General features: G+C 38.9%; 1 protein-coding gene across 5 annotated transcripts; it reads left to right on the top strand.

The window, feature by feature from the left end:
* Positions 1-24,083: 24,083 nt before the first annotated feature.
* Positions 24,084-110,062, top strand: WDR11 (WD repeat domain 11). 5 transcript variants are annotated; one of them, XM_038409956.2, is made up of 29 exons: positions 24,084-24,333; positions 28,647-28,758; positions 43,846-43,999; positions 53,800-53,973; positions 55,493-55,679; positions 59,401-59,566; positions 62,474-62,588; positions 63,800-63,995; positions 66,564-66,667; positions 67,813-67,992; positions 70,817-70,901; positions 76,372-76,478; positions 82,778-82,853; positions 85,384-85,492; positions 85,810-85,934; positions 86,456-86,603; positions 91,850-91,956; positions 93,175-93,289; positions 94,021-94,192; positions 96,026-96,134; positions 98,799-98,861; positions 100,147-100,212; positions 101,191-101,362; positions 101,778-101,873; positions 102,896-103,061; positions 104,033-104,130; positions 105,768-105,913; positions 106,355-106,434; positions 107,632-110,062. In XM_038409956.2, exons 1-29 carry the CDS (start codon positions 24,248-24,250, stop codon positions 107,787-107,789), a joined length of 3,672 nt encoding a protein of 1,223 aa, XP_038265884.1. In that variant the 5' UTR covers positions 24,084-24,247; the 3' UTR covers positions 107,790-110,062. The 5 variants fall into 5 exon arrangements, 4 of the variants coding, with proteins under 4 accessions (XP_038265884.1, XP_043374241.1, XP_043374242.1 ...); XM_043518306.1 differs by lacking the exon at positions 107,632-110,062 and adding an exon at positions 106,490-107,616 and having other exon boundaries at positions 106,355-106,458; XM_038409957.2 differs by having other exon boundaries at positions 24,113-24,333; positions 67,816-67,992.
* Positions 110,063-144,179: the final 34,117 nt, after the last annotated feature.

The raw sequence follows: 144,179 nt of genomic DNA, 5'->3' as shown, positions 1-144,179 counted from the left end.
TCTAGAGATTTGGGGAGTTTCACACCAAGTAAACTTTCAGTCCTACACTCCAGTATATACACAATCTACAAGCATACACATCAAAGGTCTGTGCTCGTTGGTTGCTTGTCTGGTGGGGAAGAACCCAGGCATTTGGTAACCTGCTCAGTTGTCCAAGCAGCCCTATTAAGGGGTTGCCTGTTTGCCCCAATTTGGGGAAGGCCCTCGAAAAGCTGGGCTAAAACAGCTCCCTTCCAACTTCTTTTTACCTGTTCGATTGTTCACACTGTATTAACTGGACATGAACTGAAAGACCATGAACTTCAAAAAACGGCCATAACTGACAGAGAACTCCATCAAATGGGTGTCGATGTTGTGGCCCTCAGTGAGATGACTTTCAGAAACTGGATCACTAGATGAAATAAACCACCACTTCTGCTGGTGTGGGAAACCTGAAAATGAACAAAGGGTATATGGTGTCAGATGTGCTGTCAGCAAGTTTATCCTCAATGCATGTACCCCTCTGGTATTTATCAATGAGAGGATCATGTGGCTGGATGTGAATACGAATTCAGGAACCCTGATTCTTCTGTCCATTTACTGACCAACACTTGACTACTCCAAACTGCAAAAAAGATGGGTTCTATTCTCAAATGGAACAAATCAAGAATGCCCCCGTAAGGAACATTCTTGTGGTTCTTGGTGATTTCAGCATTTGTGTGGGGAAGGACTGAGAGCATTTTGGACACATCATTGGCCAACACAGCATAGATAGCCTCTATGAAAATGGCCAGCATGTCCTTGAGCTTTGCACCTCTTGTGACCTGATAGTCTTGAATACCTATTTTGCTGGTAGCAGCAGTAGCAAGGTCACATGGAGGCTCCCCTACCCAGAACACCGGCATCAGCTTGACCTCATCCTGATCTGTCGCAGAAACATTTGTGATGTACTGCATGCTCGATCAATGCATAGTTTAGATTGCAACATTGACCATGCCCTTGTCAGGGCCAAGCTCTGATTACATCTTAAAGATCCATCATGTGAAGCCAAAAGACAAACCTCACCTCAACATCACTAACATGAAGGACTCTGACACTTGTGAAAAGTTTTAATGTGCGCTTGAGCATGTCTCTGAAAATGATCAATTTGATTCCCCTGATTCTGACACCTTATAGGAAAATTTCAATAATAATAATAATACACTCACTACTGCCAAGGATGTCTTTGGAACAACAAAGGAAAACAACCTGACTGATTTACAGCATCTGAACATCTGCCATTCCCATTCACAAAAAAGAAAAAGCAACTTTACTACTCGCCTAACTTCACTTCAACAACCAACTAAGTCCAGAACTCTTAATTTCAAAGAGGCTAAGGAAGGTCCAGAAAGCCATCACAAAATGTACCCAGAAGTATTGGCAAGACTTGTGCAAAATGATTCAGACCTGCTTTGAAAGAGGGGACCTTTGTGGTACCTATGATGGAATCAGAGGCACTTGATCCAATTTGTAGGAAGACTGAAAGCGAAAGATGCTACCATCCTGACTGACAGACAAGCTGGTGGACTGAGTATTGCAAAAACCTCTATTCAAAGGATGCCATTATGTTTGATATTGTCTTAGCTGCCATTTCCCAGCTTCCAACGATACAAGCGCTGGACCAAACTCAAACTCTTGAAGATGTAGAGAAAGCTATCAAAGAGATTGTGCCTGGGAAAGCAGCCAGCAAATCAGATATCCTAAAGGCACAGGGGAGAGAGCTGGCAAATGACATCCACCTGCTTCTCTGCACGCAGTGGGAAGAAAGCCAAGATCTGATAGATTTAAACATAATTACTTTATACAAAAATAAAGGGGATGGAGCAGACTGCGACAACTACTGAGGGATATCTCTGGTCAGCAAGGTGCTTGCAAGGTTCTGCTGAAAGGACTCAAAGTCCTTGCTGAGAGAATTTTATCCTGAGAGCCAGTGCGGGTTCAGAGCTGCACGCTCCATGATTGACATCCTTCACAATGTGCTTGTTGCAAGAAAAAAGCCATGAACAACAGGCACCTCTCTATGTAGCATTCATACCCAGCTAAAACCGGGATAATGGTTGAGAACTTGTTTTATTTTCAAAGACTGTTTTTTGACTACTGTGCAAGTGGCAGTGAACTAGGGTTGGGGCCTCGAGGGTTTGGGTGTACCTAGTGGATTAAATAAATGGAACCCTTGTGGGGATTGTTTCAATTGAGTTCTTAAAGGGCCCTGAAGATTTTGGGGGTGGGTGCAAAGCTCAGCATTGCAACTTGATGAACCAGCAGATTCTCTCCTAAGCATACTCTGAAACAACTTTTTAAAGCCAAGGTCATTTGGCCCTGCTGATTGGAAACCAATATTGGTGACAAAACTTTGAACTTCTATAATGCCTAGAAGCCAAGAATCTCTCATGCTTCACAAATGTTTAATGGATTAAACCTAATACCTCTTTGAAGTGGAGAACTCTTATCGTCTTAAAGATGAAGAAACCTTATCTGCACTAGAACTATGGCCATGCAGCTTACATCACCAGGGTAAGGAGACACGGTGGAGGATATGGGTAAGAAAAAGGAAATGTAATTTATTTACGGCAGTGGCCCAATCAGGCAGCATCCATAGTTGCTGAGGTCTGCAACAAATGTCCTCAGTCGTTCCTGGATCCAAGTAGCAGGGGCAAAGGTTGTAAATAGAAACTGAGATAAAGGATCTAATAAAATGGTGGTTCATCACTCACCCAGATGTAAGTGCAGCACACAGGTCAGGCAGCAACAAGCAGAGTGAAGAAAGAAAAGGAAGGAACCACTGGCCAGAAGAGATGGGGAGCTTATACATGCACATGTCACAGTCACCACAAAAGCAGGAAAAAGTAAAGAGCAAAACTTTCTCCTAGGGCGTAGCTAACTCTTTTGCTCTGTACTCTGCTCTGGGGAAGGGCTTTGCTGTAGAAGCACCAGAAATGGACCCAACCAGTGAAGTTCAGCTCCAGGCTTTCCAAAAGTTCAGTGGGATTTGGATTCTTATTTCCTGTATAGGCCCCTCTCTAACAGTGCTGCATCCAATTACCACTTCTGTTTCTTTATCTACCTCGTGTCTTTCTCTGACAGGCAATATGAGAGAACTTGGCCTGCTCTAGTGATACCACAATGGTATGACAGATTATTATCCATTATGAGGTGGAGAATAGTTACTAGGGCAACAAGATTTGCTTTAATTCTACTATAAATGGCAGCTATCTATTACTAGATAAATTACCTCAAATTTCTAAGGCCCTCTTGACAATTGGTTGGAGTATTTTGTCAAAAAATCCTGTAACAGGGTGTTGCTAGGTGCTCAATTAAGAATACTGAAGGTCAACCACCATTCTCCAACATTTAAAGACTACTTTTTATGAGTTTTATATTGAACTGGCACCATTGTACCACTCATCTATTGGCTATAACTATGCAATGGTACATAAATAAAAATCCCTGAAATGTAAGTTAAGCAATAATGTATGGTGGTGGGTCACATGGACTTGAAATTCGGGCATTGACTCTCATTCAGAAAAATGAAGAAAATCAAAATAAGTATATTTGCATTTCATTTCTACTTGAAATTTGCCTGTTTATGTATCCAGTGATCATGTCAGCTCTTTTGGCCACAGCATTTCATTGGGAGCTCATCTTCAGCTGATTATTGAGCATGACCCCGTAAGGTTTTGTGTGGGTGGTTTTTGTCATTGCTTCCCACGATAGAGTATCCCATCCTGTAAGTATCCTGCATCCTTTGTTCCTAGATGTATGACTTAGCATTTGGCCATATGGAAACATCTATTGCTTGTACATAGTTTCCTGAGCAATCCAGATCACTCTGTATTTACCATCAGCCTCAATTTTTGTGTCATCTGTAAACTTGATCAGTGACTTTATATTTTCTTCCAAATTATTGATAAAAATGTTAAATAGCATTGGACCAAGAACTGATCTGTGGGCAATGCCACAAAAAACACAGCTGCTTGGTGAAGATTCCCTACTTAGTATTACATTTTGAGACAAATCTGTTAACCAACTTTTAATCCATTTGTGTGTGTAATGTTGATTTTGTATCATTCTAGTTCCTTAATCAAAATGTGATGCCATATTAAGGAAAAAACCTTACACAAGTCTAAGTATATTACATCAACACTATTACCTTTTATCAACCAAACTTGTAATCTCATCAAAAAATGTGTAACTTGATAGGATCTATTTTCCATAAATATATGTTGAGTGGCACTAATTACACTACCCTCTAATTCTTTATTCATGAAAGTCCCATATCAGCCATTCAATTATTTTGCCTGGCATCAATTTTAGGCTGACAGGCCTAGAATTATCTGGGTCAAGCTATTTATCCTCTTAAAATATTTTCACATTAGCTTTCTTCCAGTCCTCTGGAACCTCTTCAGTGTTCCAATACTTATTCAAAATCAACAATAATGGTCCTGAGAGCTCCTTAGCCATCTCATTTAAACTCTTGGGTGCAAGTTATCCAAACCTCCTGACGTAAGAATATCTAACTTCAGAAGTTACTGTTTAACGTCTTCCTAAATTACTGTTGGAATGGGGGAAAAAAACAAGGAGTGCTTGTGGCACCTTAGACTAACAAATTTATTTGCGCATAAGCTTAAGTAGGATTTAGCCCACGAAAGCTTATGCCCAGATAAATGTGTTAGTCTCTAAGGTGCCACAAATACTCCTCATGGTTTTTTTGTTTGTTTTTTTGCTGATTCAGACTAACAGCTACCACTCTGAAACCTGTTGGAATGGAAAGTATTTTATCTCATGATATCCTCTCTCTTTTTCCCCAAATAAAGAACAGATGTATTTATTGAACACTTCTGACTCTTCTGCATTATTGACAGTTCTACCATTTCTTTCTAGTAATGGACCAATATTAGGACTCATTTTGTTCCATATATACTATTTTTAAATCTCCTTATTGGCCTTAATTCTGCTGTCGATAGATTTCTCCTTGTGTGCTTTTTCTATCTTTATCAATTTTTGTATAGTGGCTAGTTTCGAATTTATATTGTAAGTATCAACTTCCCCTTTTCCCTCTTTCCTTTTGCCATGCTTGACTTATTATTTTTATAGCTGCTTTCACTTCCCCTCTCTGCAAGGCTCTTTTTTCAACCAGTGTAGCTGTCTTTCTCAATTGTGGGATTGTTACTTTTGAGCATATAGTAAAAGTGTTCACTTTTTCATGTTAAAATTCTCTTCCCTCCAGATCCTTTGGCTCAAAGCTCAGCTTTGTGAAACTGACCCTTTTTTAAAGCACTATATATATTACTAGTTTGGACTTGATTAAATTTGTTGTATGCATACAAAATAATAATCATGGCCACTTGTACGAAAGCAACCACAAAATTTTAGTTCTGGATACAATTTCTTTTCAGATCCAGCATTAAATTCTCCCACATTAACGCTTTTTGAGTTAGAAAATTGTCATCTTTAGAAATTCCATGGACATTTTAGTACTGCAGCATAATGGCCCCATGTATTACTCAGATTGATAACGTAGCCTTTTTTTCCCTACATGTTATAGATAGGATGACCAGCTCCTTAGGCAACTGTCTCCTTGTGTCATTTAGTGATCTGTAGCAGACACCAACTTTTACCCCATCTTTTGTTTTATCTGTTAGAATATTAACCTAGAGGAATTCAAGATCATATTATTTTTCAGCAGCTCAGAAACAGGTTGTCATATTTGACATACAGTGCTACTCCCCCTTCCTTTTTGCCCACCCAATCCTTAAATAGGTTGTAACCATTTATTAGACTTTTTTAAACATTCCAGTCATACAAACCTTTTCTCCAGGTTTCAGTAAAACCAATTAGTTTGAATTTTTGCTCATATGTAGAACAGGAAAAATATTTGACATCTTGAAAGTTTTGTGAGATGTGAAAATTGTTTCTGTCCAGCTCTACTCCTGAGTAGTTTAGCCAGTCTGACCCAGAGAAGCTTCGTTGTCCTTCTACTGAGATGGAGCATTCCAAACTGTACCACTCCCTCTCCAGAGAGAGTGGATCACTTTTTCCACAAAACCACCTACCTTATGCTAGCAGTTCACATCCAGATTCTGTCCTTGCTTGTAGGACAAGAACAATATCTGAAAAGATCACTTGGACATATTTTTCCATCATCCTGCTGAGTTTCCTGAAGTTGTCTGTAAGCTGTGAGGCGTCCCATGATGTAGTGTCATTAGTATGTACCTCACCAGCATATTTTTGGCCAGAATTCTTGTCCAATCCTACAGTTATATCTTCTACCTTAGTTTCAGAAAGACAGAACACAGATCTGTTGTCCAGCTGTCCCTTGCAGAAAGTTCTTTCTGTTCTTAGTATAGAATCTGTAGCAGTGATTGTCCCCCTTAGATTCTGGAGATCCCTCTGTGGACACACTTGATTGTCTTGTAGGCTGGGCTGAGCAGCCATCCACAGGTATGTCCCATACAGTTCTCCATTCCATTTGATGAGCTGGCTTTTTAGAGATTTATCTGCAGTCCATGCTGAGGACCTGGTATCTATTGGAAACTTCTAGCTTTGTGAATTATTCCTGATCCTCTACTCTCTGAGTCATAACCAGCCCATGCTCATCTTCTTCTCTTCATGTAGAATGCTACCTCAACCTCTTGCTTCAGTTTCTGAACTGACAATCCTTGTCTAGTTTCCACTCACTCTGTTTCCTTTGTTACCAGTTCCTTTCTTTCTTGAATTGGGGTCGGAGATGCTTCCTAAATCTGGTTGTCCAAAAACTCTTCAGCCTCTCTGATGTTCTACAGTGTAAGTACTTGTCTTTCCAAATCACAAATCTTTTCTTTCAGCACAATTACTGACTTGAACTTCAGACAGAAAACATGGCACATCGGCTGCAGGTCATAATTGCTGTTCTATTGCTGGCCATCAGGGTATTGACTGTAGAACTGAGAACCTCAGACCCTCTCTTCTTTTACCTCCCTCTGAAACTCTCCTGGTGGTTGCTCTTGTTTGTGGTCCAAGGCCTTGGTCCTTCAGATAACAGATTCATGAGTGGCAGCTTCAGTCTCTGACTGTTCAGGTTGATTTCTAGTACGGGGTCAAAAAGAGCAGCAGGATTCTACTGAGGGCACCTGAAAATCATTGAACACAGCAGCTGTAGCAGATCACTTAGTGGCATTCCCCAGTGACGTTGTCATAAGATGTATATGAGGAACCTCCCAACAGCTGAGAAGGGTTATAGTGTAGCAATAGTGCCACTTAAAACTGTGGTTTCGAGCCATCAACACCAGTCAGAGGAATTTGCCTTGGTACTTAATGTTCTAAATTTAAATCAACAGGGTTATGTCTAACTCGCAGTGAAATTTGTCTCATTAATGTTAATTTTTTGTATTGCCACAGCACCCAGAAGCCCAAGCAAGGAGTGGGAGTCCCATTGTCCAAACACAGTGTACACATATCTCTTCACCAAAGCTATTTGTGCTTGAACAAGGGCTTTCTCCCTCACAGCCCACCTTAACCTACTATTTGAAGTGGCAGAGTACTCAGAGCATTGTCCTGGGAGCTGTTTATAAACCTCATTTCCCCTTGGCTTAAGGAAAGTTTAATAATGCAGATCCCCCCTCATTTCAGGTCAGGAAGGAACAATCATGTATTGTTATAAGATATGCAAGGATATTTCTTGCCTTATTATTCACAAGAAAGACTGTTACTTTCTGAATTATCATCATTACTATTTTCTGCCCCACCCTGGAGTATTTCCTGGAAGTCTCCTCTCGAGCTACTGGTTAAGTAGGACCCTACTTAGCTTGTGAGATCTCACAAATGGTATGCATAACATTGAAATAAACACAAAGGGACCTGATTCACCACTATCTTAATTTAGTTTTACACTTGTGTAATTCCATTGAGTCAGTTTGCCAAATCCAATAAACCATGGTAATCAATCAAAATCTTCATTGTTTTTTTCTCTTAAAAATGAAGACACTAAGTGGAAACACCACACTAACAAAACACTTATGGTTAAAGTTTTGAAGGCACAAATACTTCAGGTAGTTCAAGATTAATACTCTTTTTGGCTACATTCCACCTATATATTAAGGCATAAAAGTTATCACATATAGCAACAGAAAGTACTTTACTAGATATGTGCAGAGGAGTAGAAATATTGTTACCATGGCTTCCATAATTCTGAATTTCCTGATTTTAGGGTATATAAAATCTCTACAATGTAGATTATATGAAGAAAAAACTTTTAATATACAGTATATATGAGAGCATTTTATTTTATTTTTTAATCTGCACTTTATCAAGCTCAGTAAGTTAATATGTGCTTGCATTTTCCTTGGCTATAACCATGAAATTGAATATGGTTCTTTAAATCAGTCTTGGCTCAGATTTGTTTTACATTATTATTTCACAAAACAGCTTTTTTTAGTGATTGCTTTTCCCTTAAACATCTATGCCAAGGAAAAACTGGATTGTCAAAAACACTAATTTAACAATTTCTTAGTATCCTACATTACTTCACATAGATCTCAAATCCCCAATGTTAAAAAATAGATGTTTTGAAGCAACCTCTTTGAATCATTCAACTTTACATTAGTGTGCTCAAGTAACTACTTCTCGAGGATAAATGAGTCTAAAGGAAAATGCTCCAATGCTAATAAAATATCTGCTGGTAGCTTATTAGCCACAGCAATTTTTGCTTTCTGTACATGTCTAATAAAGTAGAAAATAAATGCTTTCTTGAATTACAGCTAAAGGTCCATTTCACAGCTCTAATACACTGATAGAAGTTCACTTAGGAAAAGTATCTCTTTTCCTCTTGACCCTATGGGTCATTTAACACCATGAATGTGCATTTTATATTATTTAAGAGACCCAGGCACAAAACTACCATGGACATCAATAGGAGTTCTGTATGCGTTACTGGTGACATTAACCGGTGGTGTGGCGGGGCAGTGCATGAGCCTCTGCCCTGCTCACTCTCCTTGATCGAGCTGTGGGGTAGGGAAGCTACAGGCCAAATGACTTTGACAATTACTTGTGTGCTGCTGAGGGAGTGATCAACCCCAAACAGATAGTGTTTGTCTGTATAACTAGAGTGTGTTAGAATTTCCTGAAGAGTCACGTGAATGAGACCACTCACAAGAGTTAGGACTACTTTGCAGGAACAGGGATGAGTCAAAATTGGGCTCAAGTGAGTTAAAGTTCCTAAAATTGCCATCAAATGACATTTCTACAGCTCTGATCCTTCAGTGAACGCTGCACAAATGCAGGGGTCCACCAATCCAGAGCTCATTTTAGGATCAGGGCTTAAGTGAAGTAGCTCGCTGTCTCAGTTGATGGGCCAACTGTAACTCTGACCCATCCTTATCTCTCTGAAAGTACCCCCTCTAGGTCTCAGGCTTCTAGCTGTCACCTGGCTCCAGGCAGTATCATGTAACTCATCCACTCTGGATTGCAGTCCCCTGATACTAACTGAATACCTCAGCAGGTCTGATTTAAGCTCAGACCTTGCAGTTCTGCTCCTCCAGGAGCAATGACAGTGGTTAATGCTGTAACCAATTATACTTTGTTTTTAGGAGGCTCATTTATTATTTAGAACAAAAGCATTTCAGAGAAAGCAGATCTTAAAAAAATCAACATATCACACTACACATGGCTAGCTTATGAGGTGTCTAACCAATGTTCCCTCTAATTTTTTATGTCCATGTGCGGAATCAATTTTGTTATGTGCACGAATATGGAGGTGGTGTGACACATCACCTTCATATTGGTATACATAAAATTCATGTGGTAGGGTGGGGCCAAGGGGTTTGGAGTGTGGGAGGGGGCTTAGGGCTGAGGCACAGGGTTAGGGTGTGGGTGGATGAGGGGTCTGGCTGGGTACAGGCTCTGGGGTGGGGTTGGGGATGAGGAGTTTGGGGTGTGGGATGGGGCTCAGGGCTGGGGCAGGAGTGCGGGGGGAGTTCAGGCTCTGGGGTGGGGGTGAGGCTGGGGATGAGGGGCTTGGGGTGCAGGCTGCCCTGGGACTGTGGTGGGGAGGACTCCCCCCAGCCCTCTCTCACTGAAGCAGCTCAGGGCCAGAGGAGAGGCGCCTTTCCCCAGCTGTGGCAGCTACTGCAGGGCCTGGTGGGGCTAGGCTGGGCCAGGCTGGGCCAAGGGAGGGGCAAGTCTCTCCTGGCCGCGGCAAGTCCAGGGCAGGTCTGTGTTGGGGCCGGCAGGGAAGGGTGCCTCTTCCTGCCCCTTCAGGTCTGTGCTGGGGCAGAGGCATCTCTCCCTACTGCACTCCTGAGCCCCTGTTTGAGGCTTAATAGGCAGCTGTGCTGCTGTATGGCCATGCACTTTAGGTGTCTAACCAGCTTCCACCTGGTGGCCCTAGTAGGACCAGCTCCTGCAAGACTCTTCTGCAGATCCCCTCTCTCAGTCAGCTTGTCTCCCTGTCAGAGTTCACTGACAGCACAACATCCCCTTACTCACACCCTCCCTCCCCCTTTGTAGGGAACAAGACACTTTTTTAACTGTTTATATTCCTTTTGATCTCTAGCCTCTCAGCTTGGAAAAACAATTGTCACTTTAGCCTAGAAGGATACCATTGTCTTTCAACTGTGTCCTTGGGTTTTTTTTATCTGGGAAGCCATTGTGTCACCTTCTCAGTGCAGACCCTATTGAATTTGAGCATTAAAGGCTTATAATAAACATTTTACTACCCTCAACATAAGTTAGATCAATATAGAAAATGCTAATAATCCATTCTAGTTATGCAGTAACTTTACCTCACTTCCCATGGCACATACAATGTTCACAAAATGGTTATATTATATCTCAGTATTCACATTGTTACATGATCAGAGGGTGTCTGAGGTGTTGAAGGAGCGGTAACATCCTTTTTTTTATATGGGTGTGAAACATGGATAGTTTACTGCAGACATATTAAACAACTTGAAAAAATTCACGTGACCAACAGCCATACATAACGATTCATGTCTGTCATACCCACACTGCCCGAAATCCATCTCACCACTGACTTATGTTTCCTTGGCCAAGTCACTTAAATTATCTGTATTCTCATCTGTAAAATGGGACTGATTATTCTGATGTCATAGGAGTAGTATTAGGACTGTCAAATTAAAAATTCCTGAATTAAAAAACAACAACCTCAAAGTAATTTCAAGTCCTTCCCTTGCTCTTGATTCCCCTGGCTGATTTATATTTAAAATCACATTTCCACATATTAAAAATTGTTTTAAAGACCCACTCAAGCACCAGGGGAAACTAAGAAACCAATAATACAGGGTAAATTATGCAGTAAAAAGTTGTTTTTTTCTCTAATATTTCACTTACAGTAATCTTAACAGTTACCTATAGCAATAGTAGATAAAAAAAACTTCTGACAGAAGTCCATTGTGGGTTTTTTGTTTGGTTGGTTTTTTACAGTGATGGTGTCCCTCAAAGCAGTTCACTAGCTGTAGTATGCCTAGACATAAAACACTACATACATGTCAAGTATTACAGATGAGATGTGGAGGGGCAGATTCTCTTCTAAGTTATACCAGGGTGACTACACTGTACTAAATAAGGAGAAATTGTCCCCAATATATAAGAGTAGAAATCTATCTATCTAGATAGGTATTTATATTGCCCTTATCACCATAGTATCAGAGCACTGCACAATCACAAAAGGATTAAGAAAAGTATTATCCCCATTTTACAGATTGGGAACTGAGGTACAATGTCAGTTAAAGGATTTGTCCAAAGTCACATGGGAAGCTTGTGGTTATGGTAGGAATTGAATGCAGGTTCCCCATATCCCAGTCCAGTGACTTAGCCACCAGATTACTTTTCCTTCTAGAAGCAGTCTTTATACTGGAACATTTTGAGATAATCATTTATTGGAATTAATGAAATATCATTAAAAACAATTTAAAATGAAAACCTCAGTGAGACTGGGAGAAATTTCTTTCCCATTTGATTGTTAGTCTAGTTTAGTATCTAGTGAAAAATTATAACCAGCATTTTTTTCCTGGGTAGGAATTGTTTTGACTGATGGCAAAGTTACAGTAGGCACGAGTAGAATACCACAGATTTTGTTTTTATACACCTCCTTTCATACTTAAAATAGTCCCAAACTGATGAGTCTGAGCAATTGCTGGGAATGGTGACTGTAAAGGCCAATCTGGCAGTCATTATCTATGACATTAATCTATGATTCAAGAAAGCACTGGCTTCCTACTTTATGGGACACACAAATAAAATCTTCTCGGGTAAGAGTTCATGTCAGATATTTTATTAGCAATATAAAATCTGCACTAAGATTAATCTATCCACAACAGAAGTCATTGTGTACATTAAAAAGATCAGTGACTCTAAGCTGCAGTAAGAGAACATCATTTGTTTTTTTTTAACTGTGGATATTACTTAACGTTACCTTATGAACAGAAGAATTAGAGATGAACCTATACTTCCATAGTGCACTTTTGATATTATATATGTCAGGGCCATTGGACATGATTAGATAAATGGAGCCAATAAGTAAACAACCTGCAAATCATACAACAGAACATCACTGAATAAAAGGGAAAAGTTCAGGACAAGTGCAAACCATTTTAAATCAGAGCATGAAACTTTAATGTCATACAAAGAGAGAAACAGTCTCAGTTTATTTCCAGCTTAGTCAGGGGTGACAAAAACATGATTTTCCTCTTTTAGACAATTATAAACACACTTAAAAAAAACCCAAACAAACTTGCACTGCATCTAGTGCTAGGAGTCTGGGTAACAAACAAGAGGAATTGGAATTGTTCATTTGCAATTGTTCATGCATAAATTCAATCTAGTTAGTATTAGTGAAACCTCATGGGATGATTTGCATGATTGGAATGTTAAATAAGTTATAACCATTGATTTTTAGGGAGGATTGAGTGGGCAAAAAGGGAGGGAGTGGCCCTTTATGTCAAAAATTGCATTTCTTGTTCCTGAGTCACTGATAATTCAGCAGAAAATTATCTTGAATGCTTATGGATCAATGTTCTAACAGATAAAGCACATTATGGACTATTAATTGATGTCTGCTACAGACCACCCAATCACACCAGGGAACAGGATAACCACCTCCTTTTGCACATATCTATAATGTTTAGGGAGAAAAAAGCTGCATGATCATGGGGGACTTCAAGTTGAATGACACATGCTGGAGGTCCCATGTTGCCAGTACAAAAACATTCTTGGAACTCCTAAGCATTACAGTTGACAACTTCCTAACTCAAGAAGTATTGCAGTCAACATGGGGAAATTTTTTTCTTATAACTGGTCTTAACAGATAAAGAGGGACTGATAACAGAACTAAAAATTAATGGTAGCTTAGGTACACATGATCATGACTTGAATAAAGTCCATATCAGTAATGTATATACTTGGTGCTTTTAATAGGGCCAGTTTCACAAAGCTGAAAACAATTATGGGCCAAATCAGATGGGAGGAAGAACTTAATAGAAAACTGTGAAAGATAATTAGGAATAATTTAAGAACACCTTTCTAGATTCAAAGCCTACAATCCCACAACTGAGGAAGAAGGCTGTGCTGATTAAAAAAACAACTTTGTTTAGAACGGAAGTAAAGGTAGCTGTCAACATATAAAACAACAGAAGAAAGGGGAATTTAATTGAAATTAATATAAATCAGATGGTAGGAATTGTAGAAAATTGATAAGGGAAGGAAAGGGACACTAGGCAAAATCTATGGACAGCAGACTTAAGGACAAAGAAAAAGGAGGTTTTTAGAATACATTAGAAACAAAAAAAATCCTGACAATGATATTGGTCCATTACTAGATGGAAATGGTAGAATTATTAATAATAATGCAGAAAAGACAGAAGTATTACATAATTGTTATGCTGTATTTGGGGAAAAACAGATGATATACCTATACATCATATCATATGGGGATTACACTCTTTTCATTCTACTAGCATCTCTGAAGGATGTTAAACAGAAGCTACAAAAGTTAGACATTTCTAAATCAACAGGTCCAGATGAGGGTTCAGAGAAGAGCCATGAGAAATGATTGAGATTAGAAAATGTGCCTTCTAGTAATAGACTCAAAGAGCTGAATCTATATAATTTAAGAAAGAGAAGGTTAGGGGTGACTTGATTACTATCTACATGGGGAACAAATATTTAATAATGGGCTGTCATAAATATAAAGGGAAGGGTACCTGCCCTCTGTATACAGTGCTATAAAATCCCTCCTGGTCAGAGGCAAACCCCTTTCACCTGTAAAGGGTTAAGAAGCTAAGATAACCTCGCTGGCACCTGACCAAAATGACCAATGAAGAGACAAGATACTTTCAAGCTGAAGGGGGGAGGAAGGAACAAAGGGTCTGTCTGTCTGTGAGTGATGCTTTTGCTGGGAACAGATCAGGAATGCAGCTCAGAACTCCTGTAAAAAGTTAGTAAGTAATCTAGCTAAAAATGCATTAGATTTCTTTTGTTTAATGGCTGGTAAAATAGCTGTGCTGAATGGAATGTATATTCCTGTTTTTGTGTCTTTTTGTAACTTAAGGTTTTGCCTAGAGGGATTCTCTATGTTTTGAATCTGATTACCCTGTAAGGTATTTACCATCCTGATTTTTACAGAGGTGATTCTTTTACCTTTTCTTTAATTAAAATTCTTCTTTTAAGAACCTGATTGATTTTTCATTGTTCTTAAGATCTAAAGGTTTGGGTCTGTGTTCACCTGTGCAAATTGATGAGGATTTTTATCAAGCCTTCCCTAAGAAAGGGGGTAGGGTTTGGGGGGATATTTTTTGGGGAAAGACATCTCCAAGTAGGCTCTTTCCCTGTTCTTTGTTTAACACGCTTGGTGATGGCAGCATAGGGTTCATGGACAAGGCAAAGTTTGTACCTTGAGGAAGTTTTTAACCTAAGCTGGTAAGAATAATCTTAGGGGGTCTACAAACAGCTCAGGTGAGGTCCTCAATCCCCACTCTGGCCTCCTTATGCTAGGTAGAAGGATGGGAGTGTTATAAAAGGTCCTGAAACGCCCAGTTTCAAGCTGGGGGATGATCTCCCTGGTGCAGGCTCTGGGAAAGACAGATGTCAGGCTACCTTCTGAGAACCTATCACAAGCCCTGGCATAGAGAGGAGGGCTGGGTGTATGTGTGTGTGTGTGCGCGCAAAATGGGTTGTTTAGGGCTGGGAGCCACTATTCAGTATGAGTAAGGATTGTAGAATTTGACCTAAAGGGATTAAGTAATTTGCCCAAAGTCACACAGGAAGTTTGTAGCAGAGCCAGTAATTGAACCCAATTCTCCAGAGTCCCAGCCCCATAACTTTATCCACAAGATCTCCCTTCATCTCATTTTTGACTTTTTTGACACTGTATTTGAATGTTTAACAGACTAATACATCCTATTTAGTACCCACAGGGTAGATGCGGCAGTAATTTATCTCTGCAAATATATCTATATTGTTGTTAATTATTTCATCACAGTATTCGCTGAAAGAGAATATGTTGCCTGGGAAACAGGATTATTCTCTTTTCAAAAGTTTTTAATCTTTTTTATGGTTAGTTTTATCCCTCATCCACAAGATTAAACTGACCCATTATTGCAGTCTGTCCAACATCATTATAGCGTATGACTCCAAATCCTCAGTAGTTGTTGACTTTTCCTCCACAGAAGTCTGTCCAAGCCAGACAGAACAGAAAATATGTCCATCTTTTTTTAAAGGGGTTATAGGTACAATGCACTGTTCATAACTGCAAACCTCCAGTTATTATAGACAGCACAGGTCACACACAGCCAAGAGCAATAAAGCAGGAGGAAACTCATTCTCTGCTCTGTCATACCATGCTGCTCTCATATTGACCAGGCCCCAGCCTTGTTCCAGTTTTCTTCAGACACACATTAATCTGATCTCTCTGCCCAGTGGAATAATTAGGCACATGTACAGTGAGGAACTGCAAGATTACAGTTTCTCTCTGAGCTTTCTCTGACAGGGAAACAAGCCTTGTGGAAAGGAGTAAGTGGTAGATGTGGTATTTCTTGACTTTAGTAAGGCTTTTGTTACTGTCTTGCATGACCTTCTCATAAACAAACTAGGGAAATATAGCCTGGATGGATCTACAAGTAGATGGGTGCATAACTGGTTAGAAAACTGTTTGCAGCGAGTGATCATCAGTGGTTCTCAATCAAGCTGGATGGGCATATTGAATGGGATCCTGCAGAGATTGGTCCTGAGCCTGATTCTGTTCAATACCTTCATAAATGATTTAGATAATGACATAAATTTTATGGATGATACCAAGCTGGGAGGTGGGGGGTTGCAAGTGCTTTGGAGGATAGGATTATAATTTAAAATGATCTGGAAAAACTGGAGAAAGGTCTGAAGGAAATAGGATGAAATTCAGTAAGGACAAAAGCAAAGTACACCACTTAGGAAGGAACTACTACTGCACACATACAAAAAGGAAAATGGCTACCTAAGGAGGAGCACTGTGGAAAGAGATATGGGGGTTATTGTGTATCACAAGCCAAATATGAGTCAACAGAGTAATAGTGTTGCAAAAAAGGTAAACATCATTCTGGGATGTATCAGCAGGAATGTTGTAAGCAAAACATGAGAAGTCATTCTTCCAGTCTACTCCACACTGATAAGACCTCATCTGGAGTATTGTGTCCAGTTCTGGGTGCTAAATTTCAGGAAAGACGTGGACAAACTGGAGAAAGTCCAGAAGAGAGCAACAAAAATGATTAAAGATCTAGAAAACATGAAATAGGAGGAAAGATTGGAAAAAATGGGTTTGTTTAGTCTGGACAAGAGACGACTGAGAAAAAACATGATAATAGTTTTCAGGTACTTGATACAAGGAGGAGGGTGAAAGTTTGTTCTCTTTAATCTCTGAGGTTAGGACAAGAAGCAAGAGGCTTAAATTGCAGCCAGAGAGGTTTAGGTTGGACATTAGGAAAAAATTCCTAGCTGTCAGGATAGTCAACCACTGGAACAAACTTCATAGGGAGGTTGTGGAATCTCTGTCATTGGAGGTTTTTAAGAACAGGTTAGAAAACACCTGTCAGGAATGGTCTAGTTATTACTTAGTCCTGCCTTGAGTGTAGGGCACTGGACTAGATGACCTATTGAGCTCCCTTCCAGTCCTACACTTCTAGGATACCCTTCTGTGGGGAAAAAAAGCTGCCTGAAGGCTGAGGGTAAGCAAAAAACTCTGTAACCTTGAGGGTATGCACTTTCAACCAAAGGTTACTTTTAGGAAGTAGAAGTGGCTTTACCACCCTGCCTACTTGACAGGGTGCATGACCCTTCCATTCCTGCAGCTATTCCAAGGTCAATGGGGAAATCCTATGGAAACTGGGCTATCCGGGGAAAGCTAGGACATTTGCACTGAGGCTCATTGTTTCTGTTACTCTTCATGGCAGACATGGGACTGGGCCAATCTCCAGCATTGTGTAGACTGAATGGCAAGCAACACCATATCACAATGCCCTGAATATTGTATTTCTGTATCTATTTGTAAAAGAGGGTAGCGAGTTTGTTGCAAAGAAATAGGCTCAGAAAAAGTCACAGAATAAAGGTAATGGTAGAGGTAAAGATCATATAGACTGTGAACATTGTAATAATTTTCCTAAATAGAAGCCTCCACATGCAAGAAGTATAGAATAGAAATTTGATAATCTGTGTTTTATAAAACAAATGTGATCCTGTCCTTGCTGTTACTCAAAAATCCTATATAACTACTCCAAGCAGTTTATTAATGGAGGTTAAGTCCATTAATGGCTATTAGCCAGGATGGGTAAGGAATGGTGTCCCTAGCCTCTGTTTGTCAGAGGGTGGAGATGGATGGCAGGAGTGAGATCACTTGATCATTACCTGTTAGGGTCACTCCCTCTGGGGCACCTGACATTGTCCACTGTCGATAGACAGGACACTGGGTTGGATGGGCCTTTGGTTTGACCCAGTATGGCCATTCTTATGTTCTGTTTGCAAAAGGATGGGAACTATCTTGTGGTTCATCCATGAAAGAGGTTATAGAGAAAATGACATTGTATTAGTCATTTTGAACTGCTTTTCATGAACTTTAAAAGGAGAGCAAGGTCTCCTCATTTCCTGTTTTAATTGAATCTAACTAAGTTACTTTTATGTTTTCAGTGTTGTTGTAGATGTCTTGGTCCCAGGATATCGGAAAGACAAGTTGGGTGAAGTAATAACTTTTATTGGACACCTTCTGTTGGCAAAAGAGACCAGCTTTCAAAATACCCAGAGCTCTTCTTCATATCTGGGAAAGGTATTGATGCTTTTCGCTTCCAACTTTCTATTTGGAATTTGCTTGTAGGCCTTTGCCCTTAGCTTGAATATGACAAGGCATTAACATTTATAAATCTGGCTTTGCCTAGGCTGCAGCAGGATGAACATCTGTTCAACAAAGAAAGCTCTCAATAGCAGACACTGCTATCAGTTAACAAAGCTGGATAGGTTCTTTTAAATCTGATGCAGGTGGGTCAATGCTATCCTAACCCAAGGCTAGTGAGCTATTCAGAATGTTATTTTACTAGCAGTGACTCACCATCCACAAAAACCTTCGGGTGAGCCACGATTCACACTCAGCTAGAGCGATGTTAAGGGAGAAGGTGATTATTTCTTCCACCTCCTTTTTTTTTTTTTTTCATTTTCCTTCCCTTTGCCTTTCTCAGCAAGATTCTTTTAGGTGTGCGAGCCAAAGTGACAGCAGGTCTCAAGAGTTTCAATTTTAGGAAGAGAAAGAACTGATATTTAACAGACTCAATCTTCCTTCCTTTGGTTCAATTTTAAAATAAGGCTTGTGAGAGGCTGCAAACCTTCAGAATGTGCTAAGAGACCTCAACTTCCCTGGAGTTCAGGGTGAGTTCAGGGAGCTCAGCATCTCACAAAATCTGGACACGAACTAACAAGATAAACTGTTACTATGGTGGTATGATAGTCTATTGTATTACGTGAGAAACAGTATGAGATTATGTATATAACTATTGTAATGCATATGTACAAGTGGGTGGAATTGTATCTGCATTTCCAACCTGATCATTGGCATTTCCTGACTTTTGGATCCCCAGTTCAGCAACATGAATAATCACATTCTTATTCAGCAAAGCCATACGCCCCAGGTTAGCAAAGCACATCTATTCAGTAAAGATTGAAGTCAATGGAATTTAAGCACATAGGACAGGGTGGGCAAACTTTTTGGCCTGAGGGCCACATCTGGGAATAGAAATTGTATGGTGGGCCGTGAATGCTCACAAAATTGGGGTTGGGATGAGGGAGAGAGTGAGGGCTCTGGCTGGGGTTGCGGGCTCCATACTGGGAGCCAGAAATGAGGAATTCAGGTTGTGGGAGGGAGCTCTGGTCTGGGACGGGGGAGTGAGGTGCAGGGGAGGTGGGAGGGTGGGTGAGGGCTCTGGCTAGGGGTGCAGGCTCTGGGGAGGGGCTAAGGATGAGAGGTTTGGAGAGCGGGAGGGGGATCAGAGATGGGGGAAGGGAGTTGGGGCATGGGGAGAGGCTCAGGGGTGCAGGCTCCAGGCAGTGCTTACCTCAAGCGGCTCCCGGAAGCAGCAGCATGTCCCTTCTCCAGCTCCTAGGCAGAGGTGCAGCCAGGCGCCTCTGCATGCTGCCTCGTCCACAGGCACCGCCTCTGCAGCTCCCATTGGCTGCAGTTCCTGGCCAATGGGAGCTGCGGGGGCAGCATGCAGAGTAGAGCCCCCTGGCTGCCCCTATATGTAGGAGCCGGAGGGGGGCCATGCCGCTGCTTCTGGGAGCCATGTGGAGCAGTCCCCGATCCTGCTCCCTTGCTGGAGCGCCAGAGCAGGGCAAGCCCCAGACCCCGCTCCCCAGTGGGAGCTCGAGGGCCGGATTAAAACAGCTGGTGGGCCGTAGTTTGCCCACCCCTGACATAGGACATAGGGCTGGATGGGACTGACAAGGTCATTGAGTCCAGTCTCCTTCTATCACAGGCAACCTTATCATGTTTGTTCACAAATGTATCAAGCTCCATCTTAAAACTAGTAAGGCTATTTAGCCCCCACTGTTCCAGAACATCACTCCTCTGATGGTTACAAACCTAATTCTCATTTCTAGCCTAAATGTATTCATGGCCACTTTATACCCCTTTTTTCTTGTGTCAATATTTTCCTTTTATTTTAAATAGCTCTTCTACCTCCCTAGTGTTTATCCCCTGCCCCCCCACCATGTATTTACAGAGAGCAGTCATATCTCTTCTCTGAACCTGTTCCAGTATGTATTCATCTTTCTTGAACATGGGTGACCAGAACTGTACACAGTATTCCAGATCAGGTCTCACCAGTACCATATGCAATGGCATTGATACTTCACTATCTCTACCAGAAATACCTCACCTGATATGAGGACTGCATTTGCCTTTTTCATGGCCACATCAGATTGGTGGCTCATAGTTAATCACTGATTGACTAATACACCCAGCTCTTTCTTCTCCTCTCTCATTTCCAAGAGATGAGCCCCCAGTTTAGAGAAGGTTTCAGAGTAGCAACCGTAAAGTGAGCTGTAGCTCAGAAAGCTTATGCTCAAATAAATTTGTTAGTCTCTAAGGTGCCACAAGTACTTCTTTCAGTTTAGAGCAGAAATTCTTTTAGTCCTACACGCAACACCTTTCACTTTGTACTATTAAATTTCATTCCATTTCTATTACTCCAGTCATCAAGGTCATCCAATTCTTCCTGTAAAATATTCTGGTCCTTCTCTGTATTCACAGTGCCTCCCACCTTTGTGTCATCAGCAAATTTCATTAGCATACTCCCACTTTTTGTAGGACTTTGTGCCTAGGTCATTAATTACAATATTAAATAAGATCAGTCCCAAGTCCGAACCTTGAAGAACTCCACTAGCAACCCCCCTTCAATCCGATAGTTGTTTTTTCAACACCAACTGTTGTAGTTTCACTTTTAGACAGTTCCTTACCCACCTTACAATTCTTGTACTGATCCCCATTTTCTCCAGTTTAATGAATATTTTCCCATATGGCACTATGTCAAATAGATTAGAACAATCACATTTTCCTTGTCTAAAAAAAATCTATTATCTCACCAAAGAAAGATACCAGGTTGGCCTGGCGTATTCTAACTTTGCTAAATCCATGTTGCATCTTATCCCATTACATCAATTACCTTCATGTCTTTTACTATTCTTTTCTTCAGAATTTATTCTAAAGCTTTGTATACTATTGAGGCCAGATTAACAGATCTGTATGTGCCTGGGTCATCTCCCCCTCACCCCCCACTTTTCTTGAATCATAGGGTTAGAAGGGACTGCAAGGGTCATCTAGTCTAACCTCCTGCCAAGATGCAGGATTTGTGGAGTCTAAACCATCCTATACAGATGGCTATCCAGCCTCTTTTTGAAAACCTTCAATGAAGGAGCTTCCACAGCTTCCCTAGGCAGTTTTTTACATTATCCAACTGTTCCTACAGTTAGGAAGGTTTTCCTGTAGGTACAATATTAGCTGTTCTCTAGTCATACAATATTACCCCTGTAGATTTATTAAGAATCCTAGTTACCAGACTTGCAATTTCATTTGCCCGTTCTTTAAGTATCCTGTGATGGTCCCCCTGGTTAGAGCACATTCATCTCTTTGAATGTGGCTTCTACCTTGGTTGTGGTAATTTTCATTTCTATATACACTTTCCCATTAGCTATCCTGCCTTTTCCATCCATGTTATAAATTATCATCCTTATTGAAACCCTGAGGCAAAGTTTGCATTTAGTTTGTGGGCCATACCTACATAATTTTTTAATTTCTCCCCCACCCTGACTGCATAGCAGCTCCACTTCTTTTCTTGTTCTCTCTTCAGTTACATAAATAAAAAACCTTTCACTATTGGTTTTAATTGGCTTTGCAGTTCTAACTCAGCTTGACTTTTGGCAGTTCACACTTTATCCCAACATTTTCTGACCTACATAATGTAGCTTAATTTGCTGACCAATCTCTAAGTGTTTTACTGAATATGGATGGAATTCATCATGTGCTTACACATTTTGCTGAACTGGGGTGTAAAGTCCAATTGACTGCAATGCTTAAAGTGAAGTAGGTGCTCCGCTGAACATGAATGTGATTACTCATGTGTTTAAAGTCAAGCATGTGCTTAACTGCTTTTCTGAATCAGGGCCTAGCTGTGCAACCTTAATGTAGATTTTTGCATTTTATTTTCTGTGGTTTTAGAAGGAAAAAGTTTAAATGAAGAAGCTTCCATCTCTTGGACTTCAAAGTTCCTTCTGAAAAGCTTATGAACAGAGCACGTAAATATCATATGCTGCAAAATTTTGCAAAATATTACCTGAAAGCTGCCAGCCTGGACCTAAGCCACCTAGAACCTATCGCTCCTGAATACGGCCACTAGAGGCCAGCTGCCAAATTCACTACATTTACAGATAAACAAATGGGGAATGAGCTGCAACATGCTAGAGACTGGATATTCACTGACCTTATCCCATATTCTCCAGAGGGTCATTTTTGACTCATTTTCTCAAGACAGGCTGCTGTTTTTCTCTCTGAGGTTTCACAGCTATATTATTAGTGCAGGAACTAAGGCCCAGATCTGCAAAGGTATTTAGGGGCCTAATACCACTGACTTCAATGGGAACTAGCTGCCTAAATATTCTTTAGGGTCTGGGCCTGACTGCATTGCTATATATTTGATAATACAATTATAGTCTAATTACTGGTATTGCATCCATAGAACAGAGTCGCACAAGAATATGACAAGTTCTGTTCCAACATCAGAAGTACTTCTCATTGGAAGAAGATAAACAACTGCAGAAACAGAAAAGGAGTACTTGTGGCACTTTAGAGACTAACACATTTATTAGAGCATAAGCTTTCGTGAGCTACAGCTCACTTCAATGAAATGAGCTGTAGCTCACGAAAGCTTATGCTCTAATAAATTTGTTAGTCTCTAAGGTGCCACAAGTACTCCTTTTCTTTTTGCGAATACAGACTAACATGGCTGCTACTCTGAAACCTATTTTTAGTAGCAATCACTCAAATAGAAATCTAAATAAAACAACCAAACAAGTGTAGCTTCTTCTATGTCAGTAGGAAAACCTGGACCCTCCCTGATGCTTCCCTGTATTATTTTTGCAAACTGGTGCAGTACCACTTCAAAAACACAATGTGTGCTTTTGAGTTGCTCTTGCACTAGGATGTCTCAGTACTCAGAACCTGGGTTGCAATGCCTAAGTAGGAAGGGCAAGAGGTTTTTACCTAAGTACAAACAGGGTGGCCAAGGGAGCAGAGGTTGGGGCTAATAATAGGCAAGTGCAGGATACCTGCTTTTACGCTCCTTGTGAGGAGGGATGTGTGGGGATCTGGATTATTGTAGTGTAACTAGAATAGCTGCCATGTAGCTGGTAAAATTTTGGGGATGAGGATAAAAAACCCAAAAATGGTTCGATTCAGCTGCCGGATAACTATTTTTTACAGTGCTGCTGTATCGGTTTACAACAGAGACTGGGTGTTGTGGTGTAGTAGGTGCTGAGTTGGGGTATTGGGCTTTAAAAAAATGGCAAGATCCAAATCACAGACAAGTCTTTTTCCAGAGCTACTGGGCCAGGATGGATCAAGATCCAGAGATTCCCACTGAAACAGGAGTGGCCACAGTTGTTTCCTATTTAGATTATACACTCTGAGGTTGGGGAGGCCCCCCCCCAATTTGTCAATAATCGGACGGCTCCTGGTGCTGGATCCATGTTTTTTGGTGCTGCCGAGCCAGGAGAACGGGCTCATTGCGCGGCCTCTGGGTGACTGCTGCCAAAAACGTAGCAAAACCTGACCAGATGCAGCGGCTGGACGCGGCTGCTTTGCAGCGCGGCGCGCAGAGGGGAGGTTGGGTTTCTGGGGCGGCGCAAGCGGCTCCCCGGGGCGGGTGCTCCTTTGAGGCGCTGACTGCGGGGTAGCGCCGTGGGTGGGCTGGGGAGGCAGAAGCGGCACGAGGTGGGGGCCCGGGCTCCGCCGCTCAGCGACTGCCCGCCGCGGCGGAACCAAAGTGCCCCAGGCGCTTGGGCGGCCCGGACAGGTGGGGAACGGGATCGGCGGCGGACTGCCCCGCGACGCTTCCTGCTGAGGCGTCCCTGCTACCGCGCCGAGCCCGGCTACCCCCACCCCGCGCAGAGCCAGGGGCCGCCGCCGCCGCCGCCCGGGGTCCGGCGCGCCGCTGCCGGGCTCCCCCTGCACAGTATGTTGCCCTACACGGTGAACATCCGGCTGTCGGCCCGGACCCTCACCGGAGCCCTGAGCGCGCAGAACAAGGGGGCGGTGGACTGGTGAGTGCGCGGCCGGGCAGGGGAGCCCTCGCTTGGGGGCGTGAAGGGCCGGGGCTCGGTGGGGGTGGGGCGGGGGGTGTGAGAGAGTGAAGGGCCCTGGTTGGGGATGGAGGGCGGCGGCTTCTGGTTTAGAGTTGGTTGATGAACCAATAGGAAAGGAGGCCTTGGAGCCCCGGAGGAGGAAGGGGAGGCTGGTGGGGGAGAGAGAGGCTCTCCTGCCCCTACGTGGAGGAGGAAGCCCTGCCCTAGTGCTGCAGGGGGAGAGGCTGGGCGCTAGAGAGTTAGAGAACCAAAGTCTTTGGGTTGGGGGAACGAACTATGCCCTCCCTCCTCCTCCAGCCTTTCGGAGACAGCTGTCAACGAGGGACTGTGCCTGACCCACTTTCTCTGTGAGTGGGAAGGTGCTTACTCACTTTTCTAACAGTACAGCATGGGCAGCCTCAAACACTGAAAACATGAGTTTTAAACATTTTTTAAAAAAACAAACGGGTGTTCTTTTATTTGTCGCCTTAGGTTTCTGGGCCTTTGCTTGGTATAGGGTACACTAAAGTCATGTTTTCAGTTTCTTTCCACAACCGGAAGGACTAGGACAAAATAAAGTTGAGATTCCCACATAATCACTGGTCTGCAGGAGCTGAAACATTAAATCAGACACCAAATATCGTGGGACTTGCTCATAGGTGCTGACTTTTGGTTTTGCTGGTGGGTGCCCCATCCCGGCTCTGCCCCCTTCTCCAAGGCCCTGCCCACACTCTTCCCCACTCTACCTCTTCCTGCCCCCCGCTCTGCCCCCTCCCCTAGGTCCTGTCCCCGGAGCATCTCCTGCCTACTGCTCACTCCTTTCTGCCCTTTCCTGCCTTGAAGGTGATGGGTGTGTGTTTGGGGGGGGAGCTTAGCCTCCTCCCAAAACGGGCAATTTGCAGCATATTAATACACCTTTGATATTCTGATATTGAATATGTGTCTATCATTGGCATCTGAACAATGTAATCATTATTAAAATAGTAATGAAATATATCATTACATTATCATGAATTACAGTACAGATGCTCCCTGGGTTATGCAAGACCTGACTTACGCAAATTTGCACTTAAGGAAAAAGTTCCATAAGCTAGAAATAGGATTTTCGAGTTGTGGAAATTTTTGCGTAATGTACAGGTATACGTTTCCGACTTATGCAAAATTCTAGTTAGCCAAGGCTTTCCGGGACGGAACGATTGTGTAAGTCAGGGGGCATCTGTATATTAAATTCATTACATTCAGCTATAAGCTGTCTTCACTAACATCCCAGTGTAAAGACATTACGTTCGCTCTGAGCTTCACATTGGCTTAAGGCCTGTTTGGGAGCTGAGGCCACTGATGGCTGTGGGAAGAAGGTGGATGGGAGGGACAACCATTGGGGAGTTTTTTCCCCTCTCCCTGCCCCTTTCTCCTCTCCCTTCCTTTCGCTCTCCCTGCCCCTTTCCTTTTCTCTTGTTTCTTCTCTAAATCCTTGCTCCCCTTCCTGATGTTTCCCCCTTCTTGCTTCCCACCCATGTCCCTTTTCCCATCTCTCTCTGCTCCCCACCTCCTGGTGGCTCTGCCTAGTGCCTATTCCCACCCACACACTTAAAGTGGCAGAGGAGGTTCCCTCTCCTTGGGTGGGAAGGTTGCCTAGTGGCTAAGGCACAGGCCTCGGGCTTAGATGTTCTGGGTTTGATTCTCTGCTCTGCCACAGACTCCCTGCTTAGCGTTGGGAAGGTCACTTAATCTTTGTGTGCCCTAAATCCCACCTGCCAAATGGGGCTAATGCTGACCCTGCCTCCTAGGCTAAATCCATTGATGGCTGTGCAATGATGGTGGAAATGGAGATACCAATGTGGGTAGATTTGGGCTGAATTTCTCCACAGCCGGAGAGTGAGAGCCAGCTCCCCGGGGGGATGGGAGAGAGGGGGGCTCAGGCCAGCTCCGCACAGAGTGGGGTTGGGGCTTCAGCCCTGCAGCTTCTGCCACTCGGGTGGCGGGGGCTCCCTTGCCAGGGACTTCAGCCCCAAATGTTCTTCCAGGGTCCGGGGCTTCTCCCTTCCCCCATGTGGCTCCTGCTGGGGTCGGAGCTTCTCCCCCCGCAGCATGGCTCCTGCCGGGGTCAGAGCTTTTCCTCCCCCCTCCCCCCAGTGCAGCTCCTGACAGGGTCCAGGGCTTCTCCTCCCCCAATCCACCACTGACCCAGCCCTAGCCTAGCTGGGCTCCCTTGGGTCACCTGATGCCTGCTGTGGCCCGAGTCGAGCCTGGCTGGCAGGGAGGAACCAAACACATGGACGCCATGGTCATCAGCCCAAGAGGTGTGGTGTGGCCATAGGTGAGCAGGGGCTGGCTGTGCTGCTGCTGATAGCTCTGCACTCCTGCCCACGTCTAACTCTAACGCTTTGTGTGTGTGTGTGTGACTCACTCAGCCCCTGCCAGAGCAGGGAGGTGGGAAACAGCTGATCTGAGCCTGCCCGCCAAACAGATGATCACAGCTGCGCACAGGCTACCCACAGGAAACAGCTCATCTGCCGAGGCACCCGCAAAACAGTTGATCCCTGGTTGCCAACAGCTGGTCATCCCAGGGGGTGATGAGCACCCCTTATTTTTTTTTCTGTGGGTGCTCCAGCCCCGGAGCTCCCACGGAGTCGGCGCCTATGGACTTGCTATATAATTGTGAAAATTGTCAGCACTGAGTTTGGAGGATCTGATCAGTTTCACTTCCTACAAATGAAAACTTATCATAAACATCTCTTGACAAATTCAGTTATGTTAAATTTCTGTGCATCGATGACTGTTTCTGTTTTTGTCTGTTAAATATTTATATTGGTGTAGGGTCAAAAGCAGTGGTTCTCAACCTTTTTTGGCTCACGACGCATTTGTAAATGTTTATGGCCTGTTGTGACCCAGTAAATTGTCTGGGGGTGGAGGCCCTGCGGTAGTTTTGGTCGGGTCCTACCCAACACTCATCCAGCAGTGGCAGCCTACTGTGCTGTGGGACTAGCTGGGCTTCGCTCTCTGCAGCTTCCTGTATTGGTGTGACAAGCCTCATATGGTGTAAGTGTTGACAAACATAAATGGTAGAAACCTTCTGCTATGTGTTGTAGAGATGAGACACCCATCTATCTATGAAATGGCAGATAAAAAGCAATATTCTATATATAGAATGTTCAATGCCCTGTATGCCCTCCAACTAATCCAAACATCTGCTCTGTCAGGGCAGTTAAAATTATACCCATTTTGCAGCTGGTGAAACTGAACAGGCTGCCTGATTTTCAGTCCCATGCTTAAATAACTGAACCAACCCTCTGTCTGAGGACTTCTGCTTCCATATCTGTCAAGTCAAGACAGCACCTTACCCTCCACTGATTCCCTCGATATTTACTCAGAGAAGTGGACATTATCTGGGGTTCCGTGCTTGGTTCCCTTTTGTATTCTTTGCTTCAACCCCTTGACTCCAATCCTATTCTTGTTTGTCCCCAACCATTTAGTTGAAGCCCATATTTTTGTGGTCCTTATATGTGGCAGTCAACCGCTTCTCTGAGGTCAAATAGGCTGAAACTTTTGACTATTACTGAACTCACTTAAAATATGCCTGTTTTCTTCTTCAGTTCTCCCCTTCCCTGCAAAAACCAACCAACCAATATCCCAGCAATGTGAATTATCTCGTATCTTATAAAAGAACATGCCATTTACTGTTGCAGGTGGTTTAAACTATGCAAGTTTTAGCCTACTCTTTTAGCATTTAAACAGCCTCTGACATACATTAGCCTTGCATTGAAAAATTGCTCCCTGTAGAGTGCTGGAATTGAGTTTTGTATGTTTTCAGGTTTTATTTTGTTGGGTAGGTTTTACTATTTTTATTTGTTTCCAGTAGCATGCATGCAACATGCTTGATGTTGTACAAACAAGTGGCACACTTCTTGCCTCCAAATGACTTTAATTTTAAAAATGATTAAACAGAGAGACAGAGTGTAGGGGAGAGGGAGATAACAGTTAACACAGGCCCTCTCTTCATAATAAACACAATGTTTTAGTGATAACATATGTTTTTAAAAAAATCATTGTATCGAAGCAATCACAAATAAATCAACCATGCTGCTGTAGTTGTAGTTCAGCTTTATTTTATTACTTATTATGTATAATATCAGTTTTGTTGAAAATCCAGCTACAGAAACTTTAATGAACTCTAGATCATTGCTATTCCAGTTTGACTTTACAGCTAAAAAAATCTCATGAAATCCAAGTACACCTACTGATGGTACATTTATTTCTTTCCTTGTTTGATAGTAACATTGCTATTTTTCCAGGGGCTGGCAAGGTTTGATTGCATATGGGTGTCAGTCCCTGGCGCTAGTTATTGATTCCAACACTGCCCAGACTGTACAGGTTTTGGAAAGACACAAAACTACTGTTGTCAAGGTGAGTTTATTTGTTTCAGGTTGTTTCATGTGATTCTTTTGCGTGTGTTGTTTTTTCTAAATTTCACTGTAAATAACTACCATTTTATCTAATTTTGACTTTCACATCAAATCTGGTATATAACTAATCTTTAAGGAATAAAATGACCTCTTTAATGGCTAAAATCCAATTATTTGTTGATATTGAACAGGCATCTATGTACCATTATATTTTCAGATGTATGGAGAAACATCTGTATGTGTGTTTAACGATACAGATGTGGCCAAGACAGAAACACTCCTTAAAAAAACCCAATTATTATACACCTAATACACATTGAGATCCTCCTTTGCTTTTGATTTAACTGATCTTTCCTTATTAGAAAAAGGCCAACATTGTAAACAAGGTGTATGCATGGCAAAATACAGTTCTACTAACTTCACAATCCATAAAAATATTTTTGCAGTTTTCCTATTATTTTTGAATCTTACAAATATTTTTATGGCTTAATGTAATTGCAGTAATGAGTCACCGGGAAGGCTTTTCCTGATAGTTAGGTAGCTGAGTTCATTATCATGGTACCTGCCAAAGAGACGCAGCCTCCTTGCAGATCAAGTACCACCCCATTGTTTTTGAGCTAAGTCTGGCTCAGTGTTCAGTCTGCATCTGTCATTGGTGTTCTTATAGTGCTACTTTTGGAAACCATATGATAGCTGCTTGTGCAGCAGCATTCCTTAGTTAACGTGCTAACTGGCTGAGTTAAGTGCCCTCAATTTCATTTTGCAACATTTATCTCCTAGGAAATACTGCTTGTGCGTATTTGGTGTGTGTTTAATTCCTTAGTATTTTCTTGTTGGATTCCTATTTTTCTGAGAAAATGAAACTGTGCTGACATTCTTAAGTCATCAGTTCATCATGATTATCAATAATTATGACAACTCTAAAAAGATGACAAATTCTGAATTCTTTTTAGCAATAATCTGCTTATCTATGGATTGTCCAGTCTTGGGGAAGGGGTGACACATGTTTTCTGTGGAGATTCCTCAGCTCGGAACTCCATCAAACAGTTTGTCAGGGCTTGGCCTTTGCAGCCTTCAGAGCATGGTACAAGGCACATTAATTTAATCTTTTCTTAGACCATTGGGTATTGGTGGATTATTAGTGAATGACTGGTGCATTGCATGGCTGAGGGCTGTTTGGTGGACAGTTAGATTTCATGTCTGGTAATATTGAATCTGTTCTATCCAGATGCTACAACAATAGATACATAACAAATTAATAAATTCCAAGTCCCAAAAGGATCTAGTCTATCTAGTCTGATGTCCAATACAACACAGAGCATAGAACATCCCAAAATAATTCATAGAGTAGAACTTCCAGATATAAATCAGGACTGGAGATTAAATTAATATTCCTCCCCTGAAAAACATTAATAAGGATTTGTGTGGAGCACTTCTTGAGGGACAGTGCAGTTCAATTCCCCAGTCTCTGCCCTATCAATCAAGCAAAGGGCAGGTTTGTGAGCTGCAGCGCAGGTCCTCCTTGGCTTATACTCCAGTCTATCGACTGGAATGGTGGTCACATCTCCTCTGCAGTTCTTGTATAGTGGAGATTGGGCTATATAAGAAAAAGTGGTCTGTTTTGACCCTGTAGACTGCCATATTTTTGAGTGAGGTGCAGAATGCCATCATGCAATGTTTGAGAGGTTCATTTATAGTTGATCCTCTGCACATGGATACATATCAACCCAAATAAATTAAAATAGCATCACAAAATCCTGAGAGCAGCTGTCTTCAGAGATAAAATCTATCAAGATATTGCAGGTGGCTGAAACTTTGTGTATTTAAAAGTTGATTACTGCATAAGAGTACTTTTTTTTTTTTTTTTTTTTTTTTTTTTTTTTTTGTGGAGTGACAGCAATCTACCATGTTGTACTATTGATATGTTTCTTCGAATACAATGCTTTGTTTCATAGTAGCAGCTGTGTCAGTGTGTATCCGCAAAAAGAAAAGGAGTACTTGTGGCACCTTAGAGACTAACAAATGTATTAGAGCATAAGCTTTCGTGAGCTACAGCTCACTTCATTGTAGCTCACGAAAGCTTATGCTCTAATACATTTGTTAGTCTCTAAGGTGCCACAAGTACTCCTTTTCTTTTTAATGCTTTGTTTGTTTGTTTGGGTTTTTTTGGGTGTTTTATATTATAAAATTAAACCTGTTTACATTGCTATGGAAACATTGGTACCTACTAAATAGTTAAGATTAGCATCTAAATAAGGACAAGAATCCCTCTAGTCACATTTTAATGATTGAATTTTGTCTCCAGATTTGGAGCAATAACATGCCAGAGAGCAACTGAATTTTCTACATAAGTTTATATCCATCATTTTTCTGATACTGCCAGGCTGTGTCTCTGACTTGCCTATTGATAGATTTTTGTTTCTATTGATAGGAGTATTTTTCAAATGTAAACATCTGGAACTGCTGTATAAGTTGTGTGCCATGTCGTATTTCCATATACGCAACACATTTCTATGCCACAAACACTTTGATTAAAGCCTTTCTGTTTTATTATGTGTGGAGATTGTCAAAGAAATATGTGGCCTAAATTTGAACAATAAATTATATTATCCTCGATAGTGGATGGAGCAGTAAGTGATATAGACACATGCAAGAGGTTGGCAAATAACCATACAAATAGTTAGTCAGCATCATAACTGTTCTAAATTGAACATAATATTTAGGTATTACTTCTGTTGATTAGAGATCGTCCTGCAGTTGGTCACAAAATGAAAATGGAGACTGATGAGAGAGTAACAAAAACATACCTATTGGCCAATCCACATGGATATTTTGGGGACCTGTATATTATGAAGTATATTAAAACACTTTTTAATGACTTTACTCTCTTAAGGCAAGATACTGTATAAGAAAATATACCAAATCATTGTTTACAACATATTTTAAAATTATATACTCTGTCATTACAATGAATGACACTCACTCTGGATGAGCAGATTGTCGTCTTAGCCTCCTACACCCCTGACATGTGCTGGACTGTCCTCAGAACTGGTCATGAGATATAGGTAAATACCAATACCTAAAATAGTGTCCAAACAGCAAATTAAACACACAGTGGAACAGGACAGTGGCAATATTAATAGCTTAGTTTAAAAGTTAAACTTAGGTTAGTTAATAAATTATAACGGATATAATTATATATTATAGCAACTCTGCTGCCTTATAATGATAGCATTGTAACTGCATCAGGATAGCCATATTTTCCAGCAAATTTTTGTGATGCTATTCTATTTCAACAGTAAGCTAAATGTTAAAGTCCCTGCAGTCTTTATATAATTTATTAGATCATTTTTCAAAACCACCAATCGCTTTTATTAACTGGAGCAGACCCAGGAAAATGACTAATTTATGAGGAAAAATAGAGGAGTTGAATTCTTTTCTTTTCTGCTTTAAAGATCAGTGGACATCGGATAAGAAATTATTATACTGGCCAAGATCTTTCAACACTCCTCTAGATGTCTTCATAAATAATTTTCCTCCGTTCCTGAACTTAATATTTAAGAAGTCTACTAACCACATTCCTTTTTAAAAACTATTATAGTTGCAAGTGATATAAGAAACAAACATATTCTGAGTCCATTGTTACAAAGAAAATAACATGGACAGGTTCCATTTACAAGGAATTTTCATCTAAAAAACTTGTTGGACGTTATGTTACTGGATTGCATACCCCAGCAATTAACACTGTTAAAAGCCAAGAAATAAGCAATTAAGGATTTCAACACACTATCTGATATCTATTAAACATATCCTCTCTTTAACCTTAAGAATCTTCTATCTTTTGCACACATCTCTCTACCTTCATGTTGAACTATTAATGGGTATCCTTAAAGTCCAGCCATGTTTACTTTATATATTTACCCCCTTTATCCTAATGAGTAATATAGATTTTGTGTGGCTTTAATAATATTATCTGCAGTGTATCTATATTTAGGGTTTTTTTTATTGGTGTGTAATGTCAGATTGCAAATAGTGATTGCCAGATGTTTGTCTATAATGTTTAAACAGAAAAGGAGTACTTGTGGCACCTTAGAGACTAACAAATTTATTTGAGCATAAGCTTTCGTGAGCTACAGCTCACTTCATTGGATGTATTCAGTGCAAAATACAGTAGGGAGATTTATATACATAGAGAACATGAAACAATTGGTGTTACCATACACACTGTAACCAGAGTGATCACTCAGGTGAGCTATTACCAGCAGGAGAGCAGGGGGAGAGGGGAAAGAACCTTTTGTAGTGATAATCAAGGTGGGTCATTTCCAGCAGTTGACAAGAACATCTGAGGAACAGTGGGGGGTGGGATAAACATGGGGAAATAGTTCTACTTTGTGTAATGACTCATCCATTCCCAGTCTCTATTCAAGCCTAAGTTAATTGTATCCAGTTTGCAAATTAATTCCAATTCAGCAGTCTCTCCTTGGAGTCTGTTTTTGAAGTTTTTTGTTTGAAGTATTGCCACTCTTAGGTCTGTAATTGAGTGACCAGAGAGATTGAAGTGTTCTCCAACTGGTTTTTGAATGTTATAATTCTTGACATCTGATTTGCTTAAAGCCATTTTCTGATTGTATATCACATTGGTATATTCATAGATACTAAGGTCAGAAGGGACCATTCTGATCATCTAGTCCGACTTCCTGCACAGCGCAGGCCACAGAATCTCACCCACCCACTCCTTTGAAAAACCTCACCTATGTCTGAGCTATTGAAGTCCTCAAATCATGGCTTAAAGACTTCAAGGAGCAGAGAATCCTCCATCAAGTGACATACCCTAAATGGCAGGAGAAGAGAGCAATGGGTGCAGGCAGATATGCCCTGGCTACTGCCTCTGCCTCTCCAGGCAGGGGGAGAGAGAGGACCTGGTACTCTCAAGGGGCACCGATTCCTTTTTGATGCTCTTGGGGGGGAGGAGGAAGATGGGGAGCAGACTCGCCCGCTCCAATCACTGCTCCTGAATCTGCCTCTTCAGGTGGGGATGGGGCCATGGCGCAGGGATGGCCCATGCGTTAGGGCCCCGGATTGCATGAACCTAGTCCTGCACTGTCTTACTCTGTGTTTGCAAACACAACAGGGACCTGAGCCCAGCTGGCCCCACAGGCGCTACCGTAATACTAAGAGTCAGTGAACACTTGGCTGTTCTAGGGGCTTAGGAACCTGTTGGTTTAAAAGGGAGATTCGGGTGTGAGGGGCCCACAGGACAAAACCTCAGGCCGGGCTGGTTTTCCAGCACTGCAAAGCCAGGTGACCACAGGCAAGCCTCTCTGCCCCCTCTGCAAACAGGGGCTTGGGTACCAGTCAGGTGACTTCCATGACTGCCGGCTTGCAGTACTCATGGCAGGGACGATGCGGCCGCACAGGAGAATCCAGCCCCTTTTGTGCTGGCTCCTGCACCCAAGCAATTTTTCCAAGGGGCCGTAGTAGCGCTGCCCCCTTTGTGCAAAGTGCTTTGAGTGTAATTATCCTAGTGAGCTGGGCCCTGGCTCCACTCTGCCAAACCAAAGCCACCCATTCCCTGCAGCAGGGATGAAGGATGAGGAGATTGCCTGAGCCACCCGCAGGCACTGACAGCGAGCACCTGGCGAGACATCAGGGCAATAACAGGGGGCCATATCACGCCCTGGATGTGCCAAGAGAACTCCCCAGTCACAGCAGAGCATTCCAGTTAAACAGCGATGTGCAGGTGAACGAGCCTCTGATATTGTGGCTGATGTGATTAGGCCCTGTGATGGTGTCCCCTGAATAGATATGTGGACACAGTTGGCAACGGGCTTTGTTGCAAGAATAGATTCCTGGGTTAGTGGTTCTGTTGTGTGGTTGCTGGTGAGTATTTGCTTCAGGTTGGGGGGCTGTCTATAAGCAAGGACTGGCCTGTCTCCCAAGATCTGTGAGAGTGATGGGTCGTCCTTCAGGATAGGTTGTAGATCCTTGATGATGCATTGGAGAGGTTTTAGTTGGGGGGCTGAAGGTGATGGTTAGAACACCACTAGCCATCATAGGGCCTAATCACATCAGCCACAATATCAGAGGCTCGTTCACCTGCACATCTACCAATGTGATATGTGCCAGCAATGCCCCTCTGCCATATACATTGGTCAAACTGGACAGTCTCTATGTAAAAGAATAAATGGACACAAATCAGACGTCAAGAATTATAACATTCAAAAACCAGTTGGAGAACACTTCAATCTCTCTGGTCACTCAATTACAGACCTAAAAGTGGCAATACTTCAACAAAAAAACTTCAGAAACAGACTCCAACGAGAGACTGCTGAATTGGAATTAATTTGCAAACTGGATACAATTAACTTAGGCTTGAATAGAGACTGGGAGTGGATGGGTCATTACACAAAGTAAAACTATTTCCCCATGTTTATCCCACCCTGCTCCCCCCCCCACCACTGTTCTTCAGATGTTCTTGTCAACTGTTGGAAATGGCCCACCTTGATTATCATTACAAAAGGTTCTTTCCCCCCTCCCCCTGCTCTCCTGCTGATAATAGCTTACCTAAGTGATCACTCTGGTTACAGTGTGTATGGTGAAGGAGTACTTGTGGCACCTTAGAGACTAAGAAATTTATTTGAGCATAAGCTTTCGTGAGCTACAGCTCACTTCATCGCATTGTTTCATGTTTTCTATGTATATAAATCTCACCACTGTATTTTCCACTGAATGAATCCGATGAAGTGAGCTGTAGCTCACAAAAGCTTATGCTCAAATAAATTTGTCTCTAAGGTGCCACAAGTACTCCTTTTCTTTTTGCGAATACAGACTAACCCGGCTGCTACTCTGAAACCAACGTTTAAACAGTTATGCATGGGTGATCAGTGTAGTTAGTGATAGTTCTGAAGTTCATGTGGCTTTTTTATATAGTAATTACAGGTTTGAAATCCACATATGAATATGCATTCACGTATTATATAATTGGTCACAGTCAAGCTTGCCCTTTAGTTGTTAAGGTGAGGGTGATATGTGTAGGGTGTGGATGGTGGAAAGAAGTAACTGATGTTGCAAAGATCTTTCACCTCCCTTCCCCAGTTCAGCTCAATGTTCAGGCAGAACTGAGAAAAGGTGAACAGGGATGTAGTGGCGGAGTTACAGGGAATGACTGAGGAAGTGGTAAGAGGGTTTTGGTTGGAGGGACACAGAGATGTGGCTGGGAACTTGCGGTGGTGGAGCCTAAGGTCTACTGTTTTGATGCACCCCGGGATTTGAAGCCTGAATGCCAAGGAGCCTTTGATGTGCCAGTGCCTTTGTGCAAAAGCACTGGACTTGGTCATACATACGCTACCTTCTTGGCCATCCGGACACCTCATGCCTCTGCTTAAATGTCACAGTTCCCCACTCTCTTCCCCCCCCCTCCAAAAAAAAGATTTGCTCAGCCTCTCATTTTCCCCAGACCTGCTCTGCTCCCACTCCAGAGCCTGCCTCCGTAAACCTTGCTGCTGAGTCTGCCAGGTAGTGAGTTAGACATGCTGCACATGCCTAGTGAAAATAAATGACTTAGGCTTAGACTGTCTGTAACTTAGAATTGTGTCATCCAATACGTAGATACCAGACACCACACAACTTACATTTTGTTGGATGAGAGTATTAATCTTTGAACCCCACAGCAAAAATGAAACTCTAACTTTTCATTAATAGTTGCTTGTAAAGTGTTTTGAAGAGAAATGTCCTGTATAATAAGTGCTAAGCATAACAGTGATATTTGAAGGACCTTGGAACAGATGCAGCTCTAGGAACAACCAGAGTTTGGAATCTGGTTGTGGTGAGCTGGTCTGGAAACTTATCATATTGATCTCTTTGGTCATACTGGTCAAACTACCCACCTGGTCCGTGAAATCAAACCAACTAGAGTTCTAAAGTTTCAAAAATAATGATCCGAGACAGCTAAAAGGGGCTAGGGTTTGTGTGTATAGGGTGGTGATTCTTTGGGTGGAAAGAGAGATTCTAGACGATGCTAGCATAGTTGAAGAAGCAACACTTGATATATTTTTTTGACTAAAGTATATGTAGGAAATAAAAGAAAAGGAGTACTTGTGGCACCTTAGAGACTAACAAATTTATTAGAGCATAAGCTTTCGTGAGCTACAGCTCACTTCATCGGATGCATTTGGTGGAAAAAACAGAGGAGAGATTTATATACACACACACAGAGAACATGAAACAATGGGTTTATCATACACACTGTAAGGAGAGTGATCACTTAAGATAAGCCATCACCAACAGCAGGGGGGGAAGGAGGAAAACCTTTCATGGTGACAAGCAGGTAGGCTAATTCCAGCAGTTAACAAGAATATCAGAGGAACAGTGGGGGGTGGGGTGGGAGGGAGAAATACCATGGGGAAATAGTTTTACTTTGTGTAATGACTCATCCATTCCCAGTCTCTATTCAAGCCTAAGTTAATTGTATCCAGTTTGCAAATTAATTCCAATTCAGCAGTCTCTCGTTGGAGTCTGTTTTTGAAGCTTTTTTGTTGAAGTATAGCCACTCTTAGGTCTGTGATCGAGTGACCAGAGAGATTGAAGTGTTCTCCAACTGGTTTTTGAATGTTATAATTCTTGACGTCTGATTTGTGTCCATTCATTCTTTTACGTAGAGACTGTCCAGTTTGGCCAATGTACATGGCAGAGGGGCATTGCTGGCACATGATGGCATATATCACATTGGTAGATGCGCAGGTGAACGAGCCTCTGATAGTGTGGCTGATGTGATTAGGCCCTATGATGGTATCCCCTGAATAGATATGTGGACAGAGTTGGCAACGGGCTTTGTTGCAAGGATAGGTTCCTGGGTTAGTGGTTCTGTTGTGTGGTGTGTGGTTGCTGGTGAGTATTTGCTTCAGATTGGGGGGCTCTCTGTAAGCAAGGACTGGTCTGTCTCCATACAATCTACATACCACACAGACTATGCTGACAGCTTGTGCCACACACTCTCAAGGAAACTGCGGAACCACCTGATCAACATCCTCTACAGCAAACAGGGAAAGATTAAGAATGAGCTCTCAAAACTGGATACTCTCATAAAGAACCAACCTTCCACACAAACTTCCTTGTGGCTGGACTTTACAAAAACTAGACAAGCCATTTACAAAACACACTTTGATTCTCTACAAAAGAAAAAGGACACTAAGCTATCTAAACTACTATATGCCACAAGGGGCCACAACAATGGTTCCCGTAACCCACCCAGCAATATTGTTAATCTATCCAACTATACTCTTAGCCCAGCGGAAGAATCTGTCCTATCTCGGGGCCTCTCCTTTTGCCCCTCCACCCCCACGAACATGATACAGTTCTGTGGTGACCTAGAATCCTATTTTCGACGTCTCAGACTCAAGGAATATTTCCAACACACCTCTGACCAACATATTAACCCACAGAGACCTTCCTGCCAACACTACAAAAAGAAGGATTCTAGGTGGACTCCTCCTGAAGGTCGAAACAGCAGCCTGGATTTCTACATAGACTGCTTCCGCCGACGTGCACGAGCTGAAATTGTGGAAAAGCAGCATCGCTTACCCCATAACCTCAGCCATGCAGAACACAGTGCCATCCACAGCCTCAGAAACAACTCTGACATCATAATCAAAAAGGCTGACAAAGGAGGTGCTGTCGTCATCATGAATAGGTCAGAGTATGAACAAGAGGCTACTAGGCAGCTCTCCAACACCACTTTCTACAAGCCATTACCCTCTGATCCCACTGAGAGTTACCAAAAGAAACTACAGCATTTGCTCAAGAAACTCCCTGAAAAAGCACAAGAACAAATCCGCACAGACACACCCCTGGAGCCAGGACCTGGGGTATTCTATCTGCTACCCAAGATCCATAAACCTGGAAATCCTGGACGCCCCATCATCTCAGGCATTGGCACCCTGACAGCAGGATTGTCTGGCTATGTAGACTCCCTCCTCAGGCCCTTCGTTACCAGCGCTCCCAGCTATCTTCGAGACACCACCGATTTCCTGAGGAAACTACAGTCCATTGGTGATCTTCCTAAAAACACCATCCTAGCCACTATGGATGTAGAAGCCCTCTACACCAACATTCCACACAAAGATGGACTACAAGCCGTCAGGAACAGTATCCCCGATACTGTCACGGCTAACCTGGTGGCAGAACTTTGTGACTTTGTCCTGACCCATAACTATTTCACATTTGGTGACAATGTATACCTTCAAATCAGCGGCACTGCGATGGGTACCCGCATGGCCCCACAGTATGCCAACATTTTTATGGCTGACTTAGAACAACGCTTCCTCAGCTCTCGTTCCCTAATGCCCCTACTCTACTTGCGCTACATTGATGACATCTTCATCATCTGGACCCATGGAAAAGAAGCTCTTGAGGAATTCCACCATGATTTCAACAATTTCCATCCCACCATCAACCTCAGCCTGGACCAGTCCACACAAGAGATCCACTTCCTGGACACTACGGTGCTAATAAGCGATGGTCACATAAACACCACCCTATATCGGAAACCTACTGACCGCTATTCCTACCTACATGCCTCTAGCTTTCATCCAGATCATACCACTCGATCCATTGTCTACAGCCAAGCGCTACGATATAACCGCATTTGCTCCAACCCCTCAGACGGAGACAAACACCTACAAGATCTCTATCATGCATTCCTACAACTACAGTACCCACCTGCTGAAGTGAAGAAACAGATTGACAGAGCCAGAAGAGTACCCAGAAGTCACCTACTACAGGACAGGCCCAACAAAGAAAACAACAGAACGCCACTAGCCATCACCTTCAGCCCCCAACTAAAACCCCTCCAACGCATCATCAAGGATCTACAACCTATCCTGAAGGACGAGCCATCGCTCTCTCAGATCTTGGGAGACAGACCAGTCCTTGCTTACAGAGAGCCCCCCAATCTGAAGCAAATACTCACCAGCAACCACACACCACACAACAGAACCACTAACCCAGGAACCTATCCTTGCAACAAAGCCCGTTGCCAACTCTGTCCACATATCTATTCAGGGGATACCATCATAGGGCCTAATCACATCAGCCACACTATCAGAGGCTCGTTCACCTGCGCATCTACCAATGTGATATATGCCATCATGTGCCAGCAATGCCCCTCTGCCATGTACATTGGCCAAACTGGACAGTCTCTACGTAAAAGAATGAATGGACACAAATCAGACGTCAAGAATTATAACATTCAAAAACCAGTTGGAGAACACTTCAATCTCTCTGGTCACTCGATCACAGACCTAAGAGTGGCTATACTTCAACAAAAAAGCTTCAAAAACAGACTCCAACGAGAGACTGCTGAATTGGAATTAATTTGCAAACTGGATACAATTAACTTAGGCTTGAATAGAGACTGGGAATGGATGAGTCATTACACAAAGTAAAACTATTTCCCCATGGTATTTCTCCCTCCCACCCCACCCCCCACTGTTCCTCTGATATTCTTGTTAACTGCTGGAATTAGCCTACCTGCTTGTCACCATGAAAGGTTTTCCTCCTTCCCCCCCTGCTGTTGGTGATGGCTTATCTTAAGTGATCACTCTCCTTACAGTGTGTATGATAAACCCATTGTTTCATGTTCTCTGTGTGTGTGTATATAAATCTCTCCTCTGTTTTTTCCACCAAATGCATCCGATGAAGTGAGCTGTAGCTCACGAAAGCTTATGCTCTAATAAATTTGTTAGTCTCTAAGGTGCCACAAGTACTCCTTTTCTTTTTGCGAATACAGACTAACACGGCTGCTACTCTGAAACGTAGGAAATAAAGAGAAACAGTCAAACAAAAAGAGTCCTGTTCAGTTGCATCACATGAAGGCAGACAACTAAATATTGACAAATTTTAAAAGTTCTTGTATACAAATGCAAGAAGTCTAAATACAAACATGGGTGAACTTGAGTTCCTGTTATTAAATGAGGATATTATGTAGTAGGCATCCCAGAAACTTGCTGGAATGATGATAATCAATGGGACATGGTAATACCAGGATACAAAGTATATAGGAATGATAGAATAGGTCACACTGGTGGGGAAGTGGCACTATATGTGAAAGCAAACATAATCCCATGTAGTAAAAGTCTTAATTAACTCAAACAGTATCATAAAATCTCGATGGATAGAAATTCCTTGCTTCAATGATAAGAGTATAGTAGTAGTAGTAGTAGTAATACACCATCAAGCACCTGACCAGGATGGTGACAGTGATTGTGAAATGCTCAAGGAGATTAGAGAGGCTACATAAACCGAAAATACAATAATAAGGGGAGATTATAACTGTCCCCATAAGCAGTCATGGAATGAGGAAGATCCTCTCATGGATCAGTAACTGGTTAAAAGATAGGAAGCAAAGGTAGGAATAAATGGTCAGTTTTCATAGTGGAGAGAGGTAATAAGTGGGGTCCACAAAGGATTTGTACTGGGACCAGTGCTGTTCAACATATTTCTTTTTCCAGATAATTTATAAATAAACAGTGAGGTGGCAAAGTTGGCAGATGATACAAAATTAACATCAAGATAGTTAAGTCCAAAGCTAATTCTGAAGAGTTACAAAGGGATCTCACTAGACTAGGCACCAAATGCAAATGAATTTCAATGTTCATAAGTGCAAAGTAATGCACTTAGGAAAACATAATCCTAACTATACATACAAAATGAGTGGTAACAGCTAATATAAACCACATCAAGAAAGAGATCTTGGAATTGCCACGGACAGTTCTCAGAAAACTGCTCAAAATCGGCTCATCGTGCAGCAGCAGTCAAAAAACCTAACAAAATGTTAGGAACCATTAAGAAGAGAGTAGATAATATAACAGCTCTGATTATAGATACTAGATTCATAGATACTAAGGTCAGAAGGGACCATTCTGATCATCTAGTCCGAGGAAACATAATACAACTACATAAATCCATGGTATGCCCAAACTTTGAATACTGTGCAGTTCTGCTCACCCCATCTCAAACAAATATATTGGAATTGGAAAAAGTACAGAGAAGGGCTACACAAATTAGTAGGTGTATGGAATGGTTTCCTTAAGAGGAGAGATTAAAAAGACTGGGACTGTTTAACTGAGAAAAGACACGACTAAGTGGGGAGCATGATAGAGGTCTGTAAAATCATGAATGGTATGAAGAAAGTGAATAGGGAAGTGTTATTTGCCCCTTTTACATAACAGAAGATCCAGGGGTCACCCAATTAATTAGTAGGCAGCAGGTTTAAAACAAACAAAAGGAAATGCTTCACACAGCACATAGTCAACCTGTGGAACTCAGTGTTGTGGGATGTTATGAAGGCCAAAAGTATAACTAGGTTCAAAGAAGAATGAAAAAGAGTACTTGTGGCACCTTAGAGACTAACAAATTTATTTGAGCATAAGCTTTCATGAGCTACAGCTCACTTCATCGGATGCACGCAGTGGAAAATACAGTGGGGAGATCCGATGAATCTGATGAAGTGAGCTGTAGCTCACGAAAGCTTATGCTCAAATAAATTTGTTAGTCTCTAAGGTGCCACAAGTACTCCTTTTCTTTTCACAATATTGTGACCTTTTTGAACAGCTGGCCAGATGAAATTACAAAACTGAAATTTGGGAATGGCCCTTCTTCAAAAAGTGCCTTTTGATTGTTCCAGTGAAATTTGATTTTGATTTGACAAACTTTGAACCCCTTGAAAATTGCTCCCCGCATATGCATAGTACATTCATTTTTTTTTTAACCTTGGCTCTTTGAGCAAGATCTGGAAACTGGCCATACTGTTCTGAGGAGTAGGGAATACATGAAGATGACTGCATTGTCCTGATATAAGGGGTGTTGATCCAGTATAGATAGCTGCTTCATGGCAGCTCTATTTTATCACCTGCCACCTATGGCCCCCATGGACCATTGTGGCATGGCAATCATCTGGAGGTTGTAACCCCTGGCCCTTTCCTCAAAACGCCCCCTAAGCTGGAGACTCTAAAGAGAGAGGAGACATAGAGTTATGCCAGCCACCTATGACACTCTCACTGGGGGAATCCCCAAGAAGCCAGCTATGCTGGTTTAAGGCTTTTTTCTTGTGTGCCAGAGCAATGCATAGAACCTTACTGGGGGCCAGATTCTGGACCATAAAGCTCCTTCCTCGGCAGTTCATTGCTCCTCTGCGTTAGCTTTGCTCCTTCCTTTGCTGAGGGGACCTGGGGCTTGGCTCTGTAGCTCAGAGGGTTACAGTAGGATAGTACAGTTTAGAAAGGTTGTATTTAAGAGGGCAGCTGCTAAGTCTTGCGGGGAAGGAGCAGTCTCCATTAAGTCTCTGAAGGTGCATGTGTGTTCCAGTGTAGTACAGTCCATTTGTTACAGATGATTAATTTTTGCACAGAGATTGCCTTCTTCTTACAAACCAGCAGGGCTTTGAAGTCTTGAAAGAAAGAGAGGTTTGGAGGGAGGGTTATGCCTGGGTGATGACCATTTTTAAAATGTATACTTTTTATCATATAAAAAGTTTAAATCATATATTGACCATTATGGCATTTAGAATTAAAAAATGCTATATTCTGTCTCACACATTTAAGGTTTTAGGAAAATGTGTATTACTTTGTGTACAATGTTTGATGGCAATAAAAACTACACTTGTATATCTTCTAATGTGTACATGTAAAAAGACAGGTGCACATGCCATCTTAATTTTGGCATTTTTTTACTTTCCTTAACTGTGGAACCTTAAAGTTATCAATATTTTTATATAGAATTATTATAAACTGTGGATGCAGGGAAAATTATTGATTTATTGTGTAATTTTAGTATTGTGCATGCACCTGTGCACAGTGGTAATATATTTAGGATAAACTAAAATAATTAAACTTGCACAACAGTTGCCAGTTTATGTCTATATTTATTAAACTGTAGTCATTTCATATGTATGTCATTAACTGTTGCATAATCTTCTGGTGTCTGTGTTCATATAGTTTATATCCCATTTAGTGGTGTCAAACTAAAAAGTATTAAATACTTTTCTTTATTATACATAACTATCTATTTTAACCTGTTTCATTCATACCTTCAGGTTAAATGGGCTAAAGAAAACTACCATCACAATATTGGTTCTCCATATTCTTTGCGCTTAGCTTCTGCTGATGCCTCTGGAAAGATAATTGTTTGGGATGTGGCAACGGGAACAGTTCGCTGTGAAATACAGGAGCATACAAAACCAATTCAAGGTAAGGAAGGTGTATGCTATTTGTATAATGAGTTGTGTTGCAAGAGGCAGTATTATCTAAAAGTTATAGTGGTGACTGGAGGCTAGGACTTATGAATTCTATTCACAGGCCTGCCATTGACTTACTCTCTGACCTTGGGTACATCACAATGTGTGCCTGTTTACCCACCTTTAATATAGGTATAATGCTTATCTCCCAGCAGCGCTGCTATGGGGTTTGTTTGATGCCTATAAAATGTTCTGAGATCTTCCGATGAAAAGTGCTATAAGTTAAGAAGTAGTTTATTATTGATAAATATTCATACAATACACTAAATAAACCTCCTTGTTTTTGAGTTGGGGATTTAATGCAGCTTGCAGTCCATATTGTAATAATACTTGTACAGCATTACAGTGCTGTTAATCATGGATTTGACTGTATTCTTATTTAAAGTGCATTTTATATAGCCACTACAGTCCAAGCATACTAATATGACAAATTAAAATTGGATTGTATATTCATAAGGAATAAAGGTTTCTTTGTTATTTTAAACCAGTATGCCCTAGATTCCTTTGAATATCTATATCTGTCTTTCTTGGCACACAGGAACAGGAAGGCTATTTCATGCATAGGAGCTGGTATAGAAAAGGCAATAAGATGGATTGGAAAAGGAAACAAAGGGAGCATTAAGGAGCAGGCAAATGGCAGCAAATGAGTGGGATGTAAGATGAAACTAGAGCTGATATGTGCTTGGGTTTAACTGGGCAGAGTCTTTCCTGGATATCTGGCTGGTGAATCTTGCCCACATGCTCAGGGTTTAGCTGATCACGATATTTGGGGTCAGGAAGGAATTTTCCTCCAGGGCAGATCGGAAGAGGCCCTGGAGGTTTTTCGCCTTCCTCTGTAGCATGGGGCACAGGTCACTTGCTGGAGGATTCTCTGCTCCTTGAAGTCTTTAAACCATGATTTGAGGACTTCAATAGCTCAAGCATAGGTGAGAGGTTTTTCGCAGGAGTGGGTGGGTGAGATTCTATGGCCTGTGTTGTGCAGGAGGTCAGACTAGGTGATCATAATGGTCCCTTCTGACCTTAGATTCACAGATTCATAGATATTAAGTTGAGGCTGCAGTGTTTGAATTTGATGTAGAAGGAGTCAATGAAGAGACAGATGGGAGAGGGCTTGACATGATAGAACAGAGGTGGGCAAACTAAGGCCCGCGGGACACTCCTGCCGGCCCCTGAGCTTCTGGCCTGGGAGGCTAGCCCCCAGCCCTTCCCCTACTGTCCCCCCTCCCCACAGCCTCAGCTCCCTGCACTGCCAGCGCAATGCTCTGGGTGGTGGGGTTGCGAGCTCCTGCGGGGCAGCACAGCTACAGAGCCCTGGCCTGACCCAGTGCTCTGTGCTGCGCAGTGGCGTGGCTGGCTCCAGCCGGGCAGCACGGCTGCCAGTGCTCTGGAGGGCGCGGCTGTAACACCGCCAGCCACCGGTGCTCCAGGCAGCGTGCGGTAAGGGGACAGGGCGGGGGGATTGGATAGAGGGCAGGGGAGTTCAGGGTGGTGGTCAGGGGGCTGGGATGTGGATATGGGTTGGGGCAGTCAGAGGGTGGGGAACGGGGAGTTGAATGGGGGCAGAGGTTCCGGGGGGGGCAGTCAGGAAGGAGGCAGTCAGGTTTGATGGGGTGGCCTGGGGTAGTCAGGGTCTGGGGCGGTCAGGGGACAGGGAGAAGAGGTGGTTGGATGGGGCAGGGGTTCCAAGGGGGGCAGTCAAGAATGAGAGGAGGGGTTGGATGGGGCAGCGGCGGGGCAGTCGGGGCACGGGGTCTGTGGGTGGTCAAGGGACAGGGAGTGGCGGGGGGATGGATGGTGCAGGGGTCCTGGGGGGCCATCAGGGGGACAGGGAACGGGGGGGACAGGGAACGGGGGGGTTGGGTGGGGCAGGAGTCCCGGGGGGGGTGTCGGGGGCGAGAAGCAGGAGGTCTCGGATAGGGGGTGGGGGGGGCAGGCCATGTCTGGCTGTTTGGGGAGGCACAGCCTCCCCTAACTGGCCCTCCATACAATTTTGGAAACTCGATGTGGCCCTCAGGCCAAAAAGTTTGCCCACTCCTGTGATAGAACATGCAGGAAAGGAAGGAATTTCTGGATGATCATTGATTTTTGGTTACCGTTGACAAGATATGTCAGGGAGGCATTTGCTTTTTACGTTGTCGTATCTGTATACATCTTCATGTTGCAACTCTTCAACAGGAAGCTATAGAAAATACCCACAAAGCCATATATAAATAATCCTTCTTGTTTAGGAGTTGGAATGTTCTTTATTGTGCCCCTATTAAAAAATAAAAAAGGAGCATAGATCTTTTTTCACCCACAGCTTTGAAACCACCCAGTTTCTTAATGCAAAGTACCTAAATTTCACAGGCCTTTCTGGCCACAAAAATTTGTGGGCTGTAATCAGTATGAAACTGTAGGTGTGGTTGGTGCTGGGACTTGTGAGGGGTCTATGCTTGATTGTGCTGGATAGTAGGCTCCGAATGCTAGTTGGGCTGGGTGTAGTGGCAATTACTGGTGATGTCTGGTGGGATGCTTTACCTCATCCCATCTTCTCTCAGCAAACTACTTAGCTCTGGAGGTTGTGGAAGCCAGCCTGCTAGTCTCTAGAAGTGCTGCTTGCCCCAGAGCTCATTGTCATACTAGTAGGTATGGTGAATAGGTGGGAGGACTGAAGAGCTGCTCTAAGACTTAGTAGTGGAGTGGAACAAAGAGCAGAAGGAGAGGGGGACTAGTAAACAACCTTTCTTTTACCTGGCTTCTGTTTATTTTGTTGTCAGTCAACAGGTTACCATCCATCAAATGTCTCCAGTGGAGAAGTCTTAGTCTGATGGTTAGAACAGGGGCTTAAACATTAAACCATCTCTCTCTCTCGGCAATTTTTCAGTAAACAAGTTTCTGTGCAAACACATTTTGGCATCTTCCTTCCTGCTTCTCCACGTGGGCACCAATGATACTGCCAAGAATGACCTTGAGCGGATCACTGCGGACTATGTGGCTCTGGGAAGAAGGATAAAGGAGTTGGAGGCGCAAGTGGTGTTCTCGTCCATCCTCCCCGTGGAAGGAAAAGGCCTGGGTAGGGACCGTCGAATCGTGGAGGTCAACGAATGGCTACGCAGGTGGTGTCGGAGAGAAGGCTTTGGATTCTTTGACCATGGGATGGTGTTCCATGAAGGAGGAGTGCTGGGCAGAGACGGGCTCCATCTTACGAAGAGAGGGAAGAACATCTTTGCCAGCAGGCTGGCTAACCTAGTGAGGAGGGCTTTAAACTAGGTTCACCGGGGGAAGGAGACCAAAGCCCTGAGGTAAGTGGGAAAGCGGGATACCGGGAGGAAGCACAGGCAGGAAGGTCTGTGAGGGGAGGGCTCCTGCCTCATACTGGGAATGAGGGGCGATCAACAGGTTATCTCAAGTGCTTATATACAAATGCACAAAGCCTTGGAAACAAGCAGGGAGAACTGGAGGTCCTGGTGATGTCAAGGAATTATGACGTGATTGGAATAACAGAGACTTGGTGGGATAACTCACATGACTGGAGTACAGTCATGGATGGTTATAAACTGTTCAGGAAGGACAGGCAGGGCAGAAAAGGTGGGGGAGTAGCACTGTATGTAAGGGAGCAGTATGACTGCTCAGAGCTCCGGTACGAAACTGTGGAAAAACCTGAGTGTCTCTGGATTAAGTTTAGAAGTGTGTGCAACAAGAGTGATGTCATGGTGGGAGTCTGCTATAGACCACCGGACCAGGGGGATGAGGTGGATGAGGCTTTCTTCCGGCAACTCACGGAAGCTACTAGATCGCATGCCCTGATTCTCATGGGTGACTTTAATTTTCCTGATATCTGCTGGGAGAGCAATACAGCGGTGCATAGACAATCCAGGAAGTTTTTGGAAAGCGTAGGGGACAATTTCCTGGTGCAAGTGCTAGGGGAGCCAACTAGGGGGAGCGCTTTTCTTGACCTGCTGCTCACAAACCGGGTAGAATTAGTGGGGGAAGCAAAAGTGGATGGGAATCTGGGAGGCAGTGACCATGAGTTGGTTGAGTTCAGGATCCTGACGCAGGGAAGAAAGGTAAGCAGCAGGATACGGACCCTGGACTTCAGGAAAGCAGACTTTGACTCCCTCAGGGAACAGATGGCCAGGATCCCCTGGGGGACTAACATGAAAGGGAAGGGAGTCCAGGAGAGCTGGCTGTATTTCAAGGAATCCCTGTTGAGGTTACAGGGACAAACCATCCCGATGAGTCGAAAGAATAGTAAATATGGCAGGCGACCAGCTTGGCTTAATGGTGAAATCCTAGCGGATCTTAAACATAAAAAAGAAGCTTACAAGAAGTGGAAGCTTGGACATATGACCAGGGAAGAGTATAAAAATATTGCTCGGGCATGTAGGAAAGATATCAGGAGGGCCAAATCGCACCTGGAGCTGCAGCTAGCAAGAGATGTCAAGAGTAACAAGAAGGGTTTCTTCAGGTATGTTGGCAACAAGAAGAAAGCCAAGGAAAGTGTGGGCCCCTTACTGAATGAGGGAGGCAAGCTAGTGACAGAGGATGTGGAAAAAGCTAATGTACTCAATGCTTTTTTTGCCTCTGTTTTCACTAACAAGGTCAGCTCCCAGACTGCTGTGCTGGGCAACACAAAATGGGGAAGAGATGGCCAGCCCTCTGTAGAGATAGAGGTGGTTAGGGACTATTTAGAAAAGCTGGACGTGCACAAGTCCATGGGGCCGGACGAATTGCATCCGAGAGTGCTGAAGGAATTGGCGGCTGTGATTGCAGAGCCCTTGGCCATTATCTTTGAAAACTCGTGGCGAACGGGGGAAGTCCCGGATGACTGGAAAAAGGCTAATGTAGTGCCCATCTTTAAAAAAGGGAAGAAGGAGGATCCTGGGAACTACAGGCCGGTCAGCCTCACCTCAGTCCCTGGAAAAATCATGGAGCAGGTCCTCAAAGAATCAATCCTGAAGCACTTAGAGGAGAGGAAAGTGATCAGGAACAGTCAGCATGGATTCACCAAGGGAAGGTCATGCCTGACTAATCTAATCGCCTTTTATGATGAGATTACTGGTTCTGTGGATGAAGGGAAAGCAGTGGATGTATTGTTTCTTGACTTTAGCAAAGCTTTTGACACGGTCTCCCACAGCATTCTTGTCAGCAAGTTAAGGAAGTATGGGCTGGATGAATGCACTATAAGGTGGGTAGAAAGCTGGCTAGATTGTCGGGCTCAACGGGTAGTGATCAATGGCTCCATGTCTAGTTGGCAGCCGGTGTCAAGTGGAGTGCCCCAGGGGTCGGTCCTGGGGCCCGTTTTGTTCAATATCTTCATAAATGATCTGGAGGATGGTGTGGATTGCACTCTCAGCAAATTTGCGGATGATACTAAACTGGGAGGAGTGGTAGATACGCTGGAGGGGAGGGATAGGATACAGAAGGACCTAGACAAATTGGAGGATTGGGCCAAAAGAAATCTAATGAGGTTCAATAAGGATAAATGCAGGGTCCTGCACTTAGGATGGAAGAATCCAATGCACCGCTACAGACTAGGGACCGAATGGCTCGGCAGCAGTTCTGCGGAAAAGGACCTAGGGGTGACAGTGGACGAGAAGCTGGATATGAGTCAGCAGTGTGCCCTTGTTGCCAAGAAGGCCAATGGCATTTTGGGTTGTATAAGTAGGGGCATAGCGAGCAGATCGAGGGACGTGATCGTTCCCCTCTATTCGACACTGGTGAGGCCTCATCTGGAGTACTGTGTCCAGTTTTGGGCCCCACACTACAGGAAGGATGTGGATAAATTGGAAAGAGTACAACGAAGGGCAACGAAAATGATTAGGGGTCTAGAGCACATGACTTATGAGGAGAGGCTGAGGGAGCTGGGATTGTTTAGTCTGCAGAAGAGAAGAATGAGGGGGGATTTGATAGCTGCTTTCAACTACCTGAAAGGGGGTTTCAAAGAGGATGGCTCTAGACTGTTCTCAATGGTAGCAGATGACAGAACGAGGAGTAATGGTCTCAAGTTGCAATGGGGGAGGTTTAGATTGGATATTAGGAAAAACTTTTTCACTAAGAGGGTGGTGAAACACTGGAATGCGTTACCTAGGGAGGTGGTAGAATCTCCTTCCTTAGAGGTTTTTAAGGTCAGGCTTGACAAAGCCCTAGCTGGGATGATTTAACTGGGACTTGGTCCTGCTTTGAGCAGGGGGTTGGACTAGATGACCTTCTGGGGTCCCTTCCAACCCTGATATTCTATGATTCTATGATTCTATGATCTTTTAAGCTCTCCTGTGATTTTAAAATCAAACCAAACCCTGAGTAAATCTCTCTATTTTACAGCTACCTACATCCTTATTAGCATCACACTTTATAGGTTGTTTTATTTCTAAAGTAAAACTCAGAAATGAAGTTGTGTTGTGGAATGAAATTTTCATGGTACATTTCCGAGAATAGTTGATCGTTCATTTGGGCTCCAAGCTTTTTTATTTTTTCCCCTCTTCCAAACTCTCTCTCTGACATCAGCCTGAATCCTGTGTTTATCTTTAACTGTATTATCTGAAAAGCCACTTAACAAATTAGATTTTTGTTTCTTTAGCAAGGTTTATAAAACAGAAGCATATAGTAAAGTGAATAAAATACAGCAAAGCTTAAACATGCTTTTGTTGGCTTCAGTTAATTCAATTAGCTTTGTTTTTTTCTCTAGAGTTATGGGTTTTTTCTAAGATGATGATACTGAGTTACTGAACGATTAGTGTGGTTTTTTACATGTTGCTTAAAGCCATTTTCTGATTGTTTAGCACCAATCTACCATCTACTCCCAGTAGTGTGTAACTTGTACCTTCTAACCCAAGGAAATCATTATCCCTGTTTTGATGAATGGAAGAAAAGTTAATGGGGGACAAAATAAAATTGTCATTCCTTTCCTCACCTTAAATTCATATTTAAATGTATTTTTAGAACATCATCCTGCTTTACATTGCTGTGGTTTGTAAGCAAGGTTATCCATTCTTTTTCTGTTTAAGGTGTGAAACTGGTGGAGTTATTTTTAAGATTTGATTAACTTTTTATCCATATTTTAAAGTGTTTTGCAATACAAGCACCTCCCACCAGCACTCCTGAATATAATCTCCATTGTAGTAAAACACATCTCCAAGCCACCATCTAGAACAGGGTACTCACAAAGTTTTCATAGTGTGAACCACATCTTAAATAAAGAGATTATCTCACAGATCATCTCCCTCCTACCATCACGTAACATTCCTTTGGCAGTTACATCAGTTACTTACATAGAAAAATAATATTGAGAAAGTTTATTGTAATTTTCAGTCTTTTAGTGTAACAAGAGTATTATCCTTTTTTTTTTTTTTTTAAATCAGTCTTCTGATTTAAATTTAAATCAGCTCATTAAAGTAACTGAAAAACAGTATCTTCAAACAAAGAGGCATTTGTTAGCCAAAAGAAACATAGTGTCTATAAAATGGATTAATAAAACAGCTGAGTTCTGTATGTGTATTTCTTTAAAGCTTCACCTCTCTATCCAGAGGTCAGTTAGATCCAGTGTATTCCCATCTCTTGTTGGGAAAGCTAGCCTACTTATTGCAGTTCATATGTCTGTCTACTAGAGACCCATCTCTTGCCACTGTTGCTGACAGCCCATTCAACCTATCTTCTTTAAGGTTTAGGATTTTCTTTGATCCTGGGCTTTCGGCCTGGGGAAGAGTAAACCATGTCAGCCTAATGGGAACTGGGCACAGCATTCTCCAATTAACCCTTCTTCCCTGAAGAACTTGAATAGGCAAAACACAAAGGAAGGGGAGTAGGAAGTATTAGCCCCATTTTATGAATAGGGAACTGAGGTAGAGAGAAATTGTGACTTGCCAAGGTCACACCCATCTATGGCAAAGCAAGGTATTAAGTCTAGATTTCCTGAGTCTCAATCCAGTCACGTGACATCGCTTCCCATGTTAACCTTAATTTTCTTCCCGTGTGTGTGTATATATACACAATATCTTTCATTTCATGATCTCTCTGTGTACTTCCAGTGCAATTGTTTAAAAAAGCACTCTGAGTTGGCTTTAACTACATGACTGGTTTCAGAGCAGCAGCCGTGTTAGTCTGTATTCACAAAAAGAAAAGGAGTACTTGTGGCACCTTTAAAGACTAACAGATTTATTTGAGATGAAGTGAGTTGTAGCTCATGAAAGCTTATGCTCAGATAAATTTGTTAGTCTCTAAGGTGCCATAAGTACTCCTTTTCTTTTTACATTATTACTGAGGTCAGTGAAATCTTACCATTGACTTCAGTGGGAGCAGAGTTAGGTCAGTGCTGAGTTGTTTTTTGTTGAAAATTCAGGCACATTATTTTTAGTTTTTATATATATATACACACACATACATTACATTATTTTAGCTGAGTCTGTATATTGGTACTTGGCTTTTTTAAAATGTCCTTCTCGCTCAGCTGAATAGGTAATGACACACTACATTCTCCAGCAGGATAGATTCAAAGTGTATTCTCAATGTCATTGGAAGTCATTCATCTTTTTAATTATTTATTTATTTTTTAGAGAAAAAAGGGAAATTATATATTGAAAACCATCTTTTGAAAAGATTTGGGTAATGAGCTCTTCTTGCCAGCTTAGAAACACATCAAAGTAATTTAATATTTCACACAAATGATTTGTACACATTCTTACAGCATTTTTGTATTATCTTTTATGTTGGATCTGGCACATAAAGTGTCATTTGTTAAAGTGAGCTATCAAATTAAAAATTAATGGAAAGAAAAATTGAGAGCTCAGAACTTTTTGTTATTTTCATCCTACTTTTGATATTAGAGACATTGCATTTGTGTTCTGAGGGATTTAGGTACTATCTTACAAAACTTCAGAGTAGTCTGCAGATCCATTTTGGTTTGGCAGTGCAGATTTTCCCCCTTATTTTTAGTTGTCTGGATTAGGATGTTTTTTTTTTTTTTTTTTTTCAAGGGTGGTTGAGCAGTAGGATTTTATTTAGATCTGAAAAGAACATTTGAATGGAAATGAGTGAAAGAGAGTGGGGTGAAAACAAATAAATGCAGCTTCTACTGAAGAGAGATTCACATTTTACAGTTATGTATAAACATTTGCCCACTCCATTGTTCTGTGGCCCATCCTCTTCTCCCATCCCTGCTAGCTAACTTCACCTACTGTTACAAGATCATGTACCTTGAATAATTTGGTACATTATGTCAAAGAATAATATGGTTGGCATCCTCTCTCGTGACTAATCATACCATTTTAGCAGTATAGTTATTCTTTTGGATACATAATATAGAATGATAATTTGAAGTTATTCCTAAACTCAGGACTCTATTCCAAAAGGAGAATTTGAAACACAGAAGTCCTTTGTTTTATTTTAATATATGGTACTTCCACTATTTTAGGTTTTTTAATAGCAGTGCGTGCATTAGTAAATCATTTTATGCATTTCTTGGTTGTTTGAACTCATTCATTGTCAAACCAATGTCTAGGGTATGTTGTTATAAACTAAAATAAATAATTTCAAATATGTATACTTCAGTTGATCAGGACTAAGAGAACATGTCATCAATGTATACTGTAAATAAAAACTTGAAGTAATAAAAGGAATTTTTTTGAATTCATGAAATATTTAGTGTGGTGTTCCTAATAAGTCACTTTTTCAGCCTAATAAGGCCAAGTACTTGGAAGCAAAGTAGGTTTAAAATGAAATGAATATTTTTAACATTAACTTCAAGTTTGGCTAGTTGTTGCTTCTTTCTTTTGACAGACATGCAGTGGCTGTGGAATCAAGATGCTTCTCGAGATTTATTACTTGCAGTTCATCCACCAAACTACATTGTACTGTGGAATGCAGATACAGGCACTAAACTTTGGAAGAAGAGTTATGCAGAAAACATCCTTTCTTTTTCATTTGACCCCTTTGATCCTTCACATTTAACTTGTAAGCTTGTTATACAAAAGGAATTTCTTATTTTTATGATGTTTGTTTTGTGCTGACAGTATACTTGGTATAGTAGAAAATACAGGTAGTTTAGAAGAAGTTTAGAATCTGTGGTTTCAGAGTAGCAGCTGTGTTAGTCTGTATCCACAAAAAGAAAAGGAATACTTGTGACACCTTAAAGACTAACAAATTTATTTGAGCATAAGCTTTCGTGAGCTATAGTCCCTTGGCCCGGAGCAGTGAACTGTGGCCGCTGGGAGCCGCGATTGGCCGAAACTGCGGATGCGGCAGGTAAACAAACCAGCCCGGCCTGCCAGGGGCTTTCCCTGCACAAGTGGCGGAACAAGTTTGGGAACCACTGCCATAGACGTTTGTCTAGTATCATTACTTACTAACTCACAAGCATTGTGTAAGTGAATCTGAAGAGGATTTGATTGTGTGGGTGGTGACTTGGCATATTAGGAGGTCATTCCATATGTATGCTACTTAACTGTGTATGAGAAAGGAACCAGTGTTGAGGTTGTGAGATAAAGGATCCAGCATTGTTCCTGAATTTGGAAACAATAGCCTTAAGCAGTAATTGAATTACTTCAAGAAAGGCTGAAGAGCAAGAGTGATCCTAATGTCAGAGCCTTGTGGGATCCCTTCTGAAAGTGAGGTGGGGTGATGGGGAAGAAGGCCCACTAGAAGAGCTGCTGAGGGACTGACTAGAGAAGTAGAAGGAAACCAGGAATGAATGGGGCCTTGGAAAGGAGGGTTTTCAAGAAGGGGAGTATCTGATCAGCAGTGTCAAAAGCAGCCAAGATATCAAAGGAGATAAAGTATAGATCTGTGCACAATTTAGTTGAAATAGCAAAAAAAAATGAAATTACCCTTTCCATTTCTGAATTTAGCTCCATCACTACTCTTTTCTCCATAATGAGATTGGGTACAGTTTCTGCATTTTTCTTGCTTCCCTCCATGCAAATCAAACTGAAGGAAGGCGCTATTGGGTGTATCTATGTATACATACATAATATAAAATTATGGAGATGTTCATCATGGCTTCATAGTTAAGGCTGAGTTGGGTTATGCAATCATGTAAATGTAATAATTAGAGGTTCTGAGAGAACAGTTCTGCGTGAGAATGGCAATGGGGACTTATTCTTGTGGGTAACCCTGCTTTCCTTTTGCATTGTAAAACTTAATGAGGAATAGTTGATGACTGAAAATCAGCGTACGGAACTAATGTAAAAGGACAAACAAGAACTTTCTGCCAATAATCTGTACAGTATTTTGTAATATACGGACTTAATTTTGAAAAACTGAGTTTTGTGGCCTCTAATGAATTGTAATGGACCATTTGCTGCTCTTTCACTAGAAGATTCCTGTTAGCTAGAATTATGAATTTCCCAGCCAGTTCAATATTATTAAAACTATTATAATTTTTCTGCCCAAAAGCTATATTAAAAATAAAACACCATAAGAACATTGCACATCATAGTTTGCTATAATAAAAAAAATTTTTTTCTTGGTACAGTGCTCACCAGTGAGGGCATTGTGTTCATCTCAGACTTCTCTCCTTCCAAGGCTCCTGCCAGCTCAGGGAAAAAAGTTTACATCTCCAGTCCACATTCTAGTCCTTCTCATAACAAGCTGGTTGCTGCTACAGGGGCCAAAAAGGCCCTTGATAAAGTCAAAATTTTAATCACTAATGAAAAACCAAGGTAAGTTGCAAGTGTTTCTTCTGTCCTCACAGAACTTTTTCTCTGGAACGATATATGTCATATTTTAAATCCTGTAAATACTAGTTGGATTGATTTATGATATAATATTTGCTAAAAAATCTTTGAGGGACAGGGAAATTGCAGAATTATTTTTTTTCTCTATGTCCTAGTATCTCTAATCTTCTCCACTGTAGAAGTGAAACTAAAGGGCATCTGGCCCTGTGATTATGAAATGTGAAGAACCTGATGTCAGGCATCTACTTTTATTAAATCCTGCAGGCATCTGTTTCCTTTTAATTTTGATTCCCTGGATAAGGTTTAATTGAACCCCTTTTTAGTAATTATTTCTGATTGTTGAAGGGAAGAGAGGGAATTTTTAAACAGTAGATACATTCTAAAAAGTTTGCGAACAAAGAGCACTTTCCCATTCAACAAATCTGCTCTCTGTGTGGTTTTGGAGTCATGTGCTTACCTTCTGGACAAATAAGTTTTGCTAATTCCCACCCTATTCTTACAGGTCCAATAGTCCTGAAAGATGGAGTTGGATTTTATTCCTTCTCCTGCATCATCAGCTGAATTGTTAAATATATCCCAATTGAAGGGCCCAATTTTGTCCTAATTTACAACTGTAGAAATCTGTTGTCTTCAGTGGCATCAAATGGCATAGTAAAGGTCTGCATTCTGATGAATAGTGATGTTGAAGAAACAGAAAAGAACACAGCTTAACTTTCAGATCTCAGCTGAGTTTGTAAGCCTGGTAGATAGGAACAAATCTTTTTATTTCTAAGGTGAGCAAATGAGCAAAATGATATAGAAAACATTGAGACAATGAATACTGAACCTCAATGCCATTTTTTGAGTAACTTTTCCTTAATAAATTGCACTTTGTTTCAGCATTTGAGCAAAAATTACTCAAATCAGTATTGGAATTTACCACATAGTAAATAGATTGCACTTTATTAGTGATCTGCTAGCCCTAATAAGTACAACTGCTTGGCTTTATCTGCATTCCTTCAAGGAACTTGCTCAAAGGGTGCACATAATGTATGATTATTTTTCAAATATCTAATAATTTTTAGTATTAGTATTTTTAATAATTGTCAGTATCTTCTGAAATGAGGCAGTCTCAGTTTTTAAATATATTTCTTCAAATTTTGGAAGATATGTACCTAGTTATGTGCATTTCTTAATTTTGGGTTGTAAAATCTGATGAGGATTGCATTGTACTCATTCTAAAACTGAAGTATAATGCATTTAAGAAAATACCAATTATTCATACCTTTTCCTGTCTCCAGTTTGCCAGGAGACTGTACCTAATCCTCTTTAAAGATTTAACTGTGAATAATGCTTCTGTTACCTCCAGCTTAATGTGAGGTGTAACTGTCCAAGTTAAAGCCACATTGACTCACCTGCTTTCTGAGTAAGAAAAACAGTGGCAAGCATATCATACCCATTTTCCCTATTTCGTTTGAGGTTCTAGTCCCAGTGTGTAAAACCTTAAAGATTATTCTTGAAATCTGTAAAGACTATCTGAGATTACCTCTCCAATCCCACTCAGAGTATTGTCTACACAGGCACGGGTGTATAGAGTACATGTAGCTACATGCCACAGTGAAAAACTGGCTGCATCCAAACTGCAGTGATAGTTACATGTGGTAGGGAAAAGCTTTCCCCCATCTGGAGCCTTTCCCTGCTTCTGGAGTCTTTCACTGAGGCTGGGAATGGCTCCAGCAGCAGGATACTACACTGCTAGGAACAGCAGTGTAGATGAGGCAGGCACTACTTGGGTGTTTAGGGAGCTATGCACAGCACATACCCTAAGGTTCTGATGTGTCTTTACTCACCTGAGCAATGCCTCATCATCCACACTGCTCTTTTTACTCAGGCTGGGGGGACATGTAGTGTCTGTACTCTACATGCCACCATAGTGTGGACAGAGCCTTAGAATCTCTGTGTCAAGCATATTATGGCAGGGGTAGATGGCATAGTGTGCTAAGTGGGTGATCTATGACAATTGAACAATTTATTAAAGGAGATTAGCATCAGTCCAAGTCTAACTATTTTCAAACCAAGCCCCACTTTTTTGGAAAAGTCTTCCTTTAATAATGAAGGCTGAGAAGGGCCTGATATCATTTCCCATGGAATATGGGATGGGGGGGGGCGAGTATTAGAGGAAAATCAGAAAACCCTAAATAATAGCAGCAGTAAAGAGAAACATTAATTTTGTGTTTAAGAGTAACTCTTAATTTCTTTTTATCCTGCACCTAGCAATTAACGATAGATGATTTATAAATAAATAAATAACATAAATAAATAACATAAATAAAATCAGAATTTAAACCTGTATGTTAAATTTCAGTATTTTAAAAGCTAAAATTATTTCATTTTAAGTTATTCTAGAAATCAGCTAACTTCCATTTTTGTTATGTTTTTTTTTCTTTTTGTACTTTTTTACCTTCCAATCTGCCGTGATTGTGTGAACAAACTAATCAGACTGTATTGTCAATCAGCGCTTAACACCAAATTTTAGTGCAGATTAAAAATGTGGACTTCATTTTAATAAGCTGTTTAAATTGCAAATAGAACAGAAGACATAATGACATCTTATTTTGTAATCGTTTAAGTAATTGTGGTCTTTATACTTTTAAGTTAAAGTGTGTAACATTCTCTTTATATTATTCTATCATGATGTGCTTGTTCTGCATCAGATAGAATACTTGATTTAAAAAAAAATCAAGGAGAGTGAATGTGCTGCTGCAACGTGTGCGTGTGTGTGTATCTATCTGTCTATCTAGATATACACGCACAGGTATAGTAACAGTACATTAACAAAGGCGGAATTTTTTTCTGTGTTCTTCTGAATTCGTTCTTAAACTTCATGTTTGCCAGTTACCTTCACACCCAAAACAATATAAATAGTCAAAGGGAATGAGAGAACAAAAAGTAAGTAGCACAGCAGTGATTGGTTTGGATTTGTTTTAGTTGTCCTTTAGTTATGAAGGGGGAGTAAGTTGTGTGGGTTGGACAATAGCATGAGGAGTTTACATGAGATACTGATGCCCTTTATGACTCTATCACAGATTTAGACTAATTATTAGATTAAATGTATAGTCTCAAGAATGTCCTTTAACAACCCCTCTCTTCTTTAGATACATTGCATTTGACTGTTAATGGTGTAGTCAGCAACATGCTGAAATAACATTTGTGCATTCTCAACTTCTTTCTTTCAACTTTAACATACTTTCTGGCAGTGAGGCTAGTTTTAGTTAATTACAAAATAAAAAATTATGCAGAGTGATATGCAAATTGCAGTGAGCCTCATGAGTGAGGCTGATTTCTCATGAATACCAATAGATGCTTCAACTGCTAACGCTATTCACAGTTGGACTGCCTTTCTCTTGAAATGTGAAACCATTACATAACATTTATTTCCCTAGCATCATAATCTTATTCATTTTCCAAGGCTTTTCCGTTTGACTTTAATTTACAGAGGTATATTTTGAATTGTGATGGATCAAATGGGGTATCTACAACTGTCTTAGCTGTTGAAGTGGGCAGTCCTTGGAAATTGGCCTTTGTGGCTGCATGCAAAGTATTACTATGCAGCTATTAATTGTATTCTGAGTTTGAAATATGCTAATATCAAAACCTCTTTAAAGCTGCTCCTGCTTTCTGAACTATGTAAAAACTGCTTAATAGATGTGCATTTGGTGTATTTCAGTGCTGAATCTGTAACACTGAATGAGTGTCTTCAGTTGTCATATCTACCTTCCAAAAGAAACTACATGTTATTACTCTATCCCAGAGAAATTTTGATTCTTGACCTTGAAGTGAACCAGACAGTAGGTGTAATAGCTATTGAAAGAACAGGCATACCTTTTGTACAGGTAACAAATCCAGTTTGTTTCTGCCTACGCTTATTTAATTTAACATTCTTTGCAATTAATACCAGTCCTTCCTGAATTCTATTTACAAACATTTATTGATTTTTATAAATATCAAATATATGATTCTTTCTTTCTAAAGTTATGTTTCCCGTGTGGCTGTCAAAGAGATGTTTAGGCTGGGGTTTTTAGTCTGTAAAACACAAGGAAAACTTTAAGAACCTTTGCTCTTCCCACTAAATTAATGTGTGCTAATATCTGAGAAATACTACTGAGCAACCATATATTCTGTACTGCATAACATTGTATCACGTAAATTATTTTACCATGTGCTATGAGGAAAAGCTGCTTTTACATCTATTGAAAGAAAATGTTTTAACATGTGACAATTCTGATTTTTCAGTTATAACCTATAAAGGAATCTTGAATTTAGAACTAGGGTCCCATGACACGTAGAATGGTTTGTTCAAACCATAGTATGATCACAAAATTGCCCCTTCCATCTCAGCAAGAACAGTTGTTGATCAGCCTGGCAGGGGATAGACTAGGTGGAGTAGGCTTGAGTGCTCCACAGCCTTTCTCTTCCACCCCAACCCCATTGCAAGTGAAGATTTGTCCTGGACAGGGGTAGAGAAGAGGTGCCTCTGCCACCCATTGGCCCTTGGAAGAGAGAGAGAGATGATTAGCTCTCCCATCCCTCCCATCTCCTTGCTGTATATAAAGCTTCACTGGCATGCATGCATAAGCCATTCTGTCCTGATTACTGCTGTGCTGTCCCTATTGGAAAAATGGAGGTATAATTTGAACTGCATTTCCAAGATTCTGTGCATCTGACCAAATCACCAGTTTTGGAATCAAGAAAGAATTTTTCCCTCAGGGGAGTTTACTTTCCCATAGCATCCTGGAGACCTGATTAGAGGCTAATAAGGAAAGGTATTTAAAAGCTGTAAGTTTAATAAGAGAAGTTGGTAAGATCACAACCTGTGCCCAGTGCAGATGGGAAGCTCAAAGAAATCAGCTCCCAAATGTAAACATGAATAAGCAAGCTGGGAGATGGATGTAGCTTTAGGAAGGAGGGGAGACCATATCTTCACAGTCTGAGGTACCTCTCCCCATTAAAATTAATAAAGTTGCAGTCTGCCAATTTAAAATCCATCTCTGCATCTGTTTCATTCTCCTGCATGCCCTGCTCAATTTTTTTTTTTTTAAATATGATGTAGTTTGGTTTCTGGAGATAAGTATGGAAACTGATTTTATTTGTTGTTTCTAAAACATGATTGTGAAAAATCATGAAGTTATGGTAACTTAGTTGCAATGGTTAAGTTTTGTTCTTGCTTACACCAGTGTAACTTGGAGCAGGGCCTAGGTCAGTAGCTTTAGGCAAGGTAAACTGGCTTTTTCATAAACTATCTCCACATTAATCTTTCCTATTTTTTGTGAATCCTTAGTCATTTAGTTTGTCTGATCAAGATTCCATTTGGAATACTGACATGCTGTTGAGATATTCATACAGCAGGGTCTAATCATTCAACATTTTCCAAATAGTTTACATTTGTGTGGGCAGGAAGAAAATGAAAAGATTGAAAACTGTGAATTATGTTCACTCTAAACTCATGTCAGTGTGAAAATATTTGCTAGTTCCATTTTAAAATGAATTTTTAAGTGCTTCCTGGGGAAGGGTGGGGAGGCTATTTGGGCTGGCTAGTTGGGCAAGAGTGGGAGAAGAGCATAGCTGTTAGAAGCAATGTGGCAGCCATAAGTTCCTCGCCCACTGACTGTTTCTTTTGATGAATAACAGACAGTGAAAAGAAATAAACTAAATAGGGAAAAAGCTGGCCCCGATGCTGCAGGCATTGTTTAATTAAGCTCACAGAGGCCTACTGCAAATCCAACCTTTTTGTGGTGGTATAAAAACTACCAGTGTGGAAACAATCCTGTGGAGAAAGGAAATTTCATTTTCTGTGTGTTTAGCTTTTTATAAACAAGGTGACGTGCACTTTTCTGAGCATCTGGCTTTGCTTGATTAGGTAGCTAAATCAAGTCTATGGTCTTATCGAAGCCTGTTTGTTCTTATGGAATCATGAATTCCTGGGACTAGAAAAAAAGTAGAGCTACAACAAATGTGAGTGCAATTGTGTATGTACATGTGGAAAGAATGCCCTCCCCCCAAAAAGAAAAACATAGAATTCCTCATAAGCCGACTGATTTCACCTGTGCCAGTATCATTTGAACCATCAATTGATTTTCCCAGTTTAGTTCCAAAGGTACTGATGATGCTATAAAAGAGAGGTTCTCAAAATGTGGTCTACACAGAACTGATTGTTCACATGACTTCTTATTTTCAACTGCTAAATTTATATTAAAAGGCATTCCAATTACTCCATTTGGATGATAGTTCCTGGTGCTTAAACTCTTGGAATTCTTAGGAATTGCAGACATTTCTGTGAATACCCAGCAGTTGTCTGGCTACTCATGAATAATATGTAATCCCAAATTACAAGGAACTGAGGCTTTATTCACAAATATTTGTAATATAATTATTCAGATAGCTCTAAAAATAAAGTTCTTATGCTGAATAATTTTATAACACGGTTTAAAAGAAAACCTATGCTGAAAATCTCATTGTTGAAATGCGGATTTTTTATATATTTTTTTTTAAACTAAAGACTGCCAATGAGTTTGCTTAAATGAGTTCCTGGACTTTTTGCACAGGGGACTGAAATCTCCATTACAGTGCTTTTTTACAGGTAATATAACTAGATAAATTGATTTAAGTAGTTCCTTAGTGATATGTTCTTTAGTAACTCCTTCAATATAAATGAGTGAGCACCTTCTGATGCATGTTAACATAAATTGCACACTATGTGATCTTGTGTTTAATCCAATGCTTTTTGACATCTGTTTATATAGGTAATTCCATGCTTTCAGCGTGATGGTTTGTTTTGCTTACACGAGAATGGTTGTATAACTTTAAGAGTTCGCAGATCTAACATTAGTATAACTGATACACCAAGTGAGGATCCAGGTGAGTTTGGTGCCAACAAATGATCAAAACTGAGTATGATGTCAGAATCAGCTCCTTTGGCCTAAATTTCAATTTATTTTTTTCAAATATAAGCACTTTTTCTGAAAAACATTAAAACCTGGGTCTTACAATAAATTGTATTTGCCTTTTTTTTTTGTGATGGTTGGTTATGAGTTTTCTTGTCTTTTTTTCCTTCAGATTAATTGAATTTCCACTGTTTTCTCCAACTTAATTCTAAATTCCCTTGGCTTTTAATGCAAGATAAGAGCCTGAATATCCTGAAAATCCTTTAATTGCTGAATAAATAATCTTTTTAAATTGTGAATCATCTTAATAATCAAATCTGTAGGGAAAGTCCCAATAAATGGTATTTAATTTGTTTTGCCATGTCTGTGGACAAAGCAAAAGATGCTTATGTTTCTAAATGCATTATTATGTGTATACACAAGTTTTTGGAAGCAATTTGCTCTGAAGAGTTTATTACAGTTTAATGTAAATTGGGGTCAACTAATATAGTACCATAATTCCAGTTCTAAGTTAATAAACTTCTTTCATTGGTTGTGTAACAGAATATTACTCAGTTAAATGTTTTAATTAAATTAAACAGGGAATAAAGGATATAAGCTAACTCTATATACACACTTAACGTTGTACATTTTAAAATCCGCGGGGAATAAGTGGTGTTTCTGAAAAAGTCTTTCGAGAAGCTTTTGTAGTTTGTGTCTTTTTAGTGAGCTGCTATTGGCATCACGTTCCTTTGTTCCAATTTTACAAGCATGTCAGAAATGTATTTTAGATTAGGCAGAGAGGAGGATGTCCCAAGGCAAATTGGCTTTTGAGTTAGCATATTTTAGAGATCTTATTTCATTATCTGCTTACTAATCTAGAGGACACCTTTCTTTCACTTATTTTGAAGAGAAGTTTTGGAAATAGAGAAGTCATGTTTATAACGTTTGAAAAATTTTGATGGAATTACCCATTTTCAAGGTCAAAGGATAGAATTTAAGACCACCCGTTGTATATGTTAGAAGTGAAAATGTGTTTAATTTCTAATTTTCTTTCATAAAAACTTGTTTTCCTATTAACATTCTGTAACTCTTAACAAAAAAGTAAATTGTTCTTCCCACTTAACCATATTACCCTCCAAGAATAGTATCCTGTTTTTGGGTCTGAATGTTATGTAGCTTATACTTGGTACATTGATATTACAGATCCAGATCCAGTTCAGGAGCTGATTTATGATTTACGAAGTCAGTCTGATGCAATCAGGGTGACAAAGACAGTTCGCCCATTCAGTATGGTGTGCTGCCCAGTGAATGAGAACTCTACTGCTCTCATAGTCAGTGATGGCAGGGTAATGATATGGGAACTGAAGTCTACCATTTCTGGCAGAAATTTACGTAACAGGTAATTGTATTATGTTTCAGTTACATTGTTGTTTAATTGTATTTACACGAAGCACTTAATCGCATTATGTGATGTGATATAAAGGTAACACTGGTTTCAGAGTAGCAGCCGTGTTAGTCTGTATTCGCAAAAAGAAAAGGAGTACTTGTGGCACCTTAGAGACTAACAAATTTATTAGAGCATAAGCTTTCGTGAGCTACAGCTCACTTCATCGGATGCATTTGGTGGAAAAAGCAGAGGAGAGATTTATATACACACACATACATACACATACACACACACACACACATACACATACACACACAGAGAGAGAGAACATGAAACAATGGGTTTATTATACACACTGTAAGGAGAGTGATCACTTAAGATAAGCCATCACCAGCAGCTGGGGGGGGAAAGGAGGAAAACCTTTCATGGTGACAGGCAATGTAGGCTAATTCCAGCAGTTAACAAGAATATCAGAGGAACAGTGGGGGGGGGGTGGGGTGGGAGGGAGAAATACCATGGGGAAATAGTTTTACTTTGTGTAATGACTCATCCATTCCCAGTCTCATTCAAGCCTAAGTTAATTGTATCCAGTTTGCAAATTAATTCCAATTCAGCAGTCTCTCCTTGGAGTCTGTTTTTGAAGCTTTTTTGTTGAAGGATAGCCACTCTTAGGTCTGTGATCGAGTGACCAGAGAGATTGAAGTGTTCTCCAACTGGTTTTTGAATGTTATAATTCTTGACGTCTGATTTGTGTCCATTCATTCTTTTATGTAGAGAGTGTCCAGTTTGGCCAATGTACATGGCAGAGGGGCATTGCTGGCACATGATGGCATATGTCACATTGGTAGATGCGCACGTCAAGAATTATAACATTCAAAAACCAGTTGGAGAACACTTCAATCTCTCTGGTCACTCGATCACAGACCTAAGAGTGGCTATCCTTCAACAAAAAAGCTTCAAAAACAGACTCCAAGGAGAGACTGCTGAATTGGAATTAATTTGCAAACTGGATACAATTAACTTAGGCTTGAATAGAGACTGGGAATGGATGAGTCATTACACAAAGTAAAACTATTTCCCCATGGTATTTCTCCCTCCCACCCCACCCCCCACTGTTCCTCTGATATTCTTGTTAACTGCTGGAATTAGCCTACCTTGCCTGTCACCATGAAAGGTTTTCCTCCTTCCCCCCCCCCCTGCTGCTGGTGATGGCTTATCTTAAGTGATCACTCTCCTTACAGTGTGTATGATAAACCCATTGTTTCATGTTCTCTCTGTGTGTGTGTGTGTGTGTATATAAATCTCTCCTCTGCTTTTTCCACCAAATGCATCCGATGAAGTGAGCTGTAGCTCACGAAAGCTTATGCTCTAATAAATGTGTTAGTCTCTAAGGTGCCACAAGTACTCCTTTTCTTTTTGCAAAGGTAACACTGAGTCATGCTTCTTGAAAATTTATGTGCAATAGGAGGATTAAAATAGTTATAATTAACTAAAGGGCTTTAGATTTCATATGTGTTTTGATGGATTTCCCCCCCCCCCCCACCCTCCCTTTTTAAAGAAAGAAAGAAATTGTCTTGCAAATGGGAAGGTATCCAAAAATACCGTAGAGACCAACATTAACATTTTTTTCAAGGAAAATTTTCCTTCAGCTTTATCCCTCCTTCCTACACTGTCATTCAGCTTTCTTCAAACAAAACCATTTTCCTGAAGAAAAGACCTATGTGTTTTGATTGGATGAAGAAAGGACTTCCAAAATAGTCTGGAAATTAGAACACTTTTTAGTAGGTGTCAGGGAACGTCCTCTTCCCGGGAGCCCCCTCATGGCCTTGGGGCAGCCCTATAAGCACCCCTCACCATAGTTTCCCCTCTTGGTTCCTCATTAAACTCAAAAAAGAGGCTTTCATAAGTGTGGTAATGAGCCCTCTTAGGTCTGGTTTATTAATCTACTCAGGCTAGTGGTAGATTCATGCTCCAGCTTGTTGCAAACTAAATGTTTGCATAGACAAGTCCTTAGATGGCTTGAGGGTGGTTTTTACACCACTGTTCATCTACTTTGCTGAATTTGATCCATTGCTATAAGGCATTTGAGTACTGAGTCAGTTAAAAAGGGTTGGGACAGGGAATATTCTGATGTAACCATGTTCTAAAATTATGTTGCTACAATGTTCTAAACTGTGTATTAATACTTTTTCTAGATCTGAGGTCTGTGGCTACTGCATTGATTAACTTGGTGTTAAAATAGGAATAGTACAGAAAAAATGCATGTATAAAATTTTGGATGTCAGTTCAGAACAAAAACTACATTGGGGTAACTTGTCACAAATACGAAGCAAAGAGGATTGGTTAGAAAATGTGTATATGGAAGATGAGAATTGCTTTGAGTTAGTATGTATCTCTGGATAATTGCCTTATATCGGTGAGATTGTATATGGAAAATCACCAAAATGATCTTGCAGATAATAAGTAGCAGGGCGTTTAAGTGACATTTGAAAGAACAGTTCAGGAGAAAACAGAACCAAGTGCATCAAGCAAGCAGCCATGCCATTTTGCATTCACAACTTATTTTTTCTTTCTTTAAAGCAATTCAAGTGCAGCACCTTTGTATTCACCAGTTGCTTTCTGTGGAATTCCTGTAGGAACATTCCAGAATAAACTTCCAGATCTTTCATTGGATAACATGATAGGTAAGCGTTACAAACAATAATTTTAGAGATAGACTTTTAAAACTAAAGAGAAAATCTTATGGTTTATGGATTATATGTAAATACTGAAGCTAGATTCGGAGTTTGAGTTGTAATGTTGAAAAACTGAACAGCATTTCTGTTTTTTAAATAAAATATTCAATTAATATTTCTATGACATGAAGACGACATACTTTGTGTGTGCTCCTCTTAAAAATGTAATGTTGGGAAAATAAACATTTCAGTAGCAGGAGAACCTTTGTATATATGGGAATAATGGTTACAGCTCCTATGAATCACGTGTATGAGAATTTGGATTCACTGCATTTGAGTAAGCGTCTTTTCTGCACTAGCCCTATTCAAATCCAGTGCAGAGATACCCTGACTATGAGATGTGACCTGTGCACCCATTCCCGACATGGTGTAAAGATATACTGCACTTGAATGAATTTTTACCCTCAGCAGACCACTGTTCAAAAAACCCTTCTTTTCGATAACTTGATATGATTTGGAGCATTAAGAATGGACACTTAGGACCTGATTCTCCATTATCTGCACATAGTGTAGTTATTTACACCAGTGCCATTCTGATTTGGTACCTTTCTTATAACTGCTTTGCGTTGGCGTAAATGGCTGTGCAAAGCATAGGGCAGCAGAGAATCAAGCTCTGTTTGTTTTTCTTCTGTCTTTAACATAACTACTGTGCAAGTGCACTTAATGTCTAGAAGTGGAGTATATACAGTAGTAACTTTTCAGAATTGGCTCTTCTTTTTCTCTCCAAATGGACTAATCATGTTCAAAACACCTTTGAACTCTAAAAGACAAAAATGAAGCCACTTCTGAGTTTATGGAAATAAATCAGAATCTACAAAATTTACATATTTGAATTCCTAAAGATAAAAATGGGGGCAGGTGGAGGCAAGAGGTTTGAGACTTAAGAAATTATCAGCTGAAATGTAAGTCTCCTGAAGATAGTTCTGCCTGTATCTATTGCAACAGTATTGAATGCCTCTTTAAATAAAAGTTACTACTGCATACATGTATTGGTAATTAATTGCCTTATTTTTTAAGCAGCTGGTAAGTATGTATCTACTGTCAGATTAAAATGCAATACTTACAGAAGCTTCATTTTTTTTTTTAATATAAAGCAGGACAAGGTGCAATTACTGGTGAAGAACAGCTAAAAAATTATTTCTTTCAAGAAGTGCACCTCAAATTCCTGCTGACGGGGCTTCTCTCAGGACTTCCTTTGCCTCCATTTGCTATCCGTATGTGTCCACCTCTAACCACAAAAAACATAAAACAGTATCAGCCTCTCTTAGCTGTAGGTAAGTACTCTGAATGTTGTGCTTGATGTTTTGTACTTATGCGTGAAGGATGTACAAAACCAAGGATAATTTCAGTCTATTTTTAACACTGTGTATCCAGTCCAAAGCAGTGGCCGTTTTAGTAACTTTCATTAGAAATATTTTTTGCATAATTTTGCTGCCAGCAGCTTTGGGCATATGTGGTGCAGCTTGTAAATTTAGGTGGTTTGGCTGTTTTGTGCTTAGAAACAGGTATTTTGGTGGTATTTCTGTCTTCCATGTTGCACTCTGTTCATGGATACTTTACCAAAACCTGTTCTGTAAGGCAGTGATTGCTCCTCAGTCCAAACCCTCCTAAAAATTCACTTCTGTATGCCACTTGTCCAAAATAAATTAATGAGCTTAATACATGTCTTAAGGCCCCGATTCAACTGAGTAACTAAGCATATACTTAATTTTAACCATGCCATTTTTCCTTGCCATATCTAGTTCTGACCTAAAGCATCTTGATACTGCTGTGATTGGCATCGAAGGCCTGATCTTGCAAACCCTTGCTATTTAGACTCTGATCCTTCAACAGGCTCCATGTTGGCAAGACACCTGTGCTAGTGCATAGCACCAGTGACTTCACTGGGATTCCAGGCAGGCTCAGGCATCTGCCTGAGTGGAGCCAGTTGCAGGATTGGGGCCTGAAACACACTGTAATGTTTGCAAGACTGGACCCTGATTCTTGACTTCTGTGGCTGAAGTGACTCCCAGCATAAATTAGAAAACCCTTGGGGCCTGGCTAAATTACAGCAACCTCCCCGGGCTGCCCTATGGGCTTCAGCACTGCCTGGAATCTCTGCAACATGGTATGCTGGAGTCCAGCCCCCAACGTTCCCGTTCTACTCCCTTTCCCATGGATTGCAAAGGCACCTTCAGAAGGCAGCTTATGGTTGTCTGTCACAACATCTGTGCTGGGGAATCCTCCTGTGGCCACAACTGGGCGCTTTGGGGGCTATTTATACCATTCCAGTTCTCTGACACAGGATTTCACTCTGGAAATTTGTAAATCCTCCTTCTAATAAATCCTGTTTTAGTCTGTTAGTACAATTGCAAATAATGTCATCCAATAATTATATAACGACAGTAGACTTTTTGAGATTAAAAAAGTTAAAGCTTTATTACCATTAAAACACCAAATTATCAACATTAGATGTCGAAAATATACGTTGTAAATATCCTTAAATCAAACTGAGTTCTCAAGCAGCATTTTTTTCTTTTCCTACCTGTAATTCTATTATTGATGGAAATATTTTTTCATTGATTTATGTGTATATAGCAAATCAGCGTTGAATGACAAATATCTAATCCTTCCACTATAGCTTTGTCTTTGTCCCAAGAGTGAAATATGAAGATTAAGAAACCAATATGTAGCTATAAAATGTATTCAGCACTTTAGGATAATATTTGCTATACACCAAGAGTGTGTTCTTTAAGCACTAGTCTTTCATCCTATTCTTTAGACCAGTGGTTCTTAACCTTTCCAGACTACTGTACCCCTTTCAGGAGTCTGATGTGTCTTGCGTACCTCAAGTTTCACCTCACTTAAAAACTACTTGTTTACAAAATCAGACATCAAAAAATAAAAAAGTGTCACTGTTGTTGAAAAATTGCTTACTTTCTCATTTTTACCGTATGATTATAAATCAATTGGAATATAAATATTGTACTTATATTTCAGTGTGATACTTGAGCCTGTGTTTCACTTTTGAGCCTTCTCTGAAGCCTGAGCCCAAGCAATGGGTCTGAAGCAAGTAACTTAGCTTTGTGGGAGCCCCTGTGGCGTGGGGTCTTAGACAATTACCCTGCACTTGCAATCCCCCTAAACCAATGGTGGGCAACCTGCGGGCCGCACACAGTCTGTCAGGGTAATTTGCTCGTGGGCCGTGAGACAGTTTGTTTGCATTGACGGGCCGCATGCGGATTACCCGCTGATTACCCTGACAGGTTGCGTGTGGCCCGCAGGTTGCCCACCATTTCCCTAAACCCATCTTGTAAGCCTGATGGGGTCTGCAACTTCCAGGTTGAGAAATACTGATCTAAATAAGAAGACATACCCCCTGGAAGACCTCTGCATATCCCCTGGGGTACATGTTAAGAACCATGGCTTTAGACTGTCTTTTCCATACCTATACCCATAGCAACCCTGTTAGAGGGGGAAAAGGCAATATTTCTACTGGGTTTACTATTAAGAAAAAAAACCCAGAGAGTCTGTCAACTATATCAAGTAGAAAATTATAAACTTCATTATCCATGAAGTTTTTTGATCTAATTGGTTTAAGCTAGAAGCTCTTAATACATCTATTGGTTTGTAGTTTAAAACAGAAATTTTTTTTCAAAGAAGAGAAAGCAGAATTGTAAATATTGATTTATGAAAATTTGCCATGTTGCTCCTTCTGGATTATTGAGGAAACCAGTTTATCTTTGCATGTGATTCAGCAACTCTCCTTTGTAATAAAAGTAAAAGTACGTGGTACTTTCGTATTTAGTGAACATGCTTTTATGTAATAAAAAAAAAACTCCACCTTTGTTCCCAAATCTTCAGCAAATTCTAAAAGTTGGAAGTCCTAACAGGCACATGAATGTTTAATGTGAATAAACTGAACCTTACAATTTTTGAAGTAGGATTTAAATTTTAGCCCCTTAAAAATCAAAGTGCCCACTTCTTGCTGGAAATGTGAATTATTTATAGATTAAATCATTGGAGTAGCTGTGACTCTTGTGTTTTCATTTTTAAAAATTACTTCAAAAGCTGCTCTGCATATATATTTTTTTCTAAAATACAAATGACTTTTTATAGGTACAAGCAATGGCTCAGTTTTAGTATATAATCTTACCAGTGGACTTTTACACAAGGAGTTAAGCATCCATTCCTGCGAAGTCAAGTGAGTTTGATTTAATTCTTGCTAATCCTTTGGGGAGAGAAGAATTATAATATTTAGTATTCCATAAGCAATGTAGTCATTTTGACACACAAGAAAATTAACCCATTGAATTTTCTGCCCTAGTATCTTTGCTCTGCAAAACCAATATCTCTTTGTGAAAATTAGATTGGAAACTGCATTGAACTATAAATATTTGAATTGGTAACTAATGTGCTTGTTGATCTAGGATGAACATTAGCTGTTTGCATTTTCTCTAGAACATTGTAGGACAGAGAATTCTTTCTAACATGATAAACTTTATTACAATGTCTGATTTATATGGCTTTTACTATTCATGTTTTTTCTCATTGGAACTAATTCCACTCCATTTGTTACAGTTTATTTTGTTTGTTTTTTCATTCATATTAAGCTGAAACTGCTGATGATAGAATTTTAGTACAAACTGAATTAAAAGCAGTTGATCTTAAAAAATTGTAAGACACAATGCATGTAATATTTAGATATTTTTAATAAGGAGCATACATAATTCTAAAGAGCTGACATCATTTATTTATAGATATATAATGCCATATAAATATATGGCACATGAAGAAGAGTAATCATAGAATCATAGAAGATTAGAGTTGGAAGAGGCCTCAGGAGGTCATCTAGTCCAATCCCGTGCTCAAAGCGGGACCCAACCCCAACTAAATCATTCCAGCCAGGGCTTTGTCAAGCCAGGCCTTAAAAACTTCTAAGGATGGAGATTCCACCACTTCCCTAGGTATCCCATTCCAGTGGTTCACCACCTTCCTGCTGAAATAGTTTTTCCTAATATCCAACCAAGATCTCCCCCACTGTAATTTGAGACCATAATCAGGAAGATGTTTCTGAATACCAAATTCAGGATCCATACTAGTGGAGGGAATAAAATATTTATTATTACTATTGATTATTTAGATCACATTTGAGGACCCCTAAAAATTTTCAAATGGATGTGTGGACCCCTTGGGAAAGCTTAGTCTGCAGACCCCAAGTTGAAAACCACTGATTTAGATTTCAGTAGTGCCCAGAGGCCCTAATTAGGATTGGCCCCTGCATTATACAAATACACAAGAAATATATGAGTAACAGAATGAATACTTGCTGCTATTCAATAACCCTGCTTTGGCTCTTCCACCAATGAACTTGTGGTGTGATTAATAGACATTATAGGGACTTGATATCTATTTTAATCTTCGTTTGATTTTTCTCCTTTTCCTACTAACAACTGGTTTTGAAATTATTATCATTTTGTATTCTGTTATGCAACCCAAGAGGTTACTAAATCCTGCTTTTTTAGTTTTCATTAACATGATTATAGCATTTAAAATTAAAAACCATTGCTAACATATTACATATATGTTTTTTTAAAAACATTTTAAAAAGCTTCTTATTAAAGCTAAACCAATGTATTATACAATTTTGTATGCATGTTGAAAGCATAACTTTCAGAAAAGTTATTTTCATCTTTTCTTCCATTAATAATGAATACTAGTGCTGGCGTTTTCTTAATCCTTAGTGCTTTTGTATCATAAATAGAAAAAAATCAATTTATCCATCTAATATGAAATTTTATACTACCACTTAAACTTTAGCTGTATTTGTTTGAATGACACATCCAGTAAAATGTGGAACTACGAGAATATTCTTAAAAGGATTAGTAGAAGCCTTAGAAAATTGGAAGTGCTTCTGTTATAGTTATAAAAGATTCAGACATAGGTATGATTAATATTGCATCTTCTGAAAATATATTTCATCATATTTATAAAGTAAACAACATAATGAGAGATTCCTAATTGGAAACATTTAACGTAAAAGATAAAGAAACCATGAATCCACATTGGACTACTGAAGATATGGTGATGGATGGCAGGGGAATTAAATTTTTTTTTTTAGAATTATTTTTTATATATTCCATCAATGTGTATTTTATTTTGATTTAAATTGTTTTAATTTTATGGAGACTTAAAAGATCACTGGCAAGGGCTTTTAACTCCTCAAACTTCTTATACCCATTTTAGATGTTTGATAACGTAACATTTTTCTGTTAACTGCTTATTGCTCGGTATGTTTTTGAACTGAACTAAAACTATCATAAATATTACTTAATGGTGATAGGCATCATTTATTGTGTAGGCAGAGCTCTAAGAGACGAGCTTCGATCTCTTGATTTAATTCTTAATAATGTAGGAGATGTTTCCTATCCAATTCTAACAACTTCAAGGGAATGATTAAGCAATGTAGGATATTGCACAATAATCTTTGCAGTGAATTAAAATACAGGACATTTTCCTTTAGTATGAACTCTTACTTAATCTCTAAAATAGGTAAAGGTTTCTGATTTTTTTTATTTTAACTGAAAATATACAATTTAGAGAGACATCTCATGCACTCCAGTTATAATAGATAGCATATTAGCATGCAGCGAAGTGCCAACCTAGCTTACAGTGCCCTCTAGAACAATAGCTGAATTAAAGTTGGAGCACTTTGGCATAGGAACTGTCTTTCTTTTACGTCTGTACTGTGCTAACATGATGGGGGCCTGATGCCAATCTGGTCTCTAGGTGCTACTGCAATACAAATAATAATGATTAAATCTTCTGGAGAATGGAAGTGTTCTTGTAGAAGATATGCATGTAAATATCCTTTAGGTTTTAATTTTGCAAATATATATGTTTTTGTGGAAAGACTGCTAGCTAAAATCTCTGAATGTATTTTATTCAAGTCATGTAATTAAACTCATCTGTGTTGAACAGTTATTTATTATTCATATTACTAAACCTTCCACAGTCAGATGAAGCAAAAAGATGTACTGCTTCCTCAAACATGACATTATTGTATACTGGGCTTTTAATGTTGGATTAGAGAATAAACTGGAGGGCAACTTATACTGGTGTGGGCAAACAACTTGTATAGTGACAGTCTGCTTGTCATTTGAGAAACAGTGGCTCTTTGAGAATGGTATTTTACTCCTCTCTCTACTCCCAGCTTACATCGCATGAAAATATACTACATAGAAACATACTGTGTTCTTCCCTGGTTCCTGATGGCATTGAAGCCTAACTAGTATTCTCTTCAGGTGTTTGACACCTTTCAGAAGAGAGAATTCTGTCACAATTATGAAAATTAATTTCCAATAGCTTGTCCATGTATTTCTAGAAATATTTTGCTGAGCTGCTGTTGGACAATGTCAAACTGCTAGTTTTGTTTTGGACAGTTATGCTCTGAATGACCAGAATTGGCATACTATGTATTGGATTCAAGTACCAATGTGAAGCTTTCACTTTGCCATATTTCAGTTTAGAAAAGCAAGAGCCATCCTTTCCAGTGATTCATTTATATGTAATATATGATATACTATAAATCAATTTTGAGTTAGTGCATTAGCGTTCTATTACTCTGGGTAACAATACTAATTCTGAACTCATAAATGTTAAATTTTAGTGAAGAATTTATTTTTAAATGATATAAAGATTAAATTGATTAAATGCTTAATTATGTTCTGATGCAAAATTGATGATAACTTAATTTTAGATACCCTTTTAAAAAAAAACACACATTGGGTCCATTCTCTCTCTCAAAATGGTCAAATACCTGTGAAAAAAGGCAGGAAGACGCCTTGTCTATATACAAGGCAATGGATACAGTTCTGCTGAAAGTGTTGTCTGGGGCATATTAAATTCAGCACCATTTCGGCTTCTCTTTATTAACATTCCTCAAAGGAAATATTTTGTTACCATTACTGAGATTCTTACATTTTGGCACCTTAAATGTACAAACTGATTTTTCTTCAAATACATCTAAAGTACTTCTGCATTAAAATCAAAGTGTGTGGAAAGAATAAAAATTTGGGGTTGAAAATCACGTTAATTTTGGCTTTTTTTCTTTGTGATAGTAAGTGTATTGTAAAATGACAATATTCCTTCCCTGGCTAGATTCAGCTTGGATTTAAATCCACCTATGGATTTAAAAACTGTAAGAACTTATAACTCCAGTAATCAAAATCTTTATTTCCCTTGAAAGTGCACATTGATCAGAGCTATAGACTTTAATGGTAAAATAGCTTCTAAAAAGTGCTGTGTATATAAAATCCATGAACCTTACATTTTAACAAATAGATGTAGTCTACAGAACCAGCTTAGTGTAACTCTTAATTGCATCAGATAAATGGATAGTAGTTTTATGACAAAGTTTTGTAGAAAGGAAATATTCCAGCAAATGAGAAGTCATTACTGATTTGCTATGTTAAAACTAGAACAATTGTCTTAATTAGTACAATGAATTATCAGTTTCTTCCAGATTGGTTAATATATGCATATGACAATATCAAATAATTATATTGCTTAAGCAGTGCAAGCATTTATAATGGGAGGGAAATTCTTAGTTAATATGGGTGTCATGGGATGCAACAGATCATTATTAACATGGACAGATGGCCAAATGGCATCAAAGGGAACAGCAGTATAGCTAATCCTTATTTGATAAGTCTGAGCTGATGACTAAAAATCTAGAACATGCTTCTGTTCTTTTAAAGATGACTGAAAATGGCCTCTGGGAGTAATAATGAATTATAATTACTCTGTGGTGTTTCTATAATGTACAACAACTTTGAAGAAATAATACAATTAAATTAAATCATAGAATAGAATTTGGCAACAACAAAGATTTGTTGGGCCTCCTAATCCATCTCCCAACCATTTCAGGATATTCACTATAATATACTAACTGCTGATATTCAAACACAAAATGTTACTTGTTTACGTGAGACTGGAGTTTGTCAGGTCATCATACTTGTTGTATGGGGCATTTTTCAAATCTGTTTGGTTATTCACTCTCTCCTCCCTCTTCCTTTGTCCTTGATGTTGATAGGAAGGGAATGTGTCTTCTCATTACCACCTCTACTAATTCCTGGCTGCTTAGAAGCATGCAAATCCATCCTGGCTGTCCTGGACTGATCTGTTTACCCACACAACTTTGTGTGCCAGATAGAACAGGATGTTCTCATATCAAACGTCTGGGTTTCATATGGTCTATATTTATGGCCCACTTCTACAATGTGGTGAACATGTTCTGCTCCCTGTAGGGACAGACATAACTTGAGATTTTGGGCAAAACTTTCCTACTGTTCCTCAATCAAAACGTCTTCTTGACCCAACAAGAGACTGTGTCAAGAAAATTGTGTCTAATGCAGTTTGAAAATAAAGATCTTGCATTAATATCACTTGGTAACTACATTTTTTATTTTTATCATACATGTAAATGCACATGTATCCTGCTTTTCACATTTTGTTTAAATAAAAAAAGTTTTCTGTAAAATATAGAAAATTAGCTATGTATTTTTTTCAAAGTGTAGAATAAACTATAGATTAATTCTGCACTAATCTAGAACATTTTCTAGGCTCTCAAAAATTTCTGCTAATATGCTTCATGTATTCTATTCTGGTGACAGGGGCATTGAGTGGACAAGCTTGACTGGTTTTCTTTCCTTTGCCACATCAACGCCCAACAATTTGGGATTGGTAAGGAATGAACTGCAGCTGGTTGATCTTCCAACAGGTTAGTCTCTCGTGAGACATCTCTATAGATTATGCTTGGGAAAGTGGCTGCGACAGAATTGCTTGTTGGGGCATACCCAGATTTGTATCTGACTTCAGTGACAAAAATAAATTATGCTTTATCCTGTTGTCATGGCAGAAATAACATAACTAAAGGGAATTGAGCTGATTCTGTTTTTCCTTGTCCAGTCACAGGGGTAAGTGCCTGTCAGATGTGTGCAAACTTACTGAAGGTAAGAAGTTTGCACAAATATCTCTGATTTGGTCCAACCTAGAAGAATTACCACTTATCAGCAACAGAGTCAGCACCGTTTCAGCCAAGACAAAACATGTTGAGCACCAGCTGTTATGTAGCCATGGATAAGACTGTCTCCAGATGTATTTTATCCATGGATTTCTGAAATGGTGCTGAAAGTGGTTTGTCTTGATCTAAACTTGCATTTATGCCATGTGCAGCTGAAATGGTGCTGAACCCTTTAATGATACACATCAGTGAATGCATAATTATTGTACTACATGCCAGGTCACTTAGAGCAGAATTTGGCCTAAAGAGTCTGTGACCTTATTTGAAAGAGCAGAACTCAACTTTCAGATCCCAATCTGAGTTTATAGAGCTATTGGTTTATAAACAAGAAAAGGTTCTTTGATCCGGACACACAGGCACATGAACGACAGACACACAGAATAGATTTTAAACAGCAGGCCACAACTTTATTATTTTAACAGCAGGAAGAGGTGTTATGTATCCCCAACCCCTGCTGTCACATATCAGACATTTAACTGAGTCCGGGGGAGGGTTACAGGGCTCCTACCATACATAATAACCGCCATACTGGGTCAGATCAAAGGTCCATCTAGCGCAGTATCCTGTCTTCCAACAGTGACCAATGCCAGGTACCCCAGAAAGAATGAACAAAACAGGTAATCATCAAGTGATCCGCCCTCTGTCACCCATTCCCAGCTTCTGGCAAACAGAGGCTAGGGACACCACCTTGCTCATTATGACTAATAGCCATTGATGGACCTATCCCTCATGAATTTATCTAGTTCTTTTTTGAATCCTGTTATATAGTCTTAGCATTCACAACATCCTCTGGCAAGGAGTTCCATAGGTTGACTGTGCACTGTGTGGGGGAAAAAAAAAATACTTCCTTTTCTGCTGCCAGTTAATTTCATTTGGTGGCCCCTAGTTCTTATATTATGAGAGGAGTAAATAACACTTCCTTATTTACTTTCTCCACACCAGTCATGATTTTATGGGCATCTATCGTATCCTCCCTTAGTCACCTCTTTTTCAAGCTGAAAAGTCCCTGTCTTATTGATCTCTCTTCAGATGGTAGATGTTCCATACCTCTAATAATTTTTGTTGCTCTTTTCTGAACCTTTTCCAATTCCAATGTCTTTTTTGAGATGGGGCAACCACATCTGCATTCAGTATTCAAGATGTTTGGGGGGCGTACCATGGATTTATATAGAGGCAACGTGATATTTGCTGTCTTATTATCTATCCCTTTCTTAATGATTCCCATACCATATAACTAGGGCTGTTAAGCAATTAAAAAAATTTTCACAATTAAAAAAATTAATCGTGATTAATCGCATTGTTAAACAATAATAGAATACAATTTATTTAAATATTTTTGGGTGTTTTCTATATTTTCAAATATATTTATTTCAGTTACAACACAGAATACAAAGTGTACAGTGCTCACTTTATATTTGTTTTTGATTACAAGTATTTGCACTGTAAAAAAACAAAAAAAAGTATATTTCAATTCACCTAATACAAGTACTATAATGCAATGTCTTTATGATGAAAGCTGAATTTGCAAATGTAGAATTATGTACAAAAATAACTGCATTCAAAAATAAAACAATGCAAAATTTTAGAACGTACAAGTCCACTTCAGCCAATCGCTCAGACAAACAAGTTTGGTTACAATTTGCAGGAGATAATGCTGCCCACGTCTTGTTTACAATGTCACCTGAAAGTGAGAAAAAGCATTCACATGGCACTGTTGTAGCTGGCATCACAAGATATTTACGTGCCAGATGCACTAAAGAGTCATGTGTCCCTTCATGCCTCAACCACCATTCCAGAAGACATCCGTCCATGCTGATGATGGGTTCTGCTAGATAACAACCCAAAGCAGAGCGTACTGACACATGTTCATTTTCATCATCGGAGTCAGATGCCATCAGCAGAAGGCTGATTTTCTTTTTTGGTGGTTTGGGTTCTGTAGTTTCTGCATCGGAATGTTGCTCTTTTAAGAATCTGAAAGCATTCTCCACCCCTCATCCCTCTCAGATTTTGGAAGGCACTTCAGATTCTTAAACCTTGGGTCGAGTGCTGTAGCTATCCTTAGAAATCTCACACAGGTACCTTCTTTGCGTTTTGTCAAATCTGCTGTGAAAGTGTTCTTACCACAAACATGTGCTAGGTCATCATCCGAGACTGTTATAACATGAAATATATGGCAGAATGTGTGTAAAACAGAACAGGAGACATACAATTCTCCCCCTAAGGAGTTCAGTCACAAATTTAATTAGCGCATTATATTTTTAACGAGCATCATTAGCATGGAAGCATGTTCTCTGGAATGGTGGCCAAAGCATGAAGGGACATATGAATGTTTAGCACATCTGGCTCGTAAATACCTTGAAACACCAGCTACAAAAGTGCCATGAGAACACCTGTTCTTGCTTTTAGGTGAAATTGTAAATAAGAAGCAGCCAGGTTTGTAAATGTAAACAAACTTGTTTGTCTTGGCAATTGGCTGAAGAAGAAGTAGGACTGAGTGGACTTGTAGGCTCTAAAGTTTTACATTGTTTTGTTTTTGAGTGAAGTTATGTACCCAAAAAAATCTACATTTGTAAGTTACACTTTCACGATAAAGAGATTGCACTACCGTACTTGTGTGAGGTGAACTGAAAAATATTATTTATTTTATCATTTTTAGAATGCAAATATTTGTAACAAAAATAATAATATAAAGTGAGCACTGTACACTTTGTATTCTGTGTTGTAATAGAAATCAATATATTTGAAAATGTAGAAAAACATCCAAAAATATGTAATACATTTCAATTGGTATTCTATTGTTTAACAGTGTGAATAATCGCAATTAATTTTTTAAATCACAGTTAATTTTTTGTAGTTAATCGCGTGAGTTAACTGCGATTAATTAACAGCCCTACATATAACCAGTAACTCAGAGTAGACCCACTTAGGCTCACCCTTAGGACTGAGCTCACTTCTGAATCTCTTCTACCTCTTGCCACATGTGGGGTAGTAGAGGTTACCAAGAGAGGACCTCAGTCTGCAAAGACTTCAGGTGTCTCCTTTTTCCCACAGGCAAAAGGACAACTAGAAAAATCCTGGATCTCCTTTAACTCTGAAAGTTGGTCCCTTTTACCTTATCCATTCAGGCCAGCAATGATCATGGTTGTTGGCAGGCACAAGAGGCTTAAAATAGGCAAGTGGTGGCCCACAAGAGCCAATTGGCTAGTTGCTTTGTCAGCCAGTGGGAAGACAGTGGAGCTGGGAGTGGAGAGGGCAGCCATTCCCGCCATGCATGGGCTTTTGTATCCGCTATTCCCCTGGGCACTGTGAACATCCCCTACAGTTCATTAAAGATCCCTCTGCCATTAACTCCCTACTTACAAAATAAGCATGTTTGATATCAAAGTTACTGGGGAAACAAATGATACCCCAAAATGTCATGGTTTATGGTATAGCTATACTTTAAAGTAAAAATCTAGTTTGTGACACATGTATGATGCTACATTATAAGCTGATATTCTACTGAAATCAGTGTTCATTCTTGGTTTTTATATAAGGTTATTATTTAAAAATGCTTTTTGAAAATAAACTTGCTGTATATATGTAATAGATATTTTAACAATAAGTTGTGGAGACAGTTTAAAAAATGCATTGCAAGTTCTTTATAATCAGCTTGTTAGTAAATTGTTTGTTGAAAGCTCTTTGGCCTAGTTGTCAAACTGTCAAACACCTAGGGCTAAGCTGGGTGAAAAATGCATCTGTGATCTTTGAGTTCAATGGTTGCACAATACAGAGAAATTTAATTTGGAAGATTAGAGAGTTTCTAGGAATGGGAAGCACTTTCACTAATTTTAAATTGTTTTAAAATGTATAAACCTAGAACCATTTAATTTCTGATTGAAGATCCTGAGTTTTGTAACACACCAATAATTCTGAATTACTTTATGTAGCATGCAATAACTTTTAAAATGATATAAAAGCACTTTTCTAATTTTATAAGCACTTCTAAGGCATTGCACAAAATAACTGTTCATCTGACTTTGCTGTTGCATTTTTTTTAATCTTTTATAAAACCGAATGAGACATAAGGAGAAAAGAAGTGGAAAATATATTTGTGACATAGCTAAAAGAAATTTGGTTTCCACTAAACTTTATTCTACAGAAATTCCTAGATGGTAACAGCAACTTTAAAAAAAAAAAAAAAAGTAACAAAAAGACTCAAGCTTTCCATAAGCAGCTATGTTCTCAAGTAAACTGAATTAGCTGTGATTTTATCATGCCGACAATGACTAACCTTCCCCTTTTGTCCCTTTAGTAGCTTCCTAGAGTAGCAGTCAATGGACTTCCCAATTTACTATTTTATCAATAGTCCTGTAAGCACTAGAAAAAGAGTCTGCATGTAGGGTTGAAAAAATGTAGCCCAGTTGTGCCTTTTGCTAAAGTTGCCATTATATCTTTAGTATATAAATAATGAATGTTCAGAGAACCTGAAGGTATTTTTTCAGTTATGAAGAAAACAAACTTTAATGTTCCACACAGGCAGACTTTTTGCTCTAGTGCTGATGGTTCACCCCATACATGCTGGGCTATTTTAACTAATATTTTAACTGCAGCCATAGGAAGAGTACTCCTGAGGGAATTCTGCACCAAAAAATTAAAAATTCTGCACACAATATTTTAAAATTCTGCATATTTTATTTGTCAAAATAACACAATATAATCATGCCGGTTTCAATTATTTTGGAAATTGATTTCAAAATACCTGTCAGCAAGTATGTTTGTACCAATACAGACAACAAAAAAGATTCAGGAAATGTTTTTTGACAGATTCTTTACTAGGCATATTAATATGGAACTTTGAGTAATAATTCATTTAAACTACAATACAGAAACACATTTTCTGCATCCCTCAGTGCAAAGGCTTGGCGGAGTCAGGAATAAGACAGGAGCCAACAGAGAGGGAAGTAATTGCTGGGCAGGAGCCTGGGAGTGAACCTGGAGGGTTGTTGCATGTGGGTAGGAGAAGTATGGAACTGGTTTTTTTTTTTTCAGGGTAAGGGATTGTTAGGGAGTTGGGGAGCCTCCCCCATGCAGACCCTGACTGACTCCTAGCCTCTCCCATTCAGTCGGACACATCTGCCCCTGTGTGTCCCTGCACTCCCACTCCCCCCATCTCCATGTGACCCTGCACCCCCACTCCCATTTAGCCGGCTCAATATTGTCACCCCACAAGCTCCTGTGTCTCTGATCCAATCTGTCCCCCACGCTAGCCCTTCTGAACCCCAGTCTGTGTGATCCCCAGCAACCCTGTGTGCCCCACTTTGTCCATCCCATGCGCCCCCTCCTCCCCCAATATCCCATGCCTCCTCATCTGACCCTATAGGTAGAGCACTGTGAGTTGGCTGGGCCACTTTTGTTTAAAATACCTTTAAGTCTATGACAATAAACAGTTGTATAGGTAATATAAAGCTTTGCTGAGAAAGGACACCAAATTTCATTATTGGTATTCAGCAGTGATCACTTTGTTTTGAAAGTTACAAGTACAAGCCATCAGGAATACAGTGATTCACTGAGTGCAAATGAGTTAATACTTAATTTGAGAAATGCTTATACATTTCTTATATTCAAAAAGAGTTAAAAAATACAAGGGGAGAATATGTTTTTGGTATGAAAATTGAAATCCATTCAAGGTTTCCTCGTGGAGCAGTCATTAAATAGATATGAAATATTGTCTATGAGCCACAACTCAACTAACTTGCTGATATGTCAGTATTTGCATAATGCCAATCATGCATTAATTCCAGTTATTCCACTCTGGAAGTGAGATTATTGTGAGGTATTTTCTCAGGCAATAGAGAGTATATTATGTTTTAGTGTCTAGAAGGCAAATAAAAGATGAATAACAATGTGACTAGAGAAGAAGGGATATGACAGGTCAATTACAGAGGTTTTACTTCTTTTGGATTACTATTTTTTATTCCCCTCTTTTTTTCCCCCATATAACTTCTGTATTCTAGGCAGGAGCATTGCATTTCGTGGGGAACGAGGCAGTGATGAACCAGCCATTGAAATGATAAAGGTTTCTCATTTGAAGTAAGTAGATTAGCCTTGTAAAGCTCATGTTATCTAGTATTGAATTTTCAAGAGATGCTTGTAACAGACAGAAGTAAACTGGGATGAGGAAAGACTCTGCACAAGGAGAAGGTAGAAAAGAATATGCAAATTAATCAAAGGAAATAATCTATTTTTAACATATGTTTGTTACTGTAGGCTTTTATTAAAATGTGAATGTTTATGTAATGGATGTTTTCACAAACTTCAAAATCCCACTGGGTGGCTAGAATAATTAAGGAGGATGTTCGTCTAATAGTTGTATTTTGATGTCCAGGGCCACTACAGAATGGTTGTTATGAAATGTTTTTTTTACAGAGTTTGGGTTTCTCCATGAGTTCCAAGGTCTTTTTAGAATCTAAACCTTAAATAAAATCAGAAGGTCAGGGTTGCACATCGATATCTTCCTGTGTTTTGCACAGCATTTAACACAGTCAGGTCCTGAAATTGCCACCACAATTACAAATTAATTAGCAGGTTCAGTCTGAAGAGAGAGATGATTATTAAGTGAGAACAAGAAAGGAACAGTTAGACTGGCAAGAGATTAAGATCGGTTAGGAAAGAGGCTATAATACCTTCAGTTTGAGGGAGAAGGTAGAGTTGATAGCTTACACAATATTAAAGTGTGAATTTTACTTTTAAAATATACAATGTGAAAAAACAAGGGAACAGCGTGTATCCAAGTCATAAAAAGTTACTTTGCAAAAGTCAATTGCAAACCTGTGGTTTGACAGAAAACTGCCCAGAAAACAGGGAGTTAACTCTAGAAGGGATTCTCTGCGCCTGCACATGCCCTTATGGGAAGGCAAAGATCCTGGACTAGAGACTTGTAATTCTCCACAGGATGAAGGCAGGAAATTCCTTAAGAAAAACGTTTTGGAAGGCAAAAGTGGCAAATAAATTCATAGTAAGAAGATTCCATATCCATTTACTGCAGGACTATGGTGTGAAGTCTTCTGATTTTTTGTTTCTTTGTAAATATAATTTAAACAATATTGGATTCAATATAATTCTATAAAATGTTTTAAATTTTAGATTTTTTGTTTAATATAGCAGACAGCTTTCGTTATATAATAAGCATTCAAATATGAAGAGCTTACAACCTAGCCTTGTTCTCAGCAGAATATTATCTTCAGTAGGGGGAGAGAGCATAAATTCTTGAGATCATATTATCCTCATTTTATTATGCTAGAACAAAATCAGAATAGCAGAATCAATATTTTTAAAAGCCCATTTAGGTAGCTAATCTGTAAACACAGTTATGTTTTTTGTATTAATATTTGTACAATGAGAGTCTGCTAAACATTTATTTCAGGTAAATGAGTTTTTGTCAAATCAGTATATACTACTACCAGCTCTTCTTTGCTTTAGCAGACGGATTTAGAAAAGAAAAGTTCTTTCATTTAAATCTAAAAACCCCAATATTTACTGTGTAGTAAAGATCCTGGATTGGCTGGGTAAGAGATTGTTGCAACAGCATCAAGTTTAACAAATTCACATTTTAATTCAAATTTTCTTCTTCTCATTAGTCTCCATATATGTCAGGAACCTTATGATAACAATGTTTTTAAATTAATTGTGGCTTATGGATGTGCAGTGGGGGCAAAAGATCTATCTGGCTTTAAGATTCTACTCAATAAGTTTATGGAGGAGATGGTATGATGGGATAATGTGATTTTGGTAATTAATTGATCTTTAAATATTCAGGGTAAATAGACCTAATCCCCTGAGATGGGATATTAGATGGGTGGGATCTGAGTTATCCAGGAAAGAATTTTCTGTAGTATCTGGCTGATGAATCTTGCCCATATGCTCAGGGTTTAGCTGATTGCCATATTTGGGGTCGGGAAGGAATTTTCCTCCAGGGCAGATTGGAAGAGGCCCTGGAGGTTTTTCCCCTTCCTCTGTAGCATGGGGCACGGGTCACTTGAGGGAGGATTCTCTGCTCCTTGAAGTCTTTAAACCATGATTTGAGGACTTCAATAGGTGAGGTTTTTCGTAGGAGTGGGTGGGTGAGATTCTGTGGCCGGTGTTGTACAGGAGGTCGGACTAGATGATCAGAATGGTCCCTTCTGACCTTAGTATCTGTGGATGTGTATATATATATCAGGAAATGGTAATATGAGTTTATGTATCAGTTTTTGCAACAGTTTTCAAAAGTAATTCCACTCATACCATGCACTACTAAACTATGATAGTGACCAGAAGTTTTGGATCATTTAGTTTCTAATTCTGTAATGAACTCTAGACGTTTGTTCCCATGAGAAAAGTCAGAGGGGTTCTGAATGGGTGCAGCAGTCCAGTTCCACAGAACTTGTTGCGAGATGGGGCCAGACTAAATTTGTTCAGTGTGTTTTCACCCTCTACTTAAAAAATAAAATTAAAAATAATAGTAATAAAAAAAAAAACCATACAGACGCACACATCACCAACATGATGCCAGTAAGAAAAGGTAGAAAATAAAATACTTAAAAAATAAACTGGAATGTAATAAAGGCCTCATTTATTTCAGGCAGTACTTAGCTGTAGTGTTTAAAGACAAGCCTCTGGAACTCTGGGATGTCAGGACGTGTACTCTTCTTAGAGAAATGTCAAAAAACTTCCCTACTGTGACTGCTTTGGTAAGGAATCCAATCTGTTGCTTCTCATTTGAAATGTAAATGGTTATTAAATGTGTATATCTTGAAATAATATGATTGTTTTTTGTATTTCTCTAGTCTACAAACACAGTCTGACCTATCTGCCCACTCTTACTCTTCTCTCACAAAATAGGCTATTAAGGAGGGAATCCTATCTTGAAAAGATGCCCTACTAAAACATAGGTTTGGGGGGTTTTTTCATAAAAGTAAATCTGTAATTCGCATCATAATTTTTAATCAATAAAACTAGGAAGTAAAAGGGACATATTTTCCATTTTCCTAATTAAAAATTCTCACAGGAATGGTCACCTACTCATAACTTGAAGAGCTTGAAAAAGAAACAGCTTGCAGCCCGTGAAGCCATGGCCCGACAGACAGTTGTGTCTGATACAGAACTTAGCAGTGTAGAATCTTCTGTGATCAGGTATTGCCCATCACTGTCTCATATGATATGGTAATACATCAGTTATTCTTCAGACAAGTTCTCTTTTTCTACAGATTGTCACTTGTTAATAGTGCTGTTTGGTACATGCCATCCAGATGCTCTCCCATGATGGAGGTACCTTGAGCTGTCCCGTTAAAGCAACTTTGCAGGCTCTTTTGTGCCATTTGAACAGCACAAAGGAGCCAAAGAATGGGCCAGAGTCTAGCACTTGAACATGGTCCCTTCATTTGACTGCTGAGCAAGAAAAGTTATCTCAACAGACTTTAACATCATTCTTTAGTGGCCTACTCCTTGAAGTCAAATTTTAATTTGCCACTTGTGCACTGTAATAAGTGTATAAACCAATTTGTTATTTCAGGACTTATGTAGACAGTTCTCAGGGAAAATACTCCCTTTCAATCTACTGTTTATTTTTATGTATTTGTTGATTGGGGTCATGACCTCTTATATCCATTTCGAGAAAAAGAAAGGCCACCTTTTATCTTATCTTTCTCTTAAAGCTTATTACAGGAGGCCGAAAGTAAATCTGAGCTGAGTCAGAACATTTCTGCCAGAGAGCACTTCGTGTTTACAGATACTGATGGGCAGGTTTATCATCTCACGGTGGAGGGAAACTCGGTAAAAGACGGTGCAAGAATTCCACCTGATGTGAGTTCAATATTTTTGTCTCATCAATGCTGTAGTTTGTTTTCATATTTACTGTTGCAGAAAATAGCATGACATTAATATTAATCGGGATATGCATTTTAATGGAAAATATTTACCAGAAATCAAAAATTGTAAACATGAAACCAAAAATATAAGATGTAAAACATAAACTAAAGTTATTGTTTTTAAAAAAGGACACTTACAATTTTGTAGGAATATATGATTTTATGTAAATATTCAAACAGTGCTCTTATTTACAAGAGCACATTAATTTGTTATATATGTGATCACTATATTTACTTGGAAAGAACAATGGAGTATTTTTGTTCATTGTGTCCCTATTTTGCATAATAGTACATAAATGAGGGAAGCTGTATGCAGATGTTGAAGGTGTCTGAATTCTTATGGAAATAGTAAATACAGCATTTGGAAAAAGGAAAACACTCCATTTATGCTAGCTGTAGAATGTGTTTTGTGTCTGTCTTAGACTTCTGTACAGGTATACACTATTATATTAGGTTTAAGAAAACAGTAGTTTCACCTATGTATGATGAGACCAGGCATCAACCAATTTGATCATATAGTACTCATCTGATAGCAACTGCTAGAGACAACAAAACTATTTTCACTGTTTGCCCAATTAACATAACCCAAAAAAGCAGCACATGTTTTGAAAATTCTATGCATGTTTTTCACATGAGAGATTTTTTTCTTTCATTTTTGAGCAAAATACTTTTAGCTAATTTTGATTTTGCAGATACTTTATTCCACTGCTTTGTGGGGAAATGGGGGCATATTCTTTCAGACAAGACAACAAAAACAGCTGAAATTAAATTTCAAATGTGGTGTAACCATGGTCCTCAGTGAGTACTAGTGCCTTTGTTTCATTTGAGGGTGGAGACACTTTTAAAATAGTTTGTATTTATAAAGTATTTCTAAGAATATTTGTTTTTTTGGATAGAGTTGGATGTATGGAGCGGGTGTTGGGCATCTTTGGTCATCGGGATTTTTTAAAACTGAGCCTAATGAAGCCCTGCCCATTTTGTGATATAATTGCACACTTTCCCCATAAGACCTGACCAGGGTGATGATGTGTCAACTTTGAAAAGTTGACTCTTAATCATGAGATATCTTTTTCTATTACTTTTAAAAATCACAAGGAAAATAAAGATTAAAAAATATTTATGCAACATTAAAGGTTGCACAGTTAATTTTTACACTTCCTGACTATGATTCTGATATTCCAACAGCAAAGTTAACTTGGACATGTAGTATTCCCGTTTTTCTGTTTAAATGTGTACATTATATATTTGTCATAAGATGCATGCCAGTAAATATACAAGATGTTCAAAATGAACAGGTTGATATTTCTGTTGAAGCCTTAGTTTGTGCATTGTGTGACTTGTGATTTAACCATTCATCCTTAACGTTTCACTAAATGGTTAATTTCATTTAATATGAACATATTTAGCCTTGATTCTGCCAACACACTTATGAATAACTTTACATGTATTAACAGCCCTATTTAGCTCAGGGGAACTATTCACATATGTAAAAATTTAAGCACCTGTGTAAGTGTTTGTGGGATTGGGATCTAAGTCTGTTTTCTCATTTTCAGTGGGGACCGGTACTTCAGTCATAGCCCTGGAATACAAGATTTGCAACACTAGATCAGATTACTCATCAATCAGTTCTCGTAGCGTGCCTCTGGTAGTGGCCAGTAACTATTCCTTCACAAGAAAGTGAAGCTTACCTTTTGCCCAAAACACTATCACATGCTGCTAAACAATTGTGCATTGCTGCATGTTTAAATGCATGTGATGTGGTTTAGGGAAAATGTTTGAGCTTTAACTTGAAACAAGACTTGATTGAATTTAGCTTATAGTTGCATGCCTAAGTACAAAATGTTGTTACTGGTCATAGTTATGTATTTGAATCAGAGATATGTAGTGGCAATGAATTTCCATTTATTTTTATTTTCATTCTTAAGATATTTTAAACTGCAGATGTTCTGTTCGATTGTTCTTTTTGCTAATAGCACGTGCAGTACTACTTACTTAACGGCCTATTACTGAAGTGAATGCAAATTTGCCTTAGTAAGGATCACAGAATAATATCCTATGGTTCAATAACCAAGTCTTAATTTTTTTTCTTCATGGGACAGAGAAAATAAAGTTCATGTACAACCTTTATGCAGTGATTTAGTGGCTAAACCAATGATCCCTACAACCCCTCATAACTATAAGTGACATTTGACATTCTCAGGTTAGCCCCCAGTGGCTAGTAGTCAGTCTTACTAGCCAAAAGTTTCATGGTATAGTTGGCAATATAGACTCTGAAAAGGATTGAAACCCAAGATCACACTCTCCTGTAACTCCTAAAGTAATTGGTTTGCTCTAGGAAAGATGAAGTCTTCCTTGTTGAACAGTTAATGGAGCTTGCCCTGCAGGTAATTACACCCTATCTATTTAAAAAACCTGTTTGTCTTCAGACTGCTTCTTAAAAATACATGTTGCAACATTAGAAACCCGAATATTTCTCCATTTGACACCTCTTATCCTATACATTTCAAAACATTTAAGTATCATTGTTAAATGTTACTCATTTTATTATCCCATTCTCCTTGTTTAGGCCAGCGGTCAAAATATTGCAAAAATCATTCTGTTCCATGTGATAGGTTGTCTGTTTTCAGAGATAGTGGCAGCTTTCACAAAGAGAGACCAGGTATTAAGGATCCAGTCTCTGATGGCTTTAGTAAATAATTTAAAGCAGACTTGGGCACAGGGGATAGAAAAAAACAATGGAAAAATTGCTATTTATTGTGATTTTTTTTTCCTTGGGATTTAATGAAAAATTATGTATTTTCAGAGTACATTTGCAGAATTTAGGAAATAGGTGGTGAGTTTTTAATTGCTGTTACATAAACAAAGCTTTTTTTAAAGACAGAGGTCTACTGAAATATTTTTTTAATTTATGTATACTGTGTGTATATATAGCTATAACAATACATACAAAAGTTACCCATATAATCATACAGATAGTTTATGATATTTATGTCTGGTAGCTTAGACAGCAATTTTAAAATATATCTGAGCATTACAAGTTGATTAGGACAGAACAATTTTTTAGATGTTCTTCATATACTTTGAGTTTTAGCTTAAGACAAAAGTAGATCACTAGAAAGTCTAAAAAGTTTGTTCAGCATAATCCAGTAACATTAAAGTATTCCAGACAAGATGTCTCTTAAGAATTATTTTTCTCTTAATTAATACCTCTCAACAGATTAAATGTCAGGAGTAAAGCAAATACAAAATATTGGGATAAAGATACTTAAATACACACAAATCCCTGACCTATTTCTAGAGGTGTGCTAAAGCCACAAAATTTGGGTTTCAGACAGTCCAAAGTTCAGATGCATGGTCTTGGTTTTGGCCAGCTCTTCATCATTTTTGAATAGTGACCCTAACCTCTGATTCATGATAGACGGTGGTAAATGGAACCCTTGCTGATGGTCCATGCAGAGTTGACCGGATGTATGGTGCTGAATCTCCTTGTTTTCAGCTTTTAAATTTTATTAAAAGAAGCTATAACTATTTCAAATATTTTTCTAAAATTATTTTTCCATATCATTGTCAGAGGAAAGAATGTGGGCCCATAACACAGTTTGTTAAGATGCAGTCCAAATTATGTAAAAGCTTTGAAAAATTATGAAAAAGCTATGAAAAAGCCTATTTTAGAAGATTAAATGACTGATAGTTCTCACTTTCACTTTACAGAGGTTATAACAATCAAATTAGAATATAGGTTCCCTGACTCTATTATGGTTGCAGTGAAAAAGGCTCATTGGAGACTATAACACACTACACATAGCTCTGTGTGTCTCTTGCTTATGGCTGCTACCCACAGTGAGGCAGGAGTCTTTAAGCATTAGCACTGTCTATGCCAGACAATGGATTTAGTGACCCAAGATCTTGGATATTTTTTTTTTGTAAGCTCCTATCTTCAGAGACAGTTTTACAGGTAAATAATACATTACAACCTGTCAAATAAGGAGAAAAATGTTTGCAGACACTTTTTAGTCACAAGTTTGGAGGGTGTCACTTTTCATGTTATATGATGGGTTGTTTTTATATCAGTAAATTTGTGGAAGACCTAACTATTTACCTAGATACTTACATGGACCTAGTCACCATAGAATCTGAGCACCTCGCAGTCACTAATGAATTTTGTCTTCATATCACCCCTGCGATTCCCATCTGAGACATAGGCAGATTAAGTGATTTGCTCAAGATCACACAAGAAGCCTCTACTGAGCTAGGAATTGAACTGAGGTCTCCTGAGTTGAAGTCTAGTAGCCTGTCCACTAGATCATCATTTTTCCTTCTTCTGGGGCACAACAGAATTATTGGTTGGAAAATGCATTATCTGAGCTACACATAACACTTTTTCAATCATGGTTTTTACATTGTGACCTGAAGAAAAAGAAAAAAAAAAAAAGCGTGAGACCAATTTGAGAACAAGAAATATTAATATCTAGGTGCAGACTAATTAAGCTTTTGTCATTTTAGATTAAAATTTCATGTTGTATTTCAGTGTTCAAAAACTGAACGTTGCAGTCTAATAATTAACCTTGGTATGAATTTCTCTTAAGTTAATCATTTGTTCATCTGTAATTTCTTTTGTAATGACATCAAATCGTGAATTGAACAGAAAGGGCTTGGGTTCACTACAGATTTGTAATGGGTCAGAGCTCTCTTTTTGTGACCTTTTAACAATTGTTTTGCTTCTCTGAAGGGCAGCCACTTTCCAGCATCAAACATGAAGGCTCAGATAAATTTATCTATCAAATTGGAATCCTCTTATTTCTGTTTCCTAGTATAGTTTGTTGGTCCTGTGAGTGTTTGATAGTTGAGTCCTGTCGCTTGGGGTTTACATGCAGGTAGGGACACAAAAGCTTTTCATTGCTTTAAAACCCTAAATCTTTCATTGCTTTAAAATCCCAAAGGTGATAATACAAACCACTTTATTCAGACAAAAGGTCTTCAAAATTATGATGTGGCAGATTCTGTCCTCTAACCCAGAACAACTCCATTAAATTCAGCTGAATTGCTTTGTTATAAGAGAGAAGAATTTGGCCCATCAGATTTATCTATTGTTGAAAAAGAGGAAATATCCATACTGATATGTTTATGCCGATGTATGCTACTATTAATTACAGTTTTATTTTTCTTCTGAAATACTTGCAGGGAAGCATGGGTAGCGTTACTTGTATTGCATGGAAAGGAGATACGTTAGTTCTCGGAGATGTTGATGGAAACTTAAACTTCTGGGATTTGAAAGCAAGAGTATCCAGGTATGAGTGTGGATAAAATCTTACTTATTCATATGAAATGAAGGAAAGATAAAACTTTTTTAATTCTTTTTTTTCTCTGCAGTAGACGATTGTGTGTTGTCTGAGAAAACTATTCAAGATTGTATTTTTAAAATGAAAATTCTCAGTCAAGTCCCAGCAGAGAGTGATTAACCAGAGAGATATTGGGCCATGTTAATAGATTTACAACTCCCATGCCAGAAGGTACCATTGTGATCATCTAGTCTGACCTCTAACACGGGCCATAAAACTTCCCCCAAATAATTCTGAGAGCATATCTTTTAGAAAAACATTCAATCTTGATTTTAAAATGGCCAGTGATGGATAATCCACCATGACCCTTGGTAAATTGCTCCTATATTTATTTACCCTTACTCTTTAAAATTTACTGCTTATTTCTAGTCTGTATTTGTGTCGCTTCAATATCTAGCCTTTGAATCTTGTTGTGCCTTTCTCTGCTAGAGTGAAGAACCAATTATCAAATATTTGTTCCCCATGTAGGTACTTCTAGACTGTAATCAACTCACTCCTTTCTTCTATCTGTTATATGATTTTTTTTATAGCTGCCTTCACTTACCCGCTAAACCAGGTCTTTTTTTTTAACCAATATGACTGTCATGCATCTAGTAAAGTTTCCTTAGACAATTCCCAATTATCATTCACATTTTTCTAATTAAATTCTTCTTCACAGCTGATCTGGCTCATAATTGGTTTCAGCTTTGTGAAATTGGCCCTTTTAAAGCATCAAGTTTATACATCACTGGTTCGGTCATTATAAATGTGATCAAGTCATGATCCCTTATTCCAAATTCACCATTAATTTCTGGTTCTGTGATATAGAATGTTCTCACTGGTGTAAACTGGTATAGTTTCACTGACTTAAATGAAATTGATGATGATTCACACCAACCAGAGAGCTTGCCTGTTATGTTTAATCCAAGAAATCTTATTTCATTATAAATTTTGATAACTAATAGTATTAAATGTTCTCCCCTCCCGTGACCACTTTTTTTTAATAGCGCTGTCAATTTTTGATATTTTGTGGGGTTTTTGCTAATCTATTTAGATAGCCTTGGAAGATTAGTTCTACAAATATATACAAGATTAAAGTGTAAATGCTTAAGGGAGAATTTATATTAACAACTTGTGGCATATCTGTTCCTGAGAATGAAATTGAACCTGTTGTCCTTTTGTCCCCAGGGGGATCCCCACACACCGAAGCTGGGTGAGAAAAATACGCTTTGCCCCTGGGAAAGGAAATCAAAAAGTGATAACAATGTACACTGATGGAGCTGAAGTTTGGGACACAAAAGAGGTGCACATCTATTTCTTATCAGTATTCCAGTGTGTGCAAAATATGCTGCTTTGAATTAGAGAAGGTCAGGTGCCCAAGCAATCTGATTAAAATAATACTTCATCTGTTGCTGACATTAGTATAATAGTTACCCACCCTTTCACAAAGGACTTTCAGTTTTTAATTTTTTCAATCTGTTTTCACTTGAGAAGTGCCTTTCACTATGAAAGCTGACACTCTATTGAAATATAGCATTTTACCACTCTTCCGGTGAGTTTGGGTTGTATATGTTGTTTTGAACTCTCACTTAGAAATAGAAAAACTCCCTTCCAAAAACTTTTTCAAAGTTTAATGAATTTATGGAATTGTAAAGTTGTCTTATCTTCAGAGCTTGGTTTTAACTTACTTGAGGATACGACAGACACATATGAAGGCCAGACACTTGATATTAACATTGGCCTGCTTCTCCTCCTGCAAGAGCAATCTGTGTTAGAGAAAAATGCTCTTAAAAATTCTGGGATTCATCTTACGTAGTTGGAGTTGCATTCCTCCCTGCAGAGGTCCATTGACACTTGAACTCCATGGATATCATAGGCAGAGTAGGCTATGTCCCTGTAATCCTTTCCCTGAGGAATGATGTCTGAGGAATGTTCTTGCGAGTTGTGTGAAACGCCTCTGGGAGGCAAAACACAGAATCTTGACCAGTGTGATTAACAGCATTACTAAAAGCGAAAATGTCTTGATGTTTCAAGGTGCAGATGGTAAGCAGTTTAAGAAGTGGAAGAAATGTCAACTTCCGAATACTGGATGTGGATTGGTGTACCTCAGACAAAGTGATCCTGGCATCAGATGATGGGTGCATCAGAGTTCTAGAGACAACTATGAAGTCAACATGTTTTAGAATGGATGAACAAGAATTAACAGGTCTGAGAGATCTCAAGAGCGACTAATGCTCACGTGTTTTGAATTGTTTCTCTTTTGCTACAGACCACAGTATATTTCATTTGGAAGGGTGTGCAAAATAGTCTTTACTATTTAAAACTGACATCAGTCTAAGACAGAAGATGAGGTAGCTTACAAACAGAAACTTTGGGAATATGGATCAGTTTTATAATAATAGGTTATGCAGCTTTTGATATTTCTAAATAACTCATGTTTTGCTTTTTTAGTTTTATCTGCATAAATATGCAGCAAATGAATGTATAAATTCATTGCATTAGAACAGTCATTCACATACACAGCATGAGTTTTAGTCATGTTTGTGATACATGAAAAATTGCTTTTGTTATACTGCTGTATATTTCCAGAGTTTGAATCCTACTCATTGACTGGTTCAATGGATGGCCAAAGTGGATGTTTCCATGAAATTGTAGAAGTGCATCAGTTTCTGACAGCCTTGTTATCTGACTTTTTACATGTTTTTAGCTAGCATAAGTTCTTACAAAAAATTGCTTTTACATTCTTTTGTCTTTGGGATGAACTGTGCGGCTAAAATGGTTAATACATAAAATTGTGACTTGAAGATAATCCAGTTTTTTCAAATTGTGGGCCAATCCCATTAAAATCTTTGAGACTACTTGTGAAGTAAGGTATTACTCAGTGAGAATAAGGGTATCATCATTTGATGCTGTGTTTGATAGATATTCTGATTTAATATACTTTGCTAACTTTGTCTACAGTAAAAATGGATTGTTTTCTCCTGACACTATGAAGGCTATAGTTTTGACGAAAGACAAGTAACAGTGGGATCAGCATCATTGAAGGATAGTTTAGTTATCATAAATTATCTTTTGACACCTGAAAATTAAACTGTGTCAATTCATATTTATTTCATTAACCTGTGGCGCTTAAAAAACAAGGTATCACAGAGTCCAAGAATTTAGTGTGATTCAAAAAACGATTAGACATTTATAGCAATAATGAAAACACTCACAGGTTACATGAGATAAGATAGAAAATATAAGAAATAAAAGTCATCATAGTTTTGTGTTTAAGCAAACCACTAACAGGTGGAGGTTAGAAAGAAACTTCCCATAGGAGCAGATTATTCAATAATTTTCTAGGACAGGGAATCTAACCCCTTCCTCTGGAGCATCTTACTGGTGTCAGAGACTAGATACCAGACTAGATGGACCGCCAATCTGATTCATTATGGCAATAGTTAAGCATATCCCGACTGACCAGACGTTTTGAGGCATTCAGTATTGATATATGTTTAGTTTAATTCCCTCCCTATAAAACCATATTGATGCTTCCTGTTTTCTCTACAAATATTCCTGAATACTATGATAAAGACTCAGTTTCACTGGAGTCCATAGTAATTGTGATGTGTAAGGATGAGGCATTCTGGCATATCTTGTGTGAATTTCTTTCACATCTGCTTTATAGAAGCATCCCACCACATACATCTGTGCTTAACTCAAATTTCAGTTTTTCTTTGCAAGTTCATCTGTAACCAGATATTAACTAAACTAAAAGCCAAAGACCGAGGAGACCAGGTTCTGATTGTAAATATCTAGTGACTAACTGTATCTCCTAGAAAATCTTTTTGCTCATGTGTAGCAGCAGACTTTCATGTGCAATGATCCATGCTGTACATCTGGGATTACAATCTGGCCTAACATCTAATACTTTATCTTCTGTTACAGCCAGCTACCTATATATTTTATAGTTGTTAAATGCTATGTCATTAGAGGTTAGCTACTCATAGATCTTGAATATGACTCATTTCCCTCCTCACTTTTTCTTCTATTTCAGAGCCTGTGTGGTGCCCTTATCTCCTTGTTCCGAGGGCCTCATTAGCTTTAAAAGCCTTCTTGCTGCATCAGCCATGGAATGATAAATATACTCTAGATATTTTACACATGTAAGGCTTTGTTTTAATTTTCTGTTCAAACTTTTAACTGTTATCACATGCAGGTCCCCTGTGTATTCTTTGAGAGGAGGTTGATAAATGGGTGAACTTCCGCACTTAACAAGCAGTCGGAATGGAGGGGCAATACTTCCCTCTCATCAGACAAGAGGGATGTGAGGTCAAATGTTTGTTTTATTTCAAGTGGCACCAACCTACCTTCATCTTTGAAAACAGCCCCTACGTTTTTAAGACAATAGCAATTGTCTGTACTCAGAATTAGAAACTCATGCAACATATTGCATCAAAAAACAAAAATATGTTTTCATTCTAAAAGCAGGTGATTTCAAAGTTAAGTTTCCTCTTTAGTGGTGCAGATTCCTGTCAGAATGGAGCACCTTATCAGGACGTAACATTTATTATTTATAGGGCAATAGCTTAGACCCCATGAGGCTTGTTCAGGGCAACATACAGACCATAGGAAGATGCACACCTTGCCCTAAAGAGTTTGCAATCTAAGAAGATGATCAGTGTGCAAAATGATATGGTCAATATATGCAATCTTATTTGCATGATATATATTATTAATATGGCCTTAATGCAAATGAAATATAAAGTACATAAGTCAAATGAGATGGTAAGGAGGTGGAAGCTAAAGGGGCTAGGCAGGACACCATCATGAAGCTTGAACTCCCCAAAGAGAAGCATGACAGTTTGTGATGAGATGGAGAGCAGTGAGCCCATTGGGGAGCAGATGATTTCAGCTTTGAAAGGAAGGGAATAGGGAGTTGAATGGGGTATTGATCAAAAATGGAAATGGAGTGAGAAAGAGGAAGGGAATGCAAACAGCAAGAGAAGAGAAGATAGACACTTCCACTGCAGCCTTTGGGAGCCATCGCAGGGCTTGTCTACATGGACCCTTAGTTCATGGCTAGCTGGAGTGTGACTATACCTTTCACTAGCCTGCTGTGCTCTAAGTGTCTGTGTTGACCCTGCTGCTGTGCACTAAAAATGCCCTTGTATGCTTTGATCTATGCTGCCTTGAAACAGAATACATTAAAGCTCACTTGGGAATTTTTAGTGCACAGCAGCAGGGTCAACACAGACACTTTATTGTACAGCAGGCCAGTGTGGGGTAGATTCACACACCAGTTTGCTGACAACTAAGTGGGCAAGTCCTCAGTTTGGAGGATGTGAGAGAAGTAAAGACTGCCATAGGAAAGAACATCTGCAAACATGCTGGCCTACATTTTCCAAAGTGAGTAGTGATTTTGAGGGCCTCTATTTTTGGGTGCCTAACCAGAAACTCCTTAAAGGGGAGTGGTTTTCAGAAGTACTGAGCACCCACCCTCTGAAAACTAGGCCCCTTTTGGGTTTCTCAAGTTGGGCACCTAAAAAGTAAGGCACCCCATATCATGAACCACTTTTGAAAATTAAGGCTACAGTGTTGTACGGGGAAATTTAGGTTTCTGTGAGTTCAAGGAGATGGAAGGGAGTGAGAGGTGAACAGATTGGTGATGGTCTTTTTATGAAAGCGGGCATTCTAGAGTACAGTAGAACCTCAGAGTTCTGAACACCTCGGGAATGGAAGTTCATAATTCTGAACAAAACATGGTTGTTCTTTCAGAAGTTTACGACTGAACATTGACTTAATACAGCTTTGAAACTTTACTATGCAGAAGAAAAATGCTGCTTTTAATCATCTTAATTTAAATTAAACAAGCACAGAAACAGTTTCTTTACCTTGTCAAATGTTTTTTTAACTTTCCCTTTATATTTTTGTAGTTTACATTTAACACTCCTATCTCCACTTCTTTCTCTATTGCTTACTCCACTGTAGTTTTGTAGTTTACATTTAACACTGTACTGTACAGTATTTGCTTTTTTTCCCTGTGTCTGCTACAGTATTTGCTTTTTTTCCCTGTGTCTGCTGCCTGATTGCCTTTAGGTCTCCCTTTTTGTTACTATGCAGAAGAAAAATGCTGCTTTTAATCATCTTAATTTAAATTAAACAAGCACAGAAACAGTTTCTTTACCTTGTCAAATGTTTTTTTAACTTTCCCTTTATATTTTTGTAGTTTACATTTAACACTCCTATCTCCACTTCTTTCTCTATTGCTTACTCCACTGTCGTTGAAAAAGAGGTGGAAATGGGGGTGAGATTGTTGAGTGTAGGAAAGCCATGGTAACAGTGGGTATGTTGGGCATAAAGGGTAAGAATAAGAGGATGGTCAAGATTGGATTTATTATTGCTGAAAATAAGCAGGAGTAAGCAATAGAGAAAGAAGTGGAGATAGGAAAAGAACTTGTGAGACAAGTGGGATTGAGTATTAGGAATGAGCAGGCAGCATAAAAAAAGGGAGACCTAAAGGTGAGTGAGTAAGAAGGAAATGCAAAGAGAAAGGAGATAATAACAAAGATGTGGGAGTAATGAGGGTGAGCAGGAGTGAAGAACAGGCCATGAATAGTACTTGGAAACTAGTAATTGATGTCCAAGTTTTTCTGTCTAAACTGTTTTTTATTAAGGACGTGAGAACATTAAGTTTGCTTCCACCATGCTTTGTGTTGTACATAGCCAACACTCTTCCACCACTTCAGATAATATTGCCAATATAGTTATGAGGAAATATAAAATTCTTAGAATATATATTCCTGTTAAATCAAATGTTTTCTTTGCAGTGATTATCCAGAGAATGAAAATATTAAAAATCTGCTTCAAAAACAGTTGAATTCATTGTCCAAGTAAGAACCATTTTATTAATGTTTTAACAAAATACGGCTTTGAATGAGATTGCAGCAGCAAAAGTTGTAATGATTGGTTTTTCATTTAGCAGCCACTCTGGAATAACTTTATTTTTGTATTAAAACATTTGACTGTGCTTAAAGATAAGTACTTGTTACAATAAATGAAATTTAACTTACTTCATGACCTGCTTTGTCTAATGAAAAGTTAACGGTAGCATTCTTCCCAAATCGGAGATATTTCTTAAAACAAATCGTTTAAAATTGGCTTGACGGTCAGAATAATTTACTGTATTAAACATTAAAGTGGGATGAAACTCATGTCTAATTTGAGACATTTAGGTTGTCACATTGTTGATGCCACAGACAACGGTGGCTGCCAGCAGGAGGCCCGGGAATACTCAACATTTAAATTCAAATGGCATTCACAGTTTATTGGCAACTGTTTCTCAACATGTCTGCTCCTCAGAGTGCTGCCTGGGCCAAATGGGTGCAGCCTATTAAAAAAAAAAAAATGTATCATTCGAAACATTATGCAGAATTTTAAACCCTAACCAGAAAAATATCACATTGGCCCTTTTGAAAATCCTACCCTTTCAAGATAAGTTACTCTTCATGGGTGAAGTTCATACTTCTGATATTACATCAGTCTCCCTGGTTGCATAGCCAACAGATGGCAGTACATTCATTTAAACTATTAAGGCAGTCTTTGCAGCCAAGAAACTGGAAGCACTTCCCCTATCCTCCCTTCCACCCAAAAAAAAAAAAAAAAAAAGCTAACTGTATGCAGAAAAGTTCATGCAAAACCTGAATTCATAGATTTAAAATAGATGTATTTGTTGTCCAGTGACACCATCCAGATTATATTTACGTAATTATGACATTGTTATTAATTTAATTTTATAATATTTAGAATTGCTGCAAACCAATATTACAGCTTCAGGTATACTCTTCTGGTAGTTCACTATATTGCAATACATGCAAGTCAGAAGGCATTCTTGACAGACTGATTTTAGCTATTAAATCTGATAAACAGTGAATTGCTCCTGTAAAGGTTTCGACATACTGAAACTTGGTATAGTTCCAATTGCCGAGATGAAACATTATTTGATAGAGGCTTTTGTTCAGGTCAGCATGAGATAAACTTCTACTTTCCTTGTCTGACAAGAAGAAATAAGTCTTGTTTTCGTTTGTAAACTTTAATTCCTAGATGTAATATAGTACTTGTTTTTTAAAAATCCAGCACAGCATATTACAGATCAGATATGACTTTCTGCTTTTGCAGTGACATCAAGAAACTTGTGCTTGATCCTGAATTTACTCTGTTGCAGAGATGTTTACTGGTTGCAAGGTAACAGAGATTCAGATAAAGTCGAAAGGTTTTTCTAAATAATCCTGACCCTGTCAGCACTTACAAATGTGCTTAACTTGAAGCATGTATATAGTATCATTAAAATGAATGACATTAATGATGTGCATAAAGTTAGGAATGTGTATGTATTTCAAGAATGGGGTCTAAGTTATTATCTTAGTGAATTATTTGTATTTGCACTGAGTTTTATATTACAGTGAAAAGACTCCTTTAACATGATTGAACAGAATTGTATTTTAGAAAGGTATAAGAAACGATCGTGCCCACAGTGAAATAGTAGTTGTTACTTGTACAGTGCCCAAAAGTGTATTCGGTACTTTACTAGAATATAGAGTCCAAACTCTCTCCCAAAGAGTTAACAACCTAAAACCTAGGCCCAAATGCAAGCAAAGGAAAAGAGAAAGTGGGGCTCTTTTTTAATTCCATGACCATTGTCATGTTGTTGTTCTGCTTAAATGATAATTTTTACTTGTTCTGCATTTTTTTAGTTGCTTCTAAGCTTTTATGCTTGATTTTTTTCCTGGTGAAGCATAAAGCAACCCAGAAAATTAAGTTAAGGATAGATTAAGTTCTGAATGCCTTTGCTAAACTAGTTTGTGGAGAGATTTACGGAGCTTTAACTAACCTTGTAAAAGTCTTTCCTCCAACTTGCTACTTCCTAGTTTGTCGAACATATTTCAAAAGAGATCATTGTTTGTGATTCATATATAAGAAGTCTTAGTGGTAACGCACAATATTTGTGATGCCAAAAAGAATGTACCTTATTCTCTGAATAATGAAATTATTTTAAAATACAGAACAAAATTACTAGTAGTACGTGAAAAAAAATCTACAATGAATAAGTATTATGGCTACAAGTGATTGTATTGGGGGGTGCTGGGAATTTAAACTAGTCTGATGTTGTAGCTACAATGTATAATGGTAGGGTTTGCTTCTTTTTGGTTTTTGACTTCTCAGACTCTATGGAGATGAATCAGAACTGCATTTTTGGAGTGTTGCTTCCCATTATTTGTACAATTTCTCTCAGGAAAAAGCACTAACTGCAAAAACTACAGATAGTCTACAAGAAAAATTAATCAACCCGTTGGATATATGCTATGATATGCTGTGTGAAAATTCCTACTTCCAGGTATTGAAAACGGTTTATAAATAGTATTTAGTAGGTCTGTGACTAAATCAACAAAATGACGAGCATTTCTTCCCTTTTGAATTTAAAGCTCCTACATATAAGTGCCTCACTTTTATTTCAAAGTAAAAGGTGCATGACTATATGTTAATAATGGAGTTTTACCCTTATCTTAGTGTACTTGTTATTGTGAACTTAAAGCACTCAGTATTATTTAAAGGCTGGGCTTTTTTTGTGGTTTAATAAATAAATAGTATCATAGTCTTATAAGATCATTTATATGTGCTTCAAATTTATATATATATTTTAAGATCACATATTTTTGCAGGTGTTTCCAATTCATATTATGTAAAAGTTCACTTTCATATATTAGCTAGTTTATTCTCATATTTGTAATCATTTTAATTTTTCTCTGCAGAAATTTCAGCTTGAAAGGGTACATCTACAGGAGGTTAAAAGATCAACCTATGACCACACCAGGAAATGTGCTGACCAACTTCTTCTCCTGGGGCAGGTTTGTGGGTGGCTTGTTTGTTTGTAATGTCCCTTACCTGTTTCTGTAGGTTTTGTGTGTTCTTTTCAATACTTCCTCTACCCAGACAACATTATATCTATCTTATCTGGGCTGAGTTTCTAGCTAGCTTACAGGCAAGACCCAGTCTTGGCTAGACAGCTGGGTATGTTGTTCCACTGCACCATCTGGGTCCAATGAAATGGAAACAGAGTTAAGTCATCCAAATACGAAAATCACCTCAACACCCATCCTTCTTTTGGAACTCCACGTAGATCTTTCTTCTGTCAGATGACCAAACAGATGCTACCCTTTGAGTTCTCTGAAAGAAAATAATCAAGCTGTTCAGATAGCTTAGTATTTGCAGGAAAAAACTGCTAGTATTGGTATGCAAGTTTACAAGATGACATAGTGGTGTCAGTGACTCCTGTCAGATCTAAAAGATTCGACATGAATAAAGAGATATAATATACCAACACAACCAGTGCAGCCTAAAATCAGATTTAACTAAGTATATATAATGCCTTTCATATTTCTCCATAATTCGTTAACCTATCAACTTTAAATATAGTGAATTTCAAAAAAAAATGTGCTAGATTATTGCAGGTGCCATCCTTTGAGTACTTGACCAGTGTCTTTGCTTATACAATCTTTTCACCCCTACTTTTTAAGTTGTTTTTCTTTCCTCTGTTGCTCTGTGAAAGACCACACAACTGCATACACAATTTACTGTTTCTCCTATGTAGGCCCTCTTTCTGGAAAGCGCTTAAGCGTGTGCTTTAACCCTATCCCTATTCAGAGCATGTGTGCTTAAGTGGTGTCTTAAATAAGGTGCAATCTTGAACTGGGACTGTAGTCAAGTTAATAAACAAACTTGAAAAAATAGATTTTTTCCTTTTATCTATGTTACTATAACTGTTTTGTTGGAGTTTTTTTTGTTTGTTTTTTGTTTTTTTTAAAGCAAACAAACAAACAAAAGTGGGGTTTTTTTTTTAAGATGATGTAATTTTATTTTTTCTCACCAGACTGACAGAGCAGTACAACTATTATTAGAGACAAATGCAGAAAACCCACATTACTACTGTGATTCACTCAAGGCATGCTTGGTCACTACTGTCACTTCATCAGGTCCTTCTCAAAGCACCATTAAGCTTGTAGCAACCAACATGATAGCAAATGGAAAGCTCGCAGGTAAAATATGTGTTTTCCTTTTGTTTGTAAGCAATCAATACTGATAATTATTTTGGAAATTAATACGGTTAGACAAAAAGCCTCTTTTTACAGTAAACCATATAGGGTGCTTGTTTTATAGAGTTTGCAGATGTACAAAAAGCATTAGACGTGATTTTAAGTACTTCAGAAGAAGGCTGAACAAGTCAGTCTGTTTTTTTTTTATTGCAAACCATATTCCAGAAATGAACCTGTTTGCAATTTATTGCTAATCCCAAAGAAGGCTGCTGTCACATTCCTAATGAAAACAAAAGCATGTTTATTGGATAAAATTAAAACAGGTTGGAAATGAAAGGCCTTCTATATTTCAGTTTGTTTCAAATCCATTAATATATAAATAGGCTCTTAGAACTATATCTCTGTGTTTTTCTACCTAATGTAATAGATGCTTGTTGTAAGGTGACTGGAATTTCTGAAGTCATGTGGTGGAACTACTTATGTTTATAGGTGATTAGACATTTCTTAAGCATATTACTCTGTTTTGTTAATTTTTTTTTTTAAGGCCTAAGCTACTTTTTGGGAAAAAAAAAAAAAGTTAAAGGATGATTTGCAGAAATTGGGCTTGTTGTTTGGTATAATTCTGTGATACCGATTAAGTCTACATGGTCCAATGATCTCCTTAGTATGTCTGTTTGAGGCAAAGAGAAGCAAAGGAGAGGTTAGAACCTTGTGGAGCATTTCTAAGCTCTGGAGATGTCATGTAAAGCAAAGGGAGATGGTGTCGTGGATACCCTTCAGAGCTCCAAAGATCTACAATGCATGAAGAGGTGGGCACATAGCAAGGTTAAGAACTGGAGACTTTATGGAGCTCCTGTATCTCAAAAGGCAGCAAGGGACCCTTTCTGGGGAGAATCTGTTGTATTTAAATAGCAACTTTTTTTTTTCCCATTAGTTGAGAGTCAAGTTTTAGGTAATCTACTTTTATTTTCCAGAGGGAGTGCAGTTGCTCAGTCTAATAGATAAAGCTGCTGATGCGTGTCGTTATTTGCAAACCTATGGCGAATGGAACCGTGCAGCATGGCTTGCAAAAGTATGTAATTGCTCAATCCAGATTATTACCCAGATAGTACAAAGAAGCCCTGCATCAATTTTTGGCTTATTTTAAACTGCAGTGGCATTTGGTTTTGTTTATATACTGTCAACGATTCAGTTAGCTCGCAACTAAAATACACTGATGACTTTGTTCATTGTTATTTTATTCATTGGTTACGGTCTACATTTTTTCCCATGACCTAGTCAACAATGCCACCTGTAACTATATCTATATCTTTTACTTAGTCATAAAAGAAATGTTCTTTACTTTAACAGCTTGCAGAACATTGGAAATAAAATAAGTATAAACTAAACTTTGAACATAAAAGGCCTGCCTCAAGACGTATATTTATAGAGATTAGTATGGATTTTGAGGTCCTTCAGACTTGAAGAACATTCAGTATCAATTCAGAAACATATCAATGAGAAAAGTTCTTTCCAGTGCATTAAGCTATAATGTCCCAACCCTGCAACTGGATCATTGCAGGCAGACACGTTCTCCCATAGGAAGCCCCAGAAGGTCTCCACAGAGGCCCACCTGCATGGATCGGATTGTAGGATTGGGGACTAACAATGGTCAAAATTCCCAGTTTTCGAGTTTGTGACCAAAGATTTGCCAAAGACATTTTAATAACCTGTTCTGATTGTTGTCTACATTTTTCTTTTGTAAAATTGTATATTCCTTATGTGATTTATTTTAATGTCTGGAAAAAAATTAAAATAATAAAAAGATGATATATTTCACTTTCATGGGTGTCTATCCTAAAGTAATAAAAATTTCAATCTGTTTAGCTATCTCACTGGAAGAGGTAAGGGAGAGGGGCAATATAGATTTTTCCAAATTGATGAGTCCCATTTTTATTTGCCCGTTTTGGTTTTTTAGATCTTCAGGAGAAGTTGACATTTCTCCCATTGTATTTAATTGTATTTAATTCCTTGACACTTTTGATTGCAGTGAATCTTGTTAGTGCAGTGGCTCTCAGTCTTTCCAGATTAGTGTACCCTTTCAGGAGGCTGATTTATCTTGCGTACCTCCAAGATTCAGCTCACTTAAAAACTACTTGCTTACAAAATCAGACGTAAAAATACAAAGGTGTCACAGCACACTATTACTGAAAAATTGCTTACTTTCTTAGTTTTATCATGTAATTATAAAATACATCAATTGGAATATAAATATTGTACTTACATTTCAGTGTACAGTATACAGAGCAGTATAAACAAGTCATTGTATGAAATTTTAGTTGGTACTGACTTTGCTAGTGTTCTTTATGTAGCTGGTTGTAAAACTAGGCAAATATCTAGATGAGTTGATGTACCCCCTGGAAGACTTCTGCATACCGTCAGGGGTAGTGGAATGCATAGCAAGCCTGATTTCCTATGTCAAGGTTTAAGTGATCTGAGAACTTTTTTTTTTCTCATTTTCCTCATTATTACCATTCTAGGGACCAGTGCATTTGGGATTTTGGAAGTGGTAACTTGAGATAAACTCTGAGTAAGAATCTGCTGAGTTGTAATGAAGTTATAATCAGATAAAATCATGTAGTAAACTTGTACATGGCTTGTCACAGAAATGTTTTCTTTAGTTATATAGCATTGGTGCATTCAGACTTAGGTCGTCTTTATCTCCCAAAGGTTCGTTTGAATTCAGAGGAGTGTGCTGACGTCTTGAAACGATGGGTTGATCACCTTTGCTCTCCCCAAGTTAACCAGAAATCCAAGGCCATCCTTGTCCTCTTATCGCTAGGATGTTTTACAAGAGTTGCAGAGATGCTGCACAGGTAGAGCTGAATGAGCACATTCTCTACACTGCTTTGTCCAAAATTGTCAGCTGAACGTATGATCAGGAAATATGTGTTTTTCTGTGAACTTCTTACATTTAATTCAGTTTTTGAACAATTCATTCTGTTTTCTTTAGTTGACAGTTACTTCAACAGCACGTCATCCTTGTCTATGTGCTTGTACTGATGCTGTTTCTGTAATTTCAAGGGAACATGCTGGCATTTTAAATTTTCAGCAGCTTTTAAAGGTGCCAGCATCTAAACGAGTGCTAACATTTTATAACAGCTGTTATTCAGAGGTAGTAAATTGAACCTTGTCCTTTCAGAACTTTAGCATCAAAGATCAACTGATTGATAGAGTTATGTAAGCCAAATCAAAATGGTTTGAAGAACTTTTAAATCTTCCTGTCCTAACAGTTTGTTTGTTTTTCTTTTCAACAGCATGAGGTATTTTGATAGAGCTGCCTTATTTGTTGAGGTGTGTCTGAAGTATGGCACAATTGAAGTTAATGAAGATACAAATATCCTTTTCCTAAAGACATGAGGGAGGGAGGGAGGGAGGGAGGGGGTGTGTGTGTGTGTGTGTGTGTGTGTGTGTGTGTGTGTGAAATTAGCTAGCCTGTACAGGAAAAGAAACTCCTAATAATTATGTCCCCCAGGGTGTGTACTGCACTTCTTGAAGGAACAACAGAATAAGAAAATTCGTGGAGAGAAAATATACACCCAAATCATAATACCAGGCTCTTCCTGTATTCTGTTAAATCAGTGGCACTGGGAAACAAACAAGGGAGCAAGAATAAGAGCAAACCTGTGGATGCTTCTACCTAAATTCACACTTTTAAATTTGTGAATGGAGAAGGGAGCAGATGGCAGAATATTGATGCTGATGGAACTTGGGCTAAATTGCTGGTAACTGCTGGGCACATAGCGAGGTTGAGCTAGCTAGGCTAATAAGGCAGTTATCTTTTTTAAAATTGTACACCACAATGTACATTAAATTTCAGGTCTTTTGGCACACTCCCCTGCAGTTGTGCTGGTAAGAATATTTTTTTCCTTTACTGAAAAGGATCATCAGTTTTGAGCTTGTAAGAATTATGTAAATTATAAATCGAAGTGTAGTGTGAGATGAAAGCTTAACAATAAAAAATCCACCTGAGAACTTTTCTTCCAGTGTATACTTCTGCTAACGTGTTGAATTTTGAAAATTGTAGCCATTATAAAAAATTTTTATTTACATGAATTTTGGGATGACCTGGGTGCTCCCAGCTGACAAAGCCACAAGTGAGTCCTGTAGATCATTCCAAATTATTTTATTGCCAATATCTTTCAGTCTGTTTGCTAAAAATGGGATCTGTGTACCATTAGAAAACTCATATATGTCAAGACAAGATATTAAATTTGTATTGTTGTATCTGGATGTTCAAATTAATTTCCATAAATCCTTATCAAAATTTTGCTCTTTTTAATTTGCTGCCATGAGATGATCTGGAAAAATGGCTCTGAGCAGCTATTTGTAAATCATTTGCATTAGGATTTTTGCCTTAATTTGTACTTAGAGGTCATATATAGATGATATTTGGTATCTTGTTCCAGAAGTGAACAAGTGATTAACAGCAGTATTCAGCATTTCCTGCTTAGACAGGGGTTGGTATAAGAGAAGCCTGGTTCTGAGCCTTCTTCATTATCTCTCACTTCTGTTTTCCTTAACCGTCATTTACATAAACTAATCCATGTGGTATTTGCGGATTATGCCAGAAGTTTGAAGACATTGGGTTTTAAGCAGGGTGCTATTCTGTTTGCTTCAAAAGCAGGAGCATCTGGTAAAGATTTATTGAATGAGCTTAAACAACCTGAAGAGGAAGTGACTGAAGAGTGACAACTTCGTCTGTCATAAAAATATAAGATTTCCATCCCATGGGGGTATTTGTTAGTTACATTTCCAAGGTTAATGAGATTCCATTGTATGAAAATATCCTTTCTCTTGGACCATTACATTAGGGATCATATATATATATATATATATATAGGATGTTTCATTTGGACAAGACTTTTTTTAAAAGATGTATGTGGAGACAATAAGAACTAGTTAAGGAAGAATTTATTTTTAAGTTATCTCAGATTTATTTTTTTTAATTATCCTCACTTCTGAGAAGAGGCATAGAAACATCTGAAAAATCACAGAACTGGAAATGCTTTTAACTTTTTGATCCTAGGCACAGAGATCAAGGTTCCAGAATTTGCTAAAAGATATGTTAAATTTGAGGGAGGACTACTTTTACTTTTTTAAGAGACCTTTATAGACATTTGGAATTGATCATAGGTGAGTTTATGTGCATATATTATGGATTCTGTACATTAATAAGAAAAATTAGTTAAGGAATAAATGTAAATCACAAAAACATGCAGTGGTTTTCTTGCCATGAAAACCATATTTTTTGCCCAAGCCCCATAATTATTTTGGCTAAGTCCAGCGTGTTTTGACATTCTTGAAGTTAGCTGTGAATATTTCCTTTGAAAGCTTAAGTACAAGAAATCCTTAAAAAGTACTTACAAATTTCTCCTTTTTAACTTTTCAAAACCCATCAAAAAGTGTTTTCTTCAGCGCATTAATGTGGTTATAATTTTTAAGACATTCCATTTCCTGTTATTTTAAATGTGAACCTCCTCCATGCCTTAAGGACTAAATGCTGCCATGCACTGTACTGTTAAATTCTTAAGATTAAAAGGAGAGGAAAAGATCCTACCACACAAGCTGCAAGGCAGGATCTCTCCACAGCATTCAAGATCACTAGGAGAAAGGGCTACCAACATGCATGCTCTTGCGCCTCTTCTATGGTTCAGGAGCTATTGTGGCATAGTTAGCTGTTGAATGTGCTGCCATCATCAGTTGGTAGAGAAAGCATTTTACGGAATAACGAAGTATAGACTTCAGTATGTCATTCCCTACCTTACTGTGAGGAGGGATCCCCTGGTTGACAGGACTTAACGTAACTGATAATGCCTCTGGCAGCATCTTTGCTCCTGATTGCTGTGCCAGCCATACAGTATTTGAGACTAAGCATAGGGTAGTTTCCAGAACATCCTAGCTGCTTGTTTGACCGTGTTCTTTGCATTACTGTTGCTTGTGGCAGACATATCTATTTTATGATTGCATTGATTAAGAAGCATTTTACAAGAAAAGAATGCTGACATATGATTTGCCTGGATTGTGACACTGGACTCACAAAATGAAGGTAAAGGATACTGAAACTATGTCAGCTAAGGAACCGTTAATCACTTAAAATTAAGTTACTGTCACTAACTAATTTAATATGTGATACTGTAAAGAAGCATATCACTTAAATCTTCAAAGTGGTAGCTCAGCAGTTGTTTTGACTTCATGCATTACACATTAAAAGTAACAGAACATAAAATTTTCCCATGTCTCCATATTTGTTTACAACTCTAACTCCAGAAATGTTTTAAACTGTAAGCCTAAGTGGCATGTATGATAAAATTTCAATACATGGTGGGTTTTATATAAATAGAAAATCTTAGTGTCATTTCTATAAACAGGAAACTGAATGTTTTAACTATAATATATCTGACTTCTTCCTGCCACATGTTCCACATACCATTATGTACATTCCTTTAGTGTATTATAAACAAAGTACATATAATTATGTTAGCTTTGAAAAATATATACAATAAAATTTGCCTTAAGCATTTATTTTGCCTAACTCGTAGTTGAAAAAAAGTTAATGTAACTACTAAGGATTAAATTCTGGCACCTTTACTTACACTGAGTATATCCAGAATTACTCATGTTCTTTTCAATATGAGTAAGCATATCAGAATCTGTCCTTAGGCAAATCCTTATAGGCATTTCTCAGTAAGTCTCTGAAAAAATTCTGCATATGCTTTAGTGTACAGTTTGAATTTTAAATCTGTGATTTCATGTTATGAAAAAAAACTTATTGAAAAGGCCTTCCTCCTACTGGGTATGTTTCCGTGTGCTTCGTTTTTAAGTATGAAGGTTGTACATTTTGCACAAGGTTATCTGATTTTGTTATCTTTATGCACAAATTATGGACATTGTAAAAATCATTCCTAAAATCCATTTGGATATGAACACAGTCACCGAATGTAATTAAAAAATACTCTGACAACTACTGTGGTGTGTTTGATTTAATTCAAAAATATTGCAATCGCTATACTTAGCCAAATGCTGCCTGTATCTCCTTTTTCTTTTTCTTTTTTCTTTTTCTTCATTATTATTATTTTATTATAAAGCCATCCAAGGTGGATTACTGATCAGGACTAGTTTTGGTGAGGGAAAATAAAGTTCAGCTAAATACATATTCACATAATGGCTGAAAATTTTACTTTTGATTGGTATTCATAAACTTTTTCTTTAATTAACAAAAAAAAAAGCCCAAATTTAGTGGCAGTTAAAATTACAGTAGGACACACCCCATCCACCCAAAACCTTAAAAGCATGGAAAGAAGTTAGGGGAAAGATGTGTATTCCTTTATTTGTAACCAATATCAGAAAGCATTATGTACCTCAGCTTCCTCAAAATTTGCACTCTAACATGAAAGCTTAATGATGACTATGTGCCTTGATATCAGTTATATCAACAGATCAGCACATCTGGCTGTCACACATTTCATGCATTTGGGAAGTTATTTTGCGGTAACACTCTGAGGTCTCTGTCGCTAAGCTCCTAGTCTCTTCTTTCCCAGCTCAGAGATCTTTTGTCTAGGCTTCAGGGGTATTGGACTCTCACTCTGGTTTGCTGTGTGTCTCCCTTACGAGTGAGTGACAGCATTCAGAACACAGCAGATTCTTTGTCAAATTAAAAATCGTTGAGTTCATTTTGGTGAACAAACTTGCCATTATGGCTTAAATACTGTAAAATACTTTGTGGACTGATATTCCTGATGTATAACTGAGATTCTAGAATCAGTACAGCAAAATGTGGCCAAAGGACAGGTCCTAGAGCATGTGAGATTTCTTGCAAAATGGTACAAATGAAAATGAGATTGTCCAATCAAATAATTGCCAAAATGGGTAATTTTTAAACTCTTGTTTCTTGTATCTTGTTTCTTTTATTTCTTTTATTATCAAACCTCCATGAAGAATTTCAAATGGTGTTTGCTATCTATAGTCTGTGTGTTTGGTTTTTGTCATTTCAATGAAATTTTTACAAAACAAAGATTTAAAGCACCCATCAAAACAGAACTCTCTAATACAACCTTAAGTATGATGCTGCTGCACCATAGTAACAGTGAAGAAACATATAGGAATTAAGTTTGCAAACAAATATGCTCCATAATTCTTTGAATATCTATATAACTAGCAGCTTTTTTATATCAAATAAAGCTTGCTGTTGGTTTTCTGAACACGCCATTTGCCAGTTTTGAAATTTACTTCAGAAGGACCACAACCCCTGCCTCTAATTAAGGAGACTGACCAAGCTGTTTGGGAGTCTTGCTGGGAAGCCTGCAAAATACACTTTTTAGAACACAAGTAGACTTACAGTAGTGATCCCTTCTTTCTCACCCATTGAAGACAGCTTTTAGTCTCATAGGATGAAAAGTTGTCTATTTTTTTAGCTCTTTGAATTACTTGTGTATGACTCTACATAACTACATAAGCTTTTTTAAATTTGTGCAGCTGTTGTCTGAAGCTCATTCAGTCCTAGCTATGGTTCTCAGAATCAGAGAAAAGTTTGCATAAATGTTGGGGGACAGCTGTAGTAAGATTTTAGTTTAAAACTATGTTGTATGATCTCCTGATCCTGTGATAAAACAAATGAAGTTCAAACTATTTAAAAAATGGCTCCTACATCGATGATAACGTTCTTGTTTTAAGATTAAATGAAATGTCCAGAGTGTACTCTTTAACAACTGTGTTTTAATATAAGCAAGCCTTTAGAGTTGCATTATGAAATATTATGTTGCAATAGAGGTAGTCTGTGTAAATTCACAATTAATTACATGAATTAAGTGTCTAAAATTGGGTAGGCATTTGAAATACTTTGATATGTATACTACATATATATTTGATGGGCATATATCTATGGAAAATGACAAACTGTTAGGATGTATAGCAGTACAAAAATGATTAGTACTATATTGCAAATGAATAATTTATTAAATTTATTGAAATTTAAAATATCTTTGAGAGTGTGCCAATTTAGAGACTTTTCAACCAGATAAAGACATATTATTATACATCAAGAAAATCCAATCCAGGATGATGTTGTGATCAATGCCTGAGTAACTAGTCTAGGATCTTAGTTGTTTTGCAGGGGTTGACCCTGGTGACAGGGAGAAAACATTCATGACCCTTGAACAATGAATTTGTTTAGTTTAGATGATCTCTAGGTGAAGCTAAATGCAATTCAGTAAGGATTCAGCTAGCAATTGATTTGGAAAAGAATAATTACAATCTGGCAAAGACTTAATGTTTTGGATTTGTTTGTTTTTTTAACAAATGCTTATCTTTAAACTAGAATTCAGGAAAATACTGTTACTAGAATGAGTCCTACTTGAGAATGGAATCCTTTAAGGAGTCTGGAATGGGAGATAATCAATCTCATGGCACCCATTATCATGGAGCACCTATGAACTCATATCAAGGCACTAAATGCTTTTTAGTCTGATATGAGCAACAGTTATTCCATTCTTAGCTCAGCCGGAATAGAGTGCCACCTATTTAAGCAGAGTCAAAAAGGAAAGAATTAAGGCACAGAAGAAAACTGTTTGCATGCCAGCACTTTTAAATGTGGTCTAGATTGCTATTCGATTTCTTGGTACCGCTGTATGTACAAATTATATTTTTTATCCAAAGAACTTTCCATATTTTTATGATGTAATAATGTGTGAGGAAGACATGTCTGTATCTGATGAAAGCATCAAAACCTCGGTTATCACATACAAACCAGAAACTACTAAATCTATTAAATTTAGCTTCATTAGAGCTCATCTGTAGCTGTCGTATATCAACAATTTAATTTCTGAAGTGGATAATTTCAGTTAATATATCTAATAAAATAAAAAAGATATTTCCATTTTGTTGTAAAGACATAGGGCAATCTTAAACTTTGGGATACTCCACCAAGTTGTAACTGATGAGAGTCCTGTTTACTGGAACACTTCATAAGAGACTGGACCAAATTCTGACAAAAATTACTCTTGGGAGCAATCCAGCACTGGCAGAAGGATGACAGATGAGCTAATAGCTCTTTTTTTATCGCCATGATTGTTCACTCATACAGCACATCCAATTCACAATGTAAACGTTGTGTGCAGAGCAAGTGAAAAATATGCAGTATGCAGATCAGGAAGAATTTTGCCTTCATTTGTCTACTGGATCAGAGTAAAAAAGCAAGGAACTTTCGTAATCAAAAAATTGCTTATTTGCATGCATGATCAAGTTGACCAAATAGAACAATGATATTGAGAGAATTAAAGTCCAAGACTAAGGTGGTTGTTTTTTAAAATGTCTGTCTTCTATGGGTATGCATACTTAGTTTTGAATAGATTCTTGTATCAGTTATCAAAATGAAAAAGCTCTTCCAATTTATTTATATATGATCTCCAGAAACGAGTGTATTTTAGTCTAAATATTTAAGAAAGTTCATTTGCTTTTAGAGTGGGTTCTATGAGCTGCTATAGCAGTGAGTTATAACTGGCTCTAGGTGGGAGATGCGAGAAAGTGAGGTTCTTCAAGTGATTGCTCATGTCCATTCCAAGAGGTGATTCCAATTAGGTGTGCACGCGCCTAACTGGAATGGACATGAGCAACACATCTTGAAGAACAACAGTTATAAGGAGGTTAGTAATCGTTTTTTCTTCTTCAAGTGATTGCTCATGTCCATTCCAATTAGGTGCACACACATCTAATTGGGAATCACCTATTGGAATGAACATGAGCAACACATCTCAAAGAGAAAAGGAGTACTTGTGGCACCTTAGAGACTAACAAATTTATTTGAGCATAAGCTTCGTGAGCTACAGCTCACTTTATCGGATGGATCCGATGAAGTGAGCTGTAGCTCACGAAAGCTTATGCTCAAATAAATGTGTTAGTCTCTAAGGTGCCACAAGTACTCCTTTTCTTTTTGCGAATACAGACTAACACGGCTGCTACTCTGAAACATCGCAAAGAACCCATATTTCTCAAAGAACAACAGTTATGAGAAGGTTAGTAACCGTTTTGTTGATTGAGTGATTGTCTTTAAGTTTTCATGGATGTTTCTCCTTTGCTCCTCCTCTCTCCCCTCCTGAGTTTGATTTTTGTTTATGTAGGTCACAAGTGACACTATACTATGAGAAGATGGAAAGCACTCATGTACTTGACTGATGTGTTTGATATCTTCTGCCCTTAATGTTTCATGTCTTTTCAACAGTAGTTTACTCTAGACAATGTAACTTAATTCACATATGCAGGGCCGTCCCTAGCGGGGTGCGGAGCCTGGGACAAATCACCCCACACCGGCTTGGGGGCCCCACTCTGCATTGGCGACTGGGCTGGTGGGATGGATCCAGCCTGGTGCTGGGCTGCCTGCTGCTGCTGGCAGTTGCAGCAGCCAAGACCCCAGGCATGCGGGGCAGCAGCACCCCCCAAACTCCTACTTCCCATGCCTATGTCTTCTGGGACCAACTCACCGGCTAATTGCACAGGCCTGTGGGGCCCTGAGCAGTCACCCTGATTCGCCCCACCCAAGGGACTGCTCTGCACATATGGGTAGAGATGGGACCCAAAGTCTGCATCCAGAAACAAATTTCCCCAAATTTAAGGAGGTGATTGGATCCACGGTTTTTGTTCAGGCCCTCACCCTTCATGAGGAGTCACTTCTTATTCCAGTAGTATTAGTGTTGCATCTCCAAATGCAATGGATGGAAAACTATTTTTGTTTTGCTTTGCATCAGATAGCTTCTACAGTTCAGTGAAATCCACTTAAAATGGACTTGGATATAGCAAAACTCCAGTTATTGGTGAAGTAGGAAGATTCTCTTCAATGCATTTAATAGGACTTTCTACTTAAACTGAAATTTCCCTGCATTGCACTATAAATGGCTTCCACCGGGCTAATCCCTTTGGAATATATTTACATTTTGTCTTTATGGAAAAAAATAACAAATGTCCAATAACTAGGACTCATTCATGCTTTTGAGGATCAATTTAATTACATCAGGGAAAGCCTCTTATTGTGAAACTTTTGCTCACACTGAGTAGCTTTCTCCACGGTAGTTTCTTTTACATCAGCATAAATTATTCAGTAGGAGTAAGCTAGTCATATGTTCTGTGTCAATACTGGTGAATAAGGAACTGTGAAACATAAGCAGAGGTAAGGAAAGTTAATTTACGGGACTTATAGTCAAGTTGGGTTTGTAAAGGTCCCATATATTTAACTTTTTTCACTGGGATTACTAATGCTTTTAATTAAATGTGTCTTTGCATAATCCTAGCCTAAATGAGATCATTGGTAAAGTAAAAGCGTGACCCTAGTTAAGGAGACCAAAAGGGTGTAAAAGATGCCACAGGTAATTTGTTGGCAAAAGAGAGAAATGATGCTACAAATGAAAATTAACTTTTCCCTGTCTGTTCAGAAAGGACAGTTGGGAACAGATGCCAAATATCAGAATGAGTTTCCCAGTAGAAGTAGTACTGAAGCAAATCAGTTAAAGGATCAGAATGTACAGTGGTTAATTAAACTGGGGCAAAAAATAGAAAATCCTTTTGATGCTTTTATGTACTCTCAGGAAAAAAAAGGCAAAATATTAAAACAAAAACAAAAAACATGGTAAATGAATACTAATGAATAGACTCTGAAGGGATACTTGCATGTACCTAAGGCCGAAAGCTTAGCTTTTTTTTTTTTTTTTAAATCATAAATTTAAAATACAATTCCATGGAACTGGGTCGTTAAACAGTCCTCTTTGAAATGTGCTAAAGTATGGGAACCAAAAAGACAACTGACTAAAAGCAGTCAAGCTTAATCAGTCTATTTTCATTGTCCAAAAAGAAACAGCAAAAATAGTGAAAAGTAAAATAAATTCTTTAAAAAATTATTTCAGATTTAATCCCCAGTGCTACAATTGTCTGCATGTGGGTATGTGGTGTGCCAGAGCCCAGCCCTGTTGAAGTCAATGGGGCATCCTGCTGGCAAAACATCCACACACAATGAATTAGAGTCCGTTAATTACTGTAGCTACGATGGCACGAGAACCACAGGAAAGGCCTTAAAAATGTGAAGTTGGAAGGAAACTCCTGTTTGGGTAAACTTAAAAATGCACATTTGAAAAAATGTTCTTTTGTTTGGAAAGCACCTAGTGTATTTTGCAACAGAAATAGTATTAGAAATAAACATGCTCATTTATGATGTTTCCCTTCATGATCCTGGGTCCTTTCTTTTTCAATTTCCAGTATGTGCCATATGTATGAAAACAAAAGTTTGTTCTTTATCTGAACGATGCCAGGATCTTCAGCTTGTGCTTGTCCTATGTTAACATACCAAAATGCTGAAAGGGTTCAAACACCTACCTTTTAATGTATCTATTTGATACTAGAAAAGGGTATTCTAGACTCCAAAGCCTAAGCAAGGGCTTCAATGCTTTTAATATCCTAGGGTGAGATTTTTCTAAGCCATTTAGGGGATTTAGATATACATCTTCCATTAATCTTAAGGGAAGATGTGTCTAAACTGATCTGAAATCTCATCCCTAAATTCTCTAACGGGCAACCCAGCTACTGCAAATGCAGGGTATTTTTGACTTGTTTGTCTTGCCATCCGTCTGCAAAATATTTTCTCCTATGCTGTCTTCCTCTGAAGCATTAAACAGTGCCAGATTCAAGGTGCAGAACTTGATAGGGTTTAGCCAGACTGGATAGAGTCCATCTGCCTATTTCGGAAGGGTGATCCAAAGATGGATTCTGCCTGTTCTATTCTGCCTGGCTTTTGACAAGAACTTAGTATGTCTGCTTCATTTCAAGAGAGTCTACAAAAGTACGTTCCGACAATTGAAAGGGAAATTATTGATTTCCATATTGTAAATCTTGACAAAAGCAAAGAATACAAAGGGAGGTTGGTGTAGAATGGATACAATCTGTTTTTTAAGAAATAAGTATCAAAATGTGAATGGTCCCTGTATTCTCTAATAGAGAACCCTGATATTTCCAGTGTGATATAGTATAATACTGTTCCTTCAATCCATAGCAGTGAATTAAGTTGTAATGAAATAAAATGAGCAGATAATTAAAATGTAAATAGTGAAAAGGACCAAATATAGCATATTACTGTAGGTCATAGGACAGTGTGTATTATGATACATTATAATTGATACCACATTCTTCTGGTTACCATCTGATACAGAACAGAAAAGGGTACAATCTTTTATCCCGTCACTTGTCTGGCATTGTATTCAGAATGTCATAAGCTTATCCTAATTGAAGCCTTCATAATGTATCTTCATTGAGTTTAATTCTGATTTTTATAATGGATTATTTTAGACACTCCAAATGGCTTTCTGGCTTAGGCAATATCAATTAGAGAAAAGGAACAAAATAAATATTGAAGGAGGAAAACAACTGTCATATCCAATAGGCAATAACCAATATAAACTTTTAGAGGGTAAATAGTCCCTGTCCTAAATATAGGGAATATAAAGGTCAATTCCAATAGCTATGTCCAAAGATCTTGGGTCAATTGGAGTCATGATGTCAGTGAGTGAATTTCCATGATTTTCAATGGGATATTTGATCCTAATTTTTTTATTTACTGGAACAAAGGGTCAATATCTGGCCTTGGAGCAAAAGTTGGGAGGACAGGAGGGATTGTAAAGTGTCATAATTGGCAGGTAGTTGGGAATGACTTGAGATTACAGGGCCTAATGCTAGAAATATAGTGAGTGTTGGCTGTAAAAGTTTCAAAACTAATGTTAGCCAGAGTTTTTAGAACCCACAGCAGAGGTAATTTAACTGTTTCTTGATAAGCATTGTTAGGAATAAATTAATGGGGGCACAGCTTATTTGTTTGATAAATTATTGGCACAAGCAAGAGGCTTTTATTTAAAACTTTTTTATTCAGTTTTAAGCATTGTGTGTGTGTATACACATGCTGTAGCAGTAGATTTAGAGCATTTTAAATATTTGTAGTTATTTGAAAAGTTTGAAATGGTTTTGAGGAATTAGAAGCCAGGATTTGGGGGGCCCCCCCTTTTGTTTAGCTACTGGGGAATTTAGGTGTTAAGTTTTTGATCAGAGGAAAGGGTTTTTTTGGACTGCTTTAACGCAAATTGCTTTGCCTAATTTTTTATAGCTAATTTTAAACAAAGTATATAACGTATAGTGACTCCATAATGTGTTATCAATTTTTGTACTTTCAGCAAATAATAATCTCTTATTATTAAAGCATTTCTAGTCATAATAATAATAAAACTTACATGTCAAAGGTGACAGAGGTGCTCAAGACCAAGGTCAGCCGTCCAAACATTCCTTTCATTCTTACAATACATTCACTTTTTGTTTTATTCTCCCATTCTGATAGCAGAACTCCAAACATGCAGTTATTTGGCCTTTCCTCTCAGGGCCTAAGATTTTCCTAGCTATGTGATGTTTGGTTTTCCGCTAGAAGTGGCTGAATACACAAGATGGCTGACTGAGGCACTATCAAATTCTGGGGTACATGCAGGAATGTCAAATTCTGGGGTAACACGAGCACAGTGACAACGGCAATGATATTTCGAATAATTTAATTTTTCAAATGCTTTAATCAACCTCCGTTAAAGGTTTTGTTTTTTATGAGTCAAATACCTTAAAATGAAGTTGTTTTTATTCAATTTCATAGGTGCCTTTGCTTCATTTGGCAAATAGCATTTTCTTATTTCAATGTTATTTCCCTATACGTTTGATACCCTCTATTTCCATAGCTGTTTTACAGAGAGTTATTCAGAATACTAGCATCCTGTATGGTTGAAACCAAGTGCCAAAAAGGGGCTTTTAAAGAAAAAAGTGATCTTGTTGACATTTTATTTTCTCTGTACAACAACAGGAGATGTCCTGCTATATTAGACTAGCCTAGCTTCTGGTTCCCTTACAAGCGCTAATAAAAAGCCACAAACAATATATTTTAGTTGAAAGTAATACTGATGATCGTTTGTTTTTCCAGAGCAATCATTGTCTCAAATGCCTTTTTCGTAGTCTTAGAGGTAGGATGCAAAGAATATACATTATTATTCATTTTTATTATACACTGGACTTGAGGGGAATGTTTCATTTCCATAATTATCACATTATTATTAAGCTCCTTATCTGAATCTGAAATAAAAGGCAACCCACTTTCTACACGTCTGTCTCCCATGAGTAAACTTTTCCATTGCCCAGACCATGCCATACCAATGGGTAATTGTTGAGAGATCATTTTGTTTCCAGCATGGCAAGACCAGTCTTGTTGCTATTCATAGAATCATAGATACCAGGGTTGGAAGGGACCTCAGGAGGTCATGTAGTCCAACCCCCTGCTCAAAGCAGGACCAATCCCCAACTAAATCATCCCACTATTAATACTACAGGTATAAGATCACTTGACTGCAGTCTAGAGGTAGAATCATTTCCTGGCTACTCTGATAATATAGCTATTGGACCATCTGGGAGATTAAAGGAAGTTATCAAACACACTTGCTCTCTTAACAGCAGCCATTACTTACAAATGTTTGGATATGCCCATTAAATACACACACAATCTTCACACGCTCTAGCACTTCCCCAAACCAGTTTTATAGACTCATCAGAACCTAGTGGAGTGTACCACCAGAACAGAATTTTATAACAGTTTTCCCTAGTTTGTTCTCCATATTGAGGATGATGATCCTGTATTTGTGCCTGTGCTTTCTCTAAACTACAATTTAGTTTGTCACTCGCAATGTTGTATACAAGCAGGAAATTAATCCTGTGTTGTGTGACTTAGCCTCCACTGTTGTATGCAGCGTTTTTGTAGCTGTGTTGGTCCCAGGATATTAGCAAGACACGGTGGATGAGGTAATACCTTTTACAGGACCAACTTCGTTTCCCCAGCTGCCAGCAGGAATCTGCTTCTGGGTGGGGAGGGGGAGCGGATTCCTGTCTGCAGCTGGGGAAATAAAGTTTGTCCAATAAATGGTATTACTCACCCACCTTGTCTCTAGCTTCCACTAGCATTTCAGATGGCTCTGTTAATATGTTCTTGATTATGCAGTTGTCTCTCATAATATCTTACTTGTGGGTATTGATAAAAATGTAGTGCTCAATGTCTAAATTTCAGAGTAGCAGCCGTGTTAGTCTGTATTCACAAAAAGAAAAGGAGTACTTGTGGCACCTTAGAGACTAACAAATTTATTAGAGCATAAGCTTTCGTGAGCTACAGCTCACTTCATCGGATGCATCCGATGAAGTGAGCTGTAGCTCACGAAAGCTTATGCTCTAATAAATTTGAATGTCTAAATTGAAACTGAATCTCCTGGAAGAGTATAAAATGGTTCTCTTTAAACAATTGCTTTATTCAAATTCTTGCCTCCTTCCCTTCCTCCCCATACTCCAAAATATGTTGGATTTTGGTTCAGTTATAGGTTTGTGTTAAGTGGGGTGACAACTGAAGAAAAAGATATTTGGGGATGCTTTATCCTTTACATTTTACCATGGAACTAATGTGCCAACAGTATAGAAAAATTGGTCTGAATTCTTTTGAAGTGAACAAGACCACTAATGAATTTACCACTGGGCAGGTGCCTGTTCTAATAGAAGCCAATGTGTATCAGAGTTTTGATTTAACCTATTTATTACACTTTTTAATAGCAATACAGACTTTTAATGAAGAGATTACTGGTAACATTTCCTGAACTACCACAATTCACCAGAGTGAAACTGAAATCCCAAGGCTTAACTGTGAAGAGCCGGTCTGCTTCAAATGGTCTTCACTCTTGAGGACATATTCATATTAATAAGCATTTCACAGAGACACATTTTGCAGAGAATACACTCTGCAACTGTACAGTTCTGTCACTATGGGGTTTGCAACAAGGTACTCTAGATCCAGAGGTGAAAGTAAGCTGGTCCGGTCCGGCATACGGGGAAGAGCCAGTACACCGTGCCGGACCAGACCGGTTTCCCCAGGCTGCCGATTTAAAGGGCCTGGGCCTCCCTGCACCAACGGAGCCCCAGGGTAGCGGCAGCAGGGCTCTGGTGATGATTTAAAGGGCCAGGGGCTCCAGCCGCTGCGGGAAGCCCCAGGCCCTTTAAAGTGCCGCTCGAGCCATGCTGCCGGAGCCCTGGGGTAGCAGTGGCAGGGCTCCGGTGGTGATTTAAAGGGCGTGGAGCTTCGCTGCGGTAGCAGTGGCCAGTGTCCCGGGCCTTTTAAATTGCCCCAGGGCTCCCAGCTGCCTCTGCAGCTGGTAGCTCCGGACTGATTTAAAGGCCCCGGGGCTCACAGCCGGAGCCCCAGGCTTTTTAAATCTTGATTTAAAGGGCCTGGGTATTTAAAGGCCCTGCTTCTTCCGGTTGAGGTCACACCCCCTATTCAGGACTCTGAGTACCGGTACGTTATTTTCCTTTAAGTTACTTTCACCCCTGTCTAGATCTCAATTATGAATAATGTTGTCACGGTGATAATGTAGTCGTTCGGCTTAGAGATGAGAAGCCAGATTTTCTTTGCTGAAGTAAGTGGACTATATTATATAACTTCCTTATTTCATCTTTGGCAACAAATCCACTTGACTGAATTTTGGTGCTTAGAGACCTGAGCCCTGTTGTTCTTTCCAAAGGGAAAGTAATTCCTTTCTATGGGTCAAATTTGTAGGTTAGTCATCCAATTAAAAACACAACTTCAGCGATTTTGTGTCAACAGGAATGCCAGGTACATATATTTAGCCAATTTAATAATGTGATATCTCAACTGAATATAAATTAGGGTGTTATTGCCTTGGCCATTTTTGACTCACTGGCTTATTTAATTTGCTAAGTGGATCCAGTTACCGTTTTATTTTGAAGTTAGAACTCCCTTACCTATTCCATTTATTAAAATGGTCACCAATTAAAATATTGATTCTTAAAGTGTGATTGTTTACTCTAGAGTTCACACCCTAATTATCTTAACATCTTTTATACATAAGTCAGGAAATAGAAGAGGTGGTCCAAAATATTCCAAAGCTGCCTTATGTTATTGATTACAGTGTTAAAAATGTACAGTTTTTTTAAGGCTCGATCAGCCCAAACTATGTTTATCTTCCATAAAGCAGAAGCCCTAGAACCTTCGTTTTTTAATGGGGGAAGGGAAGGTATGTATTTCAGGGAGGACAGGAAGTTCCATGGGGAGGTATACACACCCCAGTAAGAATTGTTTTATAATCTGGCACTTCATGTTTTAAAATTACTCCTGGTCAAATTTGTGCTTTCTGTACAAAACACACCCCAACTATATTTATGGAAGTGCAAATCCTAGAGACCCTAGAGACAGGCAAATGACTGAGTTACTGAAAAATGCTGTTGCAGTAGAAGGGTTTTTGATTTATGTTTTTGCCAAGGAATTGGCAGCGTCCATAAGGTCAAGGCTGAATAAATTCTTGGACGGCTCATTTGTACATTCCTAACATTTAAGCAAATTATTGCAATTTCTGATGCCAGTTTTTCAGAATACCCTTTTTTAAAAATTCGGAATATTGTGTGAATTAAAAACAACTTCTCGGATACAAAATGTCATGTACCTAGGTATTCAAAGCCTCCACAAAAACCTATAAAAATGTCTACTAATCGTATTTTGTTCCAGTTAATTCTGATTTTCATTTTCTTTTGTGCTCTTTGGTTCTGTATTTACTTTACTCCTTAAAGGAAAAAAGCATAAAATAGAAAATGTCTCATTTAGATGGCAACTTAAACTTTTATCCCAGACTCTCCATGTGTGAGTTAAAGATTCCAAGACACTTTTCAGAATCAGCGGCTGACCCTGGTCTTTTGACTAGTACTCCAGCTCTCAGTCAGTTCCAATGTGCATAGTTATGAACTGCTGCTGAATTTATAATAGCTGCCATATTTATCTACATGGCCATTGCTCTAATAGTATCCAACACATTGGATCAAATTTATCCTCAGGATAAATCTGTCAATCTAATGACCAGGGATGAATGTGGACCATTCTTTATAAAGCACCTGTGGAATAGTTTGAGCATGAATGCAGGGGATGGCTTGTATTCTAAATTTCAGTTGTCAAATGCATAGACTTCCAAGAAACGCAGGTGGATTTATTCCTTCATCTTTCCAAGGCAGAGGCGTGCCATACAATTTACATCATCTAGGTTTTTCAAATGAGACTTTTCAGTCTATCTCTTAATTGCTCTGTGCTACTTTACAAGTCCCTTTGGGACTTTTGTTAAAAATAGACATTAGCTCAATATCCTTGCCTCCATAGCCCCCAGAAATATTCTTGTTCTTTATTCTAGGTAGTTGGGTACTTTCTGTCTCAGAAGGAGGCATGGCCGGAGTACCAAATGGGAATTTCATGGAGATACCAGGAAAGACATATGCCCATGGTTTGTAAAGCTGTTTCGGAGCTTTGGAGATAGAAAGAACAGTTTAAAAATGTAAAATATTAAAAGTTTTTATAAAACCCAGTTGCATTAGATAAAACTTTGCAAACAGGTCATCATAACAAACCTTGAACCTTTCCTTCAGAGTTCAGACATCAGGTAGCTGTGACTTAGAAAGGCATTCAGGGTAACGTTATGCAAATATGAATACAGCAACTCTATTCCCCTTTCTACATTCAGTACTGCCAAAAGTAGCTTTGTAACTGGAGAAGGGTTCCGAATATTTGAAAGTGAACATAAATTCAAGTTGACTTTTCAAGGATGAGACAATCTTTTCTATTAATCAAAAACATATTTTATGGCTTCTGGATTTTTTTTGAGCCAGTCCCTCTAACACTATAAGTCAGTGTTTTCTGAATAGTGTTCATCAGTTCCTAGCACCTCTCCCTGCTACTGCATCCAGAATGCTTGGCTCCCCAGTGTGAAATTGATGGGAATCAGCACAAATCTCCTAGCCATTTTTTTTCATGCCACTCCCAATTTCTGCATGCTCCCTGGCCTGAAGGGAAATTTGTCTTGACAGGACCTTGTGTCCAGCCATCAAGACTGTGGAATTGTACTGATCGTAGTAGTGGTCTGATCCCCCAAAACAGAACTGTGCGCAGAAAAAGCGTTTCTACATACATTGTCTAATCCCAAACAGGCCAAGAGTTCTTGTTGTCATTAGGGTGTAGTTTCTGGATCAGTAACTGGTTAAATGACAGGAAACAAAGGATAGGAATAAATTGTCTGTTTTCAGCACTAGGACCAGTGCTGTTCAACATTTTCATACATGATCTTAAAAAAAAGGGGTCAACAGTGAGGTGGCAAAGTTTGCAGATGGTACAAAATTACTCAAGATTTATTAAGTTCAAAGCTAACTACAAAGAGTTGCAAAGGGATCTCACTAAACTGAGTCATTGGGTAATATATTGGCAGAAGAATTTCGATGTTCATAAATGCAAAGTTGTGCACATTGGAAAACTTAACCCCGTCTCTACATACAAAATGCTGGGGGTCTAAATTAGCTGTTACTACTCAAGAAAGAGATCTTGGAGTCATTGGGGAAAACATCTGCTCAATGTGCAGTGGCAGTCAAAAAAGCTAACTGTTAGGAACCATTAGGAAAAGGATAGATAAGACAGAAAATATCATAATGCCATTATACAAACCCATAGTATGCCTACATCTTGAATAGTCTGTGCAGTTCTGGTCACCCCATCTCAGGAAAGATATATTAGAATTAGCAAAAATACAGAGAAGGGCAACAAAAATTATTAGGGGTATGGACCATGTGAGGAGAGATTAGAAAGAGTGGGCCTGTTCAGCTCGGAAAAGAGATGACTAAAGGCAGATATGGTAGAGGTCTATAAAATCATGAATGGTGTGAACAAAGTGAATAAGAAAGTATTATTTACTCTTTCACATAACTCCAGAACCAGGGGTCACCCATTGAAATTAATAAGCATCAGGTTTTAAAAACACAAAAAGTTTTTAAACTTTCACAGTCCATAGTCACATGTGTACTGCATTGCCAGGGGATGCAGTGAAGGCCAAAAAGTATAGCTGGGTTCAGAAAAGAATTAGATAAGTTCATGGAAGATAGGCTATTAGCCAAGATGGTCAGGGATTCAACCCCATGCTCTGGGTATCCCTAAACCTCTGACTGCCAGAAGCTAGGACTAGACAATAAGGGATGGATCATGTGATGATTGTCCTGTTCTGTTCATTCTCTCGGAAGCATCAGGCATTGGCCATTGTTGGAAGACAGGATCCTGAGCTAGATGGACCACTGAATGGTCTCACCCAGTATGGCTATTCATATGTTCTCTTGTATGTGTTAGCTTTGCCTAGAAAGTCAGTATGTACTCATTCAATGAAACTTACTAGGCCTGTTTTAAACAGACCAATGGTAATGATGATAACAAACCATCAGCCAATAGCAATCGATTCCTTTTGGCTAGTTCTCTCAACATTCTGAATACATTTTCACATCACTTATGGAAGTACCTGGTGGCTTATGGCCTCTGGTTTTTAAAATTAAAACCTACAGGTGCAGGATCAATGAAGAGAGGGGGTATTATAGAATAAGCTCATCTATTTTAGCTGGTTTATTCAAGTATCTGAGGATAAAAGAGAACCAACTTATATAAGTGGTTAATCTGAAGTTTATTTCTTTAAAGATTCAAATAAATTGAATTTTCATAATGATTTGGATACACTAGTCAAACTATTTGGAATGCATATTATGTATACTACAATCAATGTGGACTGCGTGCATGGTGAACAGTAGCTATACATCAGCATTATGCCATGTTCTACTGTGGTAATGAAGCTTTGAATGTCCTTTATAAAACTAGTTCCCTTTCTCTGAGAGTTTCACTGCTAATTTTCTCAACGGGAAGTTCTATATGGCATCCTCCAGTTGCTTACATAATATTGCTCCTGAATATCCAGAAAAATAACTTTTAGTACCAGTTTTACTCTTCACTTGAACAACATCTGTTGGTTATAATGGATTTTTTCCCTCAGATTTCTGTAACTAGCTATGTTGTTTGTATTACTAGAATAAAAGAGGCTGCAACATGCTTGGCACTGTACAAACACATAGTAGGTGACAGTTTCAAGCTCTCAGATTTATTAGACAAGCTAAGAGAGTATTATCCACATTTCACAGATGGGGAACTGAGGCACAGAGCAACTTAGTGGCAAGGTCACAGAGTCTGTGGCAGTACTCAAAATTGACTGAAGATTTCCTGAGTCCCAGTCCAGGTCTCTAACCAAAAGACCATCTTTCCTCCCTAAATGGGTGTGGCATAGAATATTTTTCTTTCCCCTCTATCTTTTTAGAAAAATAGTATTTACGAATGGTTATTTAACAAATCAAAACTACTTTCTATTTTGACTCTTGCTCCTTGCTCTATTTTGCGGTTTACCACTGATCTGGTTGCTTTTCCCATGCTGTAAAGTAAGTCTGTTTTCAATAAAAAGCAAAGTGAAAGACACATGAGTTCACTGCAGGAAGAAAAACCCAGCACTTTGTTATATGAAGAGAAAGCAGGAAGGTAATTTGTCATTGAAAGCTTTGTCCTGTGTGTGTTGTTTTCCAGTACCAGTTTTAATCTCAGTAGGGCCTTTCACTATTTTGTTACTGTCAGGCTAATAATAAGGCTTTTGCATGTTGTTGTTTTTACCACAAATATCCTGCTTAAAGGGGAATCTAAGCCATTCATCAAAAAGTCAACATATATTTTACCTAAACCTCATTGACTCATTTGTCCTGTCTAGCTATTTCTATGTCATCCCCCACAGACTCTAAGGCAATTACTTGTAAAGAATACTGTTTTCCCTTCTGGTATGTGTGCCTGATGCATTTTGAGTGGCTTATGATGTTTCCCTATGTGATGCCACCTGCTGAACCTAGGGGAAAATTTAAATCTCCATTATACTCACAAATTCATAATCTCAGGGTGGCCTGGTAACTGAAGTAAATTATGTAGCTCTTATTCTCCCTCTCATCCATGTTAGGGAGTCAAGACATTGTGGACAGATGGGAAGAGAAACAGGAGGCTAGAAAACCATCACTCCGTAGGGGGGAGCCAGAATAGAGGAGAGCTAGTAGACCTCAAGGGAGGGTGGACAGATACTGAGAGGGAGTCACAGTGAAGAGAATTTTAGGAGGAGAAGAGACAACAAAAGGAACCGAAGAACAAGACAGGCCCTGGTCTCTGCTTCCCCACGGAGAATCAGGAAAGAGCTGACTTTAAGGAGACCACAGGCGATGAGGGGCCTGTCACGTACTCACTAAAGGAGCTGTGGAAACAGGGTGAAGGTCATGCCACTCCCCCACAGAAGAGGTCACAGGGAAAAAGGGCCAATCACCCACTCTCTGGAGCAGTGGCACCACTTGGGGGGAGGGTGAGCTTAGCAAATGTGCCCCCTCCCCCCAAAAAAACTTTTTGTACTTGCTCAAACTTCCATAGGCCAGGTATTGGAGGGACATGGCCTGACCATTTTTAAGCAGTGGTCTGGTACTAAATCAGTATGCCAGCTGCTGATGTGGTCTGGAGTATCATGCCTGCTGCATGGCTGCAATGCCACTGAAATTTCACCCAGCTGCCTCTCCATACAGATGGAGGGGGGCCGTGGCCAATGACATCATGACCTGCACATAGGGAATCTGTTCCTGTACAGAGAAGTGCAGAGGAGTCCACCGAGAACTTGGCTCCTGGCAGCACCAGCTCATGCATTGTGTGGGTTAGAGGGAGGGAAGACTCCTCAGCTGAGGGAGGGGGAGAACTGTGGAATTTGCTCCTCCTCCCAAGAAATATCTGCATTAGTCGCACTGCTCTGAAGAGATGTAACTTTAAATGATCTATTTTTCATCAAAAATGGTGAGTGTTGGAAATGTCACTTCTACAAATTTCTGCAAGTATCGATAGCCCCATGTCATGTCAGGTGAAGCCCCACCCTGCCACTAACTTGTCAAATCACTCCCACAAATGCTCCCTTTAGAGGTGTGCTGCATGCCACACCAGAGCTATCTTCATTAGTGGAGGCCAGCACTGAAAGGTAGCACAGTATATTTTACCTTACCTGCAGGCTTCCAGAGGCACAAAGCTGTGTGGCCCACATAATATGAATAAAGAACCCAACTCCAGAAACAAAATTATCCACTTTATTTCACCATGACTCAGTGTGGGTCTTTTGCCTTGTGGAGTTTCCAAATAAGTAACAAGGTCTGCATTTTATCCATGCCCTGAATTGTGCCTTTTCCCTTTATACATTCTTACAAGAGGCATCTAATATGATTCATATTGCCTCTCAGTACCTAAACCTTTAAACAGCTATGAAATCATAGCAATGTAGGTCTGGAAAGAAGCTTGAGAGGTTTAGTCCAGTCCCCCCACACTAAGGCAGGGCCAAGTATACCTAGATTATCCCTAACAGGCATGTATCTAACCAGTTCTTAAAATCTTCCAATGACGGGGATTCCACAACTTCCTTGGAAAGCCTATTCCAGTGCTTAATTACCCTTATAGTTGGAAAGTTTTTCCTAATATCTAAGCTAAATCTCCCTTGCTGCAGATTAAGACAATTACTACTTGTCCTACCTTCAGTAGACATGGAAAACTATTGATCACTCTCCTCTTTATAACTGCCCTTACTTTATCTGAGTTATATTATCAGGACCCTCTCAGTCTTCTTCTCTTGAAATTAAACATGGCTAGTTTTTTTTAGCCTTTCCTCATAGGCCAGGTTTTCTAAACCTATTATCATCTTTGTTGCTCTCCTGTGGACTCTCTTCCATTTGTCCACATCTTTCTTACAGTGTGGTACAGAAAATTCTACACACTACTCCAGCTGAGGCTTCATCAATGCTGAATAGAGTGGACAAATACCTCTCACGTCTTACATACAATGATCCTGTTAATACACCCAGGAATTGTATTAACCATTTTCAAAAAGGAATCCATTATTGGCTCATATTCAATTAATGATCTACTATAGATCCCCAGATTTTTCTGCAGTACTGCTTTCTAGGCAGTTATTCCCTGTTTGCAGTTGTGCATTTGATTTTTCATTCCTAAATGCTGTATTTCACATTTATCTTTATTGAATTTGATCTTGATGATTTTTTATCAAGTCTCCAATTTACTAAGGTCATTTTGAAATTGACATTTGTCCTCCAAGCACTAACAACCCTTCCTCACTGGTGTCATCTGCGCATTTTATAAGCATACTATCCACATTATTAGCCAAATCACTAATGAAAATATTGAATAGTGCTGGATCTAGGACAGAGCCTTTTGGAACCCCACTAGATAGAACCATTGATAACTACTTTATAAGTATTGTCTTTAAAAGAGTTGTGCACCCACTTTATAGTAATTTCATCTAGACCATGTTTCCCTAGTTTGCTTATGAGAATGTCATGTGGAACTGTGTCAAAAGCCTTATTAAAATCAAGCTATATCACATCTACTGCATCCCCAAAACCCCCTATGCCAGTAACCCTGTCAAAAAAGAAATTAGCTTGGTTTGGCATGATTTGTTCTGGACAATCCATATTGACTATTACTTAGCACCCTCTTTCTCCTGGGTGCTAAAACCTGATTATTTAATAATTTGTTTCAGTATCTTTCCAGGTATTTAAGTTAGGATGACTCTTGTATAATTCCCAGAGTCCTCCATGAGTTCTCCAAAATAATTGCTAATGGTTCCAAGATTGTGTCAGCTGGTTCTTTCAGTAACCTAAGGTGAATGTCATCCCTGATGACTTGAATACATCTAGCTTGTCTAAATATACTTGAACCATTTCCCCGCTTCTATCCCTCCACCCCTACACACACACACATTCTGGTTTGTGTTCCTTCCCCCTTGTTGTCAGTTTTCTTACCCAACTAATATTAACAGTGTGTCATTTTTCATTAATAGCAACCAGAAGAGGGCAGCAGAGATCAGGGAATAGAGCAGACTGGGAAGAGGAGACAAGCTAGCTACAGTACAGTGGAATATTATGAAATTAAATTATTTTGACGATCCACCACCCACATGTATATACTCCCTAATCTACTTCAAATAATGTGGCAGCTCCAAGGCAACAAATAGCCAAGCAGTAGCTATTTCCTTAATAATTATGAAATTCAGTTTAATTTATAACTGTCTGGGTAGGAAAGGAGGATATCATGTTGGTGTCTTACACTAACCCTCCCCATAAAAAGGAATTAGAAAGAGAGAATGACTGGTTGTATGCAAAGACTAGGACACACTTCACTTGGAATTTTTCTAGGCTGGGCAAATAAGGCAGGATTTTAAACACAACTTTGCTTCTTATGCAGACAGAACAAAGATGTGTTTTCAAATCTTTTAGCTTGTCATGGTCAACTCTAGCTCATTTTATCCCTCTGCTGAAAGATTCTCTTCAATAGTCATTATTTATTATAAAAGTCAGATGTTTGTCTTCTATACCTAAAGTATCATTCATAAAGGAAGGATATCTCTATTCATTATTGGTAGCATAGAAGGTTTTAGCTGTGCTTAATTCTATGCTACAGGGAGTGTTTCAGACAAATTATGCTGATCTGGAAACACGATTTTGATTTTTGTTTTTGTTTTATTTACAAAGAATTACCTGCAGAATAGAAAATAGAGATGACATATCCCTCTAATCTAAGCATGAATTGCAGCAAATATGTCTTGAATTGAAGCAAATCGTTACGTCATTTATGTATTGGACTGGAGTATACTGAGATCAGATAATGCACCTTAAAATGTCAGGACAACATTCATATGTACAAGCATAGATTACAGTAGCTAATTTTATGTGTGTAGGAGGAAGAAAGGGGCATTGAAAACTTATGACAGGAAGGACTTTCTGTGTTAGAGTTTTCAAAAATACATACCTTAGAGCTTGCTTGTATGTACATGTTTTACTGATGAGTAATGAATTGTTGGTTGGGTGACTGATTACAGTTTAAGAACTTTAAGTAAACTGTGAAAAGCTGGGAGTGTAACTCACCTCAGGTGAGAGGCACCAATAGTGCTGGGCAATCTACTTGCCCAATTCATCTTCATTTCAAGTTCAGGTTTCTTAAACATGCTGACTCTTGTATCACATGGTAAACATGCTGTGTTGGTTACACGGATTATGGTTTCTTTTGGGGAGGACCCCAGACCAAAACCCACTCCTCATTGAAATGTCTATACATGTTGTATTATTTAAAGCCCTTTGTGAAATTATTTGAAACCGCTAGGAAGATATAGAAAGAACAGCTTTAGCACATTATAGTAAATGTTCCCCTGAACTTTCAACTGTAAAAGGCAACAATGAAATAGATTTGGTTAACAAGATGACAATTCATTTGAAGTTATTTCCTACAGTACTTCTCACTGTTCTACACAAACACTTAATCTTGGCTAGCAGTAAACTGAGGGCCTGGTGAAATTCTTCACCATTGCTGAGGCTCAGACCCTGATCCAGCAAAGCACTTAAGTACATATTTCATTTTAAGCACATAAATAGTCCAAGTGTTTAACTGAATGGTAGATATTTGGCTGTCGATAGGATACTCATGTGCTTAAAGTGAAGCATGTGTTTAAGTGCTTTCCTGGATTGGGGCCTTAGATATCCTACTCAGCGATACTATAAAAAAGCATTAGAGAGAACTAATTCTGAACATTTGATATATAAAAATTTGATTTTACTTTGTGTAATGACTCATCCATTCCCAGTCTCTATTCAAGCCTAAATTAATTGTATCCAGTTTGCAAATTAATTCCAATTCCGCAGTCTCTCATTGGAGCACCACACACCACACAACAGAACCACTAACCCAGGAACCTATCCTTGCAACAAAGCCCGTTGCCAGCTCTGCCCACATATCTATTCAGGGGACACCATCATAGGGCCTAATCACATCAGCCACACTATCAGAGGCTCGTTCACAAGCAGGACTTGTGGCACCTTAGAGACTAACATATTTATTTGAGCATGAGCTTTCGTGGGCTAAAGCCCACTTCATCAGATGCATCACAGTTATCCTTTGAACACAGTTACCCTTTATTTTATGAAACAAACAATTATATTTTAAAACATACATCGAATATTACTCTCACCCTGAAAAACTTAAGGACTTAAAAAATGATTATCTAGACAATGCCTCTGTTCCTTACTGAATACTGGTTGGCCACAGTCCTGTTTTTAAGTTACTCTTTAATATGCGACTGTTTTGTTTAGTTCTGTCTAAATTCCCAGAAGGTGGCAGTATCTCAGTATGTGCTTTTTTATGTCTGAGTCAGTAGCAGTTTATATTGAATTACTGCATTTGCAAGGGTTACAGGGCAGCATGCTGCTTTCCAGACAGAAGAGCTATAAGAAGGGGGTGGTAGCACCCTGCAGAATTGTTATGGAAGATCAGATGTGCTAATCTACCTCACTCCTCTGGAGTTGCCCTTGATTTGGACTTTCCAGCCATAACATTGATAACACATCCGAGGTTATGTTAGAAACTGTGTGAGCCTCAAGAATTAATGTCTCGGATCCAGGTCTCTAGTTCAAATCTGGCTTTCTGAGGGGCCAACTAAAACTATAGCATAAACTCCCCGAGGGACTAAGGAGCATCACAAACCTCCCCATCTTCCTAAGTGCAAAGTGCATTTCTTTGACCTTACCTTCTTTAACATAAACATATAGCAATGTGTGGATATAGTTAAACACATTCCAAAACAAAACATTCCACTGCACATATTTCTCCCCCTGGGAGAGGATGAGAGAATAAACATGTGACAGATGTTAAACATGTTGCTTAATGCACTACTGAAAGGTGCTTAGACACTGTGGCTATGAACGCAGCATAAGAACCTTGTGTTGGTGAAGGGGTGCTATGTGACCCAGGATCCTTGACAAAAGGTCCCCCGGTTCTTTGCAAACCACTTTCACCTCAGATCTGCCAAACTCACTACACCAAAAACATATCTTGCATGATATTTATCCATAAAGACTAACACGTAAGATATCTATAGAAAGCTCATAACTTGTCAAGATTCATAATCATTGTGAGATGTATGTACAGGTAATATTTAATGAATAATGCAATTATATTGAAAGTATGCTTTATGAACTTGGAGTAAGAGTTATTCTCCAGGGATAATATGTCTCGTTGATGGCCCATTCAAACAGGAGGGAGTTGTCACCCCACTGTGGTTAGCTGGTGATGTAATGCAAGCTCAATTGTCTAGCCTTGCTCCATCCAAAGACTTTTAATGGAAAACCATCAGAGATAACTGCAAACAATTGAAACCACTTGGAGATAAAATAGGAACATTACAACAGACAGAGAATCACCCTGCCTATTAATAGAGACAAAAGACTGTTTCAGAAGTGTAATACAGGGTAGGGAAAGGCACTCTGTATACTTTCCCTGAGGAGACATCTTTGGGAGTGGTGATGTTCTCCTGCAAAATTGGATCCTGATTCCCATGAAACCAGCCAGCTCTGTAATAGACTGAACTTTGGGGCAGTGTGCAGACTGATTTATTAGATAGGAAAGGTAAATATTAATAAGTCTAGATTGTTTTGTATCAAAGCCATTTGTTTTCATCCCTCACTCTTGCTTCTGGTTAGCATTTTAAGATAGTTTGGTATCTTCCCATGTTATTTATTTAATACTTTGAAATATTTCTGTGTTGGTATTGAGGACATTATAACACTTAAATCAAAGTGAATACTTGATTATAAATAATTCAGTGAATTTCTTCTCTTTTGCTGTTCACAAACTGTCCGTGAGCAAATCATAATTTTTGTTTCATATCTCTTCATTAGTAAAGATTATTTGCTAAATGCTTCCTATGAACCACTCTTGATCTATAGATTCTTTGTAGGCAGTTCATTGCAAGTATCAACAATGAAAGGACATGAAGTGTCAATTAGTTTGGATTAAGAAAAGGAGTACTTGTGGCACCTTAGAGACTAACAAATTTATTAGAGCATATTGGATTGATCACATAGTATTGTTTGGTTTCAGAGTAGCAGCCGTATTAGTCTGTATTCGCAAAAAGAAAAGGAGTACTTGTGGCACCTTAGAGACTAACAAATTTATTAGAGCATAAGCTTTCGTGAGCTACAGCTCACTTCATCGGATGCATTTGGTGGGAAAAAAAAAGTATTGTTTGCATCCTGTGATTAGATGAGTTTAGCTCTTGGAATCAGATCTCTGATGTGAATAGTCAGTCCCATTCACATTAGGTGAATATTTACCTAACAGTTCCTTAAAATTTGCTGAGATAATTCTTCAGCTGGTGTAAATTAGTGTAGCTCCATTAAAAACAATTAAACCAGCTGAAGATCTGTGCTATGGGTTTCCATGTATATTTTTGTCAAACTCATTGGCACTAGACTATTCACAGAAAGTGAATCAAAAAGAAATTTTGTGGGGAAGGGGGTGGGTTAGACAGACCAGCAAAGCAAATTCCTAATTTTTATTCAAGTGAATATTTGCTGAAAATGTTTAGAGGCTTTCATTCAACTTTGCAGGTGTTGATTTAATGCAGAGGTGTATATTGCATCTCAGGGCAGGCCTACGCTGCCGCTTAAGTCAATCTAACTTACATCGCTCGGGGCTGTGAAAAAGACACACATCCCCGAGTGAAACAAGTTACAGCAACCTAAGCACCGTCCACACCGGCGCCATGTCAGAGAGAGATGCTCTCCTGCCAAGAAGGCTTCAGCCTCTTGTAGAGGTGGAATAATTATGATGATAGGAGAGCAGTCTCCTGTTGGCAAAGAGCATCTTCACCAGATGAGCTACAGCGGTGCAGCTGATTTGGTGCAGCTGCGCCAATGTAGCGCTGCTAATGTAGACATGTCCTCAGAGAGAGCAACCTCAGCTTCCTTGAGAGTCTTGACAGTCCTGTGTGTCCCAAATAGATCTCTGACCTCTTTGATATCAGGAAAGTAGAAAACAAATGAAATGAAGTTTGCCTTTAATATTCATCCATTTTAAGGCTGGAAGGAGCCATTATGATCAAGTATCCTCATCTCCTGTATAGCACAAACCACAGAATTTTACTAAGTGGTACCTGCATCCTTCTAACTTCTGGTAGCATTAGACCAGATCTTTTATGAAGAAGTCAAATCTTGATTTAAAGAATGCAGGTGACAGAGAAACCACCACATCCCTAGGTAAAGTGTTAAAATATTCTGCCTTATTTCTGATCTGAATTTATTTAGCTTCAGCTTCCAACCATTTAGCATTTTGATCAAATAGAGTTTGTACCACTTTCCATTCACCACCCCAAACATCATTTTTTAAAATTGGGTTTAAAAGCCTCCTTAATATTGCTAGGAGAAGTATCACTTGTCCATACTAAGTATGAATTCCTTTGAGAAGAATACAATTTAAAGGAACGCACAGTCACACCTTTTCTCTCATCTTCTAATAACCAAATAAGTCACTCCTTCAGAATTCTTCCTCTAAAGCTTTACCTGACTAAAAGTTAATGCTGTGACAAAGGGCTCTTTTGTCAAAAGTGGAAATTTACTGAAACTCATCATTCCTGGGGCATTTGTATAATGGAATGAATGCTTTTTCCCTTGGAAAGCCTTATAGAAATATGCAAGAATTTTTTTTTATTCTCTATATATTTTTGGCCAAATATTTCCCTGTCCTTATTCCTTTAAGCATTTATGACTAGGCACCATATCATGTCTTTGCTGTCTGAAAGCCACCTGAGAGGTCAGCTTTGATTTTTATCAGGCTCATGTTTTAGTAGAGTCAAGGTTCCCAATAATTATCAGTGCGAACTTCCCAGCCATAGGAATTCCGGCTCTAGCAAGCCATCATTTGATATCTTGGGACAATTACATACTGATGACAGAAAAATCCAAGCATGGATAAACTTAAAGTGCTCCCAATGCTGCTGCTCAATACATGGTGATCATTTTAATTTATTCTTGAATTATGTTAGATTTTGTTTCTAGGCACAAAGTAGTTTGTCATCTGAATTTTTTTAATGCATATTCATGGTTATAGAAGAGCAGATTTTGTTCTTTTCTTCATACTTTCCTAAGATGAAAATTATTAAAGCAAGGGAAAAACCAGTAAAGCAGCAGATTAGTTTCATATTAGGCACTGGTGGTTACATTCTAATCACAGAATAAAAACACACATTGCAATGCTAGTTGTGACTAACATCTTTAAGCTGTAGGATTTGCTTTACAAATTGTTTACAGCTCTCGTAACAGGGAGTCCCAAGTATGTTCATCACAGTACAGGAAGAGGCATGCTTATTTTGCACCATACTATCAGGTGAAATCTACAACCCAGATTCTAAGTGAATCGAAATATTGAGAAATCATCAGGTATTTTTTTAAAGCACAAAGTTTGTCATCTTCCCTTGCTAGTAAATCAGCATCTCTCGTAAACTATCATATTCTTACACTATGTACTCAGTCGAATCCTTTCTCCATAACCGTGTTCCAAATTAAACTTTAAGATTCCAGGAAAATTCTATCACATGTTTAAATCAGTCAGAAGTTAACTAACAAAGTAGATGGGTGGGGGGGAACTTTCCTCCCTTGTGCAGCAGTTGCATTTCATCTGCTTACAGCATAGGGTCGCTTTCATATCCAAGGGCTGGGATGACTTATCAGAATGTATATGGGGGAGGGATAGCTCAGTGGTTTGAGCATTGGCCTGCTAAACCCAGGGTTGTGAGTTCAGTCCTCAAGGGGGCCATTTAGGGAACTGGGGCAAAAATTGGGGTTTGGTCCTGCTTTGAGCATGGGGTTGGACTAGATGACCTCCTGAAGTCCCTTCCAACCCTGATATTCTATGATTCTATGGCAAAATAACAGGTTAAGGAAGGTTAACTTGAATAAATATCAGTAAAAAGACAGGTTTCAGAGTAGCAGCCGTGTTAGTCTGTATTTGCAAAAAGAAAAGGAGTACTTGTGGCACCTTAGAGACTAACAAATTTATTTGAGCATAAGCTTTCGTGAGCTACAGCTCACTTCATCTCCCCTCTGTACTTTCCACCAAATGCATCCGATGAAGTGAGCTGTAGCTCACGAAAGCTTATGCTCAAATAAATGTGTTAGTCTCTAAGGTGCCACAAGTACTCCTTTTCTTTTTATCAGTAAAAAGTTTACTTTCGAGAGGGTACTGTGTAGTATTGCTTGTTCACAAAAGCAATACTAAGAACTCTAGGCTGTAAGGGAGGCAGAAGGGTGAAGTGTACTGGAATTTGGGAGATCTTGGGCAAGTACTTTGTTTGTTTTTTGTGCCTCAGTTTCCTCATCTGTAAAATGGGGATAATGTTATTTGCCTGCCTTTGTTCAAATGCTTTGAAATCTATAGATGAAAAGTGCTATATAAGAGATTACAACTATTTATTTATTCTGTAGGACTGTATAAGGAGACTCCAAACTGCAGACTTTGGGACTGTAAGGGGAAAGTCTGTATTAAAAACAAATGGCTTGTTATATGACTAATACTCTAGGACCTTATTTTTGTTTAAGTGGGAGGCGAAGAAGAGTCAGATGGTGACAGGAAGCTGTAATTGTAATTCCAGAAAAGCAAACTTCTCTTGGATTTTTGCCGTATTGTGCTGATTTCAACAGGAGTTTTGCCTGGTAATGAGTGTAGCATCAGATGCTTTAGACATTAACGACCCTGAAGCATTATTCAGTTGATAGCACTCTAGTAACTGAGTAGATTTTTGAAGCAGAATTACAAAAAGCTGAAATTTCTCTAAACACTGAATGCTTCATGCAAAGAAGAAGGGTTGATTTTAGGGATCTCTGAATCAGGTTCAGATCCCACCAATCACCTCATGCAGCAGCAGATATATCAACTCCCACAGAGTTTATTGGGAAGAGTTCTTTTGCATGAGAGCCTAAAAACTGATGGAGCCCTGTCTACTTTTTGTAATTATTATGCCTTTTGTCTTCTCAAGAGTTTGCCTTTATGTTTCTGGCAAAAATTATCCTTCTTCCCAATCCTCTTTGTTGTGCAGTGTGGTGTGTGGCATCTGGTTGTCTCCCTCCGTCTCAGAGCTGGCTGCATTTTGGCGGTGCTCAGACATGATGGTGAATGAAGGCCATATAATCATCAGGATATGAGATAAAGTGTACTACTGTCTACAGGGCTGAGTCACTACTCCTTTGGCATATATGTTTTATATAATGGTCATAGTACCCTATATAAAATATTATTGTCAAAGTATTTTACATTGGACCCATAAGAGGACACCACACCAGCTTGCTGTTACTCTGAGAGACAACTCAAAATGTTTCTGATTCATCAGCAGCTTCCCAAGAATCTGAAGGCTGTGTCTGAATGGAGCAACCTGAAAGGCACCAAGTGGCTTTTTAAAGGGGAGTCATCAGTAATTTATTTATTTTTTTCTTTTTTTGCATGGAGTGTGGGTTGTGAGAAAGTGTTGGTAGCCAAATATTTTTGCAGGTCTGACAAGACAAAACACAAAAGCTAGCCCTGCATGCTTGCTCTTGTTTTCTTGCTATATATATAATAAATTGTTATTGAAATTAGTCTACAAGGAGTGCCAGAGATTCTTGCTACTTAAGTTTTAAAAATACAGGCCCTGGTATTGCAATGCAATGTGGTAGTGTAGACACCTGAGATCTAGGGAATATGGTCTCTTACCATTGATAATAGTTAAGGAAAATTAGGCCTTATTTTATATTATATTTAATGTTTAAAGACGACTGCAAAGGCTAATTATGCCCTTGTGATGAATTTCATCGAATGAATGGAATTAATTTCCAGGCCGAGACACTTAAAAGCAACAAAACAGGGTATGGTACACAATCTCTTTCTCCTCCCTCCCCCGCAAAATTACCACAGATGTTCTGCCCAATTCTGGGCACTTGAGAAACCTGATTCCAGTTAATGCCACCTATAGGAGGTAGAATTTCCTGGAAAGGTGATAGAACCTGCATCGTTCTTTATTTTTGATTTTGCAATATTATCCTATGAGTTCAGGAATAACAACAAAAATTAGACACGTGGAAGGAGAATTAGAGTGACAGAAGCCTTGCGTAGGGTGGTTTCAAAATCATCACTATAGCAGTATACAAAAAATCCAAGTAATAGACTGTAAGATCTTTGGGACAGGGACTCTCTTCTCCTGTGTGTGAATAGAGTGGCTAACACTGCGGGGTCCAGCCTTGGTTAAGATCCCTAGGTGCCACTGCAGTGTAAATATTTTTTATTAATAGGGCAAGAGGAAAGAAATACCCAAATCCTTATTTGCTTAAATCCACAGTGTGCCATTCTCATAAGCATGTGTGTCCCTGCTGATTTTCATCCTGTGAATCATTTAAGAGGACAATGAATATACAACATTTCTTACAACCTCCTATTTGATATCTTCTCCTTTGTACAATTAAAATTGACCATGATTTTCCACTAACACAATTACCCATGTTACTGGGCTCACTACAAGAATACATGAATAAAATTCTGTAGCCTGTTTTATACAGGAGCTCAGATTAAGAACATAAGAATGGCTATACTGGGTCAGAGCAATGGTCCTTCTAGACCAGTATCCTGTCTTCTGATAGTGGCTGGTGCCACATGCTTCGGAGGGAGTGAACAGAGCAGGGCAATTTATCAAGTGATCCATCCCCTTTTGTCCAGTTCCAGCTTCGTGCAGTCAGAGGTTTAGGGGCATGTAGAGTGTGGGGCTGTGTCCCTGACCAGCTTGGCTAATAACTATTGATGAACCTATCCTCCATGGATTATCTTGTTTTTTTTTAACCCAGTTATACTCTTGGCTTCACAACATCCCCTGGCAACAAGTTGACGGTGTGTAGTGAAATAGTACTTCCTTATGTTTGTTTTAAACGTGCTGCCTATTCATTTAATTGGCTGATCCTTGGGTTCTTGTGTTATGTGAAGGGGTAAATAACACTTCCTTATTCAGTTTCTCCACACCATTCATGATTTTTGTTGGCTAGATTATCTAATCCCTTCTTGCCTTAAAATCTGTGAATATGTCAATCCCTGCCTGATATTGAACTGAGACAAAGATGCAACATTTACACACATAACATATATCTTTCAGCATGAACAACGTTAAAAAACAATAATGCTATATTAATTGGAGGGGGGAAATGAATTAACCATTCTCTATCTGTGTAACAAGCCTTCTGAGTAGATTCAGGAAATGGTTCCTGCCTTTGTCACAGGTATAGCAACTTGTCTGGTCTTTCCAAGGTAGCATAAGTAGACAACTGGCTGTACCAACTAAGATAGACATACAATAGATTGGCTGGCTGAAAGTTAAGGCTATTTTCCTAAAAATAAGGGATGGGATGTCCTATGTGGGAAAGACAAGTAAAGTAAGTATCTGGAGAAGTTTGTATGCAGGAAAAGTATCCCTGTTTTCAGAAAACCTGAATCCTCTAGTAACATTTACTTAATTCTAATGAAAAGATACACAAAAATCTCCAAAGATGATTGCATTTATGCAACCAGACACTTTTCCCAGTGGAAACCTTCATGTAAACAGGTTACTGGCACTAATGTCACCTGATGATCTTATGGGACTTATTGCTTTGAAATATGCTAAATACAATGTTGCTCTACAGTCAGTGTATAAATTCCTGGTGTTTGACTTTTATGAGATTTTTATCAACCTTTCTGGCATTTGAGACCCCCAAACTGCTGACACTTAAACTGTGTTTTGGAATGATTATGGACCAAATAATGATGAACAAAGCAGAATGAGTCATGTTTATTTTAGTATTGATGGAAAACTAAGATTGTATTTGGTAAAAACTTTACCCAACAGTACATGGTTTCCTACTTTTACTGTACTTTTCTGTATGTGTATATTGGATTCATATGAACAAATTGTGAAAGGAACATATTACAGTTCTCAGGGATGATCTTAACAGAAGTAGGTTTATTGTGTGTGTGGGGGGGGTTACAGTTACCATTTATAATTTTTCCTGTGAAGCACTGTTGGAGTCCAAATCTAAATTCCTTAACCACAAGTCAAAAATTACTAAAGTTGACAACATATTTGGATTCATTTTGATCCCTTTGAAGAGCTAGGCCCAATTTACAGGTTCCGTTCATACATTTTGATTTCCCAAGCATGTTATGAATTTGAAATTAATTAAAATCAATCCTGAAAGACCTCCATCAACTTCCTAGTCAACCTGTTCCTCCCCCGTTCCCTTAAAACTCCATTCAGAGTCACAGAAGCAATCATGGGGATCAGAGTATAATTATGAAACTAGCAGTGCTGCACAGAATGATTTAGACCCCAGTTACATGTTTTGTAATGTCAGTCAGTCTCCATTTTAAGGCATCTAAAGCCTGTGGAATTTTCTTGTCTAGTAACAGGGTTATTCCTGCTTGCTGAATCTTAAACGCAGGATTTCCACCCCAACCACACAAACAAACAGAATGATTCTGTTCAATCAGGGATCTTTTTAAGGTATTGTGGAAGACCCCCTGCTTCTTAAAATGGATGCTGTTAGAAGAGTCAATATTTTCCACCCATAGTCATTCAATTTACAATTTATAATTGTTTGTGGTATTTCCTATTCTAAGTTTAGGATCACAAACTGTGACCTGTGGACCATTGGTTGTCCATGGGTCATCGTGGTCTATGGAAAGCTGGCTAGTCACAAGATGCTGTCTCTTCTCCTTGCTTCCCCCTCGCTAAAATGCATCATGAAGCAGCTAAAAATACACTGACCACTTTCCTGACAAGACTTTGCCATTTAAGAAAGTTTTTAGCTGCCACAAGGATGTCACAAGATCATGAATGGGAGGGGAGGCAGTCAGTAAAAACATGAATGGAAGGGAAAGTGTATCCATTGTATTCTCTATACCTAAGATGTAGCCCACACACTTCAAAATCCTGAGAACTTCTGGAATAGGCGATACCATTGTAAATTTAACTAGTCTGGGTGGTACAGTCTAATATTGAGGTGATGATCATGTTGACTTTTTTTTTTAAATGGTGCCCACTGACTCCACTTTAGCCATTTATACTATGCCAAAAGTAAAAATGTAGGCTAGATCTCCAGCTCCCCCGCACAAGCCTTGCACAAAATCAGGTACTGGTAAAAGGTAATATTAGAGAATGAAACAATAACATTAACAGTCAAAAAAAATTCAAAATTTGAAGGTATCCGTGTATGTAATATGTTTTTTAAGGTTAATGTAGGGGATTTTATGTGTGTTTACGGGGACATTCACAGACACACAAGCAAGGTTTAAACAACAGTAAATTTCTGATACTGCAAAATGCATAAAAAGCAGTTAAGGTTGAAAATCTGTCCGCCTTGTCCATATTCCTTGGTACGTTGTTCTAGAGCTCTCAGATCAGATCAGAATGTTCTATCATATCCAGTCTCCATTTCTTATGCTAAAAATATTGTCCTCCCAACATGGAGAGTCAAACTTTTCATGCTATAGGCTTACACTTTCCCCTACCATCTTCTGAGATTCTGAATTATTCCCTTCCTTAATATTGTTCTCTGGAAGGTATTTATAGAGTATGATCATTGGGCCCCATCCTGTCTTTTCTGCACTAGGATCAGAAGGAAAAGGAATCTTTCTGCTAAGTGAATCTCCACCATAATGCCACTCTGTCTGGAGCTGGTAAGGAGACATTTTATTCAGGCTAAACTCTGCAACAGATTTGGTGACTCAATGCAATGACATAGGACCTGGCACCGACCTTTCTGGTGACATTATGATGATATGACCATCTTACCAAATGTAGAGTCAGCACTAGGACACAAAAGTCCTAGGTATTAAGAGAAAATCATCTAACTGCATCAAGAAGGGTTTTCTCTGAACTGGTTTGACCGGACTCCAAAGGGGAGTGAGCCAGAAAAGGAGCACTAGCTTTAAGGCATGTATTATGTATACTTCATAAAAGAAAGCTTTCAAGAGAGGAATGTGCAAGTTATTGCAGTCCTAGGGCAACAGTCACTCATGTACCAGCAAGTTACATAAGTTTTACTGTTTTTGTCTAATGACTCGCCTCTACTTGTTAGTGCCCTTTATCCACAATGATCTGAATGTTCAGCTCATAGTGTACAAGAGATGCAGTGACTGAAACAGAATCTATTTGATGGCAGCTAATGATAAACAATTTTCTGCCTCTATTGGTTGATTAGCAGGTATCCACACCTATCAAATATATATAAATTCCAGTTAAACAAAGGCATAACCAGATCCAACAAAATAAGAAAAAAATCAAACAAGAAACAAAACAGTTAACAACTGTGATGGTAAATAGCCTTTGGAACAGAATAGCAAGGGAGGTGATTAAAAGCTCTTGGAGGTTTGAAGGCCTCGCTGAAAGAAATTCTCTGATTCAGCCTCAAGTTACTGGGCTCAGTGCAGGAATTACTGTGTGTTAATTCTATGGCCTTCTTAATGAGATGATCATACTGGTCCTTTCAAACCTGAGAGTCAAATTCTCCATAAATGAGTGTGCTTCTATTGAAGTCAATGAAGTTACTCTAATTTGCAGGATTAAGACAGGATGGAGGTTGGTTTACGATTTTAGGGCAAAAAAAGAGCGATCCTACGCTGATACAGGATGCTTTAAAAGAGTGATGTGCCAGAACACATGAGCTGTCACTGAAATTCCATAGTGGTTCCACAGCCTGGAGCAATGTTCCACAAACATTTAGGGCAGGAAGTAAAGAATACTGATCTCAACTGTGAATTTTGGAGATGGGATGTAGTTACTTTATTTCAAATTGGGCCAGGAGGAGACTAAGGCAACACCTCTACTCTTTCTAAGAGTAACATGGTATCTTTAACAACCACCTGTAGGACAGATCCTGATTCTGGATGTCTCCTGAAAGATGACACCTCTGATAGCAAAATGTCCACTAACAACATGCATTAGTTAGAGAGAATGAACATAATGGCCATATTGGGTCAGACCGATGGTCCATCTAGCCCAGTATCCTGTCACTGACAATAGCCGGTGCCAGACGTTTCAGAGGGAATAAGCAGAACAGAGGAGTTTCAAGTGATCCATCCCCTGTCATCCAGGTCCAGCTTCTGGCAGTTGGAGGTTTAGGGACACCCGGAACATGAAGTTGCGTCGCTAACCGTCTTGACTAACACTCATTGAGGGACATCGCCTCCATGATCTTATCTAATTCTTTTCT

This window comes from Dermochelys coriacea, chromosome 7, assembly GCF_009764565.3.
Source record: "Dermochelys coriacea isolate rDerCor1 chromosome 7, rDerCor1.pri.v4, whole genome shotgun sequence".
NCBI lineage: Eukaryota > Metazoa > Chordata > Testudines > Dermochelyidae > Dermochelys > Dermochelys coriacea.
Note: the sequence above shows the minus strand (reverse complement) of the source record. Positions and strands in the feature narration are given on the sequence as shown.

Coding starts and splice junctions, on each gene's coding strand:
- WDR11 (XM_038409956.2), top strand. CDS start 24,248: ATGTTGCCCTACACGGTGAACATCCGGCTGTCGGCCCGGACCCTCACC. Junction 24,334..28,646: donor AACAAGGGGGCGGTGGACTG/GTGAGTGCGCGG, acceptor CTATTTTTCCAG/GGGCTGGCAAGGTTTGATTG. Junction 63,996..66,563: donor GGCAGAAATTTACGTAACAG/GTAATTGTATTA, acceptor CTTTCTTTAAAG/CAATTCAAGTGCAGCACCTT.